The following is a 132927-nucleotide window of genomic DNA, read 5'->3' on the forward strand; positions in this document are numbered from 1 at the left end:
ATATTTATTAAATACGCTAGAAAAATAATATGGCATGCTGTAAAGTATTTGGTCTTTTGAGTCAGATTAACTACTTTGCCACCTATTCAGTTATCTTGATAAATTATTTAACCTTCAAATTTCAGTTTCTTAGTTTGTAAAATGAGAGTAATAATGCCCACTTTGCAAGGTTGTCCTGAAGATTAATAAAGATGAATTACTCCAAAACATCTAGAACTCAAAATGTATTATAGGTCAGTTGCTTTAAGAAGGTATCTAATTTTAGCCTCAAAACAACCCTTTCTAGAGATTATGTCATGATCAAGGGATCAATCCAAGGAGAAAATATAACAATAGTAAATATATATACACCCAAATAGGAGTACCTAAATACATAAAGTAAATATTAATAGGCATAAAGGGAGAAATTAATAGCAACACAATGTAACATCCTATCAATGAACAGATCATCCAGACAGAAAATCAATAAGGAAACACTTGCCTTAAGTGACACATTGGATAGGATGGACTTAATAGATTATATGTAGAACATTTCATCCAAAAGCATCAGAACACATTCTTTTGCAGTGCCCATGAAACATTCTCCAGGATAGATCATATGCTAAGCCACAAAACAAGTCTCAGTACATTTTAAAAAAACTGAAATCATATCAAGTATATTTTCTGACCACAATGCTATGAGACTAGAAATCAACTACAAGAAAAAACTGCAAAATACAGAAAAATGTGGAGGCTACACAATATAATACTAAGAAACCAATGGTCACTGAAGAAATCAAAGAAGAAATAGAAAAATACCTGGAGACAAAAGAAAACAAAAATACAATAACCCAAAATCCATGGGATGCAGCAAAAACAGTTCTAAGAGGAAGGTTTATAGTAATACAAGCCTACCTCAGGAAATAAGAAAAATATCAAAAAAATAACCTAACCTGACACTTAAAGGAACTTAAAAGAATAAAACCCAAAGTTAGTAGAAGGAAAGAAATCATAAAGATCAGAGCAGAAATAAATGAAATAGAGCTTAAAAAACAATAGAAAAGTTCAATGAAACTAAGAATGTGTTCTTTGAAAAGATAAACAAAATTGATAAACCTTTAGCCAGATTTATCAAGAAAAAAAGAGAGGGCCTAAATTAATAAAATCTGAATGAAAAAGGAGAAGTTACAATTGACACTCCAGAAATACAAAGGATTATAAGAGATTACTACAAACAACTATCCACCAAAAAAAAAAAGGACAACCTACAAGAAATGGGCAAAATCCCAGAAATAAACTATCTCCCAAGACTAAACCAGGAAGAAATAGAAAATATGAAAAGACCAATTACCAGTAATGAAATTGAATCAGTAAGAATAATCATAATAAACCAACTTTCAACAAACAAAAGTCCAGGACCAGATGGCTTCACAGGTGAATTCTACCAAACATTTAGAAAAGAGTTAACACCTATCCTTCTCAAAATATTTCCAAAAATTGCAGAGGAATGAATACTTCCAAAGACCATCATCATCCTGATACCAAAATCAGACAGATATTACAAAAAAGAAAATTACAGGCCAATATCACTAATAAACATAGATTAAAAAATCCTCAGCAAAATATTAGCGAACCAAATCCAACAATACATTACAAGGATCATACATCATGAAAAGTGGAAGTTACCTCAGGGATGAAAGGATGGTTCAATAGCCACAAATCAATGTGATACACTGCATTAACAAATTGAAGAATAAAAATCATACAATCATCTCAACAGATGTAGAAAGATTTTGACAAAATTTAACATCCATTTATGATAAAAACTTTCCACAAAGCAGGTATAGAGGGAACATACCTTAACATAATAAAGGTCATATATAAGTCCACAACTAATATACTCAACAGTGAAAAGCTGAAAGCATTTCCTTTAAGATCAGAATAAGACAAGGATGCCCACTCTTGCCATTTTTATTTAAATAGTATTGGAAATCCTAGCCATAGCAATCAGACAAGAAATAAAAGGAATCCAAATTGGAAAAGAAGAAGTAAAACTGTCACTGTTTGCAAATGACATGATACTATACGTAGAAAATCCTCAAGATGATACCAAAAAACTACTAGAGGTCATCAATGAATTCAGCAAAGTTGCAGGATATAAAATGAATATACAGAAATCTGTGGCATTTCTATACACTAAGAACAAACTATCAGAAAGAGTTATTAAGGAAACAATCCCACTTATCATTGCATCAAAAAAAATACCTATGAATAAATCTAACTAAGGAGGTAAAAAACCTATACTCAGATAACTATAAGAGGCTGATGAAAGAAATTGAAAACAACACAAACAGATGGAAAGATATACCACGTTCATGATTTGGAAGAAGTAATATTGTTACAGTGACCATACTACCCAAGGCCATCTAAAGATTCAATGTTATCTGTATTAAAATACCGACAGCATTTTTCACAGAACTAGAAAAAATAATTCTAAAATTCGTATGGAATAAAAAAGGACCCTAATAGTCAAAGTAATCTTGAGAAAGAAGAACAGAGTTGGGCTTCCCTGGTGGCGCAGTGGTTGAGGGTCCGCCTGCCGATGCAGGGGACGCAGGTTCGTGCCCCGGTCCGGGAAGATCCCACATGCCACAGAGCTGCTAGGCCCGTGAGCCATGGCCGTTGAGCCTGCGCGTCCGGAGCCTGTGCTCCGCAACGGGAGAGGCCACAACAGTGAGAGGCTCGCGTACCGCAAAAAAAAAAAAACTTTCTTCCTGCTCCTTTTCTAGTCTGTACTCCCCCTTCCCCCAAACACTCACTGAACTGCTTTCTGACACTATGGGTTCATTCGTATCTTTTGGAAATTAATACACATGAATATGTATATTATATATATTCTCTGGGGGGGGGAGGGTTGGAGGTCTATTCATGTTGTTGCATGTATCAATAGTTTATTACTTTTTGTTGCAGTGTAGTGCTCCAGTGCATGACTGTACCATAACTTGTTCATCCATTTCCCTTTTCATGGACTCTGTGGTCTTTTCAGCTTTTGGCTATTACAAATAAAGCTGCTATGAACAATTATGTACAAGTGGGCAGAATGCTCTCTCTAAGAATGTCCTCTCATTTCAGAATGGACACACGCTTTCAAGTCTCTTGGATAAATACCTGAGAGTAGAAGAGCTAAATCATATGATAGGTGTCTGTTTAATTTCTAAACTGCTTTGCAAAGTGGTTGTACAATTTTACATTCCCATCAGCAGTCTCTGAGAGTTTCAGTTATTCCCTATCCCCACCAATAGTTTATATGGTCAAACCTCTTAGTTTTAGCTATTCGAAAAGGTGTAAGACTAATAATGATTAACATGATTTCATGTACTTATTTGCCTTATATGTTAAGTGCATCTGTTTCAAATCTGTGCAAATCTTTTGTTCAGTTTTTAATCTGATTGTGTGTTTTCTTACTGTTGAGTCTTGACAGTGCTTTATATATTCTAGTTACAAGTCCTTTATTAGATGTTAGACCCCACAAAGATGCCCATGTCTCAATCCCCAGCATCTGTGAACATATTACCTCCTATGGCAAAAAGGACTTTGCTGATGTGATTAAGGTTAAGGACCTTGAGACAGGGAGCTTACCCTGGATTATCTGGGGGACCACCAGGTACTGTTTCCTCTAATCTTTTCAGGTGGTTCTTTCCCCAGCCTTGGTTGGTTTCCTCACAGGCATTCATGCAGTCTCTGGAGTTTTCTCTCTGCCCCATTTCTCTCTTCTCTGTTTCTCTGTTTTATGAACTCTAACCATCTTGATGTACCTGGACCCTCAACTCCATCTCCTCAGCTCAGAGAGTGCCAGGCTCCACAGACACGGGCTTGCACTTCCTGCTCCGCAACCTGGAATTTCTCTTAAATCAGTAAATCAAGGCAATTGCAAGGCCCACCTTTTTGTTTTCTGTGCTTCAATGACCATCTCCAGCATTCTGAAAAATCACTGTTTCATATATTTTCTCTGTTTTTTTGGTTGTTTCAAGCGGGAGGGAAATTTGATCCCTTTTTCTTCATTTTGGCCAACAGTTGAAATCCAGTTTCTAGTGTTTCAAAGGTGCAGTGTCACAGCAGAACTGCAGCCTACTTCAAAGTGTGTATATTTACCTTATTAGTCCAGAATAACAAAGAGGTACCTTAGATAAGTATGTAAACCCCAGCAATTATGTCTTATTCACTGTTGCATACTTAAGCATCTATCACAGTTTCTGGCCCATAGCACATAGTAACTGCTGAATAAATATTTTAAAAATTAACCATGATCAAAGTAAAGTGAAAAGATATTGTAGGAACACTGTATTCAGATGTTGCCTCACTGACTTCTGAATTCTCTGTTTTTGTATATGCTTGACTGTTAGTCTTTCTTACAGAGCCAGGCTTTCTCCATGTATCAGGGAAGGTATTTCCAAGCAGCTATATTTGCACATCCTTCCAGCTATGTGACTCTAGAGATAGGACCCCTTCTCCTTCAGTTCCAAATGGAAAAATCCTAGGGAAGAACCATAAGCAGCCCAGATTGGATCATATGCCCACCCATTTGCCAAGGGAAAGCAGAATACTGTGTTATTTTTTTAACAAAGCACTTTTCGTATTAAAAAATATGTCATTTACAAAAATTGTAGAAATGTTAGACAAGTAGAAAAAAGAGAATATAAGTATCTCATCATCTCTAGAGAGACAGTATTAAACTTTTAAAACATTCCTTTTGGGAATTCCCTGGCGGTCCAGTGGTTGGACTCCACGGTCTCACTGCTGTGGGCCCAGGTTCAATCCCTGGTGGGGGAACTAAGATCCCACAAATCGCGGGTCGTGGCCTAAATAAATCAATCAAACATTTCCTTCCTTTTTACAGATAATTTTTTTGGAAAGTGGGGGAGGGTCAGCAGGTTATTTAATGTGTCGTTTCAGTTTCTGCTTCTGAATGCTTGGTTTCATTCTTTTTGAGGAAGGTTAGATGGAATTGGACCCCATAATTTACCTGTAAACACCATAAGTCTATGCTTTAGTTAAACACTAGAAAATAAGGAAAGAGGAGAGGAACAAGTCAACCTCTTTGCCTGTATTGAGAAATGCTGTCTCTTTAAGAAACTCACAAACTATTTTGTTCCCATTGCCACTCTTGACTCACCTGTGTTAAGAAACACCTGTATACCTTCAGGGTAGTCTCTTCTGAACACTTGTATAAATTAAGATTTGCCTTTAGGGACTCCAAAGTTCTAGGTCAAAAGTTACATTGAAAAGGAGAGTCTCAGCAAATCAGCTCTAGCAATTCTCAAATGGCATATACTTTATGATACAGGTTTTAAAACAAACTCCCCATTTCATCTGGATGAGCCATCCACCAACGTTTTTGAATATCTACTTTGGGCGTAAGACTCTACATGCTGCTTTGGGGAACATAAAGAAAATGGATACGTGATTCTCACTCTTAAAAAGGAAACCAGCCATGTAGCTGGGGAGTCAGGTAAAATGGATTTATCGGCTTTACTGTGAGTGTACTCTTGGAGACAGGCGCTAGGATTTTAAAGCCACACATCCCAGTCTGACAAGCATTCAGTTCAACAAACTTGTATTTTATTGCCAATCACCATGTTATTCACTGCACTTTTCACAGAGGGCTAAGATATGACTGGCACAATGTCTCTCCCCCCAGGGCTGTTTCTAGAACATAAAGTACCTCTTAACAGAGGAGATGGAAATCTCATCCAAATCCCTCCAGGTGGGGCTTTACAAAAATGTGTCCCCTTCTGACTGACCAATTAGGAAAATGTGCCCCTCTGGTTGGACTAAATACAAAAATGTGCCCCTTCTCCTAGAGCCCTGGGCTGAGCAGAGAGGAGGTTGGAATTTGGACACTGCCTGTTCTCCAGTGGTACAATCTACATGAGGAACCTGCAGTTCCTTATTCTTTGCCCCTTACATTTTTAAATAATAAGCAGTCCTAATTCTTTGAACCAGGTAAATAAGGGTCGCTCTTAGAGCTGTAGAACGCTGTTACCTTAAGTTGTTACTGTGACTTCTTGTTAACCCCTTGGATTTCCTTTAGATTCCCCAGCCTTGGTGCTGTGCTTATTATTTCAAGAGAGATAGGTACCTCTTCTTTTTCCACATGTTGTTGGATATGATGGCAGAAGATCTAAAGGGCTTGTCATAAGCATTCCGGGGCAGCTGGAGTAGTTTTTGCCAATACATGCATTTCAATGCTATGACTTATGGGCAAAGACAAGAGGGTTAGAGTATCTTTGAGCAAATACACAATCCTCCAGTGACCCCTCTGGCAATACATCAGAGGTTCTGCAATATAGCTCCAGGCAACAAACTGAGGCCAGCCAGCATTGATGGGGGAGTCTCTGCTGTGCTCAGCTTTTAAAAATACCTGCACTTCAGTGCAGCACAACTGGCTTCTGCTTGAGTGCATGGGCCTGATTGTTATTCAGGCTGGGCAGTCCTCAGGAGTGCTCTGGGGAGATCACTATTGTCTGTAAAACTTTCTTTTGAGTCAGGGTTGTCTCAAGGGTGTAACAAGGGTGTTCCCATAACTGATTCCAAATAAATGAAAGCTTAGTTCTAAGAACATTCAGCCTTTTTACAAGCCTTGTTATAAATTACCTGGGATTTGTCAAGACTACTAATTTTACTAAATTTGTATCTTGAAAATAAATATTGTTTTGTAGTGGTATCATCTTTAGGTAGGAAATAATGGGGTTCCTGGCCTCCTTCAGGTCTGGTATCCAACAGCTTTTTGGAAAGCATGAGATTTTCCCCTCTTTCATCTATACTTGTTTACTCAAACTTCACTAAATAAATGATAATCTTACCAAATGAGAAAGATAATTTAGGCTCCTAGAAAGAGGATTATGTTGTCTGTTGCTGCAGTATTTGTACTGGTGGGAAGTTGGAGGTAACCTCAGGATCTACTGCTGGGTAGTGAATGTGCACAAAAGAATACTGTGCAGGGGTTAGAAGCAATGACTTACATGTACACGTAGCAACATGAGTGGGCCTAAACCACATACTACTTCATGGAAAAATGAAAAGCAGCGGCATGTATCATCAAAAAGTCTACAAATAGGGCTTCCCTGGTGGCGCAGTGGTTGGGAGTCCGCCTGCCGATGAAGGGGACGCGGGTTCGTGCCCCGGTCCGGGGATCCCACATGCCGCGGAGCGGCTGGGCCCGTGAGCCATGGCCGCTGAGCCTGCGCGTCCGGAGCCTGTGCTCCGCAACGGGAGAGGTCACAACAGTGAGAGGCCCGCGTACCGCAAAAAAAAAAAAAAAAAAAAGTCTACAAATAATAAATGCTGGAGAAAAAGGAACCCTCCTACACTGCTGGTTGGCATGTAAATTGGTGCAGCCACTATGGAGAACAGTATGGAGATTCCTTAAAAAACTAAAAATAGAGCTACCATATGATCCTGCAATCCCACTCCTGGGCATATATTGGGAAAAAAACATAATTCAAAAAGATACATGCACCCCAATGTTCATAACAGCAGTATTTACAATAGCCAAGACATGGATGCAACCTAAATGTCCATCAACAGATGAATGGATAAAGAAGATGTGGTATATACACACAATGGAATATTACTCAGCCATAAAAACGAATGAAATAATGCCATTTGCAGCAACATGGATGGACCTAGAGATTGTCATACTAAGTGAAGTAAGTCAGAGAGAGAAAGACAAATATCATATGATATCGCTTATATGTGGAATCTAAAAAGATACAAATGAACTTATATCAAAAACAGAAATAGACCCACAGACATAGAAAACAAACCAATGGTTACCAAAGGGGAAAGGGGTTTGGGTTTAATACATACACATTACTATATATAAAATAGATAACCTACTGTAGAGCACAGGGAACTATACTCAGTATTTTGTAATAACCTATAAGGGAAAAGAATCTAAAAAAGAATATATATATATATATATATTGTATAATATATATATAACTGAATCACTTTGTTGTACACCTGAAACTAACACAACATTGTAAGTCAATTATACTTCAATAAAAATATAAAAATTTACAAAAAGAAAAGAAAAGCAGAGGCATGTATAGCACAATAACATTTACATAAATTAAAAATACGTGCATACAAGACAACAATACCTATAATTCAAAAATACATGCAATAAAAAAGGTAATATCCCACAGACATTAAGAGGGATGCCTATGAGGACAGGAGAGGAAAGGAATAGGGAATGAGAAAGGATAAATAGCATAAGAGCAGGACCTGGCATTGACCAAAGACTAGCTCAACCTTCTGTTCTTAATGATCAAGAACCATGACATAATGTGATTTCTACTTTTCTCCCCTGGGGAGTTTCAGAAGAATAAGTTGGGATTCCATGAATCTGCATTTAACAAGCATTATCTTTATGTCTTCTGATCAGAAAAGTTTGTGAAACATTGTTCTAATGTCTAGAGCAATCATTGGAGGACAGGATGAGAGCCTCTTATGAAAGGTGAAAATGCTGTAAGGGACAGGCACCCAAGGTAGAGAAGGGAGATATTTTAGTGCACTAGAACATTTGGGGAAGGTGTCAGTCAGGTGCTGGGAGGTCTAATGTTCTTTGTAGGATGCATAGTATGGAGAGTTAGAAAGGGGATATGTTGGCATTCTAGAAAAGGGTATTGAGCCAAGTTTCAGAGGTGGGCGGTACAGAATGAGGCATTTAACGCGAAGGGTGCATTTTGGATTGGCATGAAGAAGACGGGTGAACAAAACGGCTGAGGAAAGATTATGAAGGACTTTGGAAGCCAGGGGGGAGGTTTAGACTGAGCCCAGAAGAACAACAGACCTTAGAGGTCATGTAGAAGAAAGAAATCCAAGAAAGTAGTTTGAGGAAGAGTAGCCAGAGATAGCAGGAAAATGCAGAGGAAGGAATTTCAATAGTGGGTCAACTACTTGGAATGCTGCTGAAATGTTAAGTAGAAGGAGGACTAGAAGGTCTCCGTCAGACCCCAGAGCATGAAGGTCGTTGGAGACGCAGTAAGAACAGTTGTGCTGAAGTGGAAAAGACAGGGAGGAGTGGGTGGAGATGAGTGAGGCTTTGCTCTTGGCAGAGCCCTGGGGAAGTCGCCCAGTGCAGAACCGCTATTCGGTGTGTCCTTCTCTGAGCACCACTGCGCTCAAAGGAAGTAGGACAGGTCTCCAAAGTTCATCCTCACAAGAGAAGTGAATTGAGGCAGAGTGACAGGGAACCGGGGCTGGAGAGAGGCTGACTTGCACGGAGGGCACATGGTGGGAGCAGCACCGTTGCCTGATGGATCCTGAACCTCGGGGCCAGCAAAGCAGTAGGTGGTAGGGAGGCTGGGCCTCTCTGGAGGAAACGTTCTCCAGTGTAGGCCCTGTGGCAGAGACTGCCAGCTATCTTGTTAAAATCCATTCCATCTTTTCCTGCTGGACATACAACTAAACTACCTTTCAGCCTCTTTCAGCTGGTTGTGGTCAATGTGAATGGGAGTTCTTGGGCAACTCCTGCCTCATTTGCTTAGGAGAAAGCTCCTAGCCCTGGATGTCCACCTTTACACCCTTCACACTGCCTGAAATGGCAATGACTAGATTGACTTTGGAAGCCAGACATTGAAGACGACAGCTCCACTGTGAGCCTGGGCCTCTGGATAATTGCACAGAGCAAAGGTGCCCAGGAGCTCTCATGGTCACCTTGACATTGTTACGTAGGAGAGGAATAAACTTCTTTGTTCTTAAAGACACATTGTTGAGTCTCTTATTACAGCAGCTTGGCGTGTTATGCTAGTAGAAAATTGGCAGCCAGCACATGGTGAGTGTGGTACCACCAAGACAAAGAACTAAAATTCTGTTGCATCGGCTTAACAGGCAGGTTGCAGGTGGTCAGAACATAGATATCGCATTATTCTGTATATACAATATATGTAATTTAAAAGTTTAAATAGTTTAAGCAGGAGATTTGTTTCTTATCAAGACCTAATTAAAACTGAAGTTCTCTTCTGTTAGTAATGTACTTACTAATATATTTATACAATTTGAAATGGACCATGCAATTTTTTGCTTTTTAATTTGGTACTCATATGTCGTGACCATGAAAATACACTACAGCCTGGACAAACCTTCTCTGGAACTGCACTGCAGTCCAAGGCTCTTCTTCCCTTCTCTTCCCTCTTTTCAATTCCCTTCCCTCCATCTCCTTGCTACCCTCTCTCCTTCCACAGATATCAGACCTGCATCACGGTCTGAAGGCTCTTCCTGCCTTCTCCTGCTACCTCTCCCAATACATCGCATGTACATCTAATCTCATCTTAGCATTCGTTTCCCAGTGGACCTGAACTAAGGCAAGTGATCATGGGAGTGGTCCAAAAACCAGGCAGTGAGATGGAGATTGGGGGCTGGTTTACTCACTGCCCAGCAGGCAAAGACGATATCATCCCAAATGACAGGTGAGGCACCCTGGCCCAGGGTGGAGGCTCAATTGTTAAAGATGTTAGTGGTGATGACCTGGGGAAATGTTCCAATGTAGGGAAACAAATGTGCAGGGCAATGATTCAGACAGGCATGGAATCTGACAGAGCATAGCATACAAGCAAGAGGCCCTCTTCACAGGGAAGGATGTGAGAGTGAGCCCATGGTCCACTAGTCCATGCATACCATCATCCAAAAGCAGCCAGCCTTATGGAACACTGGAATAACCTTTTCAAGTTATTCAATGCCAGCTCTAAGACAATACTCTGGAAGGGTTAGGTACCATTCTCCAGGATATAACATATGTATTTAATCAAAGAGCTGTGCTATGTCCCCGCTAGGAAGAAGACATGGTCCTAGAAACCAAGGGGTGGAAGCATAATGACCTTACCATTATTCCCAATGACTCACTTGGGAGTTTTTCTTTCTCATCCCCACAATTCTGGACTCTACAAGGTTGGAAGATCCTAAAAGAGACCACTCTTGGAATCCCACTCTTGTAGGGGACACAGGAAGGTCCTATTGAACTACAAACTTTGACTACCCTGAGTACCCTTCGTACTCCTTTGACTAGGGACTGGCAGGTGATAGGTCATTTGGCAGGTAATTGACCCCAATTAGGAGGAGAGGAAGGCTGCTCTCCTACACGCTTACCCTTTGGTAACTGTGATCGGATATATGCAGCAAACCTAGTCTGGGAAAGGTATGATTGCCAAGAGTTCAGACACCTCAGGAATGAAGGTTTGGATAATCGCTATCAGGTAAGCCACAAATATCTGCTGAGGTGCTAGTGGGGAGTGAGGGGCATTGGGAATGGATAGTAGAGCAGGTGGAGGATGAGCCCCATTATGGCCCTGAGTCCCCCCACAGTGATGGAGGCTGTAGTTCATCTCATTAACCAATCACTTCTATGTTTGCCCCAGAAAGAAAGGCTCATGGAAACCCTGGAGGAATTTCTTTCTGAACCTGCACGGAGAAGTAGATCTGTGTGGCACAAGGGGTGACTGTGGCAGTCTGAGAATTTTGCTACAGGGAGCATCAATGACGGACACCCCAGCTCCTGCCCCTCTGGACTCAGCACTATGTTTGTTCTGAGGCAACGCTTAGTGCAGACCATTCACAGCCAATGACTGAGCACAGTGAGCCCTAATATGGACTAATTCTGGTGAGATATGGGACTCTTCCAATGGGTGTCTCGGCTTAAGGGCTCCGCATCTGCCTGGCTGAACCTCCTTGGAACTTCACTGGAGTCTGAGAATCTTTCTATCTTCCTTCCTTCCCTCTCTTCTCCCAGAACTACATCACAATCTAAGGCTCTCCCCTCCTTCTCCTGCTCCCCCACCCCCAAATAAATCTTTTCACATCTACCTGGCATCTGTTTCTCAGTGGACCTTAACTACACACAATGGAATAAAACGGATCAAAATTCCTATCTTTGTAAGCCATGCCACAAACTATACAACTATGTGAAGCTGTACATTTTATGCATCTCATCTTCCTGACACATCTGGTCTTGTGGCAGATCTAGAAGTTACAGATGAAAATCACTACCACCCTGGTAAAATGGCCTGAAGATATAAGTATTCCAATGATGAAACAGTTTCTCATATTCATAATAGTCAATGTACATATTGTAAAAGTAATTTGATTATATATTGTAAAAGTAAAAAGCAATTATAGCCCAACATAGTATGGTAGCAATTTTAAAATACATTAAAAATTCTCTTATGTATGCCTTAATTTCTGATTATTTACACTTTCCAGAAATATTGATCATGCCAAAATACAAATATGATGGGAAGTACCCTAGAGAAAACCCAAAATAATTATTTTATTATTCTCTTATACATATCATAGCAAAACTAAAATCTTTCATAATCAAAATCACATGGAGAAAGAAAAGTAACACAATAGACAAGAAAATATAAGTAATGAAAATGAGAACAATAAATATAAATATGACTAGGAGAATGAGAATCCAGACACTCCTAAAGGGAAAAAAAATTGGAAAGAAGATAAAAGTAGTAGTAAAGAAAAAACAATTTCTTAGTTAACAGGGAACATGCAAAGATCAGCAACAGCTTTATTTTGTTGAGAGACATGATCTTTCAATTTGGTGATATAGCGATTAGTTAATCAATAGTGAATGAAATTATTAGAGACACTTCCCCCCCCAAAAAAATCAAGATCCCAATAATATATGTAGACAGTCATATAGGATATACAATGAACAAAAGGAATGCTTCTCAAACAGGTATTTGAAAAAATTTTAGAAGTGATAAAACTGTTGTGAGATGCTGGCTTACTCCAAGACTAAAAATTAAATGTTTTGTTTTGTTCACAAACGTTTTTCAACAATATGGATATACTTACATCTGACACATTTTTCTGACTGAATGTTATATGGAGAACCCCCTCAAAAGTCATTTGGGTTTCACAGAGCAGAAGAAAGCAAGTTCACCTGGATTGCACATAAATCAAATAAAGATGTACTGAACAGATGAACAGACCAGGAAAAATAGCCAGTAACTGTGGTTATTTAATTTTAAGTGAAAGAAGTTTGCCTTTCAGACATCACGAAGTAACCTGGTGTACTTTGAACAATGGAAATTTCGTGGACTACATTAAACAAATTGCTAAACTCGATCCTTTTTCCCCGTGGTCATATGGAAATGTCAAAATTAAAAACTAAAGTGATCTATTTATCCAAAATAATTTATGAAGAATTCGTAAAAACAGTGTGGAAACATGTACAAAATGAAACAGCAAATTCAATAAATTAACCAGACAACAGATACTATTCCATTCTTGTAGATGCCACAACAGATGTGACAAATACCAATCAGATGGTAATTGTGTGACACAGTTAAGATGGGAAACCCTAAAAGCTATTTTAAATCTTTTTTGCCAACTGAAAATCATCTTTCTGTTATTTTATTCAACAAGGTAGGATTCTGGACGATTATAACCTGCCGTTGAACAACAGCCATTGTCAGTCTTAGGGCAACACTTCTATTAAGCACGACCTAAAACATTAATATGTTTGCATATATGTCATGTAAGGCTCATTCCTTTTATATCATTTGTGTTTTGCAAAGTTATGTCTTTCCAATTTGCCCCAAAGATGGACTGTTTTAAATATGTAGGCTGTTGTGGAACTGTGTTCCCCCCCCCAAATTCTTATGTTGAGCCCCTAACCCTCAGAATAAGGCTGTATTTGGAAATAGGGTCTTTAAAGAGGTGATTAAGTTAAAATGAGACTGTTAGGGTGGGCCCTAATCCAACTGACTAACATCTGTATAAGAAGAAGCAATTAGGACACACACACACACACACACACACACACACACACACACACACAGAGGGAGGATCACGTGAGGACACAAGGAGAAGACACCATCTGCAAGCAAGGAGAGAGGCCTCATCAGAAACCTTCTCTGCCAACACCTTGATCTTGGACTCCAATACTGTGAGAAAATAAATTCTGTTGTTTCAGCTACCTCGTCTGTGGTATTTTGTTACGGCACCCCTAACAAACTAATGTATATGCTAACCTGGATTTTTCTTTAAAGAAACTAAATGTAATCATATGGTCTACCTCCTATAGGGTTGTTCAAGTCTTGCCTTTTAAGGATAACCTATATTTTCAAAGATTTGGAAGAGAGACCTATATCCAAGTCCATTTTCCTTTTTGAAAAATGTTTATTCAAAAAATTGATACAGCCAATTATGCCATTTTAATTGCAATTTGTATAGACATTTGGAACATTAAAAATGCTTGATTTGGGCTTCCCTGGTGGCACAGTAGTTGAGAGTCTGCCTGCCAATGCAGGGGACACGGGTTCGTGCCCCGGTCCGGGAGGATCCCACATGCCGCGGAGTGGCTGGGCCTGTGAGCCATGGCCACTGAGCCTGCGCGAACAGAGCGTGTGCTCCGCAACGGGAGAGGCCACAACAGTGAGAGGGGCCCGCGTACCACAAAAAAAAAAAGCTTGATTTGGACATATACGAAGGGTATTTTCTTTTGTCATCTATAAATTTATATATTTAACAACAGAAGTAAACCTCATTTAAAATTACTAGAATCTCTTACAGTGATAAAGATGAAATCAATAGGAATTATTTTGACATAAAGCAAATTGTAACCAAAAACTTTTCAGGTCATACCAAAACCCATAATGCATTAAGAATTATAGAGCCATTTGTATGTCTCCTTTGGGACAATGTCTATTCAGCTTCTCTGCCCATTATTAAACAAGGTTGTTGGCGGGGGTGGGGGGGGGTGGGGGGGCGTTGAATTGGATGAGTTCTTTAAATACTTTGTATATTAACCTCTTATCAGACTTTTTCCAAAGAAGACATACAGATGGCCAACAGGCACATGAAAAGATGTTCAACATCACTAATTATTCGGGAAATGCAAATCAAATCCACAGTGAGATCACCTCATGCCGGTTACAACAGCTATTATCAAAAAGGCAAGGCATAACAAGTGTTAGCAAGGATGTGGAGAAAAGGGAATCTTCATACACCACTGGTGGGAATGTAACTTGGTGCAACCACTATGAAAGACAGTATGGAGATTTCTCAAAAAATTAAGAATAGAACTACCATATGATCCAGCTATCCCACTTCTGGGTATTTATCCAAAGAATACAAAAACACTAATTCAAAAAGAGATATGTACCTCTATGTTCATTGCAGCATTATTTACAATAGCCAAGATATGGAAACAACCAAAGTGCCCATTAACAGATGAACGGATAAAGAAGATATGATATATATAATATATACTATATAAGATATGATATATATTATATATTATATATGCACACACAATGGAATATTACTCAGCCATAAAAAAGAATGAAACCTTGCCATTTGCAACAACATATATAGCTCTTGAGGGTGTTAGGCTAAGTGAAATAAGTCAGAGAAAGACAAATACCATATGATTTCACTTATACATGGAATATAAAAAATGAACAAACCAAACAAAAAACAGGCACACAGATACAGAGAACAGAGTAGTGGTTACCAGGGGGTAAGGGGTAGGGGGTGGGGAAGGCCCAAATGGGTAAAGGGGATCAACTGTATGGTGACAGGTGGAAACTAAATTTTTGGTGGTGAGTACACTGTAGTTTATACAGAAGTAGAAATATAATGTTGTACACATGAAACTTACACAATGTTATAAAACTGTTACCTCAATAAAAGGTAAATTTTTTAAAATAAAATATTTTTTAAAGAAAGAAAAATAGATTCATTTCAAACAGAAATAATGAATAGGTTCTTTGATTGTTTGGAAACACATTAATGAAGATAATGATACATAAAAATACATGGGAAAAATATAAATTCCTGCTGATTTAACAAAATTCTGATATCATCCAAGATACTAATATAAAATTCATATTGCTCTGCCTAAACAAGTACATCACTTTTCAGTGACAAACTACCTACTGAGTGTTGTCAATTCAAAGATTATTTAAAATTTGCCCTGCACTAGAAATCTTGAAATGCTCTGATGTCTTATAGCACATACATGAAAGAAACTGAATTGAGGTTTTCCCAAATTAGTCAACAATAAAAATAGGTGAGACAGTGTTGATAATGAAAAGATGAATAAAATCCACATACACTTAGAAATTAAAAGCAGACTATTAAATCATAGTTCAAGTATCAAAATTAAATTTTAAAACACTTAAAAATGAATAAAACAAACATAACTTGTAGAGTGAGGTAAAAATGACCCTTCAAATGAGGGAGTGTTGTAGAAAAGAAGAGTGATTGAAAATGAATGTGTTAAATGTCCAACTAACAAGTTAGAAAAAACAGGATAAGCCTGCAGGAAGGAGATAATAATGATAAGAGCAGAAATGAACAAATTAGAAAACAATTACAAGAGAGAAAATCAATAAAACCAAAGTTGGTTCTTTAAAAATATTTATTAAAAGGTCAACCTCTTGTAAAATTGAGCAAGGGAGAGAAAGAGAAGGTGCGCCCAAGTGATCAATACTAACATTGAAAAGATTGTATCTCTGTTGTATGCATGGTTATAATATTAAAAGTACTATGAACAAGCTTATATTAATATAAACTTGAAAATAAAGACAAAATGCAGAAATCCTTAAAAAAATATATCCCAAAAAGTGACTCAAAATAAGTATGTACCTATTATATATGCAATAGACAAGTTTTACCAAACTTTATGAAATAAATAATTCTAGTCTCATACAAACTTAGACAGAAATGTAAAACGGGGGAAAACTTAGGAATGCATTCTATGGGGCCTTTTTTTTTTGCAGTACGCGGGCCTTTCACTGTTGTGGCCTCTCCTGTTGCGGAGCACAGGCTCCGGACGCGCAGGCTCAGCGGCCATGGCTCACGGGCCCAGCCGCTCCGTGGCATGTGAGATCTTCCCGGACCGGGGCACGAACCCGTGTCCCCTGCATCGGCAGGCAGACTCTCAACCACTGCGCCACCAGGGAAGCCCAGCCCTCTATGTGGAATTTTAACTTTGATACTAAAACTAGAAAAGAATGGTATAAGAAAATTATAGGTCAATCTAACTTGGGAACATGATGCAAAATTTTTAAATAAAATATTAGCAAACTGAATCTATCATGTACAGAAAAACAAAATATACCATGACCAAGTTGTATGTTTATCCCAAGAATGCAAGAGTGCTTTAATATTATAAAATCTATATATGTCAGTTACCACATAAAATATATTAAAGGAAAAAAGCCATGTGATCATTTCAACAGATGTAGAATAAAAATTGTATAACAGTATCACTCATTTTTATTAAAATCCCTATCAGATTAGAAACAGAAGAGAATTTTCTCACACGAATAAAGGATAACTACCAAAATTTTGTATAAACTATCAGTTTAAGTGGGAAACATTGAAAATATTCCCTTTAAAATCAGGAACAACACAAAAAGTTCCACTGCTATTCAACATTGTGCTAGAAAACCAAGCCAGTACAATAAATCGAGAGAAAAAAATGGGATACAAGGAATGGAAAGAAAGGAAGAAAAGCAGTCATTTTTCACAGATGCTATACAGACATAGAAAACCCAAAAAATCTATAGATAAATTATTGGAATTATGAGTTTGATGAGGTAGCTGGCCAAAAGATCAATACACGAAAATCAATTGCATTTATATATACCAGTCCACAAAGAGCAAATGGACTCTAAATACCCATTTACCATGGCAACAACAAGAACCAAAAATACTGAAGAACAAATCTCACTCCAAAAAATGTTTACAATCCTTATGGATAAACTATAAAATGTTATTGAATGACATTAAGGTACTAAAAAAATAAGATCCCGTATCCATGAACAGGAAGATTCAAATATTCTAAATATGTAAATATGCCCCCAAGTTGATCTATAGTTTCCATTTTTAGCACAATTAAAATCCCTATATTGCTTTTGGTGGAACTCGACGATCTGATTCTAAAATGCATACAGAAGAGCAACATGCTAAGAATCATCAATACTTCTGATGAAGAGGAATGAGGTGGATGTACTTGCCCACCAGATATTAAGACATCATCAAACTTTAATAATTAACACAGTAACGTTTTGGTGCAAGAATAGACCAATTGACCAGTGGAACAGAATAGAGAGTTCAAAAACAGGACATCTGCTACATGGCAGAGGTTCTAAAGCAGTTCTGTGGGGAGAAGATGTGACTGTCAGTAAACACGTTACCTGGTTATCTGTAAGTAAGGCTGGTCATCCGTAAATAAAGTTAGATACCTACTGTCTTTGTCTGCTAGGGCTGCCACAAAAAAATACCACAAACTGGGTGGCTTAAACAACAGAAACGTGTTTTCTCACAATTTGGAGTCCAAGATCAAGGGGTCAGCCAGTTTGGTTTCTGATGAGACCCATGCCCCCCCTTGGTTTGCAGGCAACACCTTGTCCCTGTGTCCTCACATGGCCTTTCTTCTGTGTGTGCATGCTCTCCTGGTGTCCCTCCTTCATCTTATAAGGACACCAGTCGTATTGGATTAGGGGCCCGCCCTTATGACCTCATTTAACTTTAATTGCTTCCTGAAAGGCCCCATCTCCAACACAGTCACATGGTGTGGCAGGGGAGGCGTTAGGGCTTCAACATATGAATTTGGAGGGGACATAATTCAGTCCATAACACCTTCTATGTACCATTAGAAAGAAAAATCTGTTCCAGATTGATTGAGGACTTAAATGTGAAAAACAAAACTTTAAAACTTATTAAAAGTGAACATAGGTGTGAAGTAACAGTTTTCAGACATTGGACATCAGGCGGCACAGGTCCACCATCCCTGAGAAAATGGAAATTAACAAAGTAAGCCCTGGAACTGTCCCAATATAGTGCCTAAAGAAAGTTTCCAGGTCACAGTGCAGGAAGAAGGAACCCAAACAGAGCTCCTAGAGTTAAGGAGACAGCGTTGAGGATTGAGGGAGGCCAAGGCAGCTGGGATTTATGGGTAGAGTGCCAGAAAGATGGCTGGAAAGAGAGCTCTGGAGATGCACAGAGGTTTCGCCTTGGACATTCAGCTGATTATTGATCAGCTCATGCATGTGCTGAGAGCCAGGGAAAGAATACCAGAAAGGAGCAGTTGGAAAAATTCCTGAGATCACACAGGGCAAATGCAGCCCAAATGGAAAAACCTCGTACTATACAGGACAACAGAGTACTCAGAAAAGTACTGCTTCAGTAATGGGGCTAAATTAACCATAGACTAAAGGCTGCTTTGGTCCCACCTAGACAAGCTTAAAGGCAAGCTTTGAAAAGACAAAACTATTTCCAAGTAGCTTAACTGCGTCCCAGAATAAAGTTCAAGACTACCCAAAGGAATATAAAGGTATAATATATCCGGCTTGCACAATATGGAATTCACAATGTCTGGCATCTAATAGCAAATTTCCAGGCATGCAAAGAAGAAAAATATGCCAAAGCAGAAGGAAAATATGATCTATAGTGAGAAGAAAAACCCATTAATAAAAACAGACCCAATGAAATGAAATACAGAATTAGTGGATAAGGATGTTAAAACAGCTATCATAATATATTCCAAATAGTCTAGAAAGTAGAGGAAATCATGAAATGTTAAGAAAAGACATGAAAGAGGTTTTTTTGAAAGACCCAAATAAAACTGCTACAGATGAAAAATACAAAATCTGAGATGAAAAATACACTGGATGGGATTTTAAAACAATAGACATATTTTAAGAAAAGATTAGTAAATTTGAAGACATGGCAATAAAAACTATCCAAAATGCAACACAGAGAGAAAAAAGGCAAAAAACAAACAAACAAAAAACCCCACAGAACATCACAGGTGTGTGACAATATGTAATCAGAGTCCTGCAGGAGAGGAGAGAGGACAGAAAGGGGACCATCAACAGGAATTGAAGAAATAATGGCTGAAATTATCCCAGATTTCATGAACTATATCAAAAACTTATTCCAAATACCTTCAATTTAAGAAACTCATTGTGTCCATGAATGAATGCATGGATAAAGAAAATGTGATGTATTAATACAGTGGAATATTATTCAGCTATGAGGAAGAAGGGAATCCTACCATTTGTGACAACATGGACAAAACTTGAGGATATTATGCTAAGTGAAATAAGACAGAGAAAGACAAATACTGCACGGTATCACTTGTATGTGGAATCTAAAAGAAACCAAAAAAAAAAAAAAAAACCCAAAAAAGAAAAACAAGCTCACAAATATAGAAAATAGATTGGTGGAGGTGGGTAGTGGGCAGAATGGGTGAAGGTGGTCAAAAGGTACAAAACCTTGTTTGTTTTAGAAGCACAAAAATAGATATTTCAAAATTTAAGTCCTGGGAATATAATGTATAGCACAGTGACTATAGTTAATAGTACTGTATTGTATATTTGAAAGTTGCTAAGAGTAAATCTTAAAAGTTCTCATCATAAGAAAAAACAGTTGTAATTATGTGTGGTGATGGATAGTAACTAGACTTACTGTGATGATCATTTTGCAATATATACAAATATTGAATCATGCTGTACACCTGCAACTAGTATAATGTTATCTGTCAATTATATCTTAATATTAAAAAAAGGAAACATTCAACAAAGGTTCCAGTGGGTTCTTTCTTGAAACCCTTCAAGACAATCATTAGAAGTTGCAAACACAGAGAACCTGATTTTTTTATGCGTTCATAAAAAGACAGCAGTTCGTAGTTAACTGAGGGCGGGGATATACAGAAGATTGGAAATGGCGGTGTTTCCTCCTTCTTCAGGATAGACTGCAGGTGATTTAATTCCAGATCATTGATGATTTTAGACTTGGAACAACTCCCAGACATCATTTTATCTGTGTCCTCTGGTTACACATATAAGAACTGAGAACCAAGGCGTTGACCAAGTTAAATGACTTGTCCAAGGTGATGTAAAATGTTAGTTACAGAATTGCCACTAGCATTTAAGTTCCTTGATTCCCAGTCTTGAGTACTTTCCAGTAAGTCAGAGAAAAAATCTTTTTCTTTTTCTTTTTTTTTTTTCACTAAATCCCGGTACCCTGGCAAACCACAGGGTACTCCCAATAAACAAACAAATATTTTTGACCGAAATACTTCCAGAGACGAGCCATGAAAATGTGAATATGTTTGGGGGTAAAGAATAGTTTAACTGGAGTGTGAGGTTGATTGAGGAGACATGAGGGAGAAGACATAGTGTGGTTCTCAACTCATGTTCTGGGGACCTGGGGCACTTTCATAGGGTCTGTGAGGTCAAAACTATTCTCCATTCATACTTACATGTTATTTCCCTTCTCACTCTCCTTCTCTCTAAGTATACAGTAGAATTTTCCAGGGGCTACATGACCTGGGATATCACAACAGATTGAATGCAGAAGCAGATAGGAGAATACGGCTGCCTTCTATTAAGTCAGACACTCAAGAGATTTACAAAAATGTGAAACAATGCCACTTTTCTCACTATTTTTTTTAAAAGTTATTTTTTTCATAAAATGTGTTATGTTAACATTATGTTACCATGTTTGTTACTATTATTTTTACATATATAAGTAAATATTTAAAAATTTTTTCAGTCTTAACTTCCAATAACAATAAATAGTGACAGATGTAGCCCGTGTAAATGAAAGCTCTTTGGGGTTTTCAAGAATTTTTAAGAGTGAAAAGGGATCCTAAAACAAAAAAGCTTGAGAATCACTGTTATAGAGGATTTCTAAAACTACGTTGAAGAATTTGTCTTTCATTCACAGGCAGTGGCTTTCACTGAAGGGTTTTGAACAGGGAAGTACAAGGTTAGAGTTAGGCTTTGGGGAAGACTTATCTGACTTATCTGTGAGTAGATGGACAATAAAGGGGGGGGTGAAGATAAAACAATCAGGAGGCCATAAAGATGCTGCTGAGAAGCAGTGAGATGGTGGGATTAGGTAGAAGAAGCAGGCAAAGGGATATAGCAGTAGGATTCATGAACGAGACAACTGATGGGTCGCCAGGGGCACTGGAGAGGAAAATGACCAATGTGTCCCCTAGTTGACCAAGAGAGTGGTGGTACCATTAACAGAAGTAAGGAAGTGGGGAAGAGGCTGTGTTTTTAGGTGGTGTGAGTTTAGGCTCTGACACTTTAGCCCTGGGGCAAAATTGTGAATCTGACGAGCAGATAGCTGGAAATGTGGAACTGGTATTTGAGAGAGGTCAGTTCACGTTGGATATGTGGAGTTGAGTTGTGTTTGAGATTATGAAGACATTCCCCAGGGAGACTCTGGGAGAGATAGAGATCGGGAGCAAAAGACCCAGAGGGGCAACAATAAGGTGAGGGAAGCTCGAATCCTAAAGGCAGAGGAAGAACTTGGATTTTGCAATGTCTCAGAAGCCAGGAAGGGAGTGTTTCCAAAAGAGAGTAAATGGCACCCAGAAGCCTATAGGGTTGGGGGCCTAACGGAATTTCTCTGATTAAGAGATGTCTCCGGAAATTTGAAATGTAATTTTATTGGAGTGGTGGATGTGGGTCAGATCACAAGAAGATGTGTGTGGGCTGAGAAAGTCTAAAAAGAAGTTTAGCAGCAAGAGAAGAGAGTGGGAGAAGATGGAGCCCACTCAGAGAATGGAGAAACTCTCTGAGGATGAAGATATTCAGAGAAAGAGCAGAGATCCCAGATAAGCTCACTCTTCGGAGTCGGAAAGCAGTCTAAAAAAGAGGAAAAGTATTGATTCGTGTCTAGAAAACGAGTGGCTAGGATGTGAAAAAAGAAAGAATGTGTGACAGTGTCAAAGGCAGCGGAAATCTAGGGATTCTATTCCTGCCAACAACAAAAACAAAACACAAAAAGCATCTAGGTAGAGAAAAACTTCGGGAGCTTTTACAGTAGTAAACTTTCAAGAGCAGTTTCCTCTGAAAAGTAGGACTTAGGGAGATTTTATTTTTGCATGTTCTTCTGTACAGTTGGAAAGTTTTCAATTTTTAAATTATGAGTTTGTATTTCATTTAAAATTAAAAATATTCATGCCTCATCTAAATGAATGGGGTGTCCTGGATTGTATACTGGGACAACCAGAGGACATTAGCAGGAAAACTGGTATTTAGTTAAGAGTAACATATTGATGTTGTTTTCTTAATTTGGAAAAATGGACCATGATAATGTAAGATGTTAACATTAAGGGAAACTAGGTGAGGAGTATAGTCGTTCATCAGTATCCCAGGGAGATTGGCTCCAGAACACCTGTGGATACCAAAATCAGCAGATGCTCAAGTTCCTTATATAAAATGACGTAATATTTGCACATAACATGTGCACATCCTCCCATATACTTTAAATCATTTCTAGGTTACTTGTAATACCTCATCTAATGGAAGTACTATGTACATAGTTGCCAGCTTGTGACAAATTCAAGTTTTGCTTTCGGGAAGTTTTTGGAATTTTTAAAAAAATATATTTCCATCCACAGGTGGTTGAATCCATGGTTGCAGAACCCCCAGATTCAATGGGTGAACCATGTTATAGGAACTCTCTCTACCATCTCTGCAGCTTTTCTGTAAATCTAAAATTATTCCAAATGAAAGTTTATCTTTCAAAATGAGTTCATGAAACCATGAGTAAACAAATACAACCGAAGCACAGAATTCTGTTAGGAAAATAGTGGCGAATTAAGATGAATGGGTGGGAAAGGGGTCTAATCGTAGAAGACGTTGCATGCCCGGCTAGAGATTTTGGACTTGGATTCTGCGGTCCATGTAATGTCACTGAATGTAGGAGGATGGTGAGGTGTTTGAAGGAGAAAGGAACAGAGCAGAGCCTTGAAATGGGTGCTCTGTCCCCAGAGAGGCTTGAATGTCATCATTAGTTTGTGCTTGTTCAACACCAGGCTCCCTGAAAAGCAATTCAAATAACACAGTAACATTTTCCCTATCATACTTTCCTCAGTTATTAAAATGCTAATGCTGTGTTAAAGGGAACCAGAGAGCACAGAACCTTCCAGAGTCCATGGAGCAAACTCTAAATTAAATGGAACCAGAACACATAGAACCTTCTGGAGTCCACTGAGCAAACTGAATTAAATGGAACCAGAACTCACCGGGAGGCTCCAGGCTCAAAGAACCTTCAGGAGTCCACCATGCATCTTTCCCCCGTCAGGCTTGGCACTCAGGTTGGTCACCGCCGTTGTGCTGGGCTGTGCTCGCCCGTCCTCGCAGCCTGGCTGCTCTGACCCCTCCTGCAGCCCTGGGGCTGCTGACTCTGCACTGTTTTGCGTTGCTGCCTCTCACTGCAGTGCGGGCAGGAGACGAATTCTCCTCCTCACTGTGGACCACTTGCTGGGCCACTGGCATCACCTGGATCTTGTTACAGTGCCGAATCCTAGCCTTCGGCAGTGGATGGTTAGAGAATCTGCATTTGACAAGGTTTCTCAATACTGCAGCTACATAACCAATCACTCTAGACTGTAGGTGCTAAAAACAGTAAACATTCATGATCTCACGCCCTTTCTTGTTATTTTCATTTATTTTTTTATTGAAGTATAGTTGATTTACAGTGTTGTGCCTATCTCTGCTGTATGGCAAATGACTCAGTTATACACATACAGAAATTCCTTTTTTTACTATTCTTTTCCATTATGGTTTATCCCAGGATATTGAATATAGCTGCCCGTGCTCTACAGTAGGACCTTGTCGTTTACCCATCCTATATGTGTGAGTTTACCTCTGCTCACCCCACACTCCCAATCCTTCCTTCCCACGCCGCCCACCCGTCCACACCCTTTCTGAGGGTCAGGGAGCAGCTTCACTGGACGGCTCCGGCTCAGTCCTTCCTAAGGCTGCAGTAAGACTTGACCGAGGCCTGCCTGGGGCCCGAGGGCCCACCCACTGCCCGGCCAGTTAATGCTGATGTGGCCAGAGGTGACAGCTCCTTGTCATGGGGCCTCTCCAACCCACGGGACAACTCGAGGGTCCTGACAACATGGCAGCTGGGGTCCCACAGCAAGTGGTCCAGGAGAAGCAGGAGGAAGTCCCAGTGCCTCCAAAGTCACCTGTGTCGTTACACAGGTTGGCCTCGCTCAGACGGGGAGGGACAACTGAGGCCCTGACTGCCATCGGGCAGGCTCACTGGGACCGATGTGAGGCTGCCCACCATGCCCGTTACAGTTATGGAAGCACTAGCTTCTCCCCGAGCTCACAGCCCTGATGCATGGAGGCTGGGAAAGTTTTTGAGATTCATTGGTGTTGGTGGCATGGGGCCTCCTCAGGGCAGTGGGCTGCTCGCTCCGGCCAGTCCTGGAAAGGCCTCACTGGCCCCCTGCTGCAGACGCCCGTCGGATGAACACACTGCAGCTCACTGACCCACTGACACTTGGGGCTAATTGAACACCATGGTGCCCCGTGAGCCCCACTGTCTCCCCAAGGAGTTGAAGCGACTCTCTCTCCCACCAGCATCTCCATTCCTCCACATGCCATCAGCACTTGGTTTTGTCCAATTTCTATTTTTTACCCCTTTGGTGGGTGTGAAATGGATGTCGTAGTTTTCATGTGAATTTCCAAGGTTACTAATAAAGGCTTATTAGCCATTAGTTTGCCGTGAAATGCCCATTTTTCTACTACACTGTTTCTTTCTTGACCATTGGTGTCCTTTGTATATTTTGGATATTAATCCTTTGCAGTTACATGTGTTAGAAAAAAATTCTAATGCTTGGTAAAACTACCGGATTCTGGGGGAGATGCAAATGGGTGATTCACTCTCCCCCAATGAGCGTTCAAGCCCTGAACGATGATTACTTGGCCTCACTCAATAGCCATAGTCTTGGAGCAGACTTTTTATGGAAAATTAGTATTGGAATGGGGTGCCACTTCTACTCTAGAGCCAAGAACAGTCCCTTGGAGGTTATTGCTTCATTGTAGAGAAGGATTTAAAAGACCCTCAAAGTTATGAAAATGTAAGCAAACAGGCAATCCTTGCCAGTGAAAGTTTGGGCATAGGTGTAGGTGTAGGTGTGGTTATGTAAAATAGGTGTGTATTTGTTGCTTAGCAACATTTGCCTTTCTCCTTTAGGTGCAAGGGGGAGATCCCTTGTTGGGATGTGCTGAGGTGATCCCATGCAGGGGGAGCGAACCAGGCACCGCAGGGAGGCTGGCACTGGGTTCTTCTCCAGCATGGCCCACCTGGCACTGCTCTAAGCATTAGGGGGAAATGGCTGAGCGTGTGAGAAAAGAGAAGTGTTCTCAGAGCTCGGGGGGACGCTGCTGGGGTGATGGGAAGAAAAGAGCTGAATCAATAGGAGTATCTTAGCAACCATGAACAAGTTTCCTACCATCAGAATATGCAGGACCACATGTAATCTCACGTGGCAGAGTCCCAAGCCACGGCATTAGTGAACTGGTCACGTTTCCTGGTTTTCTCTCTCTTCCTGGCTTCTTGCAGTAGCACGGATCTTCTTTGAACTAAGTCCGTAGTATTCCTGCCCAAGGAGGGTGGTTGGGGGAGGCCTTGGGGAATAAGAGGACCTCCCGTCACTGAGGGCAGGTGGGTGCTTGAGCAATACACTGAATAAATAAAAGTGAGGTGATTGTGTTTGTACTCCAAGCTAGTAGCTGTGGATTATTCCAGATACACCGTTGACATGGATTTTTACCAAGTGAGTCAGGTCTTTCTCTAAATTTCTTAAATGTATTCCCACAACACCTGCAGTTAAGCCCAGTGTTTCTTGGAATATAAGAAGCAAAGTACACAGCCTACCCCTGAGAAAAATGGACCCCGAGGGTAATAGTGAGGACTTTGAGAAAGGAAATCTGCATGTGCTAGTCTGATTCTTTATGCTTCTTCTTCCTTACGTCCCAGCATGTTGCCTGTTTGAAGCCATCTCACAAGGACATTTGCAGGATCTGCTAGGTTGGCCATTCCACGAAAGCAAGAGTCCTGCTTTGCTTATTGACCTATAAGAGGGACAGGTAGAAGCTCAGTAAATATTTATTGAACAAACAAATGCATCTAGTGAGCTAAGGGGCATGAAAGTATCTAAACACTACAATGTACAATTGAAGATGGATGAGTGTTAATTTCTGTCCGTTGAAAACACTACTAGGGAGGGAGAAGTTTCCTCGGGGAGGATTGGTGAGAGGAAGGAACACATTAATACAAACACACTGGGGAGAAAGCTTGTGTGATGGGGGGCTTCAGTCTATGTCCCTCAGAGCTAAACTGAGCCAGAGAACATTCGTTTACTGATGAGTATCCCTACCAAGAGGAAATAGAGAGCCTCAAAGAAGGGGAAGTAAATCTCAATACCCTGGGCCTGATGCCAGATAGTCCAGCACATTAAAGATGACAGACAAAGGAGACAACACCTTAAGACCTATTCCAGACTGTATATTTTCCTCCCTTTGCGGGTTAGCCGGTGTTCAGTAATGTGTGTCCAGGAAGTAATAGAGAATGTGGGGAAAGATGTTTTCTGCTGTTCTCTCTGTAATTCTAGGAGCCACACTGTGAGGCTTGAGGTCTAAGTCATGTGATGTCTAGACTATGTGAGAAGAAATGGGACGATGGTAAGATGTAACTTATCCAAGGATGCTTGTGGCTGAATGTGTACACGTGTACTTATGGTTTGATTCCCCCCGGAGTGGCTGAAAAGGTCAGGGTAGCCTCTACTTACTGGGAAAGAAGAATGTTTTATCTTTGATTTTTAAAAATTTTTTAACTTTGTTAGGAAACTCTATTGTTGCAGGTTTCCTGGGACCTTGTACCATGCTTTTTTCGTTTTGCTAATGTAGAAAATGATCTAGTAAATCATCTGTGTCTTGCTACTTGTAGCATGGGAAGAGTTTTGAAAAATGTAGAATTTTGAAGAGGCACAAGGTTTCTCTGGCCTGAAAAGCTTATACCTAATTCAGACAAAAGGGCTTTCTGCAAAAGTTAGAATTTCAAAGCATGACAGTTTGAAAGACTGAAAGAGCTACAGGTTCCAGAAATCTTGAGTGGAAAACAAACACATTTTGAAAACTTACTCATGCAGGGCTGGGTTCTCATTACTGTAAAAGTAGAGGTAAGACAGTGGGCAACAAAGTTTTACAATTTATATGCATTTCCTTGTTAGCAAAAGGACCATTTGCTTTATAACTAGGTAAAACATTTCCATGGTTCCAAAACCAAATTCACAAATAGGGTATTTTCAGAGAAATCTAATTTATATCCCTGTTTTTACCACCTTATCCTTTCTCTCTCTTATATGTAACTTAAAAAAACAAAAAAACCCCCAAACTTTTGGTTTATCCTTGCATTATTGCTTTGTTGTGAGGAAATATCTATAAATATATATTCATAGCTCTCCACTTTCTTGAAATAGATATAACATACTATACATAATTTTCTCCACCTTACTACTTATTTATTTATTTTTTGCGGTACATGGGCCTCTCACTGTTGTGGCCTTTCCCGTTGCGGAGCACAGGCTCCGGACGCGCAGGCTCAGCGGCCATGGCTCACAGGCCCAGCCACTCGGCGGCATGTGGGATCTACCAGGACCGGGGCATGAACCCGTGTCCCCTGCATCGGTAGGCGGACTCTCAACCACTGTGCCACCAGGGAAGCCTACTTATTTATTTCTAAATTTTATTATTTTTTTGGCCACACCGTGTGGCATGCAGAATCTTACTTCCCTGACCAGGGATCGAACCCATGCCCTCTGCAGTGGAAGCGCAGAATCCTAACCAATGGACAACCAGGGAATTCCCTCCACCTTACTTTTTCACTTAACCAGATATCCTGGAGATTTCCCCATGTAGCATATAAAAAGTAGTCCTGATTCCTTATTTCAGCTCCAAAGTATTCCATTACGTTAATTCAACTAGTCCTTGAAGAACAGATATTTGGGTTGTTTCCGATCTTTTACAAAGCCAAAGTTTTTGAGAATGAAGGAATGACTAGTTGTGTCCAACGAATCTGAGCCATCCAATAGAAGATATTAAAGTATTCACTGGATTTGGCAATATGAAGGTCAATGAAATCTTAACCAGGGCTAAGATGTATACACACAACCTACCCAGCAGCATGCAGAACCTAGCTTAGCAAGGATAGTTTCAATGTCATGGTGCAAACTGAAATCAGATTATAGTGGGTCACTGGGTGAATGTGAGAAAAAGGAGACAACTGGTAGTATAAACTTCTCTTTGAGGAAGTCGGACAAGAAGGGACACAGAAGTGTAACTAGATAAGTATTTGGAAACAAGAGGGGTTTTATTTGGGGGGGGGCTCTATTTTATATGTTTATGAACGTTTGTGCGAATATGTTTGTAGAATAGAAGATATTACAGCACGTTTATTGTTTGGGGAAGGAGCCATAAAGAGAAAGAGTTAAAATGAGAGGAAAAGAAGGTGTTGATTGCAGAGAGATGTTGTCATTCTTCATTTTTGAAGAGAAGGCTCTTAAGGTTGTTGGAAGTATGGTTAGAAAATATAACATGTAACAAGCATCTTTTTAAAAATACATTTCCTGAAATTTATAGGAACTCAACTCACCATGAAAAGGCAACTTTCACTGGCCTCATCCTTGTCCCCTTGAAGCTCATCGTATAAGAGGCATTTATCCTTATTACAGCATTCTATCCTTTTTGGTCCATCACTACCACTACTGCCTAGTCCAAGCCACCATCGTCTCTTGGGACCACTGTAGTAGCCTCCAAACTGGCCTACCTGCTTTCACTTGTAACCTTTCTGTGGTTCCCACTTTTCTACAGAGAAGCCAGGAAAATATAACTCAGATCCTGTCTCTCCCCTGCTTTAAACCAGTCAATGACTCCTTATGGCAGTTAGAAAAGATTCCAAAGTCCTTATGAGGGTCTGCAAATGATGATCTGTAACTTCTTCAGCCTCCTTCTCATTGTTCATAACTTGGCTCAAAGGCATCTTTTCTGGCTGCCCTGCCTAAAACAGAACACTGCCTACCCCTTAAAGTCACTGTCTGTCACAGCACCCTGTTTGATTGTCCTCATAGCTTAAATGATCACATCTTCACTTATCTTGTGTTCCTTAGTTCATTGTCTCCCCAATTAAAATATGTGCCAACTGAAAGGAAAACTTCTTGTTCACTGTAGTAAACCCAGTGCCTTAAACAATGCCCAGCACACAGTAGCCACTCAATATACATTTGGTAACTGTATTAATATTGTTCTTTGACTTTTGCAAGGACCTGCTATAGTAATCTTCACATCCTTTTACCTCTTGCTTTCTCTCCTCTTATTTTATCCAAAGCATTTCAATTTAACAGTTATGACTTTGGGGAATAAATACAACTGCAGAAACTTTGAAACGGACAAAATTTGAGTTTGAACTCCTTAACAACAAAATGCAAATTTCAGGAGCTTTATGTAGGCAAAGTGGAGTATCCCTGAGTTAACTGGAAAAAAACCTGATCACCTTGTCTCAAGTGGAAAAGTGCAACATGAGCCTTTCTTTTGAAAGATGAGATAACTCAGTGTATATGCTGGTGCAGAGTGGAAGAATCCTTTAGGAAACCAGAAGGGTATATTTTGTGAGGGAGTGACCCCTTCTATCTAGTCGTACAAATAAATTGCAGCCTGTGGCTGTCCCACTATGGTAGTGCCTAAGACTGTCTAATTTGGAGGTAAAGTATTAGCAAGCCAATTTGGCCACAGATCTATGGCTAAATATTCCAAGTTACTTTATAGATAATAAAGATGGTGTTTTGAATTCCATCTGCCTGACTTTGGGGTTTGGTTATTATTTGTTTCCATACTCAGGAGGCAAAGGAAGTGTTATTTGTCAACCATCCTCCCAAAAACTCCTGAACAGACAGTGGCTCAAATGTGGTTGATTCAGTTGGATACCCAAGCCTTAGAGATAGATCACTACTGATCATTGTTTTTATTTTCAAATAAGATTCTTCATCATAACCGCTACAGTCAGGTAACATTAGCTAAAGCAAATCATAAAAAGCAAGATTTTTAAAAGAAAAATGTCTTGCACAAGAAAAAGCTTTATTATGTTTATACAATGGACTCTAAAGGTGATAAAACAACACTAAAAATTCCAGTCATAAAAGATATCATCCAAAGAAATAAAAAGTTAAAGGAAAGTTTAATGCAAAATTTCAAAGGCTTCTCTTTGTCAGTCTTGTTAGTTTATCACAAGAAAAAGATAAAGAAAAATCTAAAGGTACATTTGGCAACTCTAATTTATATGTGACTTTGTTTCTGGTTTTCATTTCTAAATACCCTAAGTTGTATTTTGGAGGTGAAACCCCTTAGATGGGGTCGTGTTCACAAGCCCTTGAGATTTACTTTTCAGTTTCTGGCTCAACTCCTGAAATCATTCTTCTTATTTTATCCCTGCAGAGGGAAGGCACTCTTTGTCCCTTCAGTGCTGTGTTTTCAAGTGTCTGGTTGTGTTCAAAAGAAAAGCAAAACCAAAACAAACCAAAACAAAACCTACCAAGGAGTCTCCTCCTTAAGAGTGAAAAACTATCAATTCCTCCTTATAATCAGGAGAAGAAAATGTTCCACTGTACACTTTTTCCAGGAATACATTTTGGAAGAAGAAATTATTTTAAAGAAATTTTTTATGTCTCAGGAAAGTTATACCTTAACTTAGAAAAGCTGGTCAGTCTTAGCGACAGCTTGATATGACAATTGCCTCAAATACAAAATGCAGGGGCTGTTTCTGCACATGCATGAGTCTTACCAGAACAGAGTATTTTTATGTAAAACTTTTTCAAGTTCCGGGACAGAAATTTGATTGTTTTATGACATCCTTAGCTTAATACCAAAGAACAACTTTTACAATCTCTGGGAAAATACTAAAACCCAATATAAATGGATACGCCTAACATCTTTACAGAACAAAAAGAGGGAGATTGTTAATATACCAAGTACTTCAAAAGATTACCTGCCTAAGTGTTCACAAGCCTCAACCATTATGGTCAGAGATAAATGACAAGTGTAGTAAGGAAGATGAAAAGCCTTCTGTAGCACGGTCTTTTAGCTACTTATCCAATATTCAGTGGTATGGTATATGTCTAACAACTGGCTCTAGGAAAAAAAAAAAAAGAAAGCCTAAACTTTTTGATGTTTGCCAATTTTTGTGCTGTAAATGCTCCCATTGTGACAAATTTCAGGCTACCAATGTGTTTAACAACCACCCTATAAAAAGAAAAAACCTGAAAATTTAACCATTGGCTCTCACAAGCCAGAGTGAGCCATTTGGAGCACATCACTGAGTTCATCCTCCTCTTCTTCATCACTAGCAGAAATTCCATTTTGTTGCACTGGCAATTTTCTATGATTAAAAAGAAAAGAAAGGCATTTCCTAGTCATTCTTGCAAATAGGCCATAAGACAGCATGTGCTGATGAGAAGTAGGCACAAGTCATGGTGGGAGCTGTGCTAGTGATGTGTTCCTTAAAGGAGCTTCAGACTCAGCTAACCCTTTATACCCTTAACGTTTTCTTTTTCCTGGCTGGAATGCATACATGATGACTGGAACTGCAGCAGCCATTTTATGATCAACAATTAAGGAGAGAGGACAAGGAACTCACAGAGATCTTGGCCCTGACATCTTTGAGTTGCCTTACCACCTCTGGAGTTCTTATTTCTGATCTTTTTAAAAATAAGAAATAAAATATATTCCTATATTGCTTAAACCGCTGTCATTTAAGTTCTGTGTCAAAGGCAGCCAAAGCCAGTCTTTCACCTTGGGCAAACTCACCAATAGATGCAGACCTAGTAAAGAGAAATTGCTACCAGAAGCAAAACTGTTTAAAATTTTTTTCTGGAAATCACATAGTCATTAAAACTTTAAAAAACTGACCAATCAGGGCTTCCCTGGTGGCACAGTGGTTAAGAATCTGCCTGCCAATGCAAGGAACATGGGTTCGAGCCCTGGCCCAGGAAGATCCCACATGCTGCCGAGCAACTAAGCCCATGCACCCCAACTACTGAGCCTGCGCTCAAAAGCCTGCAAGCCACAACTACTGAGCCCATGTGCCACAACTACTGAAGCCTGCGCGCCTAGAGCCTGTGCTCCACTACAAGGGAAGCCACCGCAATGAGAAGCCCGTGCACCTCAACGAAGAGTAGCCCCCGCTCGCCACGAGAGAAAGCCCGCATGCAGCAATGAAGACCCAACACAGCCAAAAATAAAAACAAACAAATAAATAAATAAATTTATATATATATAAAAAAATATTTCGTTGGAATGAATCTACCTAAAATACTTGACTCTAGAGGCAGAAATTGTGTTCTCAGCACAGCACTACGAACCACCAGTGAAGAGAATTTTGGCCACTGTTATTGAACACATGCAATGTACCAGATACTGTGCTAAGCACTGTAGAGGCATCAGCATACTTGCTGTGTAACCTTGAGCAACTCAACATCTTGGTGCTTCATCTATTTATAAGACAGAGATAACATAATAGTTATATAATAGAGGGGTTTTGAAAAATAAAGGAGTTAATAGTATATATGTAAGGTGCTCAAAACAATGCCTGGCAAATAGGAAACACTAAGTGTTAGTTATTATTACCAAGATTATTATTCCCCACAAACCCTATTGGTTAGGCACTGCTATTACCAGCAGATGAGGGTAAGAACATCTATCTCATAGGGAGGTTCTGAGACTATGAGATGATTCCTCTCAAGTGTTTAGCATTGTGCCAGGTAAATGCTTAGTGAGCTCTGGCTATTATGAGTTCGATACAGAACAGCAGTCAGATGAAGCCCTTTAGTGAGATCTGTGTCACTAATTTAGTGAAATATTGTGTCAGTGTGGGGAAAAAATTAGCTTTTTTTTGTGGGAGAGAAGGCTAGTATTATTCATCCATCCCTATAATGTACTTATGGTGCCTTGTGATATATAATTAATATGTCAAAGGATGAGTGATATTTGACATGCAATAGATAAAAACCAAGTATATGGGGCACGGCAAGAGCTAAGGAACAGAGAACGCCTTGGGATGGGGCTTTGGTATAGAGGAGAGAGAACTCTGGCCCAGGAGACGTGGAGTTGGACCTGATTCTGCCATTTACTAGTTTTTTGACCTTGGGCAAATTACTTAACTTTTCATTTCCCTCATTTGTTAAAATGAGAATTCTGAGTTCAATACATCATCTATCCCAACTTTAAAAAGTAATTCTGTTTGTTTGTTTAATATCTAAGAGGTGATGTTGGACCTTAAAGAATAGGTCAGATTTTGAAAACTGGAGCTTCTGGTTCATACACCAACGTTGAACACAGGATATACTATTTAGATGCTTTGGGGGAATACCATTGCAAATTTGCCCACGTCTGTGTGAGAGTATGAGCGAGACCAGGCAGGAAATGTGAGTCAGGGTCATACTTTGAGAACCTTGGGTACCAGGCCTTGAAGTTAGAAGTTTATTGGGAGGCACTGCTAAGCCATTGAACTTTTCTGAGCAGGGGAATGACATGCTCAAACCACTCCCCTCGGGAGATTACTTCAGCAACGAGAATGATATAAGGGTTACCTGAGGCATGGAGGAGGGTTGCGGGACCACCCTAGAGGTCTAGGCATGAGATCAAAGTAACTAGGAGCGTGGGAAAGGAAGGACATGAGAGGGTTTCAAGAGAGAAGTGAATATCTCACGGAAGGGATGAACCTGTGGAAATTCTCCCATATGATTTAATTGGCAAGGAGTAGATGTGACAGCTCAGCAGTTTAGGGCAGAGCCATTCATTCCTGGCAGAAACTGGGGGTCTGAACATTTGTTAGGTGAATTTGGAAACAGTTTGAATGGTAGGTAGTAAGCTCACAAAATTGGGGATCAGCCTTGTTAATAATGGTTGAATTAATAGACGTCAGATAAGCAAAAAGAATGCTGTCGATTTATTACAGTTTAGGAGTTCAGTAGCTTGAATATTCACTGTGAGTTTTGGGGAATAACAACATTGAAGTTCTGTGTGGCAGGAAAATGGAGGAGGGAACAGTCCTCAAAGGCTTGTGTCTACATGCTGCAAATACTACCTGACCCTGACTGGAAATGTGGTCTCAGAGAATAATTCTAAGCAAGGATTATAGAATGCCCCACAGACTTCAGAAACTGTTGAAATTCATCTAAAATTCTACTGCCACCATGACATTTACCATCAAATGTTCACATAGAACTTTTTACATAGTATACAGACTGTTTTGAAACTCTTAGAAAAAAGGCTAACAACTTTTTGCAAATTCTTAGAATTATAATTAGATCTGAAATTTAGACTTGAGAGTGAGGATAATAATGGGAAAGAACCATTACTGTGAAGTATTGTCTACTTTAAGAAACACACCAATTGGAATTTTCACAGCCATTCTATTAGAGATTTATTCCTTCAGCAAATATTTGAGTGTCTACTGTGATAGGTCTGTGCAAACTTTGGGGATGTAGTGGGAAACAAACTAGATAGAGCTCCCACCTACACACAACTTAGAAGGCTGATAGGGTCTTCCCATGAATAGTCAACAACATGCCTAAATACATCTATAATTACAAACAGTTCAAAGTTCTCTGGAGGAAAGGGTGTGATGAGAGAATAAAGGGATTTCAACATCAAAAATATATAATTCCCCCACCACAGTTATCACAGGAACAACCCCCCCTTTTTTTTTGCCTCCTGCCTTTTTTTTCTTTCTAGTTTTAATGAGATGTAAGTGACATCCAACACTGTATAAGTTTCAGATGTACAGCATAATGACTTGACCTACATACATCATGAAATGATGACCATGATAAGTTTAGTGAACATCCATCCTCTCACCTAGATACAAAATAAAAGGAGTACCCCTTTTTAATGTGAAGAATACCACACCAGTGATCCTTGGCAGGCTTGTTCCAGGGAAACTAATTCACTTAAATTCATTTAAGGAGCTGATACACAAACTCTACGTTGCATTTATTTTTCTGAGTAGAACCATCTCTTAAAATAAGTTTTTGGGTTCACAGTTTGCATATATAAAATTTGCAGCCAATTTTAAGGGCTCACCTTATTGTAAATGATTAGTAATTGATTTTGGGCAGGGGGAGACAAACTGTTTAAATTAATTTGCTTTTGGTCCCTTGATACCTCCTTTTCTCTGAGGATCCTGTCCTCCTCCCTAGCTCAGCCCATCCACCTTCTCTGATCACACTGCTAGATCTTGGCATTATCCCACACTGTCCCAGCTCCATGATTTTAATCTCCAGCATCCCATTCTCAGACTGTTCCCCAGCTTTTGGGAGTGGTTCCCTGCTCCAGCAATTCTTGGATTCCCCTCCTCCCACCTTCAATCCTTTGATCTTCTCATCTTTCCATCAGCATCACACTCTCCCGTGTCCTCACCTCTCTGCTTATCACAGTTCCCCAGAGTCACTCCCCTGCCTACACCCTCTGCTCTCTGACCCTCTTTTCCTCCATCACACCCACCTGCAAAACCCCAGCTCTGCCCCTTTAGGCCTACCGAGGCTGGAGGAAAAGCCACAGCCATGCTGACTGGCCTTGCTTTAAATTCATGACCACTAACCTCAAATGGGCACTTAATAGTGCTGCCTGGCAATCCTACCACATTTCCATGGTTCATTTGCTCTCAAACTCTCCCAAAAGATAACCGTTTCATATGTGCTCCTCTCTTTTCCAACCTCCAGCATCTCTTCCACCCTCACCATTTCTCCGGAAGTAGGGTCCATGGCTATTTCACCAAGAAAAGAGAAGCAGAGAGAAGAGAAGGTCCCTGTGTTCCCAGCTCCTCAGCCACCAGCCCTCGTGCATCTGGGCCCATACACTGCCTTCCTTTCTGTGCTAGCTTCTCCCTGCTTCAGGGCTCTGGCCCCCGGCTCTTCTGTGAAAAGGGGAAGAAGACTCAGCCTCAGGGTCTTTGCACTTGGCAACCCTCCCTGCAAATCATGTGATATGCTCCCTCTTCCTCTAGGACCTCTTGTCAATAAGGTTTTCCCTACCCGCATGGACACAGCAACCGCCCCCATTCCCCATCTCTGTTACCCTTTGGCTTCCAGCCCATCTACAGCCACCTGGCATATTTGTGTATTTATTCATTATTTGTCCCCCCTGAGAGATTTGTATCTGTTTGCACCATATCCCTTGTGACCTGAACAGTGCTAGATTGATTCATTCACTCATTCCTTTATTCAACAGGTGCCAGACTCTGCTCCAGGCACTGAGGGTACAGCGATGCACAGATCCAGGGAGGAAACAGCCGGTGCACAGGTCCTGAGGTGGGAGGGTGCCCCAGTGGTCCCAGGACTTGTGAGGAGGCCACAGAGACTTGAGGAAAGAGCAAGGGAGAGAGTAGACCAGATCAGAGTGGTAAAGAAAGACGGGAAGGGAAGTTCATGTAGGGTCTTGTACACATTGTGAGAACTTCTATTTTGAGTGAAATGGGGAACCAAGGGAGGATTTTTTTGGATACAATGATATTAATATGCAACCCACATTCAAGTTTTCACAACTGTCCCAATAATGTCCTTTTGAAAACAGTCCAATTTTCTATTACCATTGAAAGAAATAACTGGCATGAGTGGCAAGATCAAATTTCACAGCATGTGTAGTATTAGTAATTATCATTTGGGGCTACTAGGCTGCACTGGGAAAGGTCATCTATAGATTTTAAAAAATGAACAGTTCTACGTCTTTTTATAGCTTCCACCCCCATCCAGAATCCAAACAAGGATTAGTTGTCATGTCTTTTTTTTTTTTTAAACTGCTTTATTGAAATAAAATTCACACGTCGGACAATTTGACCACAAAGTGTACAATTCGGTGGGCTTTAGTATATCCACAGAGCTGGGCAACCATCACCACAAACTAATTTTAGAACATTTTTGTCACCCCCAAAAGAAACCCCATAACCTTTAGCTATCACCCCACCCCCACCCCAGCCTTTCCAATTCCCCCAAACAAAGGCAACCACCATTCTCCTTTCTGTCTCTATAGGTTTGCCTATTATGGATATTTTGTATAAATGGAAGCTTACAACTTGTGGTCTTTGGTGTCTGGCTTCTTTCACTTAGCATAGTGTTTTCAAATTTCATCCATGTAGCATGTGTCAGTACTTCATTCCTTTTTATGACTGAATAATGTTCCAGTGTATGGATATAGCACATTCTATTTATCAAAGGAGGGTTTGAGCAGAGGAGTGATCTGATGGGAGTGGCATTTAACAAGGCTCACTCCAACTGCTGTTTTGAGGAGCAGAGAATGAATAACTATATCAGAAGTTGATTTTTTGGGAAAATAAGATGAGGCCCAAGAATTGACCTGTAAGTGCTCAAATATTTAATGAAGAAATTAGCAGAAATATTCTGACCTATATATAAATAGTATTTGATGTGTTTTGGGGGACTTGTTGCATTTCCTTAGAATAATTAAACATGGAATGCAGAAATTAAAAAATAGTTAATAAATAAGAATTTTAAATGGAATGTGCACGTGTAAAATTACGTGAAAAATTGGAGAGTACCATTAATTGGAATTTTTAAAAAATATTGCTGGTAATGGTTCTTTTGGTACATGTGAAATTTATTCCTCAGAATAATTATTCGCCTCTAAACATAACTCAACATTACGGTAATTATCCAAGATTTCATGCCAGCTTCCAGAGAGCTGGCCAAGAGAAAAATGAAATCTTATAAAAAAATATTTTCAAAGTCTACGCAGATCAGGTATCTGGGAGCTAGTTCAGTTTTATTTTGGGAAGTTGGTGTCATCTAAAAGATTGTAGAAACTGGATCAAAAAAATTTAAAGTTCTATTGTGGCATCTGTCATTATTTGGAGCAGCGAGGTAACCAACTGGAATCATTAGATCCCGGATTGGCATAAAACACACATATTGATTCAGGGTTTGTTACAAGCACATGCAATAGTTACTAGGTTATCCTTTTTGGGTACGTGCAACTTCTGGGGCTTGCAAATCATTGAGGAGTAAGCGAGGGGCAATGAAACTAGACATAAAAAGGCGAGGCTCGAAAGGTAATTGTCAAAACGCACTCCACGTTTATAGAGCGGTTGGGTGGGCCCGGTGGACTTGTTCTAGGAACATTTCAAAAAAACACATTGAACGCGGAACTTCACCGGCAGGCAAGGTACGGAGACCGCTCCCCCGGGACTAAAGGAGGCAGGGGCTGTGGTGTTTTCTCCTTGGAACCAGCGGGGCGTGGGGCTGGAGGCGCGGGAGGCGGCGCGGGAGGCGGCGCGGGCCCAGCGCTCGCGCCGGCGGGGCCGGGAATTTGGAGAGGATCCCTGGTAGCGCAGCCGCGGCGGGAGCGGCGGCGCGCGCAAGTGCGCGTGTGAGCGAGCTAGAGAGCAGGCGGGCGGGCGAGTGCGCCGGGTATTGGCAGCTGAGGAGTGGAGGCTGGGCGGCTCCGACTCCCTGACGCCAGCGCGACCAGATCAATCCAGGCTCCGGGAGCGAGCGAGCGAGCGAGTGTGCGAGCGAGCGGGCGGGCGGGAGGAGGAAGGAGAGGCCGAGCCGCTGAGCCCGGGCCGACGCGCGGGGAGGGACCCTGCGAGCGCAGCGCCCGGCCGGCCGGACCGGGGCCGCGGGGGACCCCGCTCGCCCGGCCAACTCGTGCGCCCGCGTGGACAGGCGCGCAGCCAACCCGGTAAAACGAAACAGACCCGAACCCAACTTTCCCCTCCGTCGCGTCCTCGCCCTCCCCTCGGCGCTCCGGGCTTCCCAGCGCCGCCGCCGCTGCCGCTGCGGGCTGGGGCGGGCGCGGGCCGGCCGGGTGGCCACGATCGCGCGCGGGGCTGGCGGCGCGGGCTGCGGCGGGGAGGGGCTCTTCCCCGCGTGGGGCGGACCGGGGATTTCCACCCCCCCCCCATGATGGCGCCTACCGGCCGCTCGGAGGAGCAAGCCTGCCACCACCTCCTCTCCTCGCGCCTGGCCAGCCGGGCAAGGCTCGGGCCCGTGTGCCCCCCGCGTCTTTGTTGGGTCTGCGGTGGGGAAGCCGCGTTCCTCGGTCCCCGGCCCTGCCTGCGGCCGGCCCTCCGCGGCCACCCTCCCCCTCCGCCCGCCGCCCGTTTCCCTTTCCCTTCCTGCAGCCGAGCCTGGGCCGTCGGCGCGGCCCGCGGGCCCATTGTGTCCCGCGCCGGCCCGGGCGACCCCTGCGGGAGTCGGAGGGCGGTCGCCGGCGCTGCCCTCTCTGCGGAGCGGGGCTGTTGTAAAGGGGACACCCGGTGCCCTGGGTCCTTCTGCGTCCGGGGCGGGCTCCTTCCTGTGCCCCCTACCAGCGTCTTGGGGGTCGAGGTCAAGGAAAGTCCGTACTGAAATTCCCTCTCATTTATTCAAAGGTTTGGCGGCGGCGGCGCGCGTATTTTTTTTTTTTTCTCTTCCGCCTACACTCCCCGGAGTCTCCGAGTGTCGTCTCATTCCTTTCCCTTTCCCGGATTCGATTGCCTCACTGCATGTGTATTTGTGAGTTCGCTGTGCAGCAACTGTTCATTTACTCTGCGCCCGGTCTTTGTTAGTGTTTCTCGGGGTTGTTTCTGCAGGAAGGGGGGGGTGTTGGGTGTGAGAGAGACAGACGTGGGCTTGTTTTTCTAGTTGCTTAATAAATATGAAGGCTTCCAGGGAGAGCGTTTGCCTGATGTACTTTGGGAAGGGAGGGGGAACAAATGCCTGCCGGATCTTACAACTACAGTAGCTGCGGCTTTTGTTTATTTTGCGGCGCGGACGATGTTTCAGTGCACTTGCAAGGTCCCCGGCCGGGCGCTTCCCTTCTGAAAATCGAGGCGCGTCTCCGAACCCTCTCCCGAGAAAACATCGTTGTCGTGAGTGCTGTGACAGCCGGCCTCTTGCTTTCCCCTGAGGTTCTCTTGCTGAAATTTCAGAGTAGGTGGAATGATACAGAAGTTGCCTGATCTCTGTATGTGCTTCCTCTTACTGAAACTCCTAGCAAGCAGCTCAATCGCAAAATGCCTTTATTTCAGAACGTTTCTCGCTTTCATTACCTGCCGTGGATAACATGCCTGCATTCAGTAGCACAATGAGAAAACTGTTCTCTGCCCATGTTGATTTTTCATCTTGTTTCTCATTACCTCTTGACGCTTTATTGGAGGTAGCTGAGCTGTATTGGAACCACGATTTAAAAAGAATCAGGGCAGAATCAATGTGCACTGCCCCGGGATTTTCAATTAGTATAAATATTTTGCATCAGTGTTAATCCTGATGGAGGTGCCAGGCCTAAATATGCTGTAACTGATTTAAATGTTTGTCCCCCCCTCTCTCTCCCTCTTTCCCATTTGCAGTTATTTGATATTTCTGTGCAGGTGGTGTACATTTGTGTAATATTGCAGTTCTTAGGAAACTGTAACCAGGGTCGTGGGAGATGATTTTCTAGAGGTGGGCGATGTCAGAGCCTCTGGAGGATCCAGGCAGGATCAGGTTTCTTCTGAGGGTAGGGATTTGTCCTTGATTTAGTTTTGACCCCTCCAAGCATAGGTATGTAACCAAATACATTTTTCCTTTTTGCAGTATCCTTTGGTTTTATACCCTTGAAGAGCTGATGACCTTTGCATTTTAGAGAAACGACAGTTTTTAGGCAATTTAAAATATGAACTTCTTACACCTCTTGGAATTTAATTTTTTTTCTACTAAGTTCATTAAAGCATTAAGAGGAAGTAAGTCTCATTTTTCCAAATATATTTATTAGTTGAAAACTAAATTGCAGTTTGTAATTTTGATTTCTAGTAAGTCTGGGTTTAGTAACTTGGTTAGAGTGGAAAAAGAATAAACTTGAGTGTAATGAGATGAGTATATTTAAGCTGCAGTCGCCTACATAATCAAGGCCAAGTTGTGTGTGTATAAAAGATCTCATTTGTGTAGTCTTACAAGGCTAATGGAAGCATCACTGAGGCTTTATAAATAATGTAAGTTGTGTATAATGTAGAGTCTCCAGAGACGGCAGAGAAAGCATCATTACCAGCCTTTTCAACCTGCTTGAGATCTTAAATTGATTTACAGCACTGAACTGGTGCAAAATGATACATCAGGATGACATGGGGTCAGCCTGTAAAAGTCTATGATGTCAGCCTATTAGTTCAGTCATCATAATTAAACCATATTACAGGGGCAGCTAAGCAGGAGTCTGGCGTTATCCTTCAGATATGGGTGGTACATGGATTTTGTTTATAGTGGAAAGGCCAAACTGGCAAGGAATGCTAGTGTTTCTGAAAAGGGGAAAGGCTTACAGAACTCTGAATTTCTGAAAAAATTGAAGCTAAATTAAGGCATGTTCAGTCTGCATTGTCTAAGTAGCTTTCCATTCGGTAGTGGAGAAACAGATGCTTTGAGGGTGCCGATAAGGACCCTCAAAGCAGCTCTGATCCATGCACTGAATCATGCTTCATGTGAGCTTGAATTTAACTTGGCCTTAGGGACCTTATAAAATATCAGAGGACCACATATTTCACATCTCTGATCCTTTTATTAACACTGAGTTGCACTGTATTGATGCAAACGCTGATACGTTATTTCTTTAAGCATAGTTACCAGGTCTCCACTGGAAACAGAGATATTTGAATTGAACATATAAACAATTCAGGAAAAGAAGATTCTTAGTTTTTGCTTAAATTTCTGGCAATCCTTATTCAATTTATGGGTCATCTAGGGCTGTGCCGTCCAATTAGGTAGCCATAATCACGTGTGGGTATTTAAGTTGAAATTAATTAAAATTAACTTAAAATAAAAATTCATCTCAGTAGCACTAGCCACAGTTCACGTGCTCAGTAGCTAATGTGGCTAGTGGCTATCACCTTGGAGAATGTATACATAGAACATTCCCGTCATCACAGAAGGTTCTATTGGGCAGTGCTGCTCTAGACCTTTCGCCTCTGCTCATCCACACTTTCTACTCACCTTTCAGCTGCTTCTCTACTTGGTACCTCTGTGGATGAGTTTGTGAGGTCGAAGGGAGAAAGAAATATGTCACTTAATTTTGCTGCTTTCTAGTTGCTCTTGTTAAAAGAGTTTGGAAGTGACAGTTGAAGCTACTGCATAAAACAAGGTTGACTTTTCTGTCAATCATATTTATCATTGGTGTCATGGCTTCTAATTTGATTTAGAGCTTTGGGTAGGAGAAATAGTTGTAGCTGATTTTTTTTCTGTGTCCTTGTCTTTAATACTCATATCTCATTTAAGCATCAAAACTTCCCTAAAGTACTGTCGTTGTCACCTTTTTACAGGTAAGGAAACTGAGTTCTGAGTGATTCATTGTCTTGCCTCAGGCTACGTTACTAGTGATTATATTCTTAGCCATGAAGTGAACAAGGCAAGCTCACTCTAGAGCCTCACTTTTCTAAAAAATTAATTAATTTTTGTCTGTGTTGGGTCTTCGTTGCTGCACGCGGGCTTTCTCTAGTTGCGGCGAGCAGGGGCTACTCTTCATTGCAGTGCGCGGGCTTCTCATTGCGGTGGCTTCTCTTGTTGCGGAGCACGGGCTCTAGGCGCACGGGCTTCAGGAGTTGCGGTGCGTGGGCTCAGTAGTTGTGGCTCATGGGCTCTAGAGTGCAGGCTCAGTAGTTGTGGTGCAGAGGCTTAGTTGCTCTGCGGCATGTGGGATCTTGTCAGACCTGGGCTCGAACCCGTGTTCCCTGCATTGGCAGGCGGATTCGTAACCACTGCACCACCAGGGAAGTCCCCTCACTTTTATATATATATATCTAGAATACCTGAATAATCATTGTTCTGCTGGGCTTTATTATTCTGGTATAGACATGACTTTGCTTTTATTTTTTAGTCTTTTAGACAACTTTGCCTTCTATTGTGCTTTTCTGGGCCATCTTCTGTTGTCTTCCTTTAAGTGCTTAAGAAAGGAAACATAATGTTAACACCTCTCTAAGCAGAACATAATTGGAAGACTAAATCTGACATAAAAGTAATGCATTTCAAAGCCAAATTGGTTTTATCTCTGCTTTTCTGGATAATTCCTGTCACTTTCCCCTTGCTGTTTTCTTGTATTATCACAAGCTGACGGTACTAAAAAAGAAAGTTCTAGTAGTTCAGTTTATCTCATTAAAATTAGTCTTCTTTAGCTGGTAAACACTGCACCTTGAGATGCAAATAGTTCATTGCAAATTCTTTGGAATTTCTTTTTTTACATTTATGTCTATTTTTGTATAGTCTTACAGTTCAGTCATTTTTATTTTTATTTTTTTTTGTCAGGGCTATTTAAGAATTTGATGAAACCCTGGATCCCCTACCACGCTCCCATCCTCCAATCCAAAAATGCTTATATGCCCTGAAGCTTGTGTGTGCACAGAAGTACCCAAATTTCAGGTGAAGGACATCCATGGGACTGCCTTGCCAAGTGTGTTCATAAACACTGATTTGTAATTTCCTTTACAAAGAATAGAGATATTGAGTGTTAAAAGCTACTTTGATGTTCCTATCAAGTTGAGCAATCCGAGGCCCAGGGAAGATAGCGGACTTGCCTGAAGTCACCCATCCAGTGATTGGAGGAGGGAAAGCCTGCACCTGGATCACTGTCATCGTCAAGTTCCCATTTGTTTGTTTTTTCCTTCCTCACTCGCTGTGCTCCTGGGCCTTTGGTCTGAGCATATCCAGTGTTAATTGGGGAGGGGAGGAAAGGAGAATTTTTTGGCATGATGTTAACTTTTTGTACCCAACATTATTTGAGCTGAGTATGAATCAAGTCTGACAACCTCAGATGTTTTTTACAGATTAAAATTGATTTTTTTTTTTTAATTTTAGAGATGGAAAAGAAACGCCTTATGCCTGATTTAGTCAATGGGACCTTACTAGAAAATGGTAGATCCGAGATTCTACGAAGTTCAGATTAAATCAGGCAAGTCTGCTGTACAAATCTCCTCGTTTGGCTCTCAAAAACAAATCATATTCCTAACCAAAAGTCAGAGATTGGGGTATTTAGGGAAGGAGTTAGGAGGTACTAGGGAGAGAATTGGAAAGGTCTAAGGAGAAAAGGGATAATTTAAATATAAAAATTTAGAAATGAAATATAAAGTTATAAAATGACATTGAGGCTGATGAAGTGTTTTGTGTAACTGTACTTCTGCATGTGGTTTTTCTTTTCTTTTTTAAAAACTTACTATTACCGGTTTATTATGAAAGGATATAACTCAGGAACAGCCAGATGGAAGAGATGCACAGGGCAAGGTATGGGGGAAGGGCGCCATGAGCTCCATGCCCTCTCCAGGCACCCCACCCGCATAGCACCTTGATGTGTTCACCAGCCTGGAGGCTCTGGTCTTAATTTTTGGTACCAAGATTAGCAGGAAGTGCTTTGGTAACAAATAGAGGCATCTCCATTTTGCCTCGAATTGAAATCTCTTGACTCTTTATCCCCCTTTTCTGCTATTACGTCGTATTGCAACTATTTAGGCTAATCTGGTGACCTGTCATCTGATTTGCTGCAAAAATACCTGAAGTATTTTTAATACTTCTGGAGTTACTGCCTTTAAAAAAAAAAAACAAACTAAGTTGCATGAATGTACTTACTTAAAATCTAAGTCAAAATCTTCACTATGGTGTTCATTATTAAAATAATGTCAGTTTTAGAGAGGTACTACTAGTCCTAGGCAAAAAAGTAACATTTACAGCTATTGCTGGCTGATTTGCAGAAATGAGTGGGCCCTGTAGAACATTCATTTGCATAAGGAAAGCTGTCTTTCAGATGGGAAAAGCCAATCTTTCAAAAACAGTTCAACTCCAATGACTGCATCGGGCTTTTAGGCTGATACTGGGAACTGCAGTATTTGTGCAGTTTAATCTAACATCTTTGTGATTTTTTAAAAATTAATTTATTATTTTATTTTTGGCTGTGTTGGGTCTTCGTTGCTGCGCGCGGGCTTTCTCTAGCTGTGGCGAGCGGGGGCTCCTCTTCGTTGTGGTGCGCGGTCTTCTCATTGCGGTGGCTTCTCGTTGCAGAGCACGGGCTCTAGGTGCGCGGGCTTCAGTAATTGTGGCATGCAGACTCAGTAGTTGTGGCGCATGGGCTTAGTTGCTCCGTGGCATGTGGGATCTTCCTGGACGAGGGCTCGAACCCGTGTCCCCTGCATTGGCAGGTGGATTCTTAACCACTGCGCCACCAGGGAAGCCTCCTGTGATTTTTTAATAAGCTAAAATCAGAACTTTAGAGAACATTCCCTCTTGAAGATAAAGCATCAAACTCTCTAAGGTTTGAGGGAATCCATACCTGGCGATTCTCCCAAATCTCTCTGCTTGGTTCCTAGTGTTCACATAGGAGCGTTATATAGAACCCAGGTCTATGGTTGGTGGATTGATTTCTTAACTAATTTTCTTGAGACAAGCCTGGATTTCAAGGAACACATACAACATACACAGCAGTTACTTATGCATCTGTATGCTTTTGAGCTCACGGTGAAAATAAATATTCACTATGTCATGTTTGCGAAAAGGAGGATAGAGGGGTCTAGCTTTTGATTCAAAAATATATTTATACGTGTAATTTTTTAATGCTTTATTTGTAGTTTCCCCTTAATTTTAGGGCAGCTGTACTATATTTTTTCCTACAATTCCAGATAGTTAGGGTATAGTTACTCAAACTATTCATTCATTTTCCTCTCCGTGTCTATCTTTTGTGGTTTCTTTGCGGTGTGCTTATGCAAAGTGGAAGTATTTCAGACCTTTATAGTTTTTTTTCTTTCAGTTTCGAATACCACAAGAAGAAAAGGGAACTCATTATCTTTCAAGTATTATAATTAGGCATTAAATTAAGTCATTAGTTAGCTAAATGCAAGATCTTTTGTTTAGATTGAAGGAAAACATGTCTTTTTAATGGAGGAGAGGGGTATTAAATATCTCCTTATTTGATAATTTTGATGCAGTGTGGTAATGAGCATATGCTTCACTTAGTGAATCTGTTAGTTCAGAGTGGCTCAGTAATTAGTGAGGAGACCCACAAAAATGAAAAATTAAATGCAACATCACAAGAGTTGTTGCAGGGTAATATAGGGGTAAGTTGTACAGACAGTTCACATGAGGCCCACTGTGATGTGGAAGGATGTGTGGGTTTGCACTGGGAGAAGGAAGAGACATTTGGGCAGAGTAGCGGCGTGGAAGACTCAAGGTAACAGGAGCAGCGCTGTCCGATAGAACTCTCTGCAGTGATGGAAATGCGCTGTATCTGTGCTGTCCAGCACTATAGCCACAAGCCGCGAGTGGCTGTTGTGCATTTAAAATGTGGCTAGTGCAACTGAGGACTGCATTTTAAATTTTCATTAATTTATGTTTAAATAGCCACCTGTTTAACAATGAGCTATCACGTTGGACAGCACAGATCTGGAGGCCAGTCTGCAGCTCTGACTGACCACAGAGGGTATTCCTGATGTGGTCCCGTGTGGTGAGCTGGGAGAGGTGTTTGGAAAGGTTAAGTTGAGGATGAGGGTTTGAGGACCTCAGCGTGCCAGAATGAGGAAGCACTGGGAAGTCACAGAAGGTGTTTGAACTTGCAGTTTGGGTTGGAGAGGGTAGAGTCCATATGCCAGGAGATTGATAAGAAAGCGCTTTGAGTTCTGTCTCTCTGATGGGGTGGGTTTTGTGAGTGAAAAGACACCTGGTGGTTATTTGGCTATAGAGTAATGGGAAAGAGGGGTGTCAGATTATCCTTAAGTTTCCAACCTGAGTGGCTGGAAAATTAATAAAGCCTTTACTTAAGAATAGAGAAGAACTGGTTCTGGAAGGAATAAAAATTGCGTGAATGATAAATTAGAATTGACAGGTTGAATTTAAGGTGGGGTATCTAAGTATTCTACAGGCAAGTTGGAGATACATAACTAAGCTAAAGCCTAGGGGAGGGCTCGGAGCTGTACGTAGATGCCAAGTAGTGATCTGTTGGGAATGATGGTGGAACGTCCGGGAATGGATGGGTATTTGGAGAGGATCATGTACAGAGAAACAGAGAGCTGGTGGGTTGAATCTTCCATTGATGCCCACAGTTAGGAAGTGGTAGAAAGGAGAGGCATGTTTGAAGTAGACAAAAGAAGGAACTGAAAGAAAGGTGTGGGGTCAGAGGAGAAGTTAAACCAGGAAGCCAAGGGAAGAGAGATTCCAGAGGAAGGTTCAAAGGGGGACATGTTGTATGGTTCAGGGTGAAGGAGAGAAGGTCAGGGTAATCAAGTGAATGCAGCTGAGGTGAAGAGACTGAGTATATTAAGAAATAAGAAACAGAGTCTTCTATGCCCTCGAGTGACTTATGTTTCAAAATTGATGAGACGACTTCTTATTTGAAGGTTGAGGGAAAGAAGTTAATGGACAGAAAGCAATCAGAGATGAGATGATGGAGTTAGTGATCTGGAGCGCAGGTGACAAAATATTAGTCATGGTAAGGAGGGAGATTGTCTGAGAAGGAAGCAGAATGGGGTCCTCAGAGAGGAAAGCGGATGGCACAGAGCTCATGTCAGCTTGCGCTGGTTTTCCCAGTAGTGTCGGAGGCAAGTCCGTCCCTTCATTGGGATGGTGAGCCGGGAGAATCAGAAAATGGTGCTGGAAGTTTAAGAATAATGGAGAAGGTTTGGAAGAACCACTGTAGGTGACGTGCCAGGAAGTCTATGGCGAATTCAGAGGCTGAGCAGTCGGAGGAAGCCTGGGCTGAGGTTTGACGCGGCTGTAGAGTAGACTAGTAATTGCTGCTTTTTAGTGTAACTTGGTGCCTGAAAGTAAGATTGGAGAGGAATGTTGGCAGAGATGATTCTGGCTGACGGATAGAAAACAGGCTAAGAAATGAGGTTCTAGAGTCAGGTTGCCTGGGTTTAAGTCCCAGCCCCCAACACTGACTTGCTTTTTTATAACTTTGGGAAAGCTGCCATTAACTTTTTTTTTTCTAATTTTTTAAAATTGAACTATCGTTGATTTACAATGTTGTGACCATTAACTTTTTTTTTTTGACCAATTAACTTTTTGAACCTCACTTTCCTCATCTGAAAAATAGAGATAATGGTATCAGCCTCAGGATGGATAGAAAGCTGAGATGAGTTATCCTTCCATATTTCATCTAAGATGCTGCTAATCATAGGTGTTATTTCATGTACTACTGAGGAAAAAAACCATCATTTAGGCACAACATACCACTGACTGTAAATTTCCTGGTTAGGAGAGGGTACATCTTGCAGTCAGTGAAGTACAGGATACATAAAGGACTTAGCCTAGGACCTGGCACATAATTAGCATTTGGAAAATGTCAGCTATTTAATATTTGTAAGAGTCAGTGTGATTGTAGAGTCTAGAATGTTAATGAGAGCAATATCGAATCCAACCTAGGTAAGGGGTTACAGGTTATAAGGAGTCTAGTGGATTAAATGAACTGAGAAGGGTTAAGCAATGGGAATCCTGATAATGAAATTGTGGAATATCAAGTTTGGGAATTTGTAGATGGAGCGTTTCCCTGACAATGCCAGCTAAAGTTTTTTAAGAAAAGTGTAGTAATTGAACTAAGAGAAGAATGCCCTTTATTGATTTTAAAAAGCTATTTAAAGTTGCCCAGAGCTTTTAAAAGTAAGTATTGTGAATTTATCTATGGATTTTTCTTACACTATTCATTAGTGTTAAAAAAATTTTTTTCATTAGAGAATACACACTCAGTGAAGAAAGATTCCGGCATGGATTCTGGTCATAGTGTCAGAAGGAAAGGGGGAGATGGATTCTCGATTATCATTGATTGAGTGAATTGTCATTTTCAAGAGATGGGGGTATGGGGGCGGGGGTAGTACTAATAGCTGCCTGTAGAGCTCTTTTGTTTTTGTTTTTGTTTTGGCCACGCTGTGCGGCATGCGGGATCTTAGTTCCCCCACCAGGGATCGAACCCGTGCCCCCTCCGTTGGGAGTGTGGAGTCTTAACCACTGGACCACCAGGGAAGTCCCTGTAGAGCTCTTTTAAACATGGCTCAGAAAGCAGAAACCATAAAGGAAAAATTTATAGATTTGACAACATTTATGTGACCAAACACACACTCTTGAATGACCACACACAAAAATACAACCGTTCAAATTTGCAGCAAGTTACTCTTCTTGTAAAAAACTTTTTAAATCAATAGGAAATTCCACCCCTACAGAAAAATTGGTACATGGACCTGGAGAGTATCATACTAGGTGAAGTCAGGCAGACAAAGACAAGTATCATAGGATATCACTTATAGGTGGAATCTAAAAACATGATACAATGAACTTATTTACAAAAGACTCACAGACGTAGAAAACAAATTTATGGTCACCAAGGGGGAAAGCGGGAGAGGGATGAATTTGGGATTAACAGATACACACTACTCTATGTAAAATAGATAAACTACAAGGATCTACTGTATAGCACAGGGAACTATACTTAATATCTTGGAATAACCTATAATGGAAAAGAATCTGAAAAAGAATGTGTGTGTGTGTGTGTGTGTGTGTGTACATACACCTGAAACGTAAATCAAGTATGCTTCAATTAAAAAAAAATAAATGAAATTCTGGGCTCCTAAAAAAATTGGTAAAGGACAGGAACAATTCACAAATGAATGAAATGCAAACTACTAATAGACATGAACTGTTCTGCCGTGTCCTGGATGAGACTCTTCACTGGAATGGGGACGATGTCTTCTCTTTTACTTTATTGTGTCATTCTTTGTGGACCAGGAAGGATCAGTCTGGGGAAACTGGGCTTTTCTCACTGAAGGAAAGGAAGCCAAAATTTCCCTGCCTCCTAAGAGAAGCTGGGGTCACAAGGAGGTACACAATGAATGTAAGCTGGAGTTATAAGAGACAGGCCATCTCCATCCCATATCCTTGATGTTGCCCCACTACCCTCATGACATTGGGCTAGGAGTCTCCTCATTGGAATGTGAGGTGTTCCCAGCGCTTTAGGGGCTCTCAGTTCTATGCAGGTTCTCAACCAGCTGGCATGATGGGTGAACTTTTTCTTTTTTTTTTTTTTGCGGTATGCGGGCCTCTCACTGCCGTGGCCTCTCCCGCCGCGGAGCACAGGCTCCGGACGCGCAGGCTCAGCGGCCATGGCTCACGGGCCCAGCCGCTCCGCGGCATGCGGGATCCTCCCGGACCGGGGCACGAACCCGCGTCCCCTGCACCAGCAGGCGGACTCCCAACCTATCAGTGAACTTTTAAGGATACCAGTGCTCCATAGAGCACATCGAAATGGGCCTCTTGCTCTCCCACCTGAGTTGCAGTATTAGATTTGATTTGTAGTGGCGTTTTCTTATTCATATGAGACACAGTGATGGCCTTAGAACATGGTTTTTCTTATTGAGCTAGACTGGTTCATAAGGTATTGAAATAAGAAGTTCTCCCACATAGTAAAACCTCTTATAAAGTGAAGAAAATTTGAAGTTAGGCATTAGCATTTGATTTCCCAGATTGTCACTTAAGGGTAATAGTTAAGGTCATGGGCGTAAGAAAGGCTTCTCATGTGCTGCCCGTAAGGTGGTTATTGGTAGGGTCCTTACCTAACCGAAGTACACTCAGTCTTACCTCAGCCTTGAGTTTTTACCTGGCCACTCGACAGAAGAGGATTCAGCAGCATCTTCTGACCCACCATCTCCTCTCTCTTAAGTGATCTGCAAATATTTCAGAGTTGGGGGAAAAAAAAAGGCTTTTGAATTTCACCCACAGTCTTACCACGAATTTCAGCCACAGGCCAGTTACCCCCGCCTCTTCTTTCATTAAGTCCTTTCAGAGGACGGTGCCTGGGAGTAGGGGGCCGGAACTGGTATGCATTGGTCAGAGCCATCCTTCAAACTCATTAAGCAAAGTTGGGGAGGGAGGATGAATGCCGGCAACACGAGTCTTAATTTTATCAAAAAGGGTCCCTAATTTTATGGGTAGCTTTGTGTGGAAGGGAGTGGTAATGCTACAGTGAGTGTTGCTTTAGGAATTACACCTTTAGCCCTGTGACAGCTCAGCACAGCTGCCTGTACGTAGCTTGCCATCCCATCTGTTATGGCTTCCTGTTTTGCTTTGTGTCCGTTGCTGGCTTTGCAGTCTGCATAATTAATAACAACCTCTTTATTTTCCCAGTGTTCATGTTTGTGTGCTCAGGACTTCTATTCAGTTTCTTCAAGCTCGAGAGAACGAGAGAACGTTTGATTGGTTTCAAATGGCCTTCTGTTAAACTGTGAGCAAAATTAATTTGATTACCCTTGAAATGATTGGCATCCAAGCTGTATTTATAGCATTTATTTGCATGGAAACACTGAAGAGTTCTGTCTTGTCATACTGTGCAGGCTGAGATGTTGATCTGTATTCCAGGAAAGCCTCCATTAAAATCGGTGCATCCTCACTGAGCAGTTCTGCTTTTTGTTGAGCCAATATTAATCAATTCAGCAAATGTTTCATGCATCCAGTGCTGGGCTCTTGTTTCGGGGAGGGAGAGAGAAACATCTAAGTCAGTTTTTGCTGTGCAGAAGCAATCTTACTGGTAAGAGGAGACTATGATTATATGAAAAGCTAAATAACAAGCCATCGTTATTCATGTTATAGCGTCTTATTTTGAGTATATTTCTTCAGTAATTGGGATAGCCTTTCAGAATCAAGGGATTAGGAAAGAAATCTAATGTAGTTGGTAGAGCTCCTGCACTGTGCCCACCTCCAGCTTAGTGGATTCTTTCAGCAAGTTTTTGAGCATCTCTACGTATATTTCTGTTCATAGTGTCTCTTACAGAGCTTGATAAAGTTGGGATAAGGGGTCATAAATGTAGGATTTGCACTGAGATTGTAACTTTGAGGAAAAATGCAAACGTGCTTGTCTAATGCAGCTTCTGTTTTAATAGCTTTTATTACAGTTATCTTATTCATTCTTTAGACTGAGTTCCTTGAGGGTATGTGGACAGTATCTTTACGATCTTGATGTTAGCACAGTGGTTCTCACTTCGCACATCAGAATCCTGTGAATGACAACCACCGCAGAAATGCCAGGGCCCGCCCCTGGGGGGGCTCTGATTCCAGGGTTTCGGTTGGGGAGCTTTTAAAGAAGCACCACAGGTGAGTCTAATGTACAACAGCATTGAGAACTGTCGGCTTGACACATGGTAGTGATGAGTGAATTTTTTCATTTTGATGTGTTTAAAATCATGTCGGGAAGTAGGACGTGTGGTATGCTGTAGGTCTGTTGTGAATATGAACTATGTCTTTGATATCCAGCAGCACTTGGTGCCAGGTGATACCTTTTCTAGGTGCTCCAGACGACCCAGGTAGTTCTGAGGGTTAACTTTTGCTCCCCCTTTTTTAATTTGAGGAGAGAAGAGATAGAAAGAAAGGATATGTGTGTTTGAGAGCTTTCGCTTTTCCCTTCTTGAAGGAGTCAGCAATTCCTTGTGTCCTAGAAGTAGAGCTAATAAATAAAGCTGTTGCGACCTGGGGCACCAAGAGCACAAAGAGAAAAGGAGAGAAGAGTGTTGGCGGAGGTTATCCGGCAGAGTCTGGAGGAGTGTTTGGGTGTCACAGCTGGGGGGGAGGGCAGGGCTGTTTCCGCCTGCAAGGTTGCTGCCAAATGTCCTGTAATGCCGAGGTTGAGAAACCCTGGAATAGGGGATAAGGAAGGGGACTGGAAGGCAGATAGGATACTGAAGTGGTCGTGTCACAGATGGCTGTTTCTGCCACACCCGTATGCTGTTTGCTGTGTTATCCCCTCTCCCACATCCTCTAGAGTCAAGAGCACTGTATTTTGCCCTTATCTGTAGAGAGGATTGTGACTGCCAGCTGTGTATGAGCCGTTAAAAATGAACATTTTAATATTTTACCTATAATAAAATATACTTGAAAGAGTCCTTCAGTTATTTTCCATCTGTACATTTGCTTGAATGGGACAGTATTAATTCACACGCAAAAAAATAAGCCAGTAATTTTTGTTCTGTTTTGCTTACGTTTTCAGTAAAGGATACTAAGAACGATCAGTAAAACGGGAAAAAAAAACATTAAAAAAATAAACCCAGTAAAGCAATCAATCAATCCATCTCTGAGAGAACCAGAATAAAAGGAAAATTTCCCATCTTAACAAAGGCTATCTACTAAAATCTTACTTTTTAAACTGCTGTTTCTTACAGCATCATTTATAAAGGAGGAGTTTGAGGCGGCGCAAGTGTCTCCCTTTTAGGAATGGATAAGAAAATACAGTCTATACGTCTTTTTTTTTTTTTAAACCACTACACAGTAACTGGTAAAAATAAACTAGATTTTAAAAAAAGAACAATGTAAAGAAAATTAATTTCTTAACAGGAGTTTAATATTCCACAGCTTCATCATAAGAAAAGAGTATTAAGAGTTGAACACATACGTGGGCTGTTGGTGTGAGGTAATGGTGCCAATTTCCTTGTGTCTTTGTTCAGTTATCGCTTACAACTACTTATCCCTATTCTAGGCTGTTTAGATGAAAATGAATTTAATTTTGTCATCGCTGCCCTGATAAAACTCTTGGTTTTTTCATGTTCTAGGAAAGTGGCAAGATGCCAAGAAGGAAAGCAACAACGAAAACAAAAATAAGTTGGGGAGAGAAGGAACCAGGGGGATTAAAGTAAAACCATAAGCACATCCTTGCTTGTCAGTCCCTCTACTTTATGCATGAGACAAAGGAGGAGGTTATTTAGGAGAAGCAGGGTGGTGGAGGGGTTGCCTTGGCAAGCCCTTAACCTTTCTGCACCACGGTTTCATCATCTCTAAAATAGTCTCTACATCACAGGACTCCCATAAGGATTAAAGAGAGGGAATAGGTATAAAGTGCTCAGCACAGTGTTTGGTGTTTCATTGTGGTGGTGATGGTGATGATGATGACGATATGAGAATGATTTTTTATTCCCTCTGAATACTTGAGCTGTGTTGGAAACTGACAAGAGACCATGGATACACTCTTGTGTGATGTCTCCCATAGAGCCACCTGCGTGACAGCCCTCTCTCCCTTTGAAGTGGGTGGTGATGAAGCTGAGAGTTTATGGAGTCCTCAAACTGGGGTGTTTCAGACGTTCTGTAAAGACTGTTGCCAATAGAATGAATTTCCAGAGGAGGATAGAGTGATTTATGTGACAAAATATGTTTTTAAGTTTTTATAACATAATAAAACCATTACAGTTAAGTCTCTGTCATCCACGTATAGATTTTCCACAGCAGTATTTGAATCTTGAGCAGGCATTTCTTTAGAATTTACTACATTCTCAGAGTATATAACAGTTTTATGGTTAGTGTAAGCAACATGTGGTAAGGAATTAAAAGCGTTCTTTGATAAAAGCATAATACATATTCGAAAAGCAATGGTTACGTTTTATTAAGGCTGCTTTGGATTATCCATTCTGTGGTTCGTCCCCACTGATGCAAGTGGTTGACAGTCAGCTGGACTCGTTTGGATTTCCACGTCAGGGTAGGCAGCACAAAGCCCCAGATGCACAGGAGATGTAGTTGTGGTAAAGAAATGGCACCGGTTTTTGGCCTCTGTCCCTTAGATAAACAGCCTGAACACGTCCTGTGACTCTATCACGATCAACCTGATAATGTGGTTCTTCAACCCCCCGCCCCCCATAACGGTGAGCAGGGTGATGCTGGGAACTGTTTCATACCCATTTTCTTCCTACTGCACCTTTGTGTTGGGGATAAGCACTTAAAGTACTGTTCAGTTAAATAGTGAATTGGTGGAGACTAACGCCTCTTAGTAGTTGAACGTACAAAGGAGGAGAACTTGTGTTCTGAAGCCTTCTAAGGGCACTCTGTTTATTAGGTTTTTCCATCTCGATTGGTCAGTAACTTCACTGAGGGGAGGTTAATGGATAGAAACTGGACTGAACAAGTGATCTGAGGCAGAAGAGACCTAGATCGGTGGTGCTGGTCTCACCTAATTCTCCAGGTGATGCTTGCTTGTATCCGCAGCGTGGTTTCCCTAACCCAGTGAAAGACGGAGCATCTGCTGCTTTTCACTCTCAGTTGGAGGGAGCTCTCACTGTTCTGGAAGAGGGCTGCTGCTCTTTGTTCAAATTCCTCCTCTGAGGTGGCCAAGCGAATGTAAGTCCAGCTTCGTTTTTGGCAGATTGAGAACAGGATGTCATTGATCATGGAGGAGAGTGAAATCTGGCTGATCTCAATGTTTGTTTCGGTGGTTATGTAAACTTTGATTTTGAGAAGTCATTTTATTCTTCCAGGTAACAGATTTACATACTGGAAAAGGGACAGGACCAAATTGCTCTTGAGATATTTGAGTAATACAAAACATTTCTTTGGTAAGAAATTCATGCCCTGAAAAATTGGAAGGAGATTTGAATTGTTAATGGAAAGGGGACTAGGAACTAGAACGGAGAGGAAACTGAATTTTTTGTTATAATATGCCATTTTGTAAAATTGAATTTTTTGATCATGTGGCTGAATTGTATAATAAAAAAGTACATTCCCACCCATATCATATTCACCCAGCATTAGGTCATATGTCCCAACCCCATACATTGGAATACATTTCTCTGAAAATCCTAGTTCAGTGATAATTCCATTCTGGGCAGAGACACTTTCTATTATTTTCTCCTTCGTCAAACGATAAATCTTGTCACCTGTTGGTCATAATACTGTCTCCTGGAGCCGTGTAGAATAAATCTCTTACCTACTTTCAGTTTTTATTTGTTTTTATTGTTAGAGTCTTAAAATTGAAAACCGTAATTGGTTGTAAATAAAAATGGTCTGCTTTCCTGAACTCCCCTCCTGCCAGCTCACTCCTAAAGGCAACCACTTGTTCAGATTTGTTTATTTCCTTCCAGGCTTTTAAAGGTGTGCATATATTATACATGTGCAGGTTTCGTTTCTATTTGTGTTTTTAAAATGGGATTGTACTGTGTGTATGGTTCTCTAGCTTTTTTTAACTGAACAGTTACAGTATGGTTTTCTTTCCATGTTAGACATGAAAGGCTGTCCTCCCCCCCACCTTTTTTTTGACAGTTACATCATTGTCGGATGTACTATAATTTATTTAATCGTTCCATTATTGTTAGATACCTGGGTTATGTGGAACATGGATGATCTTGAACACAGATCAAACGCATCTGAGGATACTGCTTCCCTTGTAGCTGTTTCTGCGGCTGTTTTCTCTCATCACCCTCATACCACCGGGCCTGCTGGAGGTAGGGGCCTCCTAATTGTCTCCTCCAGACCATTCTCCCACCATCCTCCATGAAAACACCCACCTTTGACCATCCTGTCAGGTTATACCACACTTCCCCTCCTTGTTACTCACTCACTGCCTCACTCCCCACCCTCTACCCTAATTCCTACAGGATTTTAGTGTCTTTATTCCCTTCCTGCTGCTCCTATGATCATTCTCCGTCTACTTCTCCAGTGACCTTTGACCCCAGCTCAGGTACTCAGTCTCATAGGCCCATAATATGGGATTTTGCACTTCTAAAAATTAAACAGATTTCACCAACTTTATGGTTAATTATTTTCCTCATTTACTTAAGCAATGAAGTGTTATTTGTTCATAGCTTACCTTCAGAATATGCAGTAGCTGGGATCTGACCACTTCTACTGGGCTGATCCAAACCTTTATCATCTTTTTTTTTTTTTTTTTTTTTTTTTTTGCGGTACGTGGGCCTCTCACTGCTGTGGCCTCTCCTGTTGTGGAGCACAGGCTCTGGATGCGCAGGCTCAGCGGCCATGGCTCACGGGCCCAGCCGCTCCGCGGCATGTGGGATCTTCCCGGACCGGGACACGAACCCGCGTCCCCTGCATTGGCAGGCGGACTCTCAACCACTGCGCCACCAGGGAAGCCCCTAAACCTTTACCGTCTTGAGCTGTAACAATTGCCATAGCTTCGTAGCTGGTCTCTTTCCTCCTTCCCACTACTATCACTCCTCCTCCTTCCATGCCTTCAGACAGTTCTCAGCCCAGCCATACCATAGTCAGCCTGTTAAGCTAGAAGTCAGATCACGTTGGCATCTCTGCTCCCAGCTCGCAGCGGTTCTCGTCTCAGTTCAGAGGGAGAGCTACAGAATCCTTGCGGCGTTCCTGTCTGTCTGCTTCGATCTCCCCTCCCCTCGCTCTCTCCATCCCAGTCACATTGGACTCCTTGCTGCCCCTGGAACATTTCAGGCATATTCTTGCCTCTTGGCCTCTGCCGTTGCTCCCCCTCTGCTTGCGACGTGCTTCCCTAGATATCCACGTGGCTCCGTCCCTCACCTTTTCAGGCTTCTGTTGGAATATCACCTTCTCAGTGAGGCCTTCCCTGACCACAAGAATGTAGGTCTCATGAAGGCATGATCGTTTTTAAAAGGAGAAAAAGCTGTTTCTGTCTCTTGTTCAGCCCTGTGTCCCAGTGCTTAGAATAGTGACTGGCATGTTGTGGGTGTTTGTCGAATGAGTCGAATGACTGTAGTGGTTATCAGCCTTTCTTTTTATCGTTTTCTTTCCTTTTTTTGTACAAAGTTAGAACTTCACTGGACAGACAAAAGCTAGGACACAAACTTTGTTTTTTTTGTATAAACAAAATATTAGAATTAGCTTATTGTGAACCAGCTCTGTAAATATGTTACATTTTTCAGCATGTTATAATTTTCAAATCAACTTTACGTGTCCCTATTTAAGGCTGATGCCAGCCCAGCGGGGGGTAGGTGGTGGAATCAAAATTTCATGGAAGAGCAAATTGAGGCTCAGAGAGGTGTTTTGTTCAGAGAGCAGCTGCTAAGTGGAAAGCTGCTCTTCAGACCTATCTTCTTTCATTCCAAGTGAAGGGCTCCTGCTCTCTCATTTAGAAGCATCTCAAAATGACAGAAACATGGTGGGGGTCTTATTTGAAAGCCTGGAGACTGCCCTGATTGCTTACTCTAGATTTCGCCTGCCTTTTGTTTCCATTTGGAAAGCACATAAAATAAATGGTTCACTTTAAAATTCCTGACAATGACAGAGCAACAAGTTTTATTTCTCTCACCTGTGGAGGAAGTGGCCTCCACCCAGTTTTACTGAATTAGGAGGGAAGTGATTTTTTCAAGTGATAAAAAGAAAGAAAATTCCATGCTCTTCCCAGAGGAGGAGTTCAACAATTGGGAGAATGGCGTGAGACCACATGTTGGTTTGTAAAAGGATATAACTTGTAAAGATGTTTCCTTTGATGCCTGTGATGAATATGGATGTGTTTCCCTTCTAGAGGGTCCTGATTAAATTATTCAATTAAGCCCGGAGCTGGAGGATCTAAATATAGGGAGAGGGTTCAGGCTGTCCTGCCTTGTGGGTGTCAGCTCACCCCTACAGATGTGCGTGTTTGTTGTCATAAATAACACCTGCCAGATCAGTGGAGAAGGAGAGATGTTCCAAAAAATGAAATACAGCAGAGTATTTTTCTTTTTTAAATAAAAGGGACAGTTTTTTTCCGCCCTTCGGCCTATTCCATTTTCATTTGTGAATTTGGCATTTGAATTACCGATTTTTTTTTTTTTTTCTTAACCTGATTCATAGACTTTAGTATCTGTTCTGGTTTCAAGTGTAAATCTGCCACTTACTAGAATATGATCTTGAAACAGTTACTTAACCTCTGATCCTTAGGTTTATTACTAAAACTGAGAGAATGCTATACATCTTGAAAGATTGCTATAAGAAGTCAATACGATCGTGTTTGTAAAAACGACCAATATAATCCTTGCATAAGGTAATAGCTCAATTAAAATAATTTCATTTGTTAACGATTGAATCATTCCTCACTGGTCGCTTATGGGAATTTACCGCATTTAGCATGCTTTGCAATCAGTAAAGTTGCTACACTACGATAACAATGACTCAAAGCGAAGAGTTTTTTCTAAGAGACGACTGTATACTTTTTCCGCTTATAGCCTGTACAGTTGAACTTGCAAATGTCCCTGCTCTGCAGTTCCCAGTGTTTGAGGAGTAAGCACTTGCGAGCCAAATGAGTCTATACAATTTTTGAGTTGAGGTGACTGCAGACGAGATTTATCAGAGTGAGGCCTTTAGGACCTGGATATCTTGAAAGGCTACCACGTGCTGAAGGACAGCTTTCCATTACAAGCGTGAATTCGAGAACAGGGATTCAGGGGGATTAAGGAATGTTATACAACTTCTAGAGAAGTGGTAAGGAGATGTAGCAATAAGCCAAGCTTGTTTGTTGACGCTGAGGACAGCAAGAAAACTTTTAAGTGTCTCCAGTCTACTTTAACTAAACAAGTAATCGTCTCGTGAAACAGAACAGAACTGACACTTGTTACTCTATAAGGGAAGCTCTGTGGCTAAGAAAAATTGACCAGGTGCCCTGTCAGCAGCCAGAATTTGTCAGGATGGAAGCACTTGTGTATGCAGAGCAGAACCAGAAAGAGTTCTTGTCTTGAAGAATTTTCTAACACAACGAACATATATTAAATAGCATACTTGGTGCAACTAAACGCATAAACTACGGCCCTGTCCTTAGAGACGCATCTAAGTGCGACATCCCTAAATTCCTTGCTTCATTGTCATCAAGGGGATGCTGCTTTTGGTCGAAATGTCACCGCTCACGATGAACTTCCAACTGGTAGGTGGTGAGCGCTTCTTTTTGATTCCTAAGATTCCTACTCACTTAACACTGTTGAGAGACCACATCACGGCAGCCCTTGCCAGCATGTCCCTCAGGTCACACCTGAGAGACTGGTAGACCGGCTGGGCTGTTAGTGCCTGTGTTTTAAAGGCACCGGCACCTGCGTGACTTCATTATGCAAAATAGCTTTCAACAGCTGGTCCACTCTTCCACCTTCACCCCCTAGTTTCTCCAGACTTGGAAAATTAACCTTGAAAACAATTTTTTAATGAAAAAGAGGCAAACTAGCTATTCTGTGTCATCAAACTGACATTTGGAAAGTTGGGAAATGTTTGGAAGTAACCGAAACAAGGCTTTATAGTAAGAGGCTCAGAACAGTGAAGTCCGCCTTCTGAATGTTTGTGACGGCAGGACTTTGCTGTAAGACCAGCAGAATTCTGCGATTGCCAGTGGATCTTTTTTTTTTTTGTAAAAAGTATTATTTAAAAAATGTTTTCTAATTTTTAAATTTTTTTTCAAATTCCTTTCCCATTTAGGTTATTACAGAATATTGAGCACAGTTCCCTCTGCAATACAGTTAGGTCCTTGTAGGTTATCCATTTTAAACACTGCAGTCTGTACATGTCAATCCCAGACTCCCAATCTGTCCCTACCCGCCAGTGGATCTTCGTATCGCTGTCTTGTGTAGGGACTTGGTTTAAATATATTTTCTTTTTCTGAGGACTCAATCAGAGGAGAGTTCCTGTTAGCCCAACTTCTCAGCAAAGAAGTAGGTAGTTTAAAAAGCGCTTTCAAGTCTGTAAAAGAAATGGAGAGAGGTTTTATTCATCCTCACTTCCTTCTTGTTCTAGGATTTTTTTTTTCCCCTTTGTTTTGGTTAGTGGTGAGCTTTATTTAGCTACATTTGACCCGTTTGAAATTGAGAAACGTTGAGTGAAGGTCCAGGGCTAACTGCTAGTTTAAAACAGGAAAAGGAAATGCAGAGGGACTTCACCTGTTTTCTCCTTCAAGACAAGTATCTCAAAGCCAAATGAGTTCCTAATTGCAGTAACCGGGGAATGGAAACATTTGAACAGGTTATTTGTTGAAACGACATCACAGAATCACAGACCATCGTTGCTTTGGGATATTTTCTGAGACTGAAATAGCTGGAGAAAACCCATCTCCGTTTTTATTTTCATTGTGATGGCATTATACTTGCGTAGCAAATTTTAACTCTTTTTTTCCCCTGTTTCCCCTGGTATGTTAAGTTTCTGACTCTTTTTGATGTTTTAATTTAGATAAGCATCTCGGGGGAGGCAAGAGTTCTCATCAGGCCTTGAATCCTATCTGAAATCGGATGTTAGGCTAGATGACACATACCTTTGCACAGAACTAATTAATATTGCCGCCAGTCACTTTATACAACACACCTCTGATGTACTTTACACCTCCATGGCATTCTGGTGAGGTATTTGGTGAAATAATTTAGATACAACTACCGAACTACAGAAATCATATAGTGTGCTCGTGATTTCTCTAAAGCCGCACAGTAGCTCTTCTTTAGGAGCTAGAGTCTTACTTTTTCTGTTTCTTCACAAGATCATCTGTTTAAGAAGAGCTAGTGGTGTAAGTCAGGAAATATGCATACAGTTTATTTAGTTACTTGGAAATACTTGTTTCCCCCGCAAAATGGATCAGGCAGTTTTTTACAGAAAGATAATTTTTGTAAAGTTTTCGTTTTTCTTAAGTAACACATCCAACGGTTACACAGTTCCAAAGCGAAGTTAATCAATACCCCTGCGTTTAGTTCCTTGATTCTTTTGATCTTTATGCCTTGATGTTTTACCATTAGAGTTAAGGCAGTAATGAACCAAAGAACAAGAAGTCGGGGGTGGGGGAGAGTTGCTTGCTTCATTGACGGTAGACCATTTATCTCCTTTTTTTTTAAGGTACTAGCAGGGAGTCTTTGATGTTTTTCCCCCCAGTCACTTTTTTGGAGCCTGTATTTCATGCTGATTTTATTGAATCATTTCATTATTCCCTCAGTATTTAAAGGAATCAGTCGTTTTGTCTAGTTCACTGAATTGCGTGCCAGTGCAGGAACTGTAACAGCACTGGTCTGAAGCTGTAGAGGGCGACTGGCCATTGTCTGTCTCCTCTCCTCCTCCTTCTGTTAAAGGTACTTGGTTTGTAGCACTTGGCAACTCCCCCCTCCCGCCTTTTTATTGTGCTTCAGATACAAATTAGAATAATTTCCTTTTAAAACTTTCAGTGGGAATCTGGGATCTGAGGCATGGCAGAGAGTGTATTTTGTTGATATTCACACAGTTGGATAATTACATGTTTCTTTGCTAGATGAAGATGAAGAAAATGCCGTTGTTGTGCAATTGGCTAATGAGGTTTTCTTTCAGTATAGAGCGAGTCTCACAGCAGTTAAAGGTTATTTTACAACTTCTTCCTTTTTTCCTTTTAACATTAAGGAATACCACATAAGCTGCAGAATTCAAGAGCCATGTTGAAAGGAGCATTATAAGTATTCTTCTCATTTGGTTCCGGCATTGCTAATAGAAATCCTTCCCGTGGGCGAGACTCCATAGGGAAAGGGCCTGACTTTAGAACCCTGTTTTAACCTGCATTTTTTTTTTTTTTTTTTTTTGCGGTACGCGGGCCTCTCACTGTTGTGGCCTCTCCCGTTGCGGAGCGCAGGCTCAGCGGCCACGGCTCACGGGCCCAGCCGCTCCGCGGCATGTGGGATCTTCCCGGAACGGGGCACGAACCCGTGTCCCCTGTATCGGCAGGCGGACTCTCAACCACTGCGCCACCAGGGAAGCCCTAAACTGCATTTTTATTACTTCCCAAATCGGGTCACATTGTAAATGCAACCTGATTTATAAGTAGACTTTGTATGTGTCTTGAGTTAATGAATTGAGGTTTTGATTTGTTTTGTTTTTTTGTGTGTAATTTGCAAATATTTGTGTATAGAGGCTTTTAAAAATTTTCAAAGTAACAGTTTTTTATTAAAGAATGTTTGAAAAGTTTTAACAAGTAGGGGAGAGAGAGAGAGATTATTACCCTTCCAGACCCAGCCACCGTTACATGCTTTGGTATATTTACATAGTTGTTCATGTTATGTATACCGTTATTTTGGTATATTTACATAGTTGTTCATGCTGTATATACCATTTTACATTCTTCTTAAGGTGTTTTCCCAGTTATTTTTATGAACATAATTTTTTAAGGGTTACATAATATCCCATTGAGTGGATTATACTACATCTTACTTATTTTCCAACTTTTAGATACTTCTTTTTTTCCTTATAATAAAGAATGCTCTAATGAAAATCATTATGCAAAAACTTTTTTACCTTTCCAGTGCAGAGTGTTTCCTTAGAGTAAATTTCTAGAAGTGAAGTTGCCGGAACAAAGATCTCCCTATTTTTTAAGGCTTCTAGGGGGTTCTTTACCAGATGAATGCTTTTGCTTCTTTGTCATTTTGAAATGTTTGTATTTGGAGAAGAGGGAAGGAAATCTCTGTTTGCTGACTCATGTTTTTATTTTGTACTTTAAACTGATAACGCCACTTAGCTTTTGACATAAACTAAAGCAGGAAGTACCAAAAGGGGCAGAAAAAGAATGAGTTGCCTTGCCAAGGCCATAGTGTCATGGACACGTTTGAGTTCCTGATGGGAGGTAGGTTACTTGTTTGACTTGAATATAAAAAAATGCTTAACTCAAGTAGGCAAAAATCAGTCATCAGCCTGTATTTTGTTTCATATGCACATTTATATGCAAGAGTTTGTGATCTTGTCACTTTAAAGTTTTTAGTGTCATCAGAACCCCCAACTGGCCCTGTGGTGTTTGGAGAACGTAGGGTTTTTTTTTTCATTTTTTGTTCCCTGTGCGGAGAAGCCTTTTGTATTGAGGATATCACCTTAGCTGTCTTTCTAAAACATAAATCTAATCACACTGATGCCCTGATTTAAAGCCTTCCATTTGTCCACAGGATACGATGTGTGACAGGCCCTTCACAGTCTTGCCCTGCCTTTATCAGCCTTGTATCGTCTACAGCAACCGTGAACCCTAGCATTTCTCTGATGTTGGTGAGAACAAGTAATTTACAAAAGTGGTTTAAAAGTTGAGGCTCTAGAGCCAGACAACATAGGTTCACTCTGGCCCCACCACTTACAACTGTGCGCATGAAACCTCGGACAAGTTATTTAACTTTTCTATTGTATATTTCACTTTCCTTACCTGTAAAATGAGGAAAATAAGAGTGTTCACTAAAGAGGGTTTGTCACAAATATTAAACTAGTTAGTAGATATAAAGTGCTTGGAACAGTGTCTATCAAGTAACGATCACTCAGAATATTAGCTCTGTTGTTTTGCAAAATTCTGCTCATCCTTTAATGCTTGTCTGATAGTTCTTCTTTGGGAAAACTTCCTGAAATCCCTGGAATTAACTGTTCTCTCCTTTTCTGCTTTTATTCGTTATCGTTTATACCTGTCGTATAGCTTTTGCACACAGTGTTATTGTTGGTTCAGGGTGGGCAAATGCATGGTACATGGGCCGCCTCTTCTAGTCCTGCACTCAGGGTTCACCTTGCTACAGTCCTGGCATTGCTTCCTGCTGAGGTCTGCACTTGACCCAAGACTCTGCAGTACAGTCCTTTAGCTTGGCGTGCAGGGGAACCAGTTTGCTTCAAGAGAGTTCACTGTTTACACACTGGCTCTTCAGGATGGAGACATCTTTGCTTCCATCCTCTGTGGATACCGTAGGTACTTAGCAGGCACTCAGTGCAGCTTTGCTGAATGAATGTCACTTTGAGCAGTTAAAGCAAAGGTCTGCAATGATGGTCCTTAATCTCCCCAACTCCCCACATACTTACCTTCTATAACAAACCCATCAGTGCTAGAGTTTGAAACAGCCCCAGGTGATTTTGATATAAACTCACCCCCTCTATTTGAAAACCATTGACCAAAATATAAAAAAGCAGTTTTTGGAGTTGAAGAAAAGGACATACAGAATAAGAAGAAATGTATTCCTTGTATAAATTGTTGCTAGAGGACAAGGAAAAGAAGTTGTCTTTCTTGTTCTTTGGCACAATTAACCTTTAGTTAAAAGTAAATGATCATTTCAGGAGGTACACTCTGACCAAGTGTGACTTTTGATGGTAGCATAGTTTTATTTTCTCTTTTTCTGTTCAACGAAAGTAACGCCAGCTTCAAAGCACTGGTAAAACTCTTTACTTTACAAAAGGAAACAACGGACCCGCTACAGCCTGTTGAATAAGTAAAGCTCCACACTTGGCCTTCTGATTCCTTCAGGGAGCTAAATCATTCATCAAACATTTATTGAGACTCTGATATGTGCCAGCTACAGGGCTAGGTTCCAAAGCTAGGAAGACAGTAAGATAGAATTCCTGAGTCATTTTCCTCTAGTGAAGAAGTAGCTATAGACATGCACAGCTGTATGTCTATACCACAAAGTAGCTATAGACACGCACAGTTTGCTATGATAGCTGTTCATAATTATTATCCCTTTGAGTTCTGAGGATCAGTAATGATTTCCCCCTTTTATTCCTGTTATTGGTAATTTGTGCCTTCTCTTTTATTGATTTATAGGTTTTTTTAGAGGAATATCTGATTTTATTCGTATTTTCAAAGAGCCAACTTTGATTTTATAGGTTTTCTCTCTTGTATATATATAATTTTTGCTCTCATTTCCTTTTACTGTCTTTAGGTTTAATTTGCTGTTCCTTTTTTTTTCTTTTGATAGATACATAGAAAATTAGTTTTCAGCTTTTTTTCTTTTCTAATATATGCATTTAAGACAACCCATTTCCTGCTAAGCATGGATTGAGCTACATCTTACAAGTTTTGATGTGTCATATTTTTATAATCATTCAGTTTAAAATATTTTCTAATTTCTCCTGTAGTTTCTTTTTTGACCCATGCATTATTTAAAAGTGTAATTATTTTCAATAACAATACTTTTGGCATTTATTCTTAGTTATATTATGATCAAAGGACATATTCTGTATGGTTTTATTCCTTTGATATGTGTTGAGATTTGCTTAATGGCTCATTATATGGTCAGTTTGGATAAGCATTCCATGTGTTTTTGAAAGTATTACGTATGTTATAGTTGTTGGGTGCATACATGAATTGAGTCAAGTTTTTAAACATGCTGTTAATCTTCTATATCTGTTGATTTCTGTTTACTTGTTTAGTCATTTACTGTGTTAATCTCCCACTAAGATTGTTAGTCATTTTAATTCTGTCGGTTTCTGCTTTATGTGTTTTAAAACTGTGATTACTTGGATAAAAAATTGGGATTGTGATGTATTTGTGGTGGATCAACTCTTTTAACATTATGAAATGTCCCTCTTTTATCCTTGGTGATGCTTCTTACTTTACAGCTTCTCTTGCCTGATATGATAGCTGTGTGAGCTTTTTTGGTTAGAATATGAATAGTATATTTCTTTCCATATTTTTTTTTCTTTTGGCCATTCTCTGTCTTTATATTCGACGATATGTGTCTCTTATAAGTACAGTATAGTTAAGTGGTGTCTCCACCCCTACCCCAGTCTTTTGCTTGGCAAATTTAGTCTCTTGATATTTAAGTAATTCTTGAGACTTTGAGGATTAGCTGTGAATCTTACTGTTTTCTATTTTTCCCATCTATTATGTGCTCTTTTTTCCTTTTTCTTAAGTTATTTTGGATTAAACATATTTTAAAAAATAATTCCATATTTTTAACTCCTCTATTACCTTTTTATGGTTTTTAAATTCTTTCAGTTGTTGCTTTATTATGACATGAATTCATAACATATCAACAATACTTTAATGCTTTACCACAACCTGGGTAGACAAGGACCTTAGAAATCTGACTTCATTTACCCCTTCTGCTTTATTTGTTATGCATTTTAATTCTGTATTTTAAACACCACAGGACATTCCTATAATTGTTCTGTAAAGTCAGTACCCTTTTGGAGCTCTTCGTTCTTTCCTGCAGTTCCTTGCTTTTCCCTTGTGCCTGAAAATTCCTGCTGGAAGCCAGTTCTCTCAGATTTTGTTTGTTGGAGAGCATATTTATTTCACAGTCATTTTGAATGATTTTTCTCCACTAAGTATAGAATTCTGAGTTTCCAGCTTTTTATTTGTAGGCTAAAGATGTCATTTCACTGTCATCTGGTTTCCATTGTTTCTGTTGAAATGTCAGCTGTCAGCCTTATTGTACTCATTTTGAAAGTATTGTGTCTTTTTAAAGACTTTTGTGGTAGGGTTTCAGCAATTATACTGTGATATGACGCATTAAAACTTGTGGATACCTTTCCATCTCTCCTTCTTTGGATTTGTAGGCCTTCATGAATCTGTGGCTAGACATCTGTTGTCACTTTTGGAAAGTCTTTGGCCAGTATCTACAAATATTTCCTCTCTCACAGTTTTTCTCTCCTCTTTTCCCATCATCTTGTTCCAGTCTAGTATTAAGATGATTCTATTAAGATGATTCTAGGCTGTGTTTCAGTGTTTGTAAACACTGGTCCATTTCAGTTTTACCCTTGCACACTAGGGCATACCTCTTCAGGGGTCTCAACTGAAAGTCTGGTATGTTTACCAGGCCCTCAACTCCATTTTTCTTTTTTCTTTTTTTTTCGTCTCCTCAGCACTATGAGACTACTGAAATCTCTGTTTGGTTCTTTAGCCTCTTTCTGCTTGGCTACTCACAGCACAGGCATTGGCAACTAAATGCCTTGAGAAGAAAAGCAATGAAGAGTGTTCAGCTTATTATTTCATTGCTTTTCACATCTCTCCAGCATCTTGGCCCCTCATGTCCTGCGTACTTTGGTTGCTCTTTGATACATTTAAAAAGTTGGGGGGTTTTCCCCCTGATTTGTTCATTTGTATTTTATTCAGCTTTTATAGTTACTTTGGGGAGGAGGCTGGTTTGATACCTGCTACTGAATCTTAGCCACCAAGTTATCATCTTTAATCTTTTTCACCGTTTGTGTTTTTATCTGGTGAAGAGTAACTAGAAAGTTTAAATGAGACAACTTGACAAAAGTATTTGGTACAGTATGTGTTCACGTGCTTCATTCCTTTCATGTAAATAAAAAGCAAATTTGAAAAAGTAGGGGGTAAATTTCCTACCTTATTTGCCTGATAGCCCATAGGCATAGGCTTGTTTACTGGTTTACTGAATAAATACCCTAAAATGTTGCTACATTTACATAGTGTAAATATAACTACCTTTTTTATAGCGTAAGACATACTTGAGGAACAGACCAAAATAGATGTTAAGACTATTGCATTTTTATTTTTTCCTTTTGCTTTCAGTTTTTGTTGATTGAGATGTATTTTGAAATATATATCTTAGAGCCTATAAATGAATCTAAATATAAAACATCACAATATCTGTTGAGAACTTGAACTTTTTTTGCACTAAGGGGTCTGTTGCTTCTATCTCAGAACTCATGTAAACAGTAACATACTCCTTTTTAAAGCTGCATCTCAGTTTATTCATCTATAAAATGGCAATGATGGTACTACCTAGTTGAAAGAATTATTTAAAGGATTAAATACTGTGTTAGTCTGCTTGGGCTGCCGTAACAAAATACCACTGACTGAGTGGCTTAAACAGTAAAAATGTATTTCTCACAGTTCTGGAGGCTAGGAAGTCCAAGATGAAGGCTCCGGCCAGTTTGGTTTCTGGTGAGGGCTCTCTTCCAGGTTTGCAGATGGCTGCCTTCTCTCTATGAAGAAGGCCTTTCCTCAGTGGGTGCACATGTAGGGAGGGAGAGAGAAATCTCTCCCTTCTTCTTATAAGGCCACCAATCCAATTAGATCAGGGCCCCATCCTCATTTAATGTTAATTACATCCTTAGAGGCCCCATATCCAAATACAGTCACACTGGGGGTGAGGGCTTCAACGTTAGTTTTAGGGGGGGACATAATTCAGCCCATAGCATACTGTAATACATAAAAGTGCTTAAAATAGTATCTGGCCCATGGTAATTGTTTAATAAATTGTGATTTTGTGCTAGAGGTGATTTTAAACATCTTTTTCCCTTTTTTCTTTTCTAGGTGCTGACTTTGGGTTACTTTTGAAAACACTAGGAATGGTGATTTCTACTTTTCAGGACCTCAGCACGAAGAAGCTAAGGAGAATCCTATGTAAATAAAGTGAAACCTCTTCTGCTCTTCTTTCACATTTGGGGACGTCTTTCTTTCTCCATCCACAAGGAGTGTACGTGGTGCCATCATGAACGTGACAAGTTTGTTTTCCTTCACAAGTCCAGCTGTGAAGAGACTTCTTGGGTGGAAACAGGGTGATGAAGAAGAAAAATGGGCAGAGAAAGCTGTTGACGCTTTGGTGAAAAAACTGAAGAAAAAGAAAGGTGCCATGGAGGAACTGGAAAAGGCCTTGAGCTGTCCGGGGCAGCCCAGTAACTGTGTCACCATTCCCCGCTCCCTGGATGGCAGGCTGCAAGTTTCCCACCGGAAGGGGCTGCCTCACGTCATTTACTGCCGTGTGTGGCGCTGGCCCGACCTTCAGAGCCACCATGAACTAAAACCACTGGAATGCTGTGAGTTTCCTTTTGGTTCCAAGCAGAAGGAGGTGTGCATCAATCCCTACCACTATAAGCGAGTAGAAAGCCCTGGTAAGTGAGCCCTTTTATGTTGATGCGTTTAGCAGATTTGTATTGTTTCTCAAAATCATTCCTTTCCATGTTTTTAGTTGTAATTTTCAAATATTAGGGGAAAAGTTACATTTGTCCGCCCTTGAATATGTCATACGTTCTAACAGCATAGTCTCTAGTTAATCTTATTTCTTAGGAGCAGGGCTGTGAAAACTGTTATCCCGGTACTAATACCTCTAACTTGTAATAAATTGTTTTCTTTCTAAATTTATTCTTTATGTTTCCCTTTGGCTCTGTGTATTTCTCTAGACAAATTTAGCTATGATTTTATTGTGAGGGACAGGAAAGGAAAGAAGCATGGCATTACTGTCTACCTACTTGTGACTTGGCAACTTTATCCTTAAAAATAGCAATTTTTATCATCTCCAGTGGAATTTCACTATGGCATATTCCCTGTAGAAGATATGAAGGCATTATGTTCTGCTCTGGAATCATTTGATACTATTACTTTATAAGATATTCTTAGTTTTTACATATATGACCTTGGCCGGTGGGCAGGGGGAGAAGCACAGTTAAGGATATACTTCAAAATTTACTTGGTTTTGCCCTCAAATTAGAGTCCGCATTCTAGACATTTGCATCAATTGGAAAGTGATCAGGCAATCTCAAGACCCTAAATACCTCATTGTCCGATAGGAACCAATTTTGTTGGTGGATTAGTTATTAATAGCTGTTGGTTACCAAGGGTTCCCAAATGAGGCTGTGCATTAGATTCATGTGGCTCCCCCCCGGAAATTCTGATTCTGGCCTAGCCTGGTAATCCGTGTTTTTAACAGGTACTCCAGGTGGGGCTGATGGGAGCTGTTGGATTGGTGTTTGGGAACTACTAAGCTAGATCCTGTAATAACATGGCTCTCAAATAAAAGGCATTCTGGTTTCTTATGGAATATTGAAGAAGAGTTTAAGGACTAGGGAATAATATAATAAACATCTTTGTATCCACCACCCAGTTGCCTTCAGTAACTACCGTCCTGAATTTGATGGTTAAGTTTGAAGTTCATCATTCCCATGCGTGCTTTTATACAGCAATTCTGTATGTGTTTGAATCCTTGACAGTATGTACTGTCAATTTTGTATATTTAAAGGTATTATATAATGATATTGGAGTAACCTTCTACAATTTGCTATATTCATTCAACATCATTGATGTGTGATTTCTATATTACACACTTTGGGATTACCTTGTCAAGGCCTGTGAAAAATCCTCTGGAGATTTTATTGGAATTTCATTGATTTCATTTGGGGAAGGATTGACATAGTTCTCTTCTTGAGCGCAGTATTTTTCTAAATTTATTTAGTTTTTTTTTGTTTTTTTTTTTGCGGTACGTGGGCCTCTCACTGTTGTGGCCTCTCCCGCTGCGGAGCACAGGCTCCAGACACGCAGGCTCAGCGGCCATGGCTCACGGGCCCAGCCGCTCCGCGGCATGTGGGATCTTCCCAGACCGGGGCACGAACCCGTGTCCCCTGCATCGGCAGGCGGACTCTCAACCACTGCGCCACCAGGGAAGCCCTATTTAGGTATTTTAAGTTTCTTCCATAAAGTTCTTGCACATCTTTTCTTAGATTTATTTCTAGGTAACTGTTTGGGTTTTATTGTATCCTTTTGAAAGTTACATCTTGTTACAGTTGTTCATGGCTAGGACTATACTTGCTTTTTTCCAGCCATCTTGCAGAATTCTCCTTGTTCTAATCTAGACATTCTTTACTGCTTGTCACACCCACTGTGATGTAAATTTTAGTGTGTAATATGTACAAACAGGATTGCTTAGGTACTTGGTTTTTAGATCCCCATAGTAACTTTAAGAGGTACACGGGGAAGATTCTAATCCCACTTCACAAATGGTAAAACTGAGGTCCCTATAAATTAAGTGACCTGTGTGTCAGACAGCCAAGGTTCAGTATTGAGAAAACACTGTGGATACATTTTCTCCCGCCACCCCTTCCTCCACTCTGCTCCATTTCATCTCACGCTGCGGCAGCTGGGGACCAGTGCACTACAGAGAGTGTTCTTTGAAGATCCACGCTGTGGCCATGTAATCTTCCTGCTTCCCATTGCTCTTACACACAGCTCTGTGTTCTGGTCTTCACCCACCTCGCCAGCTTCTTTTCCCACCTTCCATGCTTCTTGTGCTTGAGTCATATGGGGACACTCAGTGCACTCTTCCTCTGTACCTCGTTTCTCCTCCCTCTTTGCCTAGTTCACTCTTCTTTATCCTTCAGGCCTAAGCTTAATGGAGGCCAACTTTGCTGAGAAGCCTTTGTTGATACCTCCCCCCCCCGCCCCCCCCGCATGCCTGTCTGTGTCTCCCATAGTAGCAATTTGAATTTCTTCCTGATCTTCTTCACACACTTATATTTGCCACTGTTAGTCTTCCTTGCAGGATAGTAAATCAAGCTCCATGATGGCAAGGACCATGTTTATTATTAACATCTCTACATTTAGTAGTGAGCATGGTTAAATACATTTTTGCTGTTAAATGAAAATACTTCTTTTAGTTTCTCTGTATGGTCTTTTTGTTTGTTTGTTTAGAGATGAGCTTTCAATTTGTTTATGTCCTCCAACCATCATCTTCCCTTTCGTGTCCATTTCATTGCCGTTACTATCTGACATAGTTGGAAAGGATTTTTTAAAAGTTAACGCTGAGGTGATTTTGTTGCTCTTAATAATTTACGTGTAAAAGGCTTGATAGGGAGGAGGTGGGAAACCAGCTAAAACAGGGCATTCTGAGACTCCACAAGTATCATTCCATCCTCCCCCTTAGCCAGGAATCTGGTGAGCCGTGCACAGACCAGTTCTCAAAAACCGTGAGGCCAATATCTGTTGAATTTGAACATATCAGGATTTTCCTTATATTTTTTATATTGTGAAGTGAAAATATGGTGGGAATGAGTAACTGGACTTCTTCCAGAGACCACCGTGAAGCAGCCCCTGCACCTCATGGGGAGAAGCCCCTCTAAATCAAAGTGCAGTGGGGCCTCAACCCCTCACAATCCCAGAGTTAAGTAGGCATTTTCCCTCTATAATGTAGCATGGAGCACACCTAGTTGTTGTTTCCGTGAAATAGGAAAAAAGGGGTCTGGAAGTCTAAGCTGCGGACACTGCAGCTCAACACTGAATTACTCTCTGAACTCTAACTATTTTACCTCAGATAAAGTATTTCAAAGAGCAATTTAACAGTTTAAGCATAAGATAGGTCTCCCAAACTTGTTATTTTCTGCTAAGGCCCCTTTTGGGATCTCTAGAGAAAACTTCCGCAGAAATTGGGAGGGAGTCTCTAGATTTAGAGCAGTGGTTTTCAAAGTGTGTGGTCCTCAGACTAGCAGCATCAGCATCACCTGGGAACTTGGTAGAAACGAATATTGTTAGATCCTTCCACAGACCTACTGAATCAAACTCTGGGGATGGAGCCAGCAATCTGTTCGGACAAACTCTCCAGGTGATTCTGATTCAGGCTGAAGTGTGAGAACCACTGGTTTAAGGTATCCAGGCAGGTCAAGTCCAGCTGACAAGATGAAGTCTCTTATTGAAAAGAGATGCTAATGAGTTACAGTTTGAAATCCTTCATCATTTTTAACTTAGCATCTTGTTAGGGGTATAAAACTGACTTGCTCTTTCCAGAATTTCCCTTCCTGTTGATATTCATTAAAATTAGCATTCTGATACAATGTGATAAAGGTGTCTTAAAGGGAGTGGAGGAGTGAGGGGAGAAAGGAATGCTTTGTTGTTTGGCCCAGTGGAAGTTTTATAATTGTTCTTTGGGGTATCTTTTACTGTCTCTGTTTCTTTGACCAAAAATAATTTTAATGGATTTAAGTAAACGTAGTTTTTCTTTACCTGTGCCATTAATTTTGTTATAAATAAAAGAGTCTAAACATTGTGGTGGGGAAGAAACCGAAAGTTACAGAAGCACTTTGCAACAACTTGTGCTCATCATAGGCAATGATGGGAGAGAGTGTGAGAGGGACGAACCTTCCTTTTGGTGAAAGGTAGTAAAGTACCTTGGCCATTACTGAAAAATGCATCTTTGGGAAAGTAGAAAGTGGTAAGAATTTCTTTTTCTGCAAGTGTGTGTATAGTTACAGGAAAGAGGAAGTGTGTGCAGTTTCTGAAGACCGTGCCCCTGCTGACGATGTAACAGGTGACTGTTTACTTGGACTTTTGGTAGCCTCTAGAGTCCAGGGTACTTATTAGTGGCTGGGTTAAATGGCGGTTTTCTTTTTCTTTACCAAGGCAAATGCTGACAGGGTAAAGTCAGTCATCTCAATGTGGTATGAGAAGGCTATTCAGTTGCTATCTGCCGCCATTAAAATGTCTTCATGGAGACTTCCTGTCATTTGGCCTTTTTTTTTTTTTAATGTTTTTCACGTGGTTCCTGAGAATTATCATCTGTACTTTGAACTTCATCCACTTGCAAGGCCATATTGATCCTGAGCTTGAAATTCTGAGATTTCAGTTTGATCTTTAAAGTAATACCCTGCTGTTCACTTCCTGGTGCTTCTTCCATTTTCAACAGCATGGCTCCCAGCTGTTTAAAATACACCTAAAATCCTCTTCACCTGTTGACCGAATGCAAGTTTTGCCCCTTTGGCTGCCTCAGTCACCAGGTAATTCCTGGCTTGGTAAATTTTACCTTAAGAAGAAGGCCTTAAAATCATAGAAATGGAGAATGAGTTGGTGGTTGCTGGGGGCAGGAGGGGAGTAGGTGTGGCTGTAAAAGGGCAACATTGGGGAGGGACCCTTGGGTTGATGGAAGTGTTCTGTATCTTGGCTGTGTCAGTGTCGTGATTGTGGTGACGGTCTGTAGTTTTGCAGGATGTTACCATTTGAGGAAACTGGGTAAGAGGGTAGGCAGGATTTCTCTTGTTACTTCTTACAGCTGCATGTGAATCTGCCATTATTTGAATTTTAAAAATGGTGATTCCCTGAAAAAGCAGCTAGTGCAGCCCGCGACTCAGTCACATTGAGTGCTTTTCCTCAACAACCATTGTGTTTTGGCATGTAGCAGAGGTGCTCTATGAGTACTTTTATATCGTCACACAGAATATTAGACGGACATATACTCAAGGATCAAGATTTAATAAAATTAATATTTAAAAATTTAAATCAAAAAATTTTAATGTGTTTCTTCATGTTGTGAATGTGTTTTTACATGAGCCAAGGATGACAAAAACATCTATCTAATTAAAGTGCCTTTTTTTTTTTTAAGTCTTTGTATTACTACATCCATTCGGAGGATGGTGATGGGTGGGGGGACGTATTGACTTTTCCTTCAAGTTTATCTGAGTGGCTGTATCTAGGAGTCTGGTGACTGACGCTGTAAACCAGATACCAGGATACGATGGTGACAAGTGTTTTGAAGATTTAGGATTAATTAGCAACAATATCAACTATAAAAATTAAAATAAAGCATTATGACCTGTATATTATAGTCAGAGTTCTCCAGAGCAACAGAACCAATAGGATCGATCGATCTATCTATCTATACATACACACACATATATATTATATATATAGATCTTATATATTATATATATATATACATATATATATTTTATACCTAGATCCTATATATTTAATAGGATCCTACTAAATTTAAATTAATTTATTAATTATCCTATTAATAAGTCTACTATTGGGATTTCCCTGGCGGTCCAATGGTTAGGACTCGGCGCTTTCCCTGCTGAGGGGCCGGGTTCAATCCCTAGTCGGGGAACTCAGATCCCATAAGCCTCACAGCCCAGCCAAAAAAAAAAAAAGAGTTTTTAAAAAAGTCTATCATATATTATAGGTTTATTATGGGAGCTGGCTCATATGAGTATGGAGGCCGAGAGGTCCTATGATCTGCTGTCTGCAAGCTGTAGAACCAGCAAGTCTGATGGTGGAAGTCCCAGTCTTAGTCCAAAGGCCTGGGAAGCAGGAGCACCGTATCCGAGGGCAGGAGAAGATAGGTGATCCAGCCTTTTTGTTCTGTTCAGGTGCTCAGCAATTGGGTGATGTCCACTTACAGTGGTGAGGGTGATCTTCCTTACTCAGTCTGCCAATTCAAATGCTTATCTCCTCTGGAGATACCCTCACAGACACAACCAGAAATATTGTTTTACCAGTTCTCTGAGCGTCCCTCAGACCAGTCAGGTTGACACATAAAATTAACCATCACACCCTGTGTTCATCATCTACATCTAAATTCCTCTTCACTCAGACATCTGGGGCCCATGTACAACTGGGTCTGCCAGAGAAAGATGGGCATGTGAGTACAGCACTGTGCTAAATTGAATGATAGGAGTGTGGACGGGAGATGCAGCCAACTCTTACAAGCCTGAGAGTGGCCCCAGAAAAGCTCGCTGGACTCCAACGCATCTGGACATTGTGTTCCAGCCTGTGTGGTGGTTCAGTAATATAAGTATGTAGTATATTTCATCGTACAAAGGATTTAAATTGGTTTATAAGAAGACTTACAGTAAAGTAGAAAGTATAACTAATAAGGTAGGCCAGGGAAAGCAAATTCAAAAGGAAGGTCAAGACTAAGAGGAAAATTAGCACATATGCGTCCCATGACTCACGATGATACCGACGTACTGCTGTGCATAGTTACTTTAAGTTTGTGATCCTAGTCTGGATGGTTCTCTCCTGCTTTTGGTGTGGGAGAGAGATGTGTATGACGTTGAAAAGAAGGAAGAAGGCTTTGAAAGCTGTAAAAGATAGTTCAGAACATTTGTGCCTGAGGGTGGGTGGTGGGTAGAGCCACCGAGGCAGTTTGCAGAGACTTCCTGCGGGAGGGATCTTTGGGGTGAGGGCAATGTCCCCTGACTTTGCAGTTGCTTTTCCATAGTCCACTCAGGGCCCCGTTCTCCTGTCCATGTGGAAGTTTTGTTGTGCAAGAGCATTTGGTTACTACTTTTGCTTCTGTCCGAGTTCAAGGGACAGCCAAGTGGAGGTGGAGTTTAGATGTTGAACTTATTTCCCAAATATTATGTTGGGCATTTGGCTTGTGTTTGATAATTTCATCAGTGTCATCTCAAATATTATTAGAAACAGATGAAGTAATGTAATCATGTGTGGGATTTTATACCCAGATCTCTTAGTGGATTCCATTTTCTCAAATCCAAGGCAAAATGTGAAGTTTATTATTCCGATCTTTTTTTTCCCCGAGCAGCTGTGCCTAGTACATGATTTGGGCAACTGGTTTTGTGTTATTTATTAATTGATGAGCACATGGTACGTTTTAGCAGTTACTATATGTTACTTTTACATAAATTGTAAAAGTACATACATTTCATAAGTTGAAGCAGACATGGAGACCGTAATTCTGTGATTTGTTTCTGGGTAGCATTTCTCTATTGCCAGGTCTACTCCAATCTGAAATTTTAAGACCATACTCCATAGATTATACAAAGTATCTTGCTCATACTTTTGCTTTCCTGACCATGATCCTCCACTTCATTCCTTTCCTATCTCTGCAACATTAGGTGGGCCAGAGAAGATATTTTCAGATCTTCTGGATTCACGTAAAGCTCAGCACCCTTCTCTCTACCCCTGCTAGTTTATAGGGCTGAAGGAACACTAGCCGGCTGGCAGCTGTTGAAAACAAAGCACACACACACAAAACCATGGCTGATGGAAAAGCAATTTTGAAAACCACAGAAAAACATTTGTTGTAATAGAGTAGTTCACTGATTGCAATTGTGTGGAAATAACGTTTCAAATCAAAAGGGAAAGCCTGGCTCATAACTACTAAGACTAGCTTTGGGTGAAATAATACGGAGGCCTGTGAGTACTGCTTTTTGGCTTTGTATCCCCGCGTGTGGAAAATCCTCAGTGATGTCTTGTCGGTCGGGGAATGTTCTGTGATTGTGGTGGGGAGCCACAGTTGACTTGCCCCAGGTTGGTAGTGCCCTAGGCTCTTGACAGACACGGAAAGTGAGAGAAATGGAGGGGAAGTTGGCTTTTGTAATGATCTCAGACTGATTTTCTCGGTTTTACTTTCAGCCTCCTTGGTACTAGCTGTTCAAAGGCTCAAGGAAAAGCCTGGGCATTTCTTTCCCAAAATGTAGGTCCCATCCCCTTGTCTTTTTCCACTTTGAGACGCAAATATTCTCTTGAAAGACCCAGCATCATGCCTGATAATCATGAATTAGCCAAAAGACCTCTGCCCTGTTATTTGGAAGAAGGAGATTTGCTTGGGGAGGAGATGGGGAAACCGAGTGGATATTTATTTAATTTAAAGAGCAGAGCTGGGGGACTTCGGGCAGCTGGAGGCTACCCTGAGCACTGTGTTAAAAATCGCAGAGGGCCTGGAGAAGGGGAGGACTAAAAAACCCCCAAATTTTGTTAATTTGCTGGCTTGGCTGGGGATTCGTTGCTCTCAGATACTGGTCTCAGGACTGGTTGGAAAGGCTGCATGCAGACTTGCTTCCCCTGCGTTTAGTCTGGTCTGGGCTTCCACCGTGTCAACAGCAGCTCTTCCCCGTGGGTGGGAGATGGGGAGGTAACGGTGAACTTGCCACTTACCCATTTCACTTACCTGATTACCAGTGCCTCAACTGGACTTCTCCATTCCCATGACCTTTAGCACCGAAGCCTGCCCGTAACACTCCACCCCGTCTGCTCTTCCTAAAACTGCAATGCAGGGGTTCCCAACCCCTGGGCCGTGAACCGTGGTCCGAGACCTGTTAGGAACCGGGCCGCGCGGCAGGAGGTGAGCGGCGGGCGGGCGAGCGAGGCTTCATCTGACCCGTCGCTCCCCACCGCTCGCATTACCGCTTGAACCATCCCCCTAACCCCCGTCCATGGAAGAACTGTCTTCCACAAAACTGGCCCCTGGTGCCAGAAGGGCTGGGGACAGCTGTGCTGCGAGCCACATGGGTTGTGTAACTAGAAGTAACGGTAATCTTCCCGAGAAAAGAATGAGAATCTGTAAACAGAGACTATGTTTAAATAAAGAGATTTAGGTCCACAAAGGACTGTTTGGCACTTTTTCCCCCGGTTCTTTTTTTTTTTTTTTTTTTTTTTTTTTGCGGTACGCGGGCCTCTCACTGTTGTGGTCTCTCCCGTTGCGGAGCACAGGCTCCGGACGCGCAGGCTCAGAGGCCATGCATGGCTCACTGGCCCAGCCGCTCCGCGGCATGTGGGATCTTCCCGGACCGGGGCAGGAACCAGTGTCCCCTGCATCGGCAGGCGGACTCTCAACCACTGCGCCACCAGGGAAGCCCACCCCCCGCTTCTTTAAATGGACAGTTTTATACTCTGGCATTTTAGCAGACCTTACAATGGAAGATGAGGTTTACGTTCTACTGCATCACTACGTCAGTTCTAAAACAGCTCTCCGAGATGCTGCTGTTCTTAGTTCCCCACTCTCACATGAAACAAGCCATTTCCTGTCTAAGCGAGAATGTCTGGCTTACGTAGTCATACGTCACCTGACCACCTCCCACTTGCTCCTGTATGGGATCTTAAGTTAGAAGAAGGCAAAAGGAGAGCCTATGCTTTTTTTTTTAATATATAAATTTATTTATTTTTAGCTGCGTTGGGTCTTCGTTGCTGTGCTCGGGCTTTCTCTAGTTGCGGCGAGCGGGGGCTCCTCTTCGTTGCGGTGCGCGGGCTTCTCAATGCGGTGGCTTCTCTTGTTGCGGAGCACGGGCTCGAGAGTGCACGGGCTTCAGTAGTTGCAGTGCAGGGGCTCACTAGTTCTGGCTCGCGGGCTCTAGAGCGCAGGCCCAGTAGTTGTGGCGCACGGGCTTAGTTGCTCCACGGCATGTGGGATCTTCCTGGACCAGGGCTCGAACCCGTGTCCCCTGCACTAGCAGGAGTATTCTTAACCACTGCGCCACCAGGGAAGCCCCCAGCCTATGATTTTTTTGAGTGGTATTTCGGCAGCTTTTTGTAAACTGAAAGTAAACATATATATGACAACAGAGTGGAATTCCTTTGTATGTTTTTTCCTGTATGTTTCCCTATAAATTCCTGACAATTACATCTGACCAGCTCTGTAGCAGATTCAGCAGTATTTTTTGTGACAGTACCCTTTCTTTGAGCATCTAAAAAGTGTTTCCAGGGTATGGTGGTGTACCGGGACAGGTATTTAAGTACGATGGTCAAGTTGGGAAACAGTTGTGGGTAAACGCTTTTGAAACATCAAACTTAACAGCTTTTAAACAGAAAAAAGAACAGCTGATTTTACAGTGAGTTATTTTTAAAAGAGAAAACTGGTGGGAGCATGTCACAGGGACACAGAGGTCAGCTTGAAGGGGCTGCTTCTAGCTAAATCAGACAATTTGATCAACAAGATATTTAAGGGCAGAAATGAATTAATCAGCCACTGGGGGATAAAAACAGGGATCCATGCTGGTAGCATTCATTCTACTCTTACAGTAGAATGCTGATTGCTGACTGGTAGATGTGGAGTGGAGTTCTTCAGGAAAATCAGGACAAATGGGGACTATTAAAGGAGATACTTCTCTGTAGCTGTAAGGTTAAAATATGGTGGGGCGGAAGCTCAGGTGAGAAGGCCTGGACTAAAATTTTGGCACTTGGTATATTTGACCTTGGGCCAGTTGCTTGTCCTCTTTGAGCTTGTGTTTGCTAACCTGTGAAATGGGGAGCGATGGTATTTACCCTCCAAGGTCATGCTGAGGCTTAAATTAAACAATGCACATGAAAAGACTTTATGCATTCTGGAAACATAATGTGGCTGAAACAGTGAAACACAGAGCATAACTTTTGTGCACATCTTCTTTAGAATAAAAACAAAATTTGTAATGTTAAGTTTTCACTAAACAGATCTTCAGGAAACTATAATACAGTTGACCCATGAACAACTCGGAGGTTAGAGGCACAAACCCTCCATGCAGTGGAAAATCCACGTGTAAATGTATAGTCGGCCCTCCATATCCATGGTTCTGCATCCTTGGATTCAATCACCTGTGGATCGTGTAGTACTGTAGTACATATTTAGTGGGGAAAAAATCCGTGTATATGGATCTGTGCAGTTCAAACCCATGTTATTCAAGGGTCAATTTTTACAGTATTAATAATAGTAACAATAGAAATTAAAATAGCTACTTTTTATGCTTACTGTGTGCCAGGCACTGTGCTTATGGATTCACGTGTATTCTCATTTCATCCTGACCGAGCTGTGAAAGGTAGAGAGAGGTACCCACCGACAGGGCCACTTAGCTGCAGTTTAAGTAAGTTGTCACATGGCTGGTAAGGGGAGAGGGTGGATTCAAATTGAAGTCTAAATGCAAAGTCCATGCTGCTACCCACCACACTACTGCTTCCCAAAAGAAGTCGTTCCCCCCACCCACCCTGATCAATTTTCTCTCTCTGACAGAGGGAAAAGGTATCCACAATTTTCAGTGGTAGAGCATTTGATCTGAAATACATATGTGCAGCAGCGGCTTGAATTTGGGGTTGCTAATGGTAAATTCTAAAGCACACCTGTGCTTTAGATGCTTCTGGAAGCTTTATTTGTGTTTATTTCCCATTGGTCAATCTTCATCATTAGATAATAAGTGTCTGTTTCTTAGAATATATTTGAACTCTGAAAGAGAACTAATTACATTCAGCTGCAATTAGAAATGAACCCAAGCTGCCTGGTGTGACACCTGGGAATGGCCATTTCCATATCAATAGCGTCTGATAGATGATTAGACGCGCTAGGCTGAGGGCTGACCAGAGCCCAGGAACTTGCTAAAGCTAACTGTGTCACATTGAGAGACACCTGCCTCCCCCCACTGGTTCCTGGTTGTATACTTATCGGCAAGTCACTTAATCTCTCTCTACCTCAGTATCCACCCTAGGTCGGAGTTGTTATGAGGATTAGATGAGTGAACATTTGGTACAGCCCTTGGCATATGTAAGCACAATGTAAATGTTAAATGAAAAGGAAATCTGGGAGAAGTACTACTCTTCCCATTTTACTAGTAAGAAGTTCAGTGTAAAGAGTAAGTTCCCTGTTAATCGTCTAGTAAATAACTGGACAAGACTTCTATCCAGAAGTCCAAAACTAAAGCCTGCCTCTAACTGTTCCTAAACTTCCGGTGTACCTTATGAAGGACTTTTTTCTCTCCTGGTGTTTTTAGCTGACACCCTGAAGTTTTTCTACCTCTAACAAACTATGAAGTCTCCAATAATATAGCATCTTCCTTCTGTGGTAGTTAAGCAAATAAGTATTTGGCAAAGGAAAGGAACCTGGGGTAAGGATGGGAAGGGGACCTGGAGGGAGGAGCCAGCATTTGAGAGGCTGCCACATGCCACCTGCCAGAGCTTGGCCACTAGCCCTGCAGGGGGACAAAGGCCTGTGCTGTCTGATTCATGCCGCTGGGACCCTGGGCTTCTTGGTCCAAAGACAGTGCTTTTTCCTTGGCACCAAGACACCTGACCAGAAAAACTGGACACTTTGTGAATTTTCTTGTCAACTTGGTATAATAAGGCCATGCTGGTCTTTTCTGTATCATTCTAATTTAATCTGCATACCTGAGAACTGGGACTGAAGCTGTATGGAGCTTTAGAGTTGAAAGGGATGATTTCTAGAAATCTGACTAAAGATGAGAAAATTGAAGTTCAAGCTCCACAGCTAGTTAGAGATGTAGACAGGGCAAGAGGCCTGGGGCTGTGTTGCCCACAAATATGGTAACCCCTCATCTTCCCCACCCAGGCTGCATTCAGCCAGACTCCAGGAGGCCTGATTTATTGTGTCTGGGATGACGTACAGGAATCTGCCTTTAAACAAGTGTCTTGCTAAGTCACCGAGGACTATACTTTGAGCAAGACTGGTCTGTATTAATCAGGTTATAATAAGCAATCTAAGAACAGTCATATAATTCACAAACATACATTAATTGAAAAAACACTTATTAGGGATCTATTATATGCCAGGCACTGGATGATACAGCGAAAGAAAACTCAGTTCTGCCCCCAAGGGGCTTATGGTCTGGGTGAGGTAAAGTCAAATTAGCAATAAAATGTTACAGATGCCATGATGATCTAAGCCACAGTGGGGCACAAAGAAAAGAGGAATTCATTTCTCCTGGAGGTGAGTAGAAAAACCAAGAAAGATACCATAAAGGAGATGGCATTAGAACTGAGATGAGAAGGATGTCAAGTGAGCAGAGGTACAGGAGTATGAAACCAGCAGGTAGAAACTGCAGGAAGCTCCGGGTGGCTGGGTGAAGTGACAGGGCAGTTACCCAGAAGATAGGTTGGACCCTGAATCTGCACTAGATCGTGGAGTCTTAAAGGACGTACTGTGGGCACGTAATCTCTCAGATGAGATGTATTTCAAAGGAATCACCCATGGTGTACAAAAAAAGAGAGAATCCCCAGCCTGGAATTATCTAGGAAGTTGGGTTCTCAGAAGTTGATTTCAATTCAGGCTCTTTTTAAGTCAATTTCATGTTGTTTTGCAGATACTTTTATTGAATATAGTTCATTTCTCTGTTTATATTTAAATTGTGTTCACGTATTCATCTTCTGTTCATGTATTTGTACTCGAGTATTTGATACATTCCTAGAAAACAAATACTACAAAGTCGCTATCGTTAGGCAAAATCGTCTTAACTTTTAAAAAGATGTTCCCTCAAAAAACTAAACAGAAGAATGGAAAGAGAATTTTAAATCCACAATCTTTTTACAGTTTAGCAGTACTGAGTAACATAGTCTGGTGGTTATTATGTACAGACCTTGATTCAAACCCTGGCCCTCCACTTAGCAGCTGTGTGACCTTGGACGTGTCATGGAGCTGGACTGAGCCTGCTTCCTCATCTGCTGTGAGGGTTCAGGGATCTGTTATAAATTCCGTGTGGGTAGGGACAGTGGCCGTCCCGCTGATGTCTGCACCTGCCATGTCCCACCCAGAGCCTGGCCCTGAGGTCAGTATTCGATGGGCATGTATGTAGTGCCCAGTGAACAGTATCTAATTTTACTTCAAACCCTCCCTTCTGCCACCTGACCACCAATAAGCACGCAAAAAGATAAAGGGCCACCACTCAGGGATTTGGGGCTATATTTGCATTAAAATTTAACCTCGATTAAAGGTTATGAGAATCTTTTTTTCAGTGTAGTTTCCCTGACATATCCTGAGGTTAGGAATTTTATTTCATAAATGCATATACTATTAATTTTTAGGTAGTCTTACCCTCTCCTCCACTCTCTCCTGGAAACGCTTCTATTTAGAAGGTCATGAACACACACCGTATTTAGGGACATCTGTCTAGTTTAGATATTACACTGGGCACAGCTGCTCTGGCAGCTTGGCTGCCTTCCCCCTTTCCCCTTCCCTCGTGCCCCCCCCCCCCACCCATTTTCAGGTGAGAATTGTGGCCGCTGGACCAGCTCTCAGGCTGTTCTCCCATTAGCCCTGGGCCACCTTCCTGCTCTTGGGTGGCCTCACTGGCTGTCCTGAGACCCGAGTGAGATGTGGTCTGACACTTGTGCACCGCGACGCTCCAGATTTCCACAAGCAGCAGCGGCAGACTCACACAGTTTAGGGCAGGGAGGGCCCTCGGGATTCAGACCCCTTGCTCTTCGGAGTGAGAAGATTGAGACCCTGGGAAATTAAGTGACTTGCTCAAAGTTACAGAACTAATAACTATCATAGCTAGGCTAGAACTCAGGCGTCTCGACTGTTACCTCAATTCATTTTCCAGGTCTTCGGAACTAAGGGACATTTATGTACCACTGGGTCACAGCCAGCTTATTTGCCATTATGTCTGTGTGGACAAACATAGGTGACAGCCTGGCAGCTTTGTTATCAGAACTCGCTTATGTGTTAAAAAAAAAAAAAAAAAATTCTCGTCCACGAGCATTTGGCAGGTCACAACCTCGTCAGCCTTGGTCTGGTCACTAGACTACTTTACACTGATGACTTGGTGATAGAATTTCAAACAATACTTCAAAATCTTGAACATGTTCACAAATCTGGAGGGTGTACAGGAATACTTTTCACAACTCAGCCCCTCTCTGCAATGTTAGCTGTTTCTTTTTCATTCCTTTTCCTTGTGCCCTGGTAACACAGAAAAGCTGAGTCCAGTAGCAGAATCACAAATGTCTTCTGAAACTCGCTTCCTGAAATGAAAATACCTCCTGAAACTTTCTTAGTTTGGTTTCCCTATTGACTGGAAAAGGGATTTTATTTATTTTTTAACTAAAAGGGACACATAAATACTTTGAAAAGCAGAGATATACATCACTAAGAAAAGGCAGAAATCTGACCTTTTTCCTCCTGGGAGGTCAGGGAAAGAGGGGAAGAAAGCTCCCTCCTTTTAAAGACATACAGCAATTATTAGAGATGTTCAAGTAGGTGGAGGGAGGTGTAGTGAAATTACCTAGGAGCCTTGCCCTCACCCCCTACTAGAACACACCTGAAGAGGTGGTGTGCAACCAGCTCAGGCTTTTTCTGTTTTGTTCTTTAACCAGGGGTACAACTCCTAGAATACAGGAATGACACAGCACAATCTGATTTTTCAGTGATTCAAATCAAAAAGAAATTCATGTGTGTAAAGAAAGTGTTTTAACACTGAGCCCCTCTTTCAAAGGAGATTCTTGTAATTCAAATTAGCCAGTAGGAGCAGCCCTTAAAGGGAAGCCGCAAACTTCTCTCAAGTTGCCAAGTAGGAGTAACCTTATCAGTTGCCGAGGAAAAGGGTCCCCAGAAGCGTCAGTGCTCCCATATTTCTGTTTTCCATAAAATGGAATAGACTGAAACATGGAAAGAACTATGAAGAGGAAGGCATTCCTCACCCTCTCTCCCTTCCTATTTCTGACCTGAGTCAAGCATAGAGTTTGCAAATCCTACTTCTTTCAGCTGGGTAATCATCCTCTCACCCAAGAAATAAGAATTGCACATAGGGGGACTTCCCTGGTGGCTCAGTGGTTAAGAATCTGTCTGCCGATGCAGAGGACACGGGTTCCAGCCCTGGCCCCAGGAAGATCCCACATGCCGCGGAGCAACTAAGTCCGTGAGCCACAGCTACGGAACCCACGTGCTGCAACTACTGAAGCCCACACACTCTAGGGCCCGCGCACTGCCACTACTGAACCCGTGCGCCACAACTACTGAAGCCCGCGCGCCTAGAGCCTATGCTCCAAAACGAAGAGTAGCCCCTGCTCACCGCAACTAGAGAAATCCCGTGCACAGCAACAAAGACCCAACACAGACAAAAAAAAAAAAAAAAGAATTGCACATAGGTTTACTTACACATAGATAATTGGTCTGGATGTTTATTCTTTCCTTTTCCCCTAGTAGAAAACATACCTTAATATTGAAATATTGCTGAAATGAAAGGAACAAGGACTGGGGATGGGGGGTGGGGAAGACAGCTGGGAGGGAAGTGCGCTGTCCTTCAGGATCCCACACAGGCGAGGTGCCTGGGCCTTGTTGTTTTCAAGCAATTTGTGTATATAGGCCTAACCCTGCCTAGCTAGCTCCCCGCCCACCCCATCTCTTCTCTTCCACATTAATACTTCTTTCTAGGACTAGCAGCTGTTCCACACCCCAGAACCATTTCATTCCTCTCCTTAATTTAATCAGTTATTGTTTATAGTTTGGATGACCATAAAACTTATTGTCTAAACCAGAACACTTTTGAGAGTGACAGACTCACCTATTAATAATTCCATCGGACAACAGGTACAGACTGGGATTGTCCAAGGCAGGCCAGAATATACAGATACTCTACTTATAATCTTCAACTACACAAATCAGTTTTGATAATGATTCATCTCTTAGCATCATCAAGGAGTTAGAAGTGTCTCATAACTGGACTCACTCAACTGGACTGGAGTTTTCTCCTTTCAATTGAGCGGACCTTTAATTTGTCCAGAAACACTTCTAGACTTTATTCTACTCACCCATCCCTTAAACTGTATCAGACATAATTTAACATTCTTGGAAGTTAGTAATCGAGACAGCAGAACCTCAGTGGTTGACAGTGCTCATTGCCTTTGTCTCAACTCTCGCCCCTTTCTCTGTGACCTTAGGTAAGTTATCCCTCTAGAACTCTTATTTGCAAAGTGTGATAATGTGATCGGCATGGTTCCAGGCTTAAAGTAAATATTAGTGGTGGTAATCTGAATTTTGTAGATTCTGATGATCACCTGAAGACCAATTTGATGAACATCTCCTTGCTTCTACATAAATGCTCTTAGTTCTAGAGTCTAGCTTTATATCTTATCTGCCTCCCTCCTTGCTGTGACCAGTCTTTTTGCTGTAATTTTCTGAGAAATTAGTCACTTATTAGAATTGTGACGCTGAGTAAATAGGAAATCCACACATTCAAGCCACCCCAGCACAGTGTCCCACACCAGCTACTCAAAGCCATAGGTAACATAGCAAGCACATCTTCCTGGAGGATCAGTTTTACTAGATTGTAAATTATTTAAGATATCACTTTTATATTTGATAAATAGTGAAGAGCAGAGTGTAAAATGTATATGAGTTGGTTAAGATAAATCAACATGTCGATGTAATTTCAGTTCCAGTGGTGCTGCTGGGACCCCGGGTGAATTCACTCTCCTCTCTCACTGATGCTTACCTTGGTGGAAAATGTTGAGAAATACTGGGAAAATGTCTTTCAGAAACATTCTATGGGTAATTTGAGAGGGTTTGAAGCACTGGTTGCTGCTATTGTTAGAGGGTTAAGTTGAACTTTAGGTAAATTTGACAGAAATGTCTTCATCCAAGAGTGTATAGGAGGATATCCGTTTATATTTTTTACGTTGCAGTTCTGCTTATTAACTTTGAACAGCCCGTAGAAGACATATGTCTTAAAGATTATCACCCCCTTCAGCATAAGACTTTCTGGCAGCTCTTTCCTTTTGGTATCTTCAGTTGGTTTTCCCTGTAGGATCGGGTGTATCTGTGATAGCAAACTGGAATTCCTTTCCTGAATGGGGATTCTGAATTGGGAGATGTACATCTTATATATAGCCCCAGAAGAAGAGGTGGTAGGATAAAACTGTGTTAATTGGGGATGTAGTACTGTTGAGAACTCAGAATAATGGTTTGCAAACCTTGAAGATGGGATTGGGAAAGGAATAAATAATAGAAAATTTTAGCCGTTTTTTTAGATTAGCAAAAGACAATTTTAAATTGCCTCTTCACATTCATTTTTTGAACAGCTTTATTGAGGATTAATTGGCTTAGAATATACTGCACATGTTTAAAATGTACAATATGATTAGTTTTGACATACATGTGAAAGAATCACCACAATCAAGATAATGAACATACTCATCACCCACAAAAGTGTTCTCCTGCACCTTTTCAGTCTCTCCCCCCAGCTCCGACTCTCATCCCCAGGCCACTACTGACCTGCTTTCTGTCACCATACATTGGTTTGCATCTTCTAGATTTTGTTTGCATGGGATCATACAGCGTACACTCTTTTCCTGTCTGCCTTCTCTCAGCATATTATTTTGAGACCGATCCATGTTGCTGTGTGGATCAATATTTCATTCCTTTTTATTACTGAGTAGTATTCCAGTGTATGGATGTACCATATTTGTCTATCTATTCATGTGTTGATGGACACTTGGTTTGTTTCCAGTTTTTGGCTGTCACAAATAAAATATACACATCTTTGTAGATACATGTTTTCATTTCTCTTGGGTAAATACCTAGAAGTAGAATGGCTGGGTCATATGGTAAGTGCTTGTTCAACTTTACAGGAAACTGCCAAAATTGTCCAAAGCGGTTGTGCCATTTTACATTCCAGCCAACAGTGTGTGAGAAAATCCCTGCTGCCATTACTTGATATGGTTAAGCCTTTTAATTAAAACATTTTATTGTGGTAAAGTACACATAATGTAATACTTATCATTTTAACCATTTATAAGTGTACAATTTCATGGCATTAAATACATTCACAGTGTTGTGCAACCATCATCCAAAACTTTGTCATCATCCCCAACAAAAACTTGGTTCCCATTAAACAATAACTGCATCTTTTCCCTTTCCCCCAGCCCCTGGTAACCTCTATTCCACTTTTTGTCTGTGAATTTTTCTATTCTAAGTCCCTCATATAGGTAGGATATTTTTCCTTCTGTGTTTGATTTACTTCACTAAGCATAATACTTTTAAGAATTTCTTTGATGAAGGGTGTGTTCACATCTTTTACCTAATTTTTAATTGGATTATTTGGATTTTTATTAATGAGTTTTGAGAGTTCATTATATATTCAGGACACAAGTCCTTTATCAGATATGTGATTGCAAATATTTCCTTTGAGTCTGTGGCTTCAATGTGTTAAGTGTAAGACAATACTTCAAAATAAATATCCTTAAACAAGCATTTGTGGGGAAAAAATCGGAAATTCAGAAACTAAATACAGAAATGGATAAAAATTGGAAGAAAATCAAAGAGAATTGATGGAATTCAGTAAATAAATTTAAAAGAAAAACATTTCGTAAATAAAGAATAAATTTCAATGTGCCAAAGAACAGTAGATTTGTATTAAAATGTAGTAAGGTTCATTGAAGAAAGGCAGGAAAAAAACTAAAGGAGTGAATAAGAAATTTAAAATGAGATTAAAAGGGTCTAAGAGAAAGTGATTGGAAAGGACAGCAAAGAAGACCCAAAATATGTATAACTGGAGCTCCAAAGTACCCAGAGCCAGTAGAACAGGGCTAATACTTTAAAACTCTCCAGAAGTTAGAGAAGACCTAAATCTACATGTTGAAAGAACTCAGCTTACACTTGGGAAAATTCATCTAAAATGATCAACTCTGAGACATATCCTAGTAAAACTATTAGACTTTAAAGATAAAGGAAAGTCCTCAGGGCTTCCAGGTAAAAAGAGCACATTACTTGTAAAGGCAAGAAAGTAAAGCTAAAATCAAACCTCTCAAAAGCATCATTTAGAAATAGGCAACAGTGAAAAAGCATTTCAAGAAACAAGGAAATCAAGGACAAGCCAAGCTCTCCTTCAAGCATCAGGGCTATAGAAAGTTTTAAATGTGCAACAAGTCAGGGAATGCTGTAACAATGAGCTAGCTCTTCCTGAGGCATCTGCTGGGGTCATTTTATTCAACTAAGATATGACTGGGGAAAGTTTGGCAAAAGGACAGATGGTGAGCATTTAATATATTCAGTCATAGAGATAAGGCTAAAATAAGTGTAGTGATATGGATGAAAGAATAGTATATAAACTTTATTCTGACAAAGTAGAAAGAGTACAACTATAAAAATGGAATAGAAGAATAGGGAAAGGGGGAAAGTAAAATAAGATCATTGATTGTGTAGGTGATAGATGAGAATTAAAAGATACCATTTAAAACTGACCGACTAGACGGTATGAGGTTGAGCAAGGAAAAAAACAGAGATGGAAGACCTTAAAAGATACAAATAGAAAAATAACCATAGCACAGCAATATAAAACTATCTTTAGGGTTTCCTTTAAAAAATATCGAAGGCAAATAATTACATCACATAAATATAGTAAATATAATATTACAATAACTCTAATAAAAAAATAACATGACAGAGTTGAGACCAAACATCAGTCAAATCAATAAATGTAAATGGGCAGGAATTCCCTGGTGGTACAGTGGTTAGGACTCCACGCTCTCACTGCTGAGGGCCTGGGTTCAATCCCTGGTCGGGATACTAAGATCCCACAGGCCGTGTGGCATGGCCCAAAATAAAAATATACATTTTATATATATATATATATATATATATATATATATATATATATATATATATATATATAAATGGGTTTAATCACCTATTAAAGTTAAAAGGTTTTCAAGTTGGTTCATAAAGCAAAACTTTATGCTGTATTCAGAAGACCCATCGGCACCCCCCTCCCAAGTGATTAAAAAGCTAAAAATCAAGGAACTGGCAAAGGTATATCAGGCACTTGTAAACAACAGGAAATGGGGGATTGTGATTCTAATATCACACAAAATAGAATTCAGAAGACCAAAAAGCACTGACACAGAGAGCACTTTGAAGTGAACATATATGCACCAAACATCACACCAACCTCCTATATAAAGCAGGATATGGCAGGGAAAACGAATAGAAACACACCAATAATGGAAACTTTAATACACCAGCCTAAATACAAGACAGGTCATGTGGGAAAAAACGTAAGTAATCATAGCAGCCAGAGGTGGGGAAACTGCCCACAGGCCAAGTCAAGTCTGTTACTTGTTTTTGTAAATATAGCTTTTTAACACACAGACACATCCACTTGTTTACATATTGTCTATGGCTTTCTTACTACAACAGCACAGTTGAATAGTTGTGACAGAGGCCCTGTAGTGCACAAAACCTCAAATGTTTACTCTCCGATCCTTTACAAAAGAAGTTCACTGACCCCCGCCCCCCCCATGCTGGAGACCTAAGCAACATTATTAATTAGGTAGTTTTTACGGAAATGTATTAAACACTGCATCCTAATAATAGAAAATATACCTTCTTCTCAAGTGTGCAAGGAACACTCACAAAAATGTATAATATTGTAGGTCACAAAGAAAATATCAAGTTCATAAGTTAGAAATACTGCAGTCAGCATTCTTATCACAGTGCCATAAACCTAGAAATTTGAAGCAAATAAGCTCTTCTCTATGGGAATTTTAAAACTTTTCTATTAAATGACCTATTGGCAAATGAAAAAATATAAAGATAAATTACATAATTTCTGGAAAATAATGATCAAACAACTACATGTTAGAATCTGTGGGATGCATTTAAACCAGTGATCAGAGAAAAATTCATAGCGTTGGGAACACCTATATCAGTAAAATGAAAGAAATAAAATTTAAATTCCCAATCAAAAGGCTAGGAAAAGAACACTGAGGTAAGCCAAAGAAAAAGCAAAAGTATGAGGACAAAGATAATAAAGATAAAAGCAAAAAATAATGAAATAGTAAAAAAAAAAAACAAAAACAGATCAAGTCAACAAATCCAAATCCTGGTTTGAAAAAAAAACAATCCAAGGGTCAATTTAATAAAGGAAGAAAAAGGTGTTGCAAGAAGGAAGCACAAATATAAAATAAGAAATAAGAGGGAAATAGATATTGATAAAGAGAATACAAAATTTTACTGTAAGGTTACTTAGCATACCTTTATGCAAGTAAATTTTAAAAACCTAGGTGAAATGGATAATTTTCTTGAAGAAAGTATAATTTAACAAAATTATCCTCAATAGACATAGAAAGCTTACGTTTATTTACAGAGGACAAATAGAGAACGTTTTAAGGAACTACTCCACAGGAAAGCACCAATCCCAGAGAGTTTAAGAGAGGGAGTCTACCAAACATTCAGAGTCTGTTTAGAAACATAAACTGTTTCTGAGCACACAAACATTTATGAAGCAGGTGTAACGGTGACATGACAACCTGCTAAAGCTAGCACACAAAGAAACTTACAGATCAATATAGTTTATGAATATTAATATAAAGATCTGAAATAAAATATTAGTTATAAGACTCTAATGCCCCACATTAAGAAAATAATACATCATCACCAAGCAGGTCTTATGCCAGAATGTAGGGGTAATTCACCATATTAATAAGTATAAGAAGAAAAATCATAATATCTTTAGAAATGCTGAACAATCTTCTGACAAAAATTCAACACCTATTCCTAGTAAAAACACTCGACTATAGGAATTGATGGATACTTCCTTAACATAATTTATATATGTCAGTCCTAAAGTCAGCATCTTACTTAATGGGGAAACACTAGAGGCATTCTCAACAAGGTCAAGAATAAGTCATGGAAATTCACTATCTCCATTACTTTTTAACATTGTATTGGCACTACTAGCCAGTGCAATCAGACAAGAGAAAACAATTCAAAAGCAAAAAGTAAAACTAGTTGGAGACGTGATCATTTGCTGGAGAACTCACTCTATAATGAGTCAATGATAAAAATAACTCAGACAACAAAAGAATTCAGCCAGGTAGTAATATATAAAATAGCATGGAAATATCAATAACCATATATATAAATAATTACCAGATAGAAGATATAATGGAATAGAAAACTCCATTTAAAATAGCAACGGAAAAGATAAAATACTTAATTTTATAAGAAATGTTTAAAACCTAATGCAGTGTTATAGATTGAATTATGTCCCCCGCAAAATGTATCTGTTGAAGCCCTAATCATAAGTATAATACCTAAGAATGTGACTGTGTTTGGAAGTAGGGTCTTTAGAAAGTTAAAATGAGGCCATTGGTCTGGACCCTAAACTGACTGGTGTCCTTATAAGAAGAGGAGATTAGGACATACAGAGGAACGCCAGGGAAGTAAGCTACGGGAGAACGCAGCAAGAAAGTGGCCATCTGCAAACCAAGAAGAGAGGCCTCAGGAGAAACCAACCTGCCAACACCTTGGTCTCAGATTTCTAGCCACCAGAACTTTGAGTAAATAAATTTCTGTTGTTTAAGTCCCCCAGTTCTGTGGTACTTTGTTATGGGCAGGCCTGGCAAATTAATACAGACAGTAGCTATGGGGCAGTTCTGAAAGATGCAAAAGTAGAGTTGACAGACCTTCCTAGTTCTTGAATAGAATATTTTAACATCATCAACATATTCTTACTAAATTAATGGTTTTTTTTGTTTCTTTTGTTTTATTTTTGCGGTGCGCGGGCCTCACTGTTGTGGCCTCTCCCATTGCGGAGCACAGGTTCCGGATGTGCAGGCTCAGCGGCCATGGCTCACGGGCTCGGGCTCAGGCGCTCCGCGGCATGTGGGATCTTCCCGGACCGGGGCACGAGCCCGTGTCCCCTGCATCGGCAGGCGGACTCAACCACTGCGCCACCAGGGAAGCCCAATTAATGTTTAAATATAATGTGATCCCACTAAAAGTACCAGTAATCTTTTTTTCTGGAGGTCGACAAGGTGATAACCAAAGTTCATATGGAAGAGTCAACGTATGAGTAAAACACTGAAAAAGAAGAACTGTGAGAGGGGACTAGCCCTACAGATATTAGCATGTACTATAAAGTCTCTATAATTAAAGCAGAGTGATACTGGGGCACAGACTAGAATGGAATGGGATGGAATGTCTAAAGATAGACCCTAACATACATGGACATTTATGAGAAAGGTGGTGTCTCCAACCACTAGGATGGGTGGGCTTTTTTTTTTTTTTTGGCCTCGCCGCGTGGCTTGGAGGATCTTAGTTCTCCCACCAGGGATCGAACCCGCCCCCTGCAATGGAAGCATGGCGTATTAACCACTGGGCCGCCAGGGAATTCCCCAGAGTTGGGCTTTTTAATTAATGGTATTGGGGCAGCTGGGTAACCATTTGGAAAAAGATAAAGTTAGATCTATTCCTCATACTATAAATAAACTGAACTCCAAATGGATCAGAGATTTAAGTAAAATATGAAACTTTATATGCACTGGAAGAATGCATGGATGAATTCCTCCTTACAGTCTGGGTGTAGAAGAAGGCTTTTTATCACTCAAAATCCATATGCCATAAAAGAAAACATTGATAAATTTGACTACCAAAAAATAAAAAATAAACTTGCACATAAGCAGAGCCAAAAGACAAATTGACAGATTGTGATAAGATATTTGTAACGTAATATATCATGGGCTAATGTCATATATATATATATATAAATGAAAAATGGGGAGATGAAAAATGGGCAAAGGGCACAAGCAGGCAATTCACCAAAAAAAGATAAAAATACATCTTCTGAAATACATGGAAAGATAATCAACTTTCACCATAATAGAAATATAAATTAGAATTGCACCATAATACCTACCATTTTCCACCCATCAGATTATCAGAAAAATTTTTTAAAAACCTGTCAGCATAGTCTGTTCAGGAGGCTTTGAGGGAAAAGTCACTCTAATTTGTCGCTGGTAGCAATGCAAAATGGTACAACCCCTATGTAGGGATACTTGACGATAACAAAATTATACCCGCATTCACCCTTTCACCCAGTATTTCCACTTCTAGGAATTTACCCTGAAGATACACCTTTAACAATACTGCAGTATATGCCTGGAGTTATTCATTGCAATATAGTATGTAATGGTAGAATATTGTAAACTACCTAAATGCCCAGACATTGGAGATTGGTTGAATAAACTATGGTGCTATTAGCTGTAAAACAAATAAGGTCAATCTCTACAAACTAATATGAAGTTAATCCTAAGATATAATTGAAAAAGCTAAGTGCAAAGGCTGTATAGGAGGCTGCCTTTCCTTTTAGTAATAAAGATGAAATAAGAAAGCAAACATTTATCTGTTTAATTTCAAGAAGAAACACAGAAAGGATAAAACAGAAAAAAATGAAATTGATTATCCTCTGAGGAGGTTAGATGGGCTGACTGATAAATTGTAATATATACATATGATGAGATGCTACACACATTGGATGAATCAATCATACAGACATAATGTTGAACTTAAGAAGCCAGACACAAGAGTATATACGATTTCATTTATACAAAGATTTCTGCATTTTATTATAGGTGTGTGATACCTCAGTACCTTTTTTAAGTTCATTAAAATATACCTGTACCTATATCAGCAGCAGCAAAATCATCTCATCTTAATAATCAGAGGTGAGAAAAAGGTATCGATCTCGTCAAGTTCATCTATAGAGTGCTGCTTTGTTGTCGTTGGTGGCTCACATCCCAGGTCATGTACAAAAGCTGATTGATCTCACCTGTGGTGTACACTAAGGGCAGCCCGGTGCTTTAGAGCCAGACCACTGCACACCACGCAACAGTTACACAGGAACACGTGTGTGCCTAGTATCAGCCGGAGGTATAGAAATACATCGCCTTCTGCTGCCACTGTCATCTGCAAGCAGTGGGAAGAAGTAAATTCCCAGTTCTAAAACTCTGTTAGGCAATAAGAGTCTCTAAAACAGGGGCTCCAGTAAGGGGGTGTGGGTGGGAGAGAGGAAGGGAGAGAGAAGAGAGATGGAGAACTGTTTTAAGTTGCTGTCTGGTGCTGTAGTTGGCACGAGGGGTTTAGAAGCCAGTATTTTCCACCTTTTAAAGGCACGGATCAGAATGGAGGCTGTAGCTAGATGACCATAAAAGGCAAGCTGGGAAGCGGTAATTCAGGCTGCAACAGTTGAAAGAAAAAGAAAAGTGTTTGATTGCATAGGTAATTTAAAGATATTGCACTATTTCAGAGCATGTATTTATTTTGGAATATAGATTTCTCTTGGTGTTGGGGGAGCCTTTGTGACAGTTGGGAACTTTGTCGACAACAAAGCAAAGTGGTTTACATTTCAAATGACTACTGAAAGGTAGGAGGAATTAGGCCTTCTTTTCCCTTCCCCCCACTTTTTTCCTTCTTGGGTTTTTTTGGGGGGAGGGCGTTGGGTGTTTTGGAGTGTAATTGATTTACAATGTTGGGTTAGTTTCAGGCATACAACAAAGTAATTCTGATATATATATGTATTTATTCTTTTTCCACTATAGGTAGGAATCATGCTTTTGATGACTTGATTTGGACAGATTCCATCACTGTGTGAAAAAGGAAATACATTTATTCTACTAAAAAGATTTGTTTCTAAGGGATCAAATAGTAGGGGAATCAGCAAATCTTATTGCTACAGGATTACGGAGAAATCTACGATACAGCACATGAGAAATTTTAATACCTTCAAAAACTTTTTTTTTTCTTAAACAATTTTCAGCTCATAAATTAGTGATAATCCAAGCATTAAGAGTACTTTTTCCTGTAGAAATGGTATCAGTCATGGATAGATTCCCTGGAAAGCCCTCAAAAATCTACTTAATTCCTAATGCCACTAAATATGGTTTCTTTGGGAAAATGTATTCTGAGGCCTAACTCCCAACAACAATAACAGATTTTAAATCTCCTCTTTCCTCCCATGTAGTTTACCAGATGGGTTGTTTTTCTCCTTCCAGCCAAGGCCACAAGAGCAGTAGGATTCCAAGGACCTTGATTATGGGGAGGAGCCATCTGGTGACCCTGGCAAGAAGCTTCTAACCCCAGTTAGGGCTCTGGAAGCCAGCCTGCCCTTCCCTTTATCATTGCCTTTGTAGTGGCTTTGCCCCTGGAGGTTTCTGGAGGTTGAGGACCATGCTAATCATTAACTCCTTAGGTTCCTAACATACGGAGCTTTTAGGAATGGCTTGAGTTGTTTTATTTCCTTCTCTCCTGGTGTGTATGTTTTTTGGCCTTTGTACCTTGAGTATTCATTCAGTTAGCAAAATGTGGATTGTATGACCTGTTTCTTCCTTTGCCTATCAGGTAGTGATAAGGATTACTGAGAAGTGGTAAATACGTTAAGATCCTTAGAGGGAAAATGTTCATAAAGTATGACTGCTAGGACACAACATAAAGTCTGTCCCACAAAAAATCATATTTTATCTAATTAACTGTCTTCATTGGCATTTGGATTTTATACAGCTCATTGTATTTACCCTCTCAACTTTATTTACTACACTTCCTTTGGTTCAAAGTGAGTTAATGTGTCCATTTAAAGCATTTGTGGTGAATAACTCATAGCATTCAATAAATATTATTAACTCTTAAATGTGAAATCTTATCAGCCAGAGAAGTAAACTGGAATTGTCAGTGGCAATATATGTTCCTAGTTGTGCTTTGGTTTTTAGTGAATGAAAAAATTAAGAATAAGGGAACCTTAACATTTTTAACCTAAAAGAATGTATTTTGCAGACTTTCCTTGGGTAGTTTGTCAATGCTGCAGGTCCAGGCATAGGCCATCAGTGATTCTAAGGAGACCGTAGAGTTTACTGCATTTATTCCTGAGTGAAAAATGTCTTTTCATTTGAATGGTGCTTTTCAGTTGGCAGCATGACAGTGTTCGAATAATTTGTTGTTACTTACAGATTAGGTTTCAACTTTATTGTGTTTTATTGTGACGTTATTAACGATTTTCATCATTCTCATTTTTGTCCCTCTTTTCTTTTCTTTCCCTTTTTCCAGTTCTTCCTCCAGTACTGGTTCCAAGACACAGTGAATATAATCCTCAGCACAGCCTCTTAGCTCAGTTCCGGAACTTAGGACAAAATGAGCCTCACATGCCACTCAACGCCACTTTCCCGGATTCTTTCCAGCAACCCAGCAGCCATCCGTTTCCTCATTCTCCCAATAGCAGTTACCCAAACTCTCCTGGGAGCAGCAGTAGCACCTACCCTCACTCTCCGACCAGCTCAGACCCAGGAAGCCCCTTTCAGATGCCAGGTAGGTTGCAGTGTTCAGTGATGTTCTGTGGTCAAATCGTCATCACAGTGTTAAGGCGAAGCTGGGTTCCCTGGAATGGAGAAAGTTTCCAGTCCTGGTACGTGGCACTGCGCCTCTAGAACTCAGGATGCAACTTTGAATGAAAGGGGACTTCTAGCCAAGTAAGCCAGTGTTTCATTTGTCTGGCACAGATGCTTGAATACATTTTCATTTTTGATTTTTGAAAGGCTTTAAAACAGCTGCATCCTTCTGGGCGTGGCATAGTTGTTCTAGCCTTTGCGCTTGATAAAAGAACGAGGAAAAAAATAGCATGCTGCACACATTTGCTGTTCCCATGCAAGGAAAAATCCCTGTCGTAAGCGCAGCCTCAGAAAAGATATTTCCTGGGGGATCACACCCCACCACACAACTTAATTAAATTCGTTTAAGTGGTGACGTAATCCCAAGAAACATATACTTTAACAACAAAAGACTTGCATCAGGAGTACTGGAAACCATCTGCTTGTTTAACTTTAACGAAGACAAAAAAACCATTATCCTTCATTTTTAGACTTCTCTGGTGGTGTAATGTTTGTCAAATTAAATGATTAATTAGGACATTATATTTTTCGAGTTATAGGTTCATAAGCGAGCACCTCAAAAAATGATTAGTGCCCAATTTCTCGCCAGCAGACCTGACAAAGGATACGCCAAGCAAAGATACACTTGACATCTATTAACATTGCAGGAAGGGAAAATGAGTGGGCGAGCATGTTTAATGTATCACTTGAAATGTTTTTGGGCAGATTTGAATTCGACAGCAGAGCTGGTGTGTCCTCAAAAATTGAAAAGTGGTCCACACTTGATATTCCTATATTTTATTTATATATTTATTGCTTTTTTACATTTTTAGCCTATTATTTTGCACTGTTTTTTTTTCTTTTTCTGCGGTATGCGGGCCTCTCACTGTTGTGGCCTCTCCCGGGGCTCTCACTGTTGTGGCCTCTCCCGTTGCGGAGCACAGGCTCCGGACACGCAGGCTCAGCGGCCATGGCTCACGGGCCCAGCCGCTCCGCGGCACGTGGGATCTTCCCGGACTGGGGCACGAACCCGTGTCCCCTGCATCGGCAGGCGGACTCTCAACCACTGCGCCACCAGGGAAGCCCCTGCACTGTTTGTTTTTCAGTCGAAAACAGTTTAAGATGAGGGTGAGGGATAGACTTGTTTCAAAATCAAGCTAGTATCATCTGGTAATCTGCTATCCACCGCACTCCCTCCTGGACCCGCTGGGTTTGAGGAACAGGTTAGCGGTAAGGAGATTGTTTCGGAAGGCTGTGGAGCAGTGGCAGACCCAGGGTGGGCCCAAGAGTGAAAAAACTGAAGATTATTGCTTGAATTTACACCTTGTCCCCAGCTGTCAGGGATTAAGGCACAGGCCAAGTAGAGGAAATATGGAGCAGAGAAAGCTGAAGGGGTGGGAGGAGGACCTTGTGGGGAGAGCAGAGCATCACCCAGAGTATCTGGTGCCTCCCAGGGACGCTGATGCCTTAAGCCGTTGATGAAGTTTTCACCAGCTTGTTTGCAGAAATGGTATTGGATTTGGTCTCAGAGGAGGCTCTTTGTCTTCATTCCTGGCTGGAAGTAAAGCAGAGGCAGTGTTACAGCTGCAGGGAAGAAGCTGAATTTTAAAAAGCTGGAGAAAGGGTGGAAAATACATCCAAATCAGGTCCCCATAGTCCTGTCTTTGTGCTCTGAGGCCTGGCTTGTTAGCACCTGGACGGTAGAAGTGGCCAGGTTGTGATTCAGCTGGAAAGCCAGTCTGGGAAATCTCTTGAGAAACTCTGAAAGAGTAGTGTTCGCTTTTTCTATTTGATGGTTGCCCTGAGTGGTCTAGAGTACCTGTCCAAGCTATTGGTGGTTCTTTGAGGTGAAGCTTTGTTCTCTGCTCTGTTGTATGTGCTAAGTGGTATGAGATGAGCTCACCATAGCCCATGAGGAACTTGTTTTTCCATCACAAAGGATTGTTTGTGGGAAATCCTTATTTAAGAAAGCACAAGACTTGTGTTAGTGTTCTTTGTTTCAAAAATCACACTGTTTGCCTCTTATTTGCCAGTTAGCTGTGAGCTTTCCAGGAGAAACATGTATGCAAATTCTGAAACAGAAGATAGTTGCGACAAACTGATTTCTTTCCTATTATTCTGCTACTAGGGATTTTGAAACTCGCGATTATTATTTTTTTTAATATGGGTACAGAAGATTTTTAAAAAATTTTTATTGGGGTATAGTTTATTTACAACATTGTGTTAGTTTCAGGTGTACAGCAAAGTGAATCTGTTACATATATTTAAGTGGGTAGGGAGAAGGTAGTCCCAGCAGATTTCTTGAAGTCATGAGAAATTCACAGTTGGAGTCAGTAAGTTGGCTGTAATGAAACTCAGTTGGTAAATCCCTAAGAGCCCATAGATTTGATGCAAGAGACCCTGAAGCTCCTTTTCTTAAGAAGTCCTGCGTAGCTTTCGAAGGTTTTCTGTCCACCAGGGAAATGATGAAATGCAGAGGCCCTTTTAAAGTGGGTTGGGTGAAAGCATGTTTAAATGCCCCTCTGATTGTTTTAAAATGGCATGATCCTCGGTAGGCAGACAACTTCTAGAACTGGCATACGGTGCTTTCGTCCCACTGAATCTTCACTGCAATTGTGTAAGATTATTTATTGCATAAGATGGTAGTAATTTTCAAAAAGTGTACACCAAGTCCAGCGCCTGTAGCCTCTAATCTTCCGATGGGGAGGTTGAAATGGCAACTTAATCTCTTAAGAATTTCGGCACCGAAGAGAATATATGTTTTAAGCACATGTGTTTACCAGAGCTTTTTTTCAAATTTTGTAGCCGATACACCTCCACCTGCTTATCTGCCTCCTGAAGATCCCATAACCCAGGATGGCTCTCAGCCCATGGACACAAATATGATGGCGCCTTCACTGCCCTCAGAAATCAACAGAGGAGGTAAAATGAATTGCTGCTTATTCCCTTTCAGAGTCTGAAGTTTATCTGTCCAAGTGTTGCTTTCTCTCACAGATTTTTATGAGTCTTTAAAAAGATAGCTATTTGAAAAAGATAGAGCACTTATAGTAAGAGAAGCTCAATGGAAAGACTTCTTTGGATTACAGATAAGCCTTTTATATGAAGAACAGGCGCACTGATTTAACTAATGAAGGCCTAGATACAATTGTGCAGTCATCTGTTTATAACTTCAATACTCAATACTTTTGAATTGGTGATAAAAGAGTATTTTTATGTGAAAGACAAAGGATGTTGAGGGAGAAAAAAGAATGTAAAACTAGAGTTTTCACTGGTGACTTCCAAAATTTAAAGTTCATATAACAAGGCTTTCCAAAAGGTTCTTTGGTCGTTGGAATAGATATTCATAAGCCCCATCTATTTTTCTAGGCCTCATGCAGCTGAAACAAACTAATAGCTTTTGTTCCCTTCTTGCTCTATTTGTTTGTTTCTTACCTTGTTACAAGAAGGGGTGGGAGGTGCATGTTTTTCCTTTTCTTACCCTGAGGAGCTGACTTCTTTTCCTCTCTAGTAGAGGGTGGGTCCTTGTGATCCCTGGCAGTGTCTGAGAGGAGGATGCCATCATTCTGCCAGGTCTGCAGAGGCTTGAGCGAGCAGGGAACTTGGGTACATAAGCGTTGGGAGAATCCCTGAGCATCTGTAAGAAGTCATGACCACACATTGAGTGAAACTGTCCCCAGGTAACCTCCCCTGGAGGAAAGTGCTTCGCTGGCCCACTCAACAGCGGCAGAGATGGATCATTCAATTTGTATTCATTTAATGCAAAGTGAAGTTAAAAAGCCATTTCATTACTAGGTATGTCTTATCTCATTCCTATCACTTTTTTAGTGAAGGTCTGGAGATACCTCAGACCTTGTCAGAGTTGCTGATATCTTTTAACTTATTAAAAGTTGTGGATGAACTCAAAGAACCTTCCTTCAGTGTGCAGTGTAATAAATTGGAATTTACACCTTTTTAATCTGTAAACATTTCTTATATCTTTTTTATTGGCTGTGTCTGTCATCTTCTTTATTAGCTCTGTATTTTGATAATCTCTAGAATATACTCTCAAACATAAAATTATGAGTTGACAAAGATTTTGGTTGGGGAAAATAACTCCTGTCTCACACATCCTTGGAATGTGTATTTGGGGAACAGAATAGCAGGAGAGAATGGGCACAGCACTGTGAAACAGTTATAAGCCTGTGGACCTGCAGCCATGGTGGCTAAGTCCAAAATGTCTGATTTCAGGAAACAGACCTTCAATTTGCTTTAAAATTTTTCCTTTAAATGGCTTAAAATTCTTTCCCCATTAGAATAAGTTTACACTTAATATTTTTATGAGGACGGGCTATTGGCCTTGTGGTTGTTATACTTTGGTGGTTTTCCTGGAGCAGGGGTCAGCAGACTGCAGCCCATGGGCCACTTCAGCCTGCTCCCTGTTTTTGTAAATAAAGCTTTATTGGGACACAGCTGTGTTCATTTATTACATATTATCTGTGGCTGCTTTTGCACAGCTAGGGCACAGTTGAATAGGGGCCATAGAGACCACGTGGCCCCCAAGACCTTTTTGGCCTTTTACAGAAAAAACAATTGTCAGCCTCCAACCTGGATGAATAGTCCTGTGAGCAATCCTGATAGCTGGTTCAAGCCCTCTCTTAGACTTCCCTGATGGTCCAGTGGTTAAGACTCCGAGCTTCCAGTGCAGGGCGTGCGCGTTTGATCCGTGGTCGGGGAAGTTCCGCCTGCCGTGCGGCACAGCCGGAAAAAAAAAAAAAAAGCCTTCTCTTTATGATGTTGCAGTCTTCTTTAAGATTTGGCACCTGTAAATCACTAAAACTTTGCTCTTTGAAATACAGCTTATTGACATGGGATAACACTTAGCAAACAGGGAAGATGGTGTATGTTTGTGTTCAGCTTACCTGCTTAAGTGTATAAAGCAGTTACTGTATGTGTGGATTTTCTTAATGATCATTTTCCTTATTTTCTTTACCGAATTCTACAGTGAAGCTCATTTTAATATTCGTGGAGGTTGATGTTAAGAACGCAGAGGTCATTCTCCCTTAGCAGTTAGAGTTCGTGCTTCTAATGTGGATTTTCTCTTTTTTTTTTTTTTTAAGATTGTACACTTCATAAACCTCAGATCATTACATATTGGCATACTAGATACATATGGCTTGTATTCCTGGAATTGCTAAAGCACTGGTATAAGAGGTTTTACTACAGAAGGAACTTATCTTTAGAACTTTTTAGTTGCAAATGTTTAGAAGCATGTTCTGTTTGGAGATTTGTTAGTCTTAAGAGATTTGACTTAACAAGCTGCATCCTGTCAGTAAAGCTGGGTAATTTCCATTGTTGGCCCATTCTGGGAATGGAGAGACAAAACACACCTGCTCTGCATGACTTAAAGCAAATATAAGGAAGTTAGCATGAAATCTGGATGAGAGAGATATGATTCATCCTGTAAGAATGGCCAGCTGGCAGGATTTCTTCCTGAGCTTGAGGACTGGAGCAAAGCTGTAGCTGTGAGAGTTATTGGCAACCGAATGTGAAGTAAGGTAACTTCTTATCAATAATTAGAAACTGATTTTCATTGCTTTGAAAAAGCGTCGGCATACTGAGGCGTTGTCCAAAGTAATTCCTCTTTGTGCCAGCACCTTTGGCACATTTCCTGTCCTCTATTGTTCTCTCCGCCCTTGTTTTTTCACTTGCCACTTGTTGCGTCTCTTTAGATGGTGAGCCAGGGTCAGTGGTGGGGTCATTTCCATTTTGGTGAATTACAGAGCGTTCAGCACATGCTGCTCGTGTGCTTGCTTAGCCAGTGTCTTGGTTATCTGATGGCCACTGGAGAAAATATCTTCCAGTGAAAGGTGAATGTCGCACTTAGCAAGGAGTACCTGCTTCTGAGATCAGAGATGAACTCTATACATCATCATAGCAGTGGCTTCTTCACATCTTCATTCCACGACCCTGAGCCAACTTCACCACACAAGTTTCAGTTTTTGAGAGCCCGGGGCACTCACCGTGGTTGACTCTAAGCTTTTCTTTCTTAAAGATGTTCAAGCAGTTGCTTACGAGGAACCAAAACACTGGTGCTCTATTGTCTACTACGAGCTCAATAATCGTGTGGGCGAAGCTTTCCATGCCTCCTCCACGAGCGTGCTGGTGGATGGCTTCACCGATCCTTCCAACAACAAGAACCGTTTCTGCCTTGGGCTGCTCTCCAACGTCAACCGGAATTCCACTATCGAAAACACTAGGCGACATATCGGGAAAGGTGAGCTTTCACTGGAACCTCTCTCAAATGTTTGTCTGTCGCGTCCCTCTTCCCCCAGAACTCACCAGTCGTTCCTGGAGTCAATACCAGAGGATATACACTTGCCGGTACGGTTTATAAATATTTTTTCAATTTGTATTATCAGGAAGTTCTTCATTTTCCAATCAGCGATTTTTGCGGTCTCCTGACTCATAATAATTATAGCTGGAATAGTGATTTGCTGTCTGGGGACACCATTCTATCACGTGTTTTGCCAAAGAATGAAATAGCTGTTAAAAAATTCTTTACAACCTAAAACTAAAAGCAAAAAGCAAATGAAAACAAGTAAACTGAATGTATTTCAAATGAATACCATGACCCACTGGGGAAAAAAAAAAAGAACTAATTCAAAATAACTTATGAATATATAGTATTTGGCTATAGAACCTCAGCCTGAGCCAGGTAAGGTAGAGCGACTGCAAACAAATCCTGAACTCTTTTTAATAGACTTGATTATTTAGTGGCAGTATGAAGGAGACAGTTATGAAATTTTAAGATGTATTATAATATTAAGCAAATGACTAAATGTGTGGTTGTTGGGGGTAAACCTGGGTTTTCACTGTGGAATAAGAAGAGACATACAGGGCTTCCCTGGTGGCGCAGTGTTTGAGAGTCCACCTGCCGATGCACGGGACACGGGTTCGTGCCCCGGTCCGGGAAGATCCCACATACCGTGGAGCGGCTAGGCCCGTGAGCCACGGCCGCTGAGCCTGCGCATCTGGAGCCTGTGCTCCGCAACGGGAGAGGCCACAGCAGTGAGAGGCCCACGTACCACAAAAAAAAAAAAAAAAAAAGAAGAGACATACAAGTGTGGAGGAGGGTAAAAAATAAACCCTGTGGAGGTATCAGTGTGAGATCGTGATTTTAATAATGTGTACATGCATGTTTATGTACTCCTGTACACGTGTATGTATGCACGTGTATGAAGGCATATGTGGATGTGTCTCTGCATGCATATAGTTTCTGATCTGTCTGCTGAGAGGGCCAAGAGGCAAAGATACCCAGTAGTAATAAGCACATACAGTGCTCAGACCATCATCTCTTAACTCCATGGCTGCTAAGAGGAACCAGGGCTTTTGGAGAAAGGGCTGACTCCAAGGCTGAGACAGGTAGATGCAAGATGAGCCGAAACGTTCTGTTATGTCCGAAAGTAAACAAATACTTATGCACATGATGGAGGCATTTCCCAGGAGCCAACTTGGAGGGGCTTCCACTGGCCAACTCTGGGATAGTTCGAGCACCAAAATAATTAAATACAGTAGTGAGTCTTAAACCACTGGAAAACCATAGTAATTCATAAGTCCATGCCGATAATAGATAAATAAATGAATGGGGAAGGCTGACTGGTAAATGCAGAGTGAGTTGGTGGAGTTAGAAAGTCCCCATTTTGCAACCATCAGGCAAGAATAGTCAGTGATGCTAAATATAGAGAGAACTTCTTATGAGAATCAGGATATTTTCATGGTCTTTAAGTATCTCCTCCGAGGCTGCCTGTTACTGACATGGGAGAATAAAAATCAGTAACTATTTAGTGGAGAAATTGGACAACATCTTGACTAGGCGATGAGAATTATCATCACCATTGAGAGGCAGATGGAGGTCGTGAACCTCCAGCTGTGGTGCTCTGAGGAGGGAGTAACGTCACCTACACAGAGATCCAGCTGAGCATGCAGATCTGAATCGAATCTCAGGGTGCCTTCAGACAGACCCCAGACACAAAGGGTGAGAAGGGACTGTATTCTTCCAAAATACTGATGTCAAAAGACAAAGGTGTGAGAATGTTCCACATTAAAACGGCTAAAGAAACATGACAGCTCTATGTAGTAATCTGCCCCTGGACGTGATCCTGCAGCAGACAGGGGAAAAGTACTACAAAGAGCATTATTGGGGTCAGCAGACAGAATTAGAATATGAGTGGTAGATAAGATAGAAGTATTACATCAGTGTTAAATGCAGTGGCATTGCTGATTATGCTGTGGCTTGTAAGAGAAGACCCCTATTCTTAGGAAATGCACACTTAAGTATGTGGGGGTAAAGGACCATGATGAAATGGTTCAGGAGGAAATTATATATGTATCTTATGTTTATAGATAGAGATATCTGTCCACCTAAAACAATCCTGTGTCCGAATGTATACATGTATGTACCTATGTGTGTGTATATGAGGGTGTGTGTGGAAGAATAGAGAGGACAGAGGTACCCATGATGAAGCATATGGAGTGAACTGTCCCAGCAGGTGAATCTGGAGAATGGTTGTGTGGGTGTTCTTTGTTCTGTTTTTCTTTGTTGTTTGTTCTATTTCTGTAAGTTTTGAAATTATTTCCAGAGTAAAAGTGTTTTTTAAATGACCTACTATGAAATTTAGAACAAATTAAAAGGTTATTCAATAGGTGCTTAAAAGACATTTGAGATGAAGTTTAACATTGAATCCTGGAAACAAAAACAACAACTCTTAAAACAGGAACTGATAGATAATTCCTTAGTATGCTTAAGGAAAAAAAATAAGCCTAAACTACACATCTAATGATGAAATGTCAGAACTCAGGTTCATATCGTATGGGTATCTTTCTGTGGTCTGTAAACCCCTGAAATTGTATATAAACCCAATTTTGCATACATTTGGAACAGAGGGACATAGTTTTCACTATATTCTAAAGTTGACCATTACTCCAATGTAGTAAAAAGCCATTGTACTCTGGAACATTCCTATTAACAATTAGGAAGAAAATAAGGATTCTGGGAATGCTGTTATTTCAAATTGTTCCAGATGCCTCGACTCTGTTTTTAGAAATTATAGATCAGTTTTCTTTAATCTGACAATAACCAGTTAGAAAATACAATGGAGAGGAAAATTACATTCTCAGTAGCAACAGAATGCGTAAATAATCTGAACCAGCAACATATGAGAATTATGTAAAGAAAACCAAATTTCACTGAGAGCGAAAGAAAATTTGAATAATAAATAGGTAGTCTGTGTTCCTTAAAGAAAAGGCTTAATATTGTGAGAACAGTTTAAGGATATTCATTCTTCCTAATTTAATTCATAGTTTAAACAGTCCATGTCAGAATCACAATGTTTTGTTTTTGAAAGTTGGAAGATGTATTCTGCATATTACCCAGAAGGATTAATAAGTGAAAATAGCTAAATTTTTTTAATGGAAGAGTAAAGAAAAAATTCTCAAGGTGACGATTAATGAAAGATTATGAAACTACAATTAAATCGGTGTGTAGAGAGAACAATAGAATAAAGTAAACTCAGACTATACTGTATTTAAAAATTTAATGTATGATAAGTGAAGCATAACAAATTAGTAGTCTTCCAGTGGTCCTGCAATAACAAAGTTAGCTTTGGGGGGAGGCTGGGGGTAGAAACCCTGCCCCATTCCACATATGCAAATGAATTAGTGAGTTGAATTATTTTTTAAGGCAAGCTGTTGAAAAGCTAGAAGAACATATATTGATCAAGAGTGGCAGAGAGGACTTCCCTGGTGGCGCAGTGGTTGAGAGTCCGCCTGCTGATGCAGGGGACACGGGTTCGTGCCCCGGTCCGGGAGGATCTCACGTGCTGCGGAACGGCTGAGTCTGCGTGCCATAACTACTCCGCAGTAAGCCCATGCACCGCAATGAAGAGTGGCCCCCGCTCTCTGCAACTGGAGAAAAGCCCGTGCACCGCAGGGAAGACCCAACACAGACAAAAATTAAATAAATTAAAAAAAAAAAAAGGATGAGATAGACTGGAAAATGCTTTAAAAAAAAAAAAAGAGTGGCAGAGATTTTCTAAGCATAAAAAGCAACAGAAAGATTGCAAGAGATTTGTCTACTTAAAGATTTCAAATTTCTGTAGGTTAAAGAAAAACGGTACCGTGAACAAAATTAAAAGACAAAGGACTAACGGGGAAACAAATAAGAAATAAATTATTTATATCTTTCCTATATGCACAGCTCATTAAAAAAATAATAAAAATACTAGAACCCCAGAGGAATAAATAAGAAATATGAACAGTAAATCCATAAGAGAAACACAGATGGCTAGTAAACAGAGGAGAGCGTATCAAGGCTTACGTGCAAATTAAAACGATATTGTTTTCCAGCTATAAATTAGGGGAATTTTGTTGTTGTTTTAAACTCAGACTCAGTACTGGCACGGGTGAAGTGAGAAAGGCACTCGTCTGCTGCTGGAGAGAGTGTATATTGATACAAGCGCTCCGGCAAAGTGAATCAAGAGCCTTCGATCCAATGACATAACTTCCAGGAATCGCTCCTAACAATATTATCAAAAATTATGCTGAGACATTCATCATGGCATTGTTATCATAGCAGAAAATTAGTATCAACAGAATGGTCCAATAATGGGAGAATCCTTTACATAAATTGTTTTAGTCATTCAGTGGTGGAGATATGTTAAATGTTTGCAAAGAAAGTTTAATGATACTCAAGACCGAATATGATGTGTATTCACAGTTACTGCCTCTGGGCCACTAAAGGAGTGATAATGTTTTCTGCTTTATATTTTGCTTTACTTTCTAAATTTTCTAAAATGAAAATTCCTCATTTTTATAATCAGGAAAAAAGTAGCAAACACACACACACCCTTAAATTGTTTTCTCTGCGTCAGGCAGAAAAATGGGCTTCTGCTCCAGCGGCCATTTAATTGTTACAGCAGTCTTAGCCATTGTGTATACGTATCAACACAGCACATAGTATTTTTTTTTTCATTTCTCTAAAATACTTTAGTTCACTCAAATCACGACAGCCCTGTAGACACAGCCATCAGCTCGACTTGCATTTTTTTCCTTTCTTTCCTTAATATCTTTATGGGAGTATAATCACTTTCCACTGTTGTATTAGTTTCTGCTGTACAACAAAGTGAATCAGCTATACGTATACATATATCCCCATATCCCCTCTCTCTTGAGTCTCCCTCCCACCCTCCCTATCCCACCCCTCTAGGTGGTCACAGAGCACTGAGCTGATCTCCCTGTGCCATGCAGCAGCTTCCCACTAGCCATCCATTTTACATTTGGTAGTGTATATATGTCCATGCCACTCTCTCACTTTGTCCCAGCTTCCCTTTCCCCCCACTGTGTCCTCAAGTCCGTTCTCTACGTCTGCGTCTTTTATTCCTGCCCTGCCCCTAGGTTCATCAGTACTACTGATTTTTTTGGATTCCACATATGAGCACATAGTATTTTGGATGAGACAATAGGTTCTAGCATTGACTAAGCTTTGCCAGAGTTACCTGCAAGGTCCATCACTGAAAGCCACATGGGATGTGACTGTTTGCTGGCTGGCCTATAATGGTGTGGGGTTTTGTCAGAGTGGTTTTTTCCCCTTTCATTTTTTTTTAAAGGCTGGGTAAGGGGCTTCCCTGGTGGCGCAGTGGTTGGGAGTGCGCCTGCCGATGCAGGGGACGTGGGTTCGTGCCCCAGTCCGGGAAGATCCCACATGCCGCGGAGCGGCTGGGCCCGTGAGCCATGGCCACTGAGCCTGCGCGTCCGGAGCCTGCGCTCTGCAACCGGAGAGGCCACAGCAGTGAGAGGCCCGCGTACCGCAAAAAAAAAAAAAAATGTAAGGCCCAGGGGGAAAAAAACCTAGAAAAAGTAATTCCTCCTGTCCGGAATAAAAAAAAAAAAAAAAAAGGCTGGGTAAGATCAATTTCCTATACTCCTGGCACTCTAGGTCTCACAGGAAGAAGTTTGGAGCAGACAATAGTTGAGTGAGATCAGATTCCACACAGTATGAATTACTTTTTCTAGGTTTTTTTCCCCCTGGGCCTTACATTTTTTTTTTTTTTTGCGGTACGTGGGCCTCTCACTGCTGTGGCCTCTCCCGTTGCACAGGCTCCGGACACGCAGGCTCAGCAGCCATGGCTCACGGGCCCAGCTGCTCCGCGGCATGTGGGATCCTCCCGGACCGGGGCACGAACCCGCGTCCCCTGTATCGGCAGGCGGACTGTCAACCACTGCGCCGCCGGGGAAGCCCTGGACCTTACATCTTACACTTCTCAGCAGTACTTCCTCCACCTGTGGTTTTCTAGTTCTTTTACTCCTCTCGATCCTCCCTTCCCCTACCCTAAAATTTTTTGAAAAGCTTAGCTGCAAAATAAATACAAGAGAGCTTATATAACGAATATGCGTAGGATCCCATGATCAAGTTCAGCTTTATTGTGCCATGTTTTTAAAGTGAGAATTTGCTCTCAATCCATGGCCAAATAGGCATTAAATGCTTTTCAAAATGAAATTGCTGCACTCTGTTACTTATTTTTAAGAGACTTTGTTGTGTTATTTCCTACAACCTTGTAGACATGCGTGTTGACATATGGACATTGTATTAACTAATACAGTTAACTAAGATTTTATCAGTTGTGCAAGACTTGGAGAATGTCTGTTTATCGAATCAACCATGTAAATTTACATTCTGAAGCTACACGGATGCTTTTCAGCTGTGAAAAGCGATAAAGACCACACTCTATGCTTTGTCTCCCTGCAGGAGTTCATCTTTATTATGTCGGAGGCGAGGTATATGCTGAATGCCTCAGTGACAGTAGTATCTTTGTGCAGAGTCGGAACTGCAACTACCATCATGGATTTCATCCCACTACTGTTTGCAAAATCCCTAGTGGGTGTAGTTTGAAAATTTTTAACAACCAAGAATTTGCTCAGTTACTGGCACAGTCTGTGAACCATGGCTTCGAGACAGTCTATGAGCTCACAAAAATGTGTACTATTCGCATGAGCTTTGTGAAGGTAAGTGAGCTCTGATTCCTCTAGTCAGGGTTTAATGCACTTCCATGTTATATGTAAATCTATATCCTCTTGATATGTGTCCATAGACACCAACTTATTATCTAGACATTTTTAACCTTTAACAAGGATGTCAACTATGAGGAAAGTATCATTGGAATATAGGAGTGTTTGTGTTAAATGTTAGTAGTAGCAGGCTTTAATAATTTTTCCTTATTCAAGTAGCACTATTTTAGCTATTGTAATACTATTAGAATATGTTATTATGTATATATATATAAAGTATATGCTTTAAATGCGTGGTTGTCTTATGAGATCAGTTCTTTTTATTTTTATTTTTTTGTTTATTTATTTTTTGGCTGTGCCACGTGGCTTCAGGGATCTTAGTTCCCTGACTAGGGGTTGAACCTTCACCCTTGGCAGTGAAAGCACAGAGTCCTAACCCCTGGGCCGCCAGGGAATTCCCAGAGATCAGTTCTATAAACGCACCCCTCTTTTTTTTTTAATGCTGTGCTTGTTAGTACTTTTAGGATGGTGACACTTGTTACTTTTGTTTCAACAATAAGCAAGTGGTCTTTTTTGTGTGTGAGAGTAAAAGTCCATCACACTGAGATTTATTTTTGATTGGTCAGTTTTTTAGTGGTTCCAGTAAAGCTTGTAATTTTCTGTTTTTTTTTTTTTCTCCAAACAACAATAATTTATTCTCAGGTACATATGGGTGGGCAAGGGATGCACTGATCTAGTATGAGTGCCACTGGGGGTGGCTCTGTCCCATATGACACTCATCCTTTTTTTTTTTTAATACATCTTTATTAGAGTATAACTGCTTTACAATGTTGTGTTAGTTTCTGCTATACAACAAAGTGAATCAGCTGTACGTATACATATAGCCCCATATCCCCTTCCTCTTGCGTCTCCCTCCCACCCTCCTTATCCCACCCCTCTAGGTGGTCACAAAGCACCGAGCTGATCTCCCTGTGCTATGCAGCTGTTTCCCACTAGCTATCCATTTACGTTTGGTAGTGTGTATATGGCAAGGCTACTCTCTCACTACATCCCAGCCCCCCCTACCCCCGATTTTCTTATATTCAAGAGTTAATAAGGCCCTTGCCTCAGCGCTAGGATTGTGCTGTGAGGTTCGAGGAGGGTGAAGGTTACAGACATCGCTCACAAGAATTGATCTCTTTTTTGCCTCCTCTTCTGCCTCTGAGAAATAAAAAGTTTTAAGATGCCATCGAGATGGAAAAAAGAAACTCATATGTCTGATTAAATTTATGAGTCAGAAACTTATTCTAGTGGCTGACTGACTTGGCTCTGAATCCTCAAAGATAGATTTTCCTCCTCTGTTACTCTGAGAAACAAAACTAATTATATATTTGGGCGAGGCAATCACCTTTCATATCCTCTCTTCAGAAGCTCACAGAACTTGTTGTTAAACCTGTTCTGTGCTGTATTTATTACAGAGGGTAACTTTGGAACCTTACTTTGTTAATCATCCTTTACGTCAAAGATATCTTTCCCTGAATATCATTTTTTCCCTACTTCTTTGAGTCACATTAGCAGGTTTTCAGTGTGTTTTCTTGAAACACAATTCAACAGTTTCTTATAGCTGAGTCCAGAACTTTTTAGTATTGAAGGAGGTTTTTTTTACCTTTTCAAGAGGTTTACCTATATGCTATGTACCTATGAGACTACAAAGAGCTTTCTCATCCATTAGTAATGTGCACTGTTTAATTTTTGACTTGGCATTTTGACTGAAATGAATTTTAAAATGAGGACAGTGAGTTGCCAGCATTGTTTGTGTTTGTTGTTTTTATTGATATGGAGGAAAGAAGACCTCTTGAGAGTCAGGAGATCCAGGTTCTAGTTCTGTGTGTGTGTGTGATTAAGGACCCGGGATTCCTTCCTGATCCCCACACTCATTACTTTTAAAATGGGTGGCTGCGGGCTTCCCTGGTGGCGCAGTGGTTGAGAGTCTGCCTGCCGATGCAGGGGACACGGGTTCGTGCCCCGGTCCAGGAAGATCCCACATGCCGCGGAGCGGCTGGGCCCATGAGCCATGGCCGCTGAGCCTGTGCGTCCGGAGCCTGTCCTCCGCAACGGGAGAGGTCACAACAGTGAGAGGCCCGCGTACAGCAAAAAAAAAAAAAAAGGGTGGCTGCAGTTGGGGAACTGTGGTGATCATTACTGAGGTCCCTTGATAAGTCTATTGTTATTGAAGGACCACTCTAGGAGAATTTATGACTCCAATGCTCTAATTGGCTTTCTCCTCAAACTTATTTCTTATGGATTACCCAATCAATTTTAATGATTTTACTTTTACACATTTTTAAGTATTGACTTTTACACAAGTAAAAACCACCGTTACGCTGATAAAAAGTGTTTATAATGCAAAGATATGCATTAAAAATGTATTAGATTTCATTTATTCAGCGAACATTTTTAGCACCATTCCAGAGAATTAATACAGAGATGAAAAAGCACCTAAAGTCTCTAGCTTCAAGATGCTGATGGCCCAGTCTGTTTTTAATTATAATATAAAGTGGTAAGTATTGGAATGAAGGGTTATACAGGCTATAATGGACATAGCTAGGAAGCTGGATTTGGAGAGTTAAAGATAAACATCTTATTTTAAACCCCCTGCTGACATGACAAAGGGCAGCTACTTTATTATACATTAGCAACAAAAAATTTACACATGGTACAACATTGTTCTTTATTATCATAAGGACTGCATACTTTGCCCTCTCACACTTAGCATCTTAGAGAAAAGATATAGAACGTTTTACTAATATTAATAGCCAATTTTGTACTATTTTTTAAAGGTGATCATTTTTGGACTTTAATATAAAACACATACTTTATAAATTAGTTGCACAGTAAGCTCCGCATATCTGAAAAATCCAAGTCATTTCAGCTGAACAAGTGTTTCTGGAGCTTCTGCTTTGTGCCAGTCACTGTGCTGGATGTTTGAGATCAAAGATAAATAAGATCTGGTCTCTGCCTTCAAAGAACTTACTATCTAATGTAGGAAACATGCACATAAATCTTCTGATTAAACTTAGCAGTTTGTTGATATATGTACAAATGCATGGATGTTTATACATATGCAGTTCATGTATCACAACTTTCTCTTGAAAGTTCTGATATTCAGATACGTTTCTTGAAATTCCTGGGGTAGGTAGATAGCAGAGATAAATAGAACCTGGCCTTGTCTGACATCCCTCAGGAAACAAGGGTTTATCAGGCCCTTGTATGCCATCATCCACCATACCAGTGAGGTTTTGATCTTTGCAATGGCAAAACTATTTTTCTCTTTTGTACAGGGACTTGCTTCTGTCAGCTTTCATGTCCTAATTCAGTAATCCTGAAGATGCCTGGCAAGCTACGCTCTCGTACAGATGATTCAGGGCAATGGCTAGGTGTTACTAATTGATTCAAGGCAATGGTTAGGTGTTACTAATAGATTTTTGGATACTTACATGCTCCTGCCAGTTTTGCTTAGAGATTGAAAGGTCAAGCTCTGTGTTTATAGAGACTTCAGTGGCTAAATAGGAAGAAACAGAATGTCAGTTTGTCTTACATACCTTTTTCCTTATTTTCTTGATGATGAAATGAGAATTTAACAACATCTGTCACAATATTATCGGTGAGATAATGGGCAATAAAAATGAAACTTAGAAAGTATCTTTATTACAACAGCCTTATAATGTAGTTTGAAACTTTCATTCCCCAAGACCAGTACTTCTTTATCTGGAACCCATGGATGGCCTTTGGGGAGCTGTGAAATTGCCTGCCAAATCATGTGTGCACATTTGTGCACGTTTGTCTTGTGGAGAGAACCAGATCTTTAATCGGAGTGTCTGATTATGTGAGCTCTTTTTACTTCATAAGTTTAACCACTGAGTCAAACAAGTTAAATGACCTCCCATGTTGTTTCTAGGGTTGGGGAGCAGAATACCACCGCCAGGATGTTACTAGCACCCCCTGCTGGATTGAGATCCATCTGCATGGCCCCCTCCAGTGGCTGGATAAAGTTCTTACCCAGATGGGTTCACCTCATAATCCTATTTCATCTGTGTCTTAAAACGTCCTTGGGCTTCTGCCTCTTGAAAACTATTGAGCCTTGCATGTACTTGAAGGATGGATGAGTCAGACACCATCTGAACTGACAAAGGAGCCTTGATAATACTTGACCTCTGTGACCAACTGTTGGATTCAGAAATTTAAAAACCTGGGTAACATACTGTTGATATAAGAACCTGTTTAGTTTACATTGTAACATTCTATTGTAAAATCAACTAAAATGCATACTTTTAGCAGGACTTCGTGTATAGTTAAAGGAGAGATGGCCAAGCCAGGGACAAATCATCTATTGGAAAAACGGTCCTAAGAGATTCTGTTGTGTTTGGCACTTTAAGGTCATCGTTTGGCAGAAGCTGAGCATTGATAGTCTTTCTGACGTGTGTTTTTATCAGGTTTAGAGCCCATGTGGAGTCTTCTCACGTGGGTTTTCATAATATTTTAAAACTATTTGTTTAGTAATGGTTTTTGTTTGTTCGTTTTTTTAAGTAAAGGTTAATCTTGGTGATATACATAGTAATCTTTCTAAAATTGTATGCTGACCATAATGCTGTCAGAATAATGTTAGGCATATGCTCTTTGCTAAATATATATGTACAGAATATTTGGAAGTTAAGAATTGATTAGACTAGTGGATTTAGGAGTATTGGAGGGGGCGGGGGGAGAGGGAAATGACAAATGTAGAATATACTGTAAAAATTCAGTTTGTTGCTTTAAAGAAGCAAACTGATGTCTGAATTTTGCTGTGTTTCCATTTTTTAGAGATTTTATCCTACCTTTTTTTTTTTTTCCATCTTCTGTCCCATCCTCTCCAAAAAACAGTTATGCAGCTGGTTAATTCATATAACTGTGAGAGCAAATGAATAATTCCTACTATTCTGAAATTGACTGCCTGTATGTTTCAGTACCAATTGTATGGAGTGCTTGAATTTAATAAGGAGTTTTTATGGAGTTTACAATACAGAAATAGGCTTTAATTTTCAAGTGAATTGTTTGCCAAACCTAGTAACTCTGTTAAATATTTGGAGGATTTAAGGAACATCTCAGTTTAAATCCATTTCAAACTTTTTAAGTTTTTTTGTACTGTGTTTGGTTTTATTTTTCTTCTGCTAATCTTTTATATTCACTTACGCTCTCGTACATTGAGTACTTTTATTCCAAAACTAGTGGGTTTTCTCTACTGGAAATTTTAAATAAACCTGTCATTATTGCTTACTTTGATTAAAAATTTGTTGTTTCCTTTCTTCACGCACAAGATTTGAAAATTAATAAAGTTCACCACTCTCTTGAGAGATTTTTCTCAAATATTCTTTGCCAAACATAACAAACTAGATGACTGAAAACCTAAATTGCAGAGACAGGGAGACTGAATCATGAAAAGAGCAGAGTCACTTTAAATCAGAAAAGAAAAGACATATGGAACTTTAAAAATTAAGAAAAATCCAACTTGCACAACCTGGAATTCCAGATCTAAACATACAGGCTTTCTCCTGTGAGCAGTGTCTGCAGCGGCCATTATTGGTGGATGCCTCTCGGTCCACCAAAAGTCCCAATTTCCAAACTGCAGATGGGGATGCAAGGATGAATGTGAAAGGATGTAACATTGGGGGAAGAAGGAGAACTAAAACTGCAGCGAGACAGGGTGATCGCTTCTGCCATCTACTTGTGACTGGGATGAGCCCATCCTCTCTCTCTCTCAGCCCCACCTCACCCCCAAAATGGAGTTTGCCCACGAAGGACACAGATTTGGGGAGACTCAGATTCTTCCCTGGCCAAATAGATGCCACTGTTTCTCCTGTACATTTTTGTACGTCTTTCCCAGAGGTATTTATCAGCCCCTTCTATTCCCCAAACTATGACCAAGCAGAAATTTCTGCTGCATCTTGCTGTCTCCAGAAGCATCATGGTGTAAGTGTAGAAAGCCCTGAATGGAAGACCTCCGTTATAACACACATTCATGCTTTGCTATAGGGCATTTCACTTCTGTGAACCTCTGTGTCCTCCATCTGTAAAATGGAGATAATGTCGTTGTGTCCTCATCACAGGTTGAGGGGAGGATCTATTGGAAGAAAAATGTGTTTGAATATACCTGGCAAACATAACTGCCATGTAAGTACGGGCTCACTCTTTTCTTTGACGCCCCCCCCCCGCCCCGTACTCTGTTTTCTCACTTACCTGCTATCATTCCTGGCACAGGTGATCTGGAAACACAGTGGTGATTGGTGAGCTGTAATAAAATGAGATTAATAAAACTATCAGCCTTCAGCAATGAAGTATAACTGGAAATTGTCTAAGAATAAAGAACTCAGGTCAGGATTTCTCACCTTGTTCCTAGTGGACAGCTATTTTTTGCTTTCCCCGAGTTCCTGGGGCTGCCTGCTAGGACAGTTATGCAAGGGGTTAAGTGGTGTAGCTATGCTGGCAGCCAGCTTGGAGATCTACCAGGTGAAGCCCCCAGATTGTCCAGGAGATTGAAACGTACTGGGTCCACGACCCTAGGAGTTGGCAGTGTGGCCCTCATACAACTGCAATTATTTGTATTTTTGGTGAAATCCTGGGACTCTTGTCATCAGCCATAGGAGGCTTTTAAGTCTCCAGGAAGTTTTTAATTAAAGGAATGAAAAAGTCAAAGCAACCATTTGTTTGGATTACTAGAGAAAATTTAAGCTAGTTCAAACAAACAAGGCAATGTGAACTGTTTTATAGTAGACATGTTTTCTGCCCTAAGAAAGCTCTAGGTGGGATGATTAGAAGTGGAGGGCCCTGAAGCCACTGCTTCACTTCACTACTTCATAGAATTAGACCTCCAGCAAGTTTCTGAACTTTTCTGCACCTATTTCCTCATCTGTCAAAACAGGCAATGGGACTTCCCTGGTGGCTCAGTGGTTAAGAATCTGCCTGCTAATGCAGGGAACAGGGGTTCAAGCCCTGGTCCAGGAAGATCCCACACGCCGTGGAGCAACTAAGCCCGTGCACCACAGCTACTGAGCCTGCGCTCTAGAGCCCGCTAGCCACAACTACTGAGCCCACATGCCTCAACTACTGAAGCCCGTGCGCCTAGAGCCCATGCTCTGCAACAAGAGAAGCCACCGCAATGAGAAGCCCATGCACCGCAACGAAGAGTAGCCCCCGCTCGCTGCAACTAGAGAAAGCCCGCGCACAGCAACGAAGACCCAACACAGCCAAAAATAAATAAATGGATAAAATTTTTAAAAAATGTAATAATAAAATAAGGCAAAATGAAAAGCATAGAGGAGAACAGAGGAAAGAAAAATGTTCGGACTCGGCTGAGTGGAGATCAATGAAGGTTTTAGAGAGAAAGTGGTGTTTAAGGTTGAACCTTGAAAGATGGAAGCATTTTGAAACTTTGAGGCAAGAGAACAGTCTGAGTAGAAGTGTGTGTGACAGTCACCCAGCATCTGCCCACCAATTTCTAAAGACCCGTCTCCAACCCACAGGGTCACAGTGGGATTTACCATACAGTATAATGTGATGTCCCTTCTGGCTACTGTCACATGGTCCAGGCAGGGGCCTGTTCTGGGACTGGAAATAGGGAAGAGGCTTTTTCTGTGCCTGGCTGAAGCTATGGTAAACCTTGGGAATTGTTTCCTGCCATCTCTTCTGCTACCTGTGCTGGAGACAAAAAGAGAGGAGCTAACGACATAGAAAAGAATCGTAGAAACCAAGGGGAGCGTGTCAATAAGGAGGATTTAAAGAACGACATGAAGAGAACAGATGCAGAAAGGTGAGAACTTAGAAAAGGTTTACACTTGGTACTTAGGAAGTCTCTGGCGACCTTAGAAGTTTTGGGGGGTGGTGCATAAAGCCAACAGATAAGGGTTAGAGAGAGAGTCTGGACTAAAAAAGTGGAGGCAAAGAGCATTGAATCTAGAAAAGTTGAGTGGTGCGGAGAAGACAAGGAAGTGATTATGGTGGCTGGAGAGAGGACGATATGAGGAAGGCTGTGTTAGAGCTATCGCACGCCTGTGAGATGATGTGTGCCTCTTCGGTGAGGTCGTCTACCACAAGAGGATAAGGCTGGGCTGAGGAAGAGTGGAAAGGCCACGGCAGGTGCTGAAGAGAGGACTCAACCAGCAATAAGCTCGAGCCCTGGGAGAGCATCATTGGCAAAGCCGAGGTGGGGGACATGGCCTGGAAGTCGATCCCATCTTCATGGTTCCATAAAGCCTCTGGAATCGGGGGCAGGATTAGAGTAAAAGACTGTGGTAAAATTCCCAGAGTAGATTATTGACAAGGCAGTCCTGGGGAAACTCAAGGGGACTAGTGACCATCAATGGAACGGTGGCCTAGGTGGTCCAGGCTAAGAAGCAAATGAGGAACGAGAAACCAAGCAGGAGTCGCTGGGAAACTGGGATGAGAACAGAGAGCATGTTTGGTGTAAATGACCACAGCCTGCTCTCCTTCCGTCACTCAGAGAAATTTGAAAATGCTGCATCTCAGACAATAAATCCTGAACCAAGGCCCTTCATTTTAAAGGGTGCTTTGTGGGGTAGAGTTGTGAAAGTGGTTGGAGGAAAGAAAATCAAGGAACCAAGAAGTAGGCTGAGAGGAGTTAAGTGTGTCATAGGGAAGAACAAATCTGACTCCATATTGGATCTGTTTCTTTGACTTTGTATTCTGTTGCTGTTGTTAGGAGTTAAGAATGTTGCCTAGAGCCTGAAATATACAGGATAGCTCATCCTCAAGGCTCTGATCTTTAAAGGGATAACACTTTTCTATTCACATAGAGAGAAAAAGTTGCAGAGCAGAAAATAATATTTGTCTTGCTGCAGGTTTATAGGAGCATCGTGACCTGACCCTGACCTACATGGACAGCTGCAAGAACAAAGGATTCCGGCACCAAGAAGTTTGTAACAACCAGCCACAGCCCCTCCCCTTTGAGTATAAAAGAAGCCTGAGTTCTAACTTGGGGAAGATGGTTCTTTGGGACACTAGTCCACCATCTTCTTGGTCTGCTGGCTTTCCGACTAAAGTCACTATTCCTTGCCCCAGCACCTCGTCTCTCAATTTACTGGCCTGTCGTGGGGTGAGCAATTAAGAGCTTGGACTAGGTAACAAGTGTTTTTGCCCATCATTGTGTCACCAGATAGTGCTTAACCCGTGATAGGTACTCTGTAAAAAAATGAATGAATGAATGATATGGTCAAACAGCATGGATACTGAGGTCATTTAGGGTGATGGAGGAGACAGTGTAGGGGCTTACAGTGGAATTAGGGCAAGGGACCAGCAGAACTACTGTAGTGAGAAAAAAGACTCCAGAAGAACATCAGTCTTCAAGGGAAGACAAATGGGAAAGAAAGCCAGAGAGACTTAGGAGCGTCTATCGATTCATCCCAGGATCCGAGAGGGAGCAAAGTGAAAGGTGAAAAGCTTCCTTCTCCCCAGTGCTTGGCATATTTCATACACACAAATTTACATCATCTGTGTCTTTTAAAGATTCCCTGTGCCTGAGGTTTTGGAAAGGATTTCTGAAGAGTTTCTTGCTCAGTTCATAGGGTTCGTGATACAGTTAAATAAAATAGAAACTCAAGAAAGAGGAAACAGGTGTGGGGAGGAGTGACGTTGATGAAGCTCATGGGATAGAATTCTGGGCTCCTGGGAGTCTTATTTCTTGTATTTCAGGTTATAGACTAGTTGCTTCCCCAGATGATACGATGTCAACGATAATGTGCATAATAAGAGCAGGGTCAGCAGGCGGAATGAATGGAAGGCAGTGGGACGGACACAACAGCAGGACAGGAATATGGTGATCCAAGCTGCTCTAGAACGTGAGGGCAGTCTCCTCCACTTCCCAAAGCACACCAGATTTCCAGCAGGCGAAAGAGGAGTAAAGTAGAAGAGCTGCTTGCCCACTGCCAGCTCTAGGGACCATGGGTGTGGAAACTTCAGGTAATTTCTGGGCTGATACAATACCAGCTGAATCATTTAGAGCAGTAGGTTTTTCTTAAAAGAATATGTTTTGTATATTGCCTGCATTGGGTCTACAGTGTTTTCTTACACTAGCAGAACTTATTAAAAAGAAATAATTTGCCCAAGCCTTGCAAGTTACTGTACTAGATTTAGATTTCACTGCTAGGTTTCCCCCAACATAGTAGATGAGCTGTTAGCCTCCATGTTAGTTGATTTATTTGTTCCATATACATTTATTTTTTTCTGGGAGAAGTGGGATTGGAAAAATTGTAGGTGGTTTACTGAAAAGCCTATTTTTATTGAGTCTGGTGACTTTTATCATTCTTAAATGGTTTTCAAGGCAGTGGTCCCCAAAGAGGGCGCTGTAGGGAATCCTGAGGGCTGCAGTTTCCAAGCAGTGGAACTGAAAACCTCTTCGGCAGATCTGGAAGCTCGGTGCCGGCAACTGAGAGGCCATAATCCACTCCATTTGAAACGTAACATGATATTTAACAGGCAGGGCTGTATTATATTTAAAAGGTCGGGAATGACTTCTCTAAGGAAGACTTTGTGAAAAGCTGACAATGTGTAAATTCCCCCCTTGATCGGAAAACCAAATAAATCCAAGTAACACAGCTCTGCTCTCTTTATCCCCTAACATACAGTAAGTTTTAAAAAGGAAAAAAAGAGAGAAGAAAAAAATTGAAATTGAGCTGCTGTTACCCTTTAGGACTAGATACCCTTTGAGAACCTGAGGAAGAAAATGTTCTTCTTTCCCTTGGTCTTGGGTCCGAGTCGCCTCCACCTTATTTCCATCCCCTGTGGATGTGATTGTTGAGTCAGGGCACCTGAGTTATAGGGACCTGTTTTTAATGCCGGCTCCATCACTTTCGAGCTGTATCATTTCAGGCAAGTGAATTAATGTCTGAGCTTCAGTCTCACTGTCCGTAAAATGGGAAAATAATAGCCATGTTCTCGTAGGTTGTGTGATTCACACTGAATGCTTGGTGCAGAGCCAGGCACGCTGTGAATGCTTAGTGGTGGCTTGGTGGCATTGGTGATGCTGACCCAGTGGGCTTCATAAATGCAGGCCTCTCAATAAAGGGGGGTGGTAGGCTCTTTGGTACCTCTGGGAGTTGGTAGATGACCTGAAACCCGTAAGAATTTTTCAAATCCCCATAACAATAATAAACATTCTAGTAAAGAAAAATGCAGTGAGTTCCGGCAGAGGAAAAGAAAAAAAAAAAAAGAAATGCCCAGTGTGTAGCATAACTAATGTTAATAAAACATAAATCTTGTCCATTTTCCCCTGATGCTTCCAACAAGAATCCCATCTGTGGAGTCTTTGTTTTGTTTTTCTGCATTTTTCTTCTTTTTTTTAATTGAATGAAAGATTCTTTAAATTCTATAGTGCTTTACAATTTTCAAAAGTTTCACACACATGATTTCATATAATCCCATAATGACCCCCTTTTCTCCTCCACCCCTATGTTGCCTCTCCCCCCTCCCCACTGGTAACCACTAGTTTGTTCTCTGTATCTATGAATCTGCTTCTTTTTTGATTTATTCACTAGTTTGTTGTATTTTTTAGATTCCAAATGAGTGATATCCATCTGTGGATTCTTGACTGAAGAAGCTTGAGGTGACTATATGGAAAGTTTTATCCTATTTGCTAAATACTTGTGCTGTCGAGGTGCTTATAAATACTGATTTTCATTTACATCACTCCCTACGTCACCCCTAATTTAGAGACTAACTCTTTGGTAAGACATCTCTTAGCCTGGTGATTTCTAATTCTTAAAACATTTCTTTATTCCTGGTTCCATTTCTACTTGAATGTTTGCCACACCTGATCTCAGACCTGTAACTTTCACCACCAGTCTTAGGCTACTGCTAACTCCAAAGGATTCAAGCCACTCTTCTGTGCTTGCTTTCACCCAGATTCTACTTCATCTGCTGAAAGAACGCACCACTGGGAATTCTCATCCTAGGTACATTCTCATCCTTTGCCACAACTTGAGCCATTGTCCTTCTGTGTAGTGCCACATTCCAGATTCTTGTTTATCCCTTTGTAGGCAATGATTTATTCTGGTAGTGTAATTTTGTCTCCGCTGGTTGGAACACGGAAGGCTCGTGTTCTACTTCTGGAAGGGTATGATTCCTAACTGGGTGAAGTGGCAGCCACTCTGCCCTGGGTGTCTGCCTAAGTACACAGCAGATTCTACCCTTACCAGTCATCAGATATTAATAGCTCACTTGTATCTAGTAAAATCCATTAACTCAGGGCCCTACCAATTTTCCTACCCCACCCCCTTGCTTGCCTAAATATATTTAGAAACTTCAATTAACATAGGTCCTTTTGAGAGGAAGGAGACAAGATTAACCAATTTAACCTTTATAGGATATGTAATTCTACTTAAGCATAAGGCATTAAAGGTAACACCATTAAGAAATGTCTCTGAAGCTAATCCCCGTAGGACACTAAAACGCTTTAAAATTTGAGCCCTTGAGAAGCCAGTCCCGATGGGGTGTGACATTGATCTATGTTTAAAATGGGTGGAGGATTTCTATGTATATATTCCAGCCTCTAGCTTCTGTTTTTGGCGAGACTGGGTGCAGGATGGAGTAAGGGAGAGAGAAAGGCTTTGAGTCAGAGAATGGCGTCCTGATCCTGGCCCCAGAGCTCCCTTCGTGGTGACCGCTGTGAAGTTCTCCAGATCCTCTGAGGCCAGATTTTCTCTCTGTGAAGTGGGAAACAAACTCTTCAGGGATGTCGTAAAGATTAGGAATGATTATGTAAAGTGCTGCTTGCCGTACCTGTCACCTGAGTTGATGCCCGATAAACAGTAGTTACCATTATTATGTTTGGTTGAGTCGGCGGGGTGATTTATTTTTTAATTTATTTAGGTTTGTTTGAAAATTCACTGTAACTGCCTTCAAATTCAAAAATAATAAAGTTGTATGGTATGAAAATTGTATATACATCTCAATAAAGGTAAAAAAATGAAGATTTTTAAAATTTAGAAAAGGGGATCTATCAAATCCCCTTAGAAAACATTCAAGTGATTTTTCTTTAATAAATTTATTTATTTATTTATTTGGCTGCGTTGGGTCTTCGTTGCTGCGCGCGGGCTTTCTCTAGTTGCGGCGAGCGGGGGCTACTCTTTGTTGCCCTGCGCGGGCTTCTCATTGTGGTGGCCTCTCTTGTTGCGGAGCACGGGCACTAGGGCACACGGGCTTCAGTAGTTGTGGCACACAGTCTCAGTGGTTGTGGCGCACGGGCTTAGTTGCTCCGCGGCATGTGGCACCTTCCCGAACCAGGGCTCGAACCCATGTCCCCTGCGTTGGCAGGCGGATTCTTAACTGCTGTGCCACCAGGGAAGCCCACAAGTGATTTTTAAACCAAAAAATCTCAGGGCCTATTCTGTAGGTGACCAGTAAATATTGATTAATGGACTTCATCTGTAGTTTTTCATGAGAACAGGAGCCCAAGTTGTCCCTTATGTGTCCTGCCCTTAATGCAAACATTAATTGCTACTTTTATGATACAGAAGTAGTACTTTGTTATAAACTGCTTTTTAAAATTATTCCTTTAGCAGGAATTAGTCATTGGTTGATGACACCAGTCCGGGCTTAAGAGTAAAAATTTTGGACTAATTATATTCATCCATTGAGGGATGAGATGAGGGCCCTTGGATATGAAGCACAAATTATTTCCCAATGCATGGAGTATGGTTGTCATAACAAACTTATAACAGAATAACCAATAACTGACATGGGCCACGTAGGAGGGGTCTTACTCTTCTCATGAGAAAAACTGTGGACGAGGTCCATTAATTTACGGACCACCCACAAACTCGGGAGTGGAATTTCAGTTTTAACATCTCTTTTGTTTCCTAGGAGAATTAGATAGCTTTTGTCTTCTTAATATGTTTTTAAATTTAAAAAAGAGTTAAGGTGGAAAAAAACCCATATTATCTGAGAACTTCATTTTAGGGCAGGAGGAAGGGCAATATAAAGTATATTTTTTTAAGGAGGCATTGGGTCTCGAGTTTGAGAGCCAATGTCCTGCATGCACTGGCTTCTGCTTACATCTCCCAGCTCACTTCATCCCACCCCAATCCAAATCCTCAAACACACCAACCTCCTTCCCCCTGAGCTCCTCTGCACCAGCCCCTCCTCTTCCGCGAACGCTCCCTGCCCCAGTCTTTCCTCCCTGCTGTTTGCAGGATGGCGCCTCCTTGAGTTTTACTTCCAGGGTCCTTGCTGACCTCTCTGGCAGGCGTGGCCCCAGGCACTCGCTGTCACACCACCTACTTGAATTCTCTTTAGCCCTTGTCACCACCTGATTAGGGACCTTTTCTGTCTATGCCACAGTGTATCCTCCGTGCCTTGAACATTGCCTGGGATATGGTAGGGGCCCAGTAAACATTTGTGGAATGAAAGAATGAATAAGATGAGACAAGGTAAAGCATCTTGTTGGTGATATATAAAGAGCATTCATCATCTGATCATATCTAAAACTGTAAGGTTTTGCATTATGAAATAAAATATTAAGACACTTGAACCCATACTGTGGCAGGGATGGCACCCATGCTCACCATTTCAGAGTCTGCAAGTTAGCGCTAACTGAAAGTGATGTTAACAATATTTTGCAAGCTCTTTTTTTCCGATTAGGTGTGGTGTTTTAGTTAAACTATTATATATTTGTGGGCATGTGTGTAGGATATAAAAGCTCAGAAAAGTGAGATCTTGTTCAAACTGGGGTTAAAACAAAATGATAATGGATGAACATGAGGTCAGATGACTCCCAGCAAACTATTACTAACAAGCAAATTATCAGCATAAATAATTGGAGTAAAAGCATCGGGCTTAGATGAGTAAAAATGTATCCAGAGAGTATGCAAAGAGAGATATGTGTGAAGGGTGGTAATTAACTCGCCTCCAGCCTCCCTCACCTCCAATCCATCCTCTACACCCTCTTTCTAAAATACCAATGTTACCTCTCTACTCTGACGGAAATCCTCTGGTAAGTCCTTATTGCCACATATGATGTGCATAATCATGAAAGCAATAAAGTGTCATTATTTGCAGAGCAGGCAAAGATCCTTCATAGTCCGGCTCCTCCCATCCCCTTGTATGTCCCCACACAGGCCCTAAGCTCCAGTCACACGGGAACACTTGTCATCCTCACTCATGACAGTGGCTTGCTCTTACATAGCCCCTCCCTGAGAGGCCCTTCTGCTGCCTGGAAAATCCTAACTCATCATCAAGAAATACTCAGGCATCACCTCTTCTGTGTAGCCTCCCTGATGTCTGTCTCAGGCAGTGTTGGGTGCCCCTCTCTTATTCTCCCGTTGCACTACCCTCAACAGACCCCCATTTTAAGCAGTAAACATTTCTAGTGTAATTTTCATCATACTTCTCCACTCATCTAGCTGCTGTTTGCTTACAGGACTGTATCTTACTTACATGAGGCCCCCCGGTGCTACTATCCCCAGGCTTGGAATATAATAGCCACTCAGTACGTGCTTGTCTGAATGAAAGAATGAATTCACTGAAAGCTTCATAACTCTTCTTGCTGGAGTAAACTGATATCCCAGAAGCTGCTATTTTAAATATCATTTTTATCCTTTGAGAATTGAACACGATTCCCTTGGGAAAGCTCACTGAGGCTGAATGTGAGAGCTGGACTTTCTTTCCTTGGGATTCAAATGTTCCACCTCTTTCGAATATTGTTTAGTAAAAACACGAATGGAGGCAAGTGAATATTTATGTATGTTAAATTCAACAAGCTTTTATGGAGGGTGTCTGTGACCATAACACTATAATGGGGTTTCCAAGCGTGGAGGCTGCGGCCCAGCCTGGTTCACAGCTAAGCTGAGACGGCCAAGCAGACAGTCACAGGGGAGAGAGCTCGAGGGACCAGGGGATCATGTAGCCCCCAGGCCCTCAGATGGTCCAAGTATGGGCTTTAGGTGTACGGTGATGAACCCCTGAAATCACGTAGAGGATTCTTTGTGTATGCACCAACATATATTTTTCCTGGAAGGGCATATTTTCCCTGGGGGTAGATGGGCTTGTAGATTTCACTACATTCTCAAAACCATCTGTGACCAGTAAAAGGTTAAGATACAGCCCACTATCAACCCCTCTCCCTTTGTGAAATAAACTGAGGCCTGAGCAGTTGGGTGATTTGTCCAAGGCCTCACAGCACCTTGGTGTCATACCTGCATCTAGAACCCAGTCTCTGGGATCTTCCCTCCCCTTAGCCATATTGCCATCCCTTCAGAGAGGCCTGATGCTCTGACAGTTTCCTTAGCAATGCTTCACCAACTGATGGCAGGCTCCCATTTGTCCTAAATTAAATATAATGTCAAGGGGTACCACTTTAAAACTGGGGGTAAATAATATGTTCATTACATTTGATCTCGTTTTTTCACCAAGATTATATAACTCTACTACCATTCAGTGCTATTGGATACCTCCATTTTTTCCGCACACAAACTTTGGAGGCACTTTTAAATTTCATTTTTATTTGTCCTACAGGTCAGAATGCAAATTTTGTAATAAAATTACTGAGCTGTGTTTGAGCTTTTAAAATTGCAGTTTCATAGGCTCTTGGTTTCTAAAATTGTGATGACTTGCTTTATTTATACATGAGCCAAGCTATTTAACTCTTTTAAAGGGACTATGAATTTTATTACTTGTTTTCTCTGTTGGAAATTACCATGAGAAGTTCCCAGGAAAATTCTTGTTTTGACTCCATTTTTATGCTTTTAGAAAGAGGAGCAACATGGTTCTTTGGCTGGGGATGGTAAAAAAGAGGTTCTGTGTTTCTGTTCCTCGTGGAATGGGACCCGCTTTAGAATTACTGCCCTGGTGCAATTGCTGTCAAAAGCAACAAGAATGGTCTATCGTCACATGCTGGTTTTCTCGGCTTTTTTTTTTTTTATTGAAGTGTAGCTGATTCACAGTGTTGTGTTAATTTCTGCTGTCCAGCAAAGTGATTCAGTTATACATACATGCATATATGTATATACATTCTTTTTTAATATTCTTTTACATTATGTTTTATCATAGGATATCGAGTATAGCTCCCTGTGCTATACAGGAGGACCTTGTTGTTTATCCATTCTCTATATAACAGCTTACATCTGCTAACCCCAACCTCCCACTCCATCCCTCCCCCAACCCCGTTTCCCTTGGCTTTTAAAATAATACTAAAGAACAGGAGTTCTTCCCGGGTTGCACAACTGCCTGTGGTGATTCTACTGAAAACTTGGAATTATTGCTAAAAAAGTCTCACTCAGAGGGCTCAAATCAATCAGGGGAGGGAGAGAGAGAGGGAGAAAAAGCTCCCAGGTACGGAAGAGCTCAATGAGATATGTCCCTATCATTCTTAAACACCTGTCCTCTCTCTCTAGGGATCCCTAAAAATGACTAGATGTTTTGGAAGAAGAAAGACCAGAAAGGAAATGATAGGAACCTTATGTAAGTATGGAGAAATAAAGTTAGCATCACATATGTAAGAGGGACAGCTGCGTGTACATTGGAAATGCAGAACAGAATGGAGTAGAACACGAGGGGGGCCCTGGAAGCCCAGGCCAGGGGCAAAGCCACCCAAGGCAGGAGAGAAACAGGAGCTGAGTTCAGAGCTGACAGCAAAAAGAGGAAAAGGAGAAGACTGTTGTCTGCCCCCAACTCCCTGTTCCCCACGGTACGTGCCTCACGAGCCCACCAGGTACCCACAGCCTCAAAGAGACTCAGTTTCCCACTTGCTACCCTGCTTGTTTCAAAACCCCTCTTGCAAGCTTCTTCCTCTAGCTTCTAATCAATCATTCATTCATTCATGTATGCGAGCATTTACCCAGCAAATGTTTACTGAAAATGGCTTCTGGCAAGAGTCAAGATTTCATCTAGCCTTGGAGCAGGGCTGCCGGGAAATTGCAAAGAGGAAGTAAAACCTGGGACAGTTTTAAGGAGAGCCTTAATCACCTGCAGTGTGGGGTGACACGCTAATAGAATTGAGGTCACTACCAAAATGGTCCCCTCTCCCCAGGTTCCTTCACACGGTAGTCCAGTAGTTGTTTGCTCTGAGGTAGCTGTATGTGTGAGCAGATGGCCTGAGAAGCCGGGAGATTGGAGAAACGCCCTCTGACACTGGTTAGGGGTCAGATATTATGTTATTACCACATTATACTTGACTTATTCTCTGGTGTTCTTCCCCATTCTCCAGGCTGGGTGTGTGCACCACCATGCTGAACCTTCACCCCCAGATACCAATCCTCGGGGGCTTCATTGAGGACACAGGCAATAGAAGACTGGGCGGTAATCCTGGATTCCTGTTATAGATACTGTGATCACCACAGTGCTCTCTTGTGTCTAATTTCATCTCTTACAAACCTCACATGGCCCTTTGTTTTGGTCTGAGATTCTGTTTACAGATACAATTGTTTAAATTTTTCATAAAGCTAAAATGTACATGATTAATTAAAAATCAAATAGTCCAGAGGACTCATCATTGCAAAGCAACTATCCTGGACTCTGCCCTCCCCTTTCTTGATTTTGCTGCCCAGTCGTAACCACTGTTCCATCTGTTGTTTTCTTTTGGTTGCCATCTCCACAGCTCTAAATAGTAAGCTTCTACTTCTATGTCTTGATTTATCAATTCTAGACCTCATTTATTGATTCCCTCCCGTTGAAACTGATGTAACTTAGATTGGGACTTGAACCCATGGTCTTTTCATTAGAATCACTCACCTGATGTCTGGACTTGCTGAGGCTCAGGCTCTCTGTGTCGCAGCGCAGAAAGAATTCAGCGAGAGGCAAAGTGATGGATAAGAAGTGATTTATTAGAATAGGATGATTGTGAGGTTTACAAGCAGGCAGATAAGCATTGCACTGCCGCTGAGTACTTAGTGGGTTACATTTTTATAATAAAGGAAGAGAGGGGAGAGAGAGAGGACCTTCTTTGTCTTTCTTTTTTTTTTTGCAGTACGCGGGCCTCTCACTGTTGTGGCCTCTCCCGTTGCGGAGCACAGGCTCCGTACGCACAGGCTCAGCGGCCGTGGCTCACGGGCCCAGCCGTTCTGCGGCATGTGGGATCTTCCCGGACCAAGGCACGAACCCGCGTCCCCTGCATTAGCAGGCGGACTGTCAACCACTGCGCCACCAGGGAAGCCCTGTCTTTCTTGCGTAGACATCATGCTTTCAACATCAGCTCCTCCTCCAGGCTGGGTTTTTTGTCCCTACATGGTCAGGCCAGGACTGTCATGGCACTTTGGAAAAATTATTTCAGGTCTCAGTGCAACGAGCGTCTTTTACTTTGAAATGTCACCTTTCCACAAGTGATTGTTTTTTGTGTGCACAGAGCATGTTCTGGGGGTCATTAACTTGATGACACCACTGGGCAGGTTGTAGGTCTTATTCTCCACTGTTGTCTTATTGTTTTTAGGGCAGTGTGCAAAGAGCATGTCCTAGGGGTCAAAGAGCATGTTTTGGGGGTCATTAACTTACTGGGCTCACTGGGCAGGATGTAGGCCTCGTGCCACCATTGTTTTATTGTTTGGGGGCATGTCTTGTGCTTCTGTTGTGCGATTTCGTTGCTTATCAAGTTAGCTTTATTTTGTTGTTAAGCAAGCCAATCTGGCTTTCATGCTAAGCGACTTGTTCTGCCTTATGAGTCAAGCCAGCCCACATTGTTTCAGGATTTTTCCATTACTTTCTTGAGTGATCATTAATCTTACTGTGGTCTCCCAAAGCCCCCTAAAATTCCCTCCCTATCTGCAATCCCCTAATGGGGTTTCCAAGGTGACTATTTGATTATCCTACTGAATCCCTCTCACTGCGATAGAGGACTTAGCTAGTCTACATGGCTCCCACATCCCCTTCCTGCCTCCTCCTGTTACTGAGTCCAAGCTTGTACTGCTCGCCCACAGGACAGGCTGATAAATTGAGAGACAAGTTGCTGGGGCAAGGAATAGCGACATTATTGGGAAAGCCAGCAGACCGAGAACATGGTGAAATAGTGTCCCAAAGAACCATCTCGACCAGGTTTGGCTACTAGTTTCTCTTATAGAGCAAAGAGAGGGAAGTGAGGAGGTAAAGTAAACAAGGTGATAAGCTGTTGCAAATGTTTCCTGGCTCTGGTCAGACTCAGGAGGGGATGTGTTAATTTCTTCTTTCCTGCAGCCATTCGCAGGTGAGCCTGGTGAGGATGTTTCCTGTGAGCTTAAACAAAGATATTTTAGCTTAATGCTCAGGCACGTGGAGGAAGGGTTCCAGGAGATAGGCCATTATGTATACTTTAAATTATAGGCAACATCCATTTAGTGATTAACTTGTAGCAAAAGCAATAGAATACAAAGGTTAAAGTAAAAGAAATGGATCCAATATGGAGTCAGATTTGTTCTTCCCTGTTACAGTCCCAGTGTAGCAATTTCACGATTCTTGTTTCCTTCACTTTGCACTTAACTTCTCCCAGCCTTGTTACCTGAACCTCTGTTGGTAAAATGTCAAGGCTGATGGCATTTACACTGTGTTCCTTAAACAGAGTCCAGTCTCCTGTGATTTGCCCACAGGTTGATTCTATATGTTCCAAGCCAATAAACAATGTTTACTATCATAACTAGGTAAATAGTATCCATGCAGAGCCAAGTGGTGAGCCTAGATCACCAGGCTTCCTCCAATATCACAACACCTGGAATGGAAAATGTTTCTACAGTCAAGTTCAAATGGATTTTCCTTTTCTGTGTTCTACCGTGTAATCAAAATAACAGTTAATGTTAGTTTGCTTTTTACTTGGACCATAACTTTCTTTGTTTTTTTTTTTTAGATAATCAAAATTTTATATTTTTTAATTTTTATTGGAGTATAGTTGATTTACAATGATGTGTTCGTTTCAGGTGCACAGCAAAGCGATTCAGTTATATATATACATATATCCCTTCTTTGTCAGATTCTTTTCCCATATAGGTTAATATAGAAAATTGAGTGTAGTTCCCTGTGCTGTCCAGTAGTAGACCATAACTTTCTGATGATGTGAATTTTTTTCTTGTAGTTTCTGATTCCTTTTCTTCTCTTTTATTTTGCCTACATGGAATGAGGTTTTTGATATGTCAGCTTGTCTAGGCTAGAGTTCTGTTATTCAGACTCTAATCTGGGTGTTGCTCTGAAGGGATTTTGATCATTAAAGTCCCCAATTAGTTGATTCTAAGTAAGGGAGGTTAAAGTGGGTGGGGTGACGTTTCCCTCAGAGAAAAAGAATTTCTTTGGACCTATGGACAACAGGTTCAGTCTGTGCCTATGGTTTCGAGCCTGCCATGATATCTTCTTCCCAATAACCTGGCCTATGGATTTGAGACTTCTGTAACCAGCCCCCGCAATCATGTAAGCCAATTCCTTTGTAATCATTCTATCTATCCATCTCCCTATCTCTCTATCTATCTATCCATCTCTCTATCTCTCTATCTCTCCATCTATCTATCCATCTCTCTATCTCTCTATCTCTCCATCTATCTATCCATCTCTCTATCTCTCTATCTCT

General features: G+C 41.0%; 1 protein-coding gene across 5 annotated transcripts; it reads left to right on the top strand.

Annotated features, from left to right (window-relative positions):
• Positions 1 to 39234: 39234 nt before the first annotated feature.
• On the top strand, positions 39235 to 116697 carry SMAD1 (SMAD family member 1). Of its 5 annotated transcripts, XM_029235103.1 has the most exons (8): positions 56685 to 57045; positions 64423 to 64519; positions 69504 to 70081; positions 98035 to 98292; positions 101157 to 101273; positions 104383 to 104604; positions 111133 to 111389; positions 115330 to 116697. In XM_029235103.1, the coding sequence occupies exons 3-8, from the start codon at positions 69682 to 69684 to the stop codon at positions 115471 to 115473; spliced, it is 1398 nt and encodes a 465-aa protein (XP_029090936.1). In that variant the 5' UTR covers positions 56685 to 57045; positions 64423 to 64519; positions 69504 to 69681; the 3' UTR covers positions 115474 to 116697. The 5 variants fall into 5 exon arrangements, with proteins under 5 accessions (XP_029090934.1, XP_029090937.1, XP_029090936.1 ...); XM_029235101.1 differs by lacking the exons at positions 56685 to 57045; positions 64423 to 64519 and adding an exon at positions 39235 to 39578; XM_029235104.1 differs by lacking the exons at positions 56685 to 57045; positions 64423 to 64519 and adding an exon at positions 39811 to 40269.
• The last annotated feature ends 16230 nt before the right edge of the window (positions 116698 to 132927 follow it).

Source organism: Monodon monoceros, unplaced genomic scaffold (assembly GCF_005190385.1).
Source record: "Monodon monoceros isolate NGI ecotype Baffin Bay Population unplaced genomic scaffold, NGI_Narwhal_1 Super_Scaffold_20, whole genome shotgun sequence".
Classification (NCBI taxonomy): domain Eukaryota; kingdom Metazoa; phylum Chordata; class Mammalia; order Artiodactyla; family Monodontidae; genus Monodon; species Monodon monoceros.

Bases quoted from the DNA above. Each gene is read 5' to 3' on its own strand.
- SMAD1 (XM_029235101.1), top strand. From the start codon at position 69,682: ATGAACGTGACAAGTTTGTTTTCCTTCACAAGTCCAGCTGTGAAGAGA. The intron at 98,293-101,156 runs GTAGGTTGCAGT...CAAATTTTGTAG, and splicing joins AAGCCCCTTTCAGATGCCAG to CCGATACACCTCCACCTGCT. The intron at 101,274-104,382 runs GTAAAATGAATT...TCTTTCTTAAAG, and splicing joins CTCAGAAATCAACAGAGGAG to ATGTTCAAGCAGTTGCTTAC.